Source organism: Manihot esculenta, chromosome 10 (assembly GCF_001659605.2).
Source record: "Manihot esculenta cultivar AM560-2 chromosome 10, M.esculenta_v8, whole genome shotgun sequence".
Lineage (NCBI taxonomy): Eukaryota > Viridiplantae > Streptophyta > Magnoliopsida > Malpighiales > Euphorbiaceae > Manihot > Manihot esculenta.
In genome coordinates this window covers 1567842-1712020 of record NC_035170.2, presented here as the reverse complement: position 1 = coordinate 1712020, position 144179 = coordinate 1567842, and the positions used below count along the sequence as shown (strand labels likewise).

The 144179-nt window shown below is 36.1% G+C and overlaps 12 protein-coding genes, 3 non-coding genes and 4 pseudogenes across 19 annotated transcripts; 3 read left to right on the top strand and 16 right to left on the bottom strand.

Moving 5' to 3' along the window:
* Positions 1 to 7613: 7613 nt before the first annotated feature.
* TRNAV-CAC lies at positions 7614 to 7687 on the bottom strand. Its single transcript has one exon. It is a non-coding gene; the product is annotated as a tRNA-Val (tRNA).
* A 171-nt stretch (positions 7688 to 7858) lies between these two features.
* LOC110625157 (nematode resistance protein-like HSPRO2) lies at positions 7859 to 9776 on the bottom strand. Its single transcript, XM_021770706.2, has one exon. The coding sequence runs from the start codon at positions 9500 to 9502 to the stop codon at positions 8066 to 8068; it is 1437 nt and encodes a 478-aa protein (XP_021626398.1). The 5' UTR covers positions 9503 to 9776; the 3' UTR covers positions 7859 to 8065.
* Positions 9777 to 15845: 6069 nt separating this feature from the next.
* Positions 15846 to 18647, bottom strand: LOC110625067 (60S acidic ribosomal protein P0). Its single transcript, XM_021770576.2, has 5 exons — positions 18188 to 18647; positions 17936 to 18004; positions 16767 to 16865; positions 16261 to 16653; positions 15846 to 16154 (listed from the first exon to the last, which is right to left on the bottom strand). The coding sequence occupies exons 1-5, from the start codon at positions 18443 to 18445 to the stop codon at positions 16011 to 16013; spliced, it is 963 nt and encodes a 320-aa protein (XP_021626268.1). The 5' UTR covers positions 18446 to 18647; the 3' UTR covers positions 15846 to 16010.
* A 718-nt stretch (positions 18648 to 19365) lies between these two features.
* Positions 19366 to 20508, bottom strand: LOC110624955 (annotated as a pseudogene).
* Positions 20509 to 21865: 1357 nt separating this feature from the next.
* On the bottom strand, positions 21866 to 25537 carry LOC110624660 (putative receptor-like protein kinase At3g47110). Of its 2 annotated transcripts, XM_021769879.2 has the most exons (3): positions 22777 to 25537; positions 22218 to 22690; positions 21867 to 22111 (listed from the first exon to the last, which is right to left on the bottom strand). In XM_021769879.2, the coding sequence occupies exons 1-2, from the start codon at positions 25478 to 25480 to the stop codon at positions 22218 to 22220; spliced, it is 3177 nt and encodes a 1058-aa protein (XP_021625571.1). In that variant the 5' UTR covers positions 25481 to 25537; the 3' UTR covers positions 21867 to 22111. The 2 variants fall into 2 exon arrangements, with proteins under 2 accessions (XP_043816762.1, XP_021625571.1); XM_043960827.1 differs by having other exon boundaries at positions 21866 to 22690.
* Positions 25538 to 43227: 17690 nt separating this feature from the next.
* On the bottom strand, positions 43228 to 43333 carry LOC122724954. Its single transcript, XR_006352404.1, has one exon. It is a non-coding gene; the product is annotated as a small nucleolar RNA R71 (small nucleolar RNA).
* A 16671-nt stretch (positions 43334 to 60004) lies between these two features.
* LOC110624954 (monooxygenase 2-like) lies at positions 60005 to 61128 on the top strand. The gene is made up of 3 exons (XM_043961126.1): positions 60005 to 60256; positions 60333 to 60988; positions 61038 to 61128. The coding sequence occupies exons 1-3, from the start codon at positions 60005 to 60007 to the stop codon at positions 61126 to 61128; spliced, it is 999 nt and encodes a 332-aa protein (XP_043817061.1).
* Positions 61129 to 62210: 1082 nt separating this feature from the next.
* Positions 62211 to 65748, bottom strand: LOC110624602 (putative receptor-like protein kinase At3g47110). Its single transcript, XM_043961254.1, has 2 exons — positions 62937 to 65748; positions 62211 to 62691 (listed from the first exon to the last, which is right to left on the bottom strand). The coding sequence occupies exons 1-2, from the start codon at positions 65641 to 65643 to the stop codon at positions 62285 to 62287; spliced, it is 3114 nt and encodes a 1037-aa protein (XP_043817189.1). The 5' UTR covers positions 65644 to 65748; the 3' UTR covers positions 62211 to 62284.
* A 6281-nt stretch (positions 65749 to 72029) lies between these two features.
* Positions 72030 to 74931, bottom strand: LOC110608408 (putative receptor-like protein kinase At3g47110). Its single transcript, XM_043961125.1, has 4 exons — positions 73257 to 74931; positions 72715 to 73166; positions 72417 to 72607; positions 72030 to 72366 (listed from the first exon to the last, which is right to left on the bottom strand). Exons 1-4 carry the CDS (start codon positions 74929 to 74931, stop codon positions 72030 to 72032), a joined length of 2655 nt encoding a protein of 884 aa, XP_043817060.1.
* A 2596-nt stretch (positions 74932 to 77527) lies between these two features.
* On the bottom strand, positions 77528 to 80988 carry LOC110625247 (probable LRR receptor-like serine/threonine-protein kinase At3g47570). 2 transcript variants are annotated; one of them, XM_021770850.2, is made up of 3 exons: positions 78242 to 80988; positions 77683 to 78155; positions 77528 to 77576 (listed from the first exon to the last, which is right to left on the bottom strand). In XM_021770850.2, the coding sequence occupies exons 1-2, from the start codon at positions 80943 to 80945 to the stop codon at positions 77683 to 77685; spliced, it is 3177 nt and encodes a 1058-aa protein (XP_021626542.2). In that variant the 5' UTR covers positions 80946 to 80988; the 3' UTR covers positions 77528 to 77576. The 2 variants fall into 2 exon arrangements, with proteins under 2 accessions (XP_021626542.2, XP_043817188.1); XM_043961253.1 differs by having other exon boundaries at positions 77535 to 78155.
* Positions 80989 to 87239: 6251 nt separating this feature from the next.
* LOC110627339 lies at positions 87240 to 88666 on the top strand (annotated as a pseudogene).
* Positions 88667 to 94176: 5510 nt separating this feature from the next.
* On the bottom strand, positions 94177 to 97093 carry LOC110608410 (receptor kinase-like protein Xa21). 3 transcript variants are annotated; one of them, XR_006352285.1, is made up of 3 exons: positions 95778 to 97093; positions 94951 to 95532; positions 94177 to 94875 (listed from the first exon to the last, which is right to left on the bottom strand). XR_006352285.1 is itself a non-coding variant. In XM_043960916.1 (2 exons), exons 1-2 carry the CDS (start codon positions 97015 to 97017, stop codon positions 95126 to 95128), a joined length of 1647 nt encoding a protein of 548 aa, XP_043816851.1. In that variant the 5' UTR covers positions 97018 to 97093; the 3' UTR covers positions 94900 to 95125. The 3 variants fall into 3 exon arrangements, 1 of the variants encoding a protein (XP_043816851.1); XR_006352286.1 differs by having other exon boundaries at positions 94178 to 94875; positions 95039 to 95532; XM_043960916.1 differs by lacking the exon at positions 94177 to 94875 and having other exon boundaries at positions 94900 to 95532.
* Positions 97094 to 101870: 4777 nt separating this feature from the next.
* LOC122724912 (LRR receptor-like serine/threonine-protein kinase EFR) lies at positions 101871 to 103415 on the bottom strand. The gene has a single exon (XM_043961123.1). The coding sequence runs from the start codon at positions 103305 to 103307 to the stop codon at positions 101871 to 101873; it is 1437 nt and encodes a 478-aa protein (XP_043817058.1). The 5' UTR covers positions 103308 to 103415.
* Positions 103416 to 109714: 6299 nt separating this feature from the next.
* LOC110608101 lies at positions 109715 to 112700 on the bottom strand (annotated as a pseudogene).
* Positions 112701 to 115939: 3239 nt separating this feature from the next.
* LOC122724893 lies at positions 115940 to 119970 on the bottom strand (annotated as a pseudogene).
* Positions 119971 to 124652: 4682 nt separating this feature from the next.
* LOC122724960 lies at positions 124653 to 124781 on the bottom strand. Its single transcript, XR_006352410.1, has one exon. It is a non-coding gene; the product is annotated as a small nucleolar RNA Z247 (small nucleolar RNA).
* An 861-nt stretch (positions 124782 to 125642) lies between these two features.
* On the top strand, positions 125643 to 127434 carry LOC110608100 (monooxygenase 2). The gene is given in 3 exon segments (XM_021747309.2): positions 125643 to 125898; positions 125995 to 126238; positions 126315 to 127434. Coding segments are annotated over 3 exon segments (1260 nt in total). The 5' UTR covers positions 125643 to 125677; the 3' UTR covers positions 127110 to 127434.
* Positions 127435 to 128170: 736 nt separating this feature from the next.
* On the bottom strand, positions 128171 to 136321 carry LOC110608106 (putative receptor-like protein kinase At3g47110). The gene is made up of 3 exons (XM_043960914.1): positions 134517 to 136321; positions 129028 to 129951; positions 128171 to 128776 (listed from the first exon to the last, which is right to left on the bottom strand). The coding sequence occupies exons 1-3, from the start codon at positions 136300 to 136302 to the stop codon at positions 128334 to 128336; spliced, it is 3153 nt and encodes a 1050-aa protein (XP_043816849.1). The 5' UTR covers positions 136303 to 136321; the 3' UTR covers positions 128171 to 128333.
* Positions 136322 to 138308: 1987 nt separating this feature from the next.
* LOC122724892 (putative receptor-like protein kinase At3g47110) lies at positions 138309 to 141789 on the bottom strand. The gene is made up of 2 exons (XM_043960915.1): positions 139029 to 141789; positions 138309 to 138930 (listed from the first exon to the last, which is right to left on the bottom strand). Exons 1-2 carry the CDS (start codon positions 141733 to 141735, stop codon positions 138533 to 138535), a joined length of 3105 nt encoding a protein of 1034 aa, XP_043816850.1. The 5' UTR covers positions 141736 to 141789; the 3' UTR covers positions 138309 to 138532.
* Between the last annotated feature and the right edge of the window lie 2390 nt (positions 141790 to 144179).

The following is a 144179-nucleotide window of genomic DNA, read 5'->3' as shown; positions in this document are numbered from 1 at the left end:
CATACAAGCCATGTTCCCTCAAGGTCTGTAGAACCAACCGCAGATGATGGGCATGCTCCTCTGCATTCCTGGAATACACTAAGATATCATCTATGAAGACAATAACGAAGTGATCCAGGTACTGGCTAAACACTCTATTCATGAGGTCCATGAATGCTGCAGGGGCGTTAGTTAACCCGAACGGCATCACAAGGAACTCAAAATGCCCATATCTGGTCCTGAAAGCCGTCTTTGGCACATCCTCTTCCCTGATCCTTAACTGATGGTACCCCGATCTCAGATCTATTTTGGAGAAGCAACCCGCTCCTGCTAGCTGGTCGAATAGATCGTCGATCCTTGGCAATGGGTACTTGTTCTTGGTAGTGACTTTGTTCAACTGCCTGTAGTCGATACAAAGACGAAGAGATCCATCCTTCTTTTTCACAAACAGAACTGGAGCACCCCAGGGTGAGGTACTCGGTCGGATGAAGCCCTTGTCTACCAGCTCCTGTAACTGTTCCTTCAGCTCCTTCAATTCTGCTGGCGCCATCCTGTAGGGAGGGATAGAGATCGGTCGGGTTCCAGGCATCAGTTCTATCTCGAACTCTATCTCCCTAGCAGGTGGTAAACCTGACAGTTCGTCTGGGAACACATCTATAAACTCTCTAACCACTGGCACTGAGGCGGGCTCTCTAACCTGACTATTAAGCTCTCTCACATGAGCCAAATACCCCTGACATCCCCTCCTAAGCAACCTACGAGCCTGAAGAGCTGAGATCATACCTCTAGGTGTACCCCTCCTGTCTCCTCTGAAGACAACCTCTGATCCATCCTGACCTCTGAACTTGACTACCTTGTCCCTGCAGTCCAAGGTAGCACCATGGGTAGATAACCAGTCCATCCCTAGAATGACGTCAAAGTCTGTCAAATCTAGAACCACAAGGTCGGCGGACATGCATCTCCCCTCAACAAAAACTGGACTACACTGACAGACTGACTCTGCCACTGATGGATCACACTTGGGTCCACTGACCCAGAGAGGACACTCTAACCCAGAGATCATCAACCCCAACCTCTGGACGGCTCTCGGAGCAATAAATGAATGAGATGCACCAGGGTCCATCAATGCATAAACATCCGAACAACCTATGACGAGATTACCTGCCACCACGGTGTTGGATGCGTCTGCCTCCTGCTGTGTCATTGTGAAGATCCGTGCTGGGGCTGATGGACCTTCACCTCTGAAACCCGCTGAAGAAGAGGCTGCCCCTCTCCCTCTGCCTCTGCCACTGGCCTGAGTCATGGCTGGAGCTGCTGGCTGCGCTACACTGCCTGAAGCTGTCTGCTGGGACTGAGCCATCGGGACTGCTCTTGGACAATCTCGAGCCATATGCCCCTCCTGACCACATCTGAAACAGGCGTTCGTCCCAAACCGACATACTCCCCTGTGTGGCTTACCACACCTCGCACAAACTGCATTATCTGCACCAGAGCTTGAGCCACTCCCAAATCCCAGACTGGACTTGACTTTACTCCAGAACTTATTCTTCTTACCCTTGGGTTTACTCCATCTCTTGCTGCCTGAAGCTGCTGCACTAAGGGTAGAGGGATCTAACTTTCCCCCACCCGGAGTTTTAGAACCAGAAGCTTGTGCCACTGTCTGTTTAACTGTCCCCTGAATGATGGCACTAGCTTCCATTCTCCTAGCCATATCTACTATGGCGTGAAAACTCTCTCTATCTGCTGACTGTACCAAGGAGGAATACCTGGGATGGAGCTTCATGATATACCTCCTCGACTTCTTCTGGTCTGTGCTAAGGTCTTGCCCTGCAAATGGCAGCAACTCCATAAACCTATCGGTATATTCGTCTACACTCATATCATCAGTTTGCCTCAACTGCTCGAATTCTATCATCTTCAATTCCCTTGAACTATCAGGGAAAGCCCATCCTGCAAACTCGTTTGCAAACTCTTCCCAAGTCATGCTGTCCACTCTCGGGTTCACATAATTCTTGAACCACTCCCGTGCCTTCTTGCACTTAAGCGTGAACCCGGCCATCTGAATGGCTCTACTGTCATCCGCCCCTATCTCATCTGTAATTGCCTTGACCCGCTCCAAGTACACGAACGGATCATTACCGGTTTCAAACTGGGGAGCACCCAGCTTCATATAGTCTGTCATCTTAACCTTGCTCCCACTGGCTGAGCTAGGTCTATGTGGTTGAGCAACTGGGGCTGCTGGTTCTGCAGGTGGTGGAGGTACAACATCCCCTGGGGTAGGGTTTGCTGTACTGGTATAGGGAGGTGGAGGTGGGTACATGGGGTACTGAGAGTATGGTGGGTAGTAAGGTGGGTATGGCATATGTGTGGGATAAGGGCTAAAACTGGGGTAATCCGATGTTCCTCCCATCGAATACCCGGGATGTTGTGAGAAATGTGGGTAGTGAGGTGGCTGTACAAATCCCGAGGCCTGAGTGCCTCCTTGGGACTCTCCCATTCCTTCTTCTGGCATACTGACTCCCAAACTGCCATCCCTCCTCTGTTCTACGTCCATATCATCCCCCATATCCTCTGACGCTCCTCCCTGAACTGTTCCTCTGACTGACCTGCTTCTCCCCAAATCCAAAGACCTTCTAGGGTCTCTTGCTGCTCTTTCTCTATTGGACCTACTAGACATTGCCCTAGGCAATGCTGGAGGACGGGCGCTCATGCCCTCATCCTCAGGTGGTACTCCAGTCAATCTTGCTGATCGACGGGTTCCTCTCATCCTGTTTTCTGAAAAACAGTGCACATCACAAGCAACGTTAGCATCATATGGTTCATGTGGGCACACATGAACCCGCATCACATACATCACATAGCATAGCATATCATTAATGCACATGCATATTATCATGGCATTTCACATCATCATGCAAGACAGGACTCCACATCCTATCCTAGTGGACATGATCTTTTCCTATTGTGCTTGACCTTCTATAACCTCTATGAGCCCGACACTCTAGGTCCGACCATATGAACCTAGGGCTCTGATACCATTCTGTAACGACCCGAAAATCGGACCGCTACCGGCGCTAGGATCCGGGTCGACTTAAGGCCGCCGGGACCCGTAGCAAGCCTGACATAAAACCTGTAAACCTGTATAATCCCATACATGATCAACAATATGCATAAAAATTTAAAACTTTTCTTTCCTTTGAACATCAACCAAACTCAACCTGTGCATAAACATTAACATAACCTTGATCCCTCTGTGGGATCTCATCTGTGCCCTCAATGGGTAACATACATCTGTTGAGTTGGTTTACATAAACATCAAAATCTTTAAGATCATGTATAAAAAGGGATACAACATTCTATGGTCAAGCACATACTAACATCCATAAAACTCATTACATAACTATACTGTACTTTTACATTACAATTTGATCATGTCCATTACTAACTATTACAAAGGCATAACTTCTTCACTCTAACCGAACTCCCGCACTATACTGTACCTGCAAGCCTGGGGGTAAAGGGAGAGGGATGAGCTAAAAGCCCAGTGAGCTGAACTATTAAAAACACATCAACACTATGCTCTATGAAATGCATCATAACACAAACAATTCACATAAGGGTTGGGTGAACTTGTCACCAATTAGTCCAAGCTAACATAGTGCCAGGCCGTAGCATGGGGTCCTGGTCTTCCTGTCATACATACATTACTTACCATTATCCCAGGGCCTCCTCTGGGCTCCTGGTCTTCGAGTCCACAATCGTGCCAGGCCGTAGAATGGGGTCCTGGTCTTTCATTTCCGTGCCAGGCCGTAGAATGGGGTCCTGGTCTTCCTGTCATGGACTAATTGGGTCATCCAACATTCACCCACATCAACAACAAATGATGCAATGCGGCATATTCGTGAAGCTAATGCAATCATCCTATTGCATAATCATGATGCATGAAACATGATAAAACATTTAATTTAAAAGAGTAAGTTTAGTTCCACTCACCTCTGGCTGACTCTGACAACACCGAAGCAGCTGAACTCACTGCTGGGGTCCTCGGTTCCTCGGGTCCGAACCTACACAGGTGGACTCAAATGAGGGACCAAACATGCTAGAACATAACTCCAAACTACTCCCCAAAAACCCCCTAAAACATCATAAATTAACCATAAGAATACATGCATGAAATGGCTGGACAGGGCACTTTCGGCGGCAGGTTCGGCGGCCGAAAGTCCCTCTAGAGACGAAAGTCAGGCAGGTTCGGCGGCACCTTCGGCGGCCGAAAGTGCCAGACAGAGACAAAAGTCTCTTTTCGGGGGCACCTTCGGCAGCCGAATGCTGCCTCCACAAAAGGGGTTCGGCGGCCGAAACTCCCTTCGGCTGCCGAACCTGGTTTCTGCCAAACGGGCAGAAACTTGGTTCAAACGAACCTCCTGCCTCCCAAAACCATAAATCATGCATATATCTCAACCAAAACATGCATACAAGTTCCTAGGGGCCTCAAACATACATATACCCCATCTACAACACTTCAATCACACACAAACAAGCTACATTGTTCAAAACATCAATATATACCCATAACATCAACATATAACCTAACATGCATTTCTACCCATAGATCTTGCATAAAACTTATTTAAAACCCATAAGGAGCTTAAGATCGGCTCTTACCTCTTGAAGATCGAGGGTTGAGGAGATCTAAACTTGAAGATGGGAGAAGTTCCAACTTTTGGTCTCCAAGCTCCAAAACTCGTTCTAAGCTCAAAGATCTTCAAAACCAAAGTTATAAACTTGTAAAGATCATGGAAAAAGGAAGGAAAAACTCAAGATTGGGGAAGGATGGCGGAATGCTCACCTTGGCCGAAATGGGGAGAAAAAGCTCGCCCATTTTCGGCTAAGGGACCCTTTTATAGGTGGCTGGCCAGGCCACGTTCGGGGGCCGAATGTGCCTCCGCTTCCATGCAAATGTTCGGCGGCCGAACTTGACTTTCGGCGGCCGAACATGAACTTCCCTAACTCATGCTTTCGGGGGCCTAACGTGCCTCCAAAACGCATGCATGTTCGGCGGCCGAACTTGACTTTCGGCGGCCGAACCTGGGTTTTCCTCCAAAGATTTCTCTTGTAAAAACTCATTCAATTTCATATTCAAAATCATAAAAAAAAACATGAAAACATTTTTCAAAAACATGATTTTACCCTTCTAGAGGTCTCCGACATCCAAGATTCCACCGGACGGTAGGAATTCCGATACCGGAGTCTCGCCGGGTATTACAAGTAAGGCTTAGTTGGGGCCGGTCGTTGCAGCCCAGGAGGACGTCCTCCTAGTCTAGCCCCACTCCCCACGACAAGTCAGTCTCTTTTCTCAGCTCTGCCACAAGGAAACTCTCTACCCATCCCTTTATTGAGTCCTTGTAGCCCGTGAAAAGGGACAATCCACCACGAGGGGCAAAATAGTAAAAATTCTGAATCGCCCTAACGAGACGGAAGAAAGTGACGAATAGACAAGCCGTGGGTGTAAAACCCCAACTCAAGCAGATAGATTCAAAACAACACATGAACAAAATAGAATTTGGAGACAACATCCGGGGGGTTATCCCGAAGTATTGGAAAACCTCGATGAAGAAAGGGGTAAAAGGGAAAGTCAGACCGAAGTCCCTCTGCTTAAGGAAGAAGACTAAGCTACGACCCTTCTAGGGATCTATCAAACTGGGAGGGGAAGGGTTTGGAAGAGCTATCCTCTCATTTTGCAGAGGAGCTCGAATATAGTAAAGCGGAGTATCTAAATATCTCCGAGAAATATACTTAGTTATGGTAGAGTGAGTGATGTTTGACTCAAGATTAAAAACATCGAGAAGTTTAGAACCTTCCATGGAGGAATAAGAAAGCGTACCTGAAACACAATAAGGATGAATAAGCAGAAGAGGTCGAAGGAGAACAGAGAGCAGAAGAGAGCAAGTTTTCTTGGGAGATGGAGAGAATTCAAAATGAGGAACGGTAATGAGACGAAGAGTTGTTCTGAACAGTTTTGTTCTGGAGCGGCGCGGTCATTATTACTCTCGATATTTACCCCTCGTCAGTCGGACAATAACTGACGAGAAGGTAAAGGGGCAATTGATGACCGTTGGATTTCTCCACCCCGGTCAAGGGCCAGGACCTCGGACAATAGCCCATCATCCAAAGGCCCACACACCATCTGCACAAAACAGGCCCGGCTCGTCCAAACCTTAAGGCCGGGCTCCACCTGGATTTCTCATCCAGGTCGGCCCGGCCTGCCCAGCCTCTCATATGGATCCCCTTTTGGGCTCGGTTCTCATCTCATCTCACGGCCCAGCCTGGAACCAAGAATGAGACCTATCTGCCTTGCGGACCCACTCACGCATGCGCACAGGAAGAATCAGAAGCCGTTATGTATGGGACAGAAATCTGATTCCCTCGTACGTCCGTATCAATGTAGCAGGGACAGGTGGTCCAATGATACACTTTCTGTTACATGTCACTAGCAGCCAAAATAAAACATATAAAAGAAGAAATATTCTCCTCTAGGTCTAAGTTTTTCCAGTTTTACAGAACCCATTGTAAAATCCTATTTTCTAAATCTCAGATCATCATATTATATTTAATGAATGTCTATCTGACGTTTAAATAATACTACGAGAGTTTAATTAATTTAAAATTTTAAATCAAACTTATTTAGCTATTAATAAAAGTATAAGTGTTTAATTAAATCAATATCCGTTTCGTATTTGTTGAATTTTTTAAAAAATATTAGAATAATGAATTAAAAAATTATTATTTCAATAAATTTATATATTTATGAAAATAGTGTAATTTTAGGTTAATTTACTTATTTATAGTAATTAATAATAAATTTAAAAATATTATTTTGATATTTATATAATTAAAAATATTTTATTTATTTATTTATAAAGCAAACAGTTTTTTACTGCACATAATATATATTATAATTTTTTGTAGAATTTATTAATGAAATATAATTTATATAATTTTGTTAGTATTTATCTAATTTTATTAATTAGCATTTAATTATTTAATTTATGATTCAATTATTAGTATGGATGTATATATAAGTTAGAAAAAAGTTGCATTTCATTTAATATACTCTTTTAATATTATAATAAATAGATATTATTTTTAGACAAATTACAATATATTAAATAAATTCATCTCATACGTATATAATTTTTTACAATATATAAATATTTTTATCATATTTATTATTTCAAACTATCAATATTATTTTACAAAATAATCATATATGATCAATATATAATTATAATATCATTAACATAATAGCAATAAATTAAAATATAAATGTAAAATAATATTTAATTTTTTATATATAAATTAAAAGTATTATTAAACACAGCACTCTCAAAGACAGCTTCATCATAGATACTATTAGGATATTGTCTGAAAAACTATCAAAACATCAGTTGCATAGGAAAGAAAAGTAAAGTTATTAGTTCAATTCAATATTTTTTAATCTACCGATTCAATTCAGTTCTCATAATTCTATACTGTTTTGAGGGGTGGGGGATATGTCTGCAATTGTAAATTTTAACGAACCAATTGCACAAATCAACGAACGCAGTAGCACCGTGGGAAAAAGTCATAAAAAAATATGTCTGAGCCCGGGTTCGAACCGGGGACCTCTAGTGTGTGAGACTAGCGTGATAACCAACTACACCACCCAGACGCCTTGGCAATCGTAGGCTTCAAAATTAATTAGTAACACAAATTAATTTGGATACTCTATCTCATTTCTTAAAATTAATTAGAAACCATTAATACTGGTTGTTTTTTATAGTAAAAATTTGAAATTTTAAGTTTTTTAAAAAGAAAATTATATAAAAGAATCCCATAAACGTGGAGGAAATTGCTATGGATATGACATTAAAATGTTACAATAAATAAATAGACAGAAAATTTTTACAAATAATCAATACCTTTGATACAAATGATGAACAGAAGAAAATTTGTGTTATGTCTATTTCTACAACAAGCAACTGAGTAGGCCAAAACCGATTCACCAACCGAGTCTCTTCATCCTCCTATGTGTAGCCATAAACCACAGCTACTGTCTCCGATTCCCTTTTTCCAACCCACTGAATTCATGACTCCAAAACTCGCCTAAAAACGTCTTGGCTGCATCCAAACTCGGGAAATAAGTTGGCTCCAGGAACAGCTGACTCAGCGAGTCACATGTCTCTGGATTCACCAAAACGCGATTTCCTCTAGCTTCTACGCTCCCCATGACCACCGTCAGCAGCTGTTTATACCCATAGAAAAACCTCTTCAAAGCCGCCTCCATCGCCTGCAACCCTTGAAGTAAACTAATCTTCTCGAAATCCTTCTTCTCGCTGTATAATCTCATCGCCGCCTCCTGGATCCTTGGCCCACCTTTGGGGTCCACCTCCACGCCCAGAATCTCCGGAACCTTATGCTTCAAGTCCTTGCAAGATTTCGTTATCTCCACCAATGCTCTGGATCGGAAACAGAACGCCTCCGATTCGTCAAGCGATCGCATGAGCAACTGGTTTTTGAGCCTCAAGAAATCGTCTGGATCCATTAACAGATGCAAATCTTCAATTTCGGATAGAAGCTTCCAAATTCTCTCAAGCAAATAGCAATCGCTTGACGCCATATCGAATTTCTTGCTACCAATTCTTTCAATTACGCGTTTAACAAGCTCTTTAACTGCTTGGATCCACGACTCTAGAATCTGGTGTGTGGTGTACAGCGTTTGGTTCTCGTGGTTGTTTATGTGATCGTACGGATTCTTCTTGAGGCTATGTACGTCACTTGGCTTGCAAACGGCGTCGTAGTCGAGGTTAGGTTTTCCGGCGAGGTTCGGCTCTCCAAGACCAAGAGTGTACGGACATGGCCTCATCTCGCATTCGATGGAGTAGAAAATTTTCCGAGCAATGTCCTCGGATTTCTGCCACGTGGAAAGGAGAGGAAGTAGGCTGGCCTCGCTGGTCCGGTTGACCACGGTGGTTTCAGGTGAGACCTTCCACACCTCGGCGCAACTCCCATCCCGACCCAAAATGCCATTAGATGAGCGCAAATCAACAATCGGTGCAGTGCCACGTGTGTGTCCACCTTCCTCCTCATCTTCACACAGAATAGCAATCAGCTCGATCTGTGAAGTAGCAAGCGACTCAAGCCTTCGTTTCCATTCTCTCCGACTGGCGTACGGTCTCGGGTCCGATAAAACGGTGGAAATAAGCCGAAACGTGATCTCAAGAGCCTGCAAAGCCGGTTTAAAAATGGATTCGTTCTTCCAATCCGGAAACTCCTTACAAGTCCACAATTTCCTCAACTCAGGTAACCGAAGGTAGTGCTCGTAAGCCGAACAAGAAGAGTCGGAAGCGGAAACCGGCGAGAAATTGGTAACACCACGAAACGTCGTCGCAGAAGGGATCTGGACATGAAGCTTGTTAGAGAGTCTGGGTGACTTGCTTGGGAGATCAGAGGAAACCATCTTAGCTTTGCAATCTAAACCAACCATGTTTTCATGAACTGGAAATTAAAACAAAAAGTGAATTTTGAAATTTCGAAAAACGTGTTTGTGTGGAAAGACACGAAGAGAAAGAGAGGGAGAGGAGGGTATATATAGGGGGAGGAGAGAGACGAGGAGAAGAAAAGGCGTGTGGAAAGAGAGATGGATAGGAAGGAAAGTCCATGAAGAGAAACAGATAATTTTGAAATTTGAAAGTGAGTGGAAAATTAAATTAAGTTTTGTTTGGTAATAATCTGTAGAAAATGGAAATTTCGAAAGAGAGAGAGGGAGAAGGGAGCTTATCCATATAAGCTATGGACTGTCGTGGAAGGTGTCTAAGCGTTAGGTACTGGTATTGAAAGGAAGGAAACAGCACATGTTGGAAATCTTCTAGTAAATAGTGAGTGGAATCGTTCTAACATTGGACCTTGGTCTTTTTTGTTTATTTTATTGTTTTTCAACTATGTCTGCTTAATGACTTTTCTTTTTTCTTTTTTTTCTAGTTATTAGTGAATAGTGATTCTTGTATGCATGCAAGTCTAGTTTGGAAGCTTCAATCTAATTTGAACTTTTCAATATTAAATTTTATAAAACTGATTTATTAAAAAAATTAATTCAGTTTTTTTTTTAAAATCTTTATATCCATATTCGTTTATCTATTATATAAATTTTAATTAACCATTTAATTTAATAATTATTAAATTATTTCTACTATAAGATTGATTTTGTATTAATAGATCAAACCATATTAGGTAAGAAAATTAGTAGTAGTACTAATTAGAATTAGAGGCCCATAAATGACTAAAAGGACATGATGTGGATTAAATGCGAAAAGAGGGTTATAGAAATAAATAAAAGGATTAAATGATGAGATCTTTGAAATTTACAGCTACCATATCTTATCCAGCTTAGCTGATTTCTTTCTGATTCTCATTTCCATTTGATGTAATCTTGAAGTTGAATCTTAAATTTTTCTCACCAAAAGCAGCCACTTCTAGCTTCTTGAATATTATTGATAAGTGATTGTATTTATTTAATATTAAAAATTCTACGTTTTGAATTGAGCTCATTTATCTAAAATATTAATGTTTAGATTAAAATTTAAAATAATACAAATATTAAAATTTTTATATTCAATTGATCAATTAAAAAAGAATTATAATAATAATAATGTGATATATCAGTTAAATAATTAAATTATTAATTATCAAATTTAAAAATTTATACATTCATTAAAATTACATTAAAATATAAAAATTAAGTTAATTATATTAAAATTAGAATATTTAAATTAAAATACACGTAAATATTAAATTTTTTAATCAATTGGCTTAAGAATAAATAAGATTATTTACCTTTTCTTTCAATTCTGAATAAAACCATATAATTGATGCTCGAGGGAAACATTAATTTTGTAAAAATTTGAATTTGAGTTTTGATTGAATTAAAAGAAAATATGTAAATATTAATTTATAATTTTTGTTGCATACATTCATGATAATTAGAAATTGAAAAAATTAAATTTAAAATTTTTTAAATTTATTCAAATGTATTTATCATCAAATTAAATATATGAGTACGTCAATTTTAATATTTATTTAGTGAAATTAAAGATTAATTTTATTATTTTAAATTAAATATTACTTTATTAACTAAAATATCTTTTAATTTTAAAAATAATTTTATTTAAATATTTTCTCCAATAAATATAATTATAGTCAAGTCTGTCTAAGTGTATAATTCGTTTAAAATTAAAAATTTTATAAAAATTTAATTTAGTTAAATTTTTAAATAATTTTTTAAAATTTTTTAAAAATTATTTTTGAAAATTGTGTATAATTTTATAATAATTTATTTAATTTTTTTTATAAAATGAATTGTTAGTTACATATATTAAAAAAAAAAAGATAATGGGATAAGTCTTATCACTTTTGGCATTAGTCGACTGTTTTGTTGTCTCATTCCCATTGTGCGTTTGATCTTTGAAACGTTGGCTAAAGAACCTTCGCCAACATGGACTCAATCTCCGCGTTTACCGCCACCAAATGGAATTGCTAAAAGAAACTCCACCGACTACGATTGGCACACGTGTAATCCATCATTACTCGTCTAAAGCAAACTAGGAGTGGTGGCCACCAACTCAGCACCGCTCTTTTTATGCCAACTAATCACACGGCCAAGCATGTGAATGTGACTGACGCCTGTATCCGACACGTGGCGTGGAAGTCACCTATTAATAACTCGAACCTGAGGCACCCACCGTTACCCACTCCCCATCTATCGGATCTACGTGGACACGAGACAACGATTATGGAATTTATCTTTATATTCATAATAATCTATTAATGCTCACCCTATCTATATTGATCAATTTTTTCAAAAATTATTTTTGTTTAAGTTTATTTATCATTAAAAATATATTATTATTATTATAGTTTAATTGACTTAATAGTTTTTCTATGAATTCTACGAGTTCCTTAAATAATACATGAGATTGAGATTGACTTATTTATTTTAAAAATATAATTAATAGAAATTTTATTTAAAATAAAAGTTAAAAGTATAATTATAAAAGAGTAAAATGTTTGAGATTTTATAAACATCATTCCTAATTATTATATATAAAATTTTTTAATTTTATTGTAAATAAATATTTTCTTAATTGATGATCACTGGACGACTTATTCATGCTATAAATTTTAAGAAAAAATTCATATTCAAAACTCATCAGGCCTTTCTCATAAATAGACTAGACTACACGGAGCGCTCTAACTCACGCTCACAAGTCCATCCTTTAGAAGTTTAGTCCACGTGACAAGAGGTAGATAGGGTAGGTCCAGTCACTCCGCAGCCCTACTCGCATGCGTGTCGGAAGGAATTAAATGATCATCTGGCGTATAGATGGACTCTGACACATTCGTACATATAGAATTGAATGGCAGAAATATATAGCGTCATCATAGAGAAACAGTTAGACGTCACTATAGGAAAAAAAAAATAAAAGAAAATGAACGTTTTTCTCTCCATCTAAACTTACACAATCATAATAGGTTTTATTTTCTATATTTCATAACATCATTAATAATAATAATAATAATAATAATAATAATAATAATAATAATAATAATAATAATAAATCTTGGTAGATACAAATGCCTAACTTGGGTACAATTTTTTATCTTTTTCAACCATTTGATTACCCTAATGGCCTACCAATTTTGGTGGCAATCTTTTTCATTCTCTCTTTGATTGCACAAGTCAATTGTCGCTTGAGAGGAAAACTGCCGCATGAATTCTGGACAAATGGGTATTAAATGTATGGTCGAAAACATTTTTTTTTATGAATTACTCATTGAATTGTTTGAAAAAAAATCATTGAATCATGAAAAGTTTATAACATATCTCTTGTATTTTATTATCAATAAATAATTCATTATGAAAATTCATTTTATGGTAAAAACTTGAAAAATAAATTTATATTTTTGATACAATCTTGAGTTAATTGATGTGAATATTCTATAAGATTATTTGTTGCGAAAATAAATTGATAAATTACTCCTTGAGTTAGCCACGACAAGGACCAACATCAAGGCAAAAGATAACTAGAAAATTGGATATGCCTTTGTATTGGTTAAAATTCCAAAAACCAAGCAACCACCAATAAATCTTATCCCATCTTCTATTCAAATTTTCAAAACTATTCTTTTGTTTGTTTGTTGAAAATGCCAACACATGTGTATGATCATTTAGGGTTTTTTAAATCTATCTCGACGATTTAAATGGTAAAAAAAAAATTTAGGGTTTTATTTTGTGAAATAAGATCAAAATTGAATTCTTTTTAAGATAATAAGTTGAAGAACATTTGTCCCACCACCAAATCAAATTCAAATTATTTTGTGGTAAAATGATATAATATATATAAAATTTTGATTGTATTTATTGAATTATATTTGGATTTGGAATAAAAGTATTTTTTATAAAATTCTAAAGTATTTCTCTTTCTAAAAATTAGATGATTTAGACTTATTTTAAATTTGGCAGTGTTGTTATTAAAAACATTTCTTAGACGGAAGAAAATCTATAGGGTTAAAGCAATAATATATTACCGACCAGCCTCCTTCCTTGCTATTATCTGTGGATTGAATTTCAAACCACGTTGTTTTGACCATTTGCCTACACTATTGTTTGCGATATTATAAAAATGCCATCGTTAAATTTTATATAAAATTTCATTATAATTAATTATCAAAATTAATAAATAAAATATTTAATATTTTTTAAATTATTATATAGTTATTATAATATGAAAAAATTAATTAATTAATTTTTTAATATTGAAAAATATGTTAATATTTTTTAATATTTTAAAAAGTCTATTAATTAGTTTTTCTATTAATTTTAATTATTAAGACAGATTAATTAATAAATTTTTTAAAAAATTAAAAGAGTAATTACTAAATTTTTTAAAATTATGGAATTAATTAGTGGAATATTTAACGATAAATTTATCAATAGTACTAATTGATAGATCTTTTAAAATATCAAAAATATTTTAATGTATCTTTAAAAATAATAAATAAAATAATAAATTTTTCAATATTATAAGACTACGTTGTAAAATTTTTATTTTTTAATATGAAAATAAAGATATAGACTTAAATTTATATTTTAGCATGCAAATAATATATTTTTAATCATTATATATTAAATTAGACTAAAATTAAACAGGATATTAAAAAAATATGATTAAAAAAATATTGTTCTAAGTTTTATTAGAAATACTTTGAAAAATATATTTAATTATTTAAAATTTTAGTGATTAAAATATTATTTTTATACCACCAACTATATACCTTAGAAAGAAAATATTTTGCTCAATTTAAAGTCTTCAATCATTTAATCAAGTCTTGCAAGGGCAGGTCAATGCTGCCCATATACTTTTATTTTGTACATATCTCTTGCAAAATCTTATCTAAATCATAATTAAATTTTCTATTGCCTCCATTTCATATAACCCGTGATTTTGAATAAAATATTTTATTCAAATTATTCCACTAAATCTTTTTATGTTTTATAAAATCAAATAATCTAATTTTTCTATAAAAAAATTGTTAGTTAATTTATTTTTATTTTAAAAAAATTAAATCATATGAATATTTAAAATTATAGAGGTTAAATAATATAAATAATTTAAGATAGTTAATAATTTTTTAATAAAAAGATATAATAATTAAATTTTATAAAATATAAAAATATTTTAATGGAGTAATTTTAAAATAATTAATTTTATAAAAGTTTAGAGATTTAATAGTAATTGAAAAAAAAAAGAGAATTTAGAATTATAAAGAATAGAAAATAGGAGAAATTAAGCATAGGCCAGGTACATCCACAGGCCACAGAGCAGTGCAGATTCATGTACTAACAGAGGAAATAGAAGCTGTACATGATCTGGACACAGCCTACAATCACTAACCAACTCCATTCCCATTAAATTTAAGGCACCCTAATGTTAATTGGCCTTTGAATCTTGTATAATTCTATGGTTAGCAAACTTGCTTTAAATAAAAAATAGAGAGAAAACAACAAAGGATACACTTGAGATTAGATTGGAGGATTTTTTTTCTTTTTAAAAAATTCAATTCAATTATTTATTATGTCAAATTCAATTATCTATTCCATTCAATCAAATTTGATTATAAAAAATTTTGTAAATGTGAAATATACGACTTTAACAAGAAAAAAAATAGATTGTCAATTAAGCGTAATTTGATTAGTTTTGTATTCTTCTTTCATCATCGATTCTTGGAATGGGCTTAAACCCCATTTTCTCCGAAGTTTTGAATCCGAATTTCAATTAAAGCCAATCATAAATATATATATATATATTTCTGTTCTTCCTTTATAACAAAACTGGCTGCTGCTCAAAAGGAGACCGGATCATGCAGATTTAAGGAGTAACCACCTAGTTTTAAAGTCCTATCGTATCAGCCATTAAACCAAAGTGCCTCAATCAAGCGGGTTAATGGAGATTGAAATGGGCGAAGCATGCAAATCCCACCATCCAACGATGTCATGAAATTGAGAAGTCAAGTAGTAAATGGAGTGAATCGGAAAACAACAGCCGCCTCCATTTTTGCCAAATTGCTTGGCCGGAGGTGGAAAATGAGATTGATTTCGATCCCTTTTCATTTTGCCATAATCAATAACAGATGGTACGGAACGGACACGTTGCCAGGCCCAATTAGAATACAAGGTAAAACTTAAATCCACATCTAATTTGGAGGGCTAGAATGGGCTTTTGCAAAAGTTTCCCCTCCGTAATCCAAAGAACTTGAGAAAGGCACACCAAAAATGGAGGGTTCAATCCAATCAAAACATAAGCATATTTGTAAAGAGATAGAAACATCCTATCGACATATGTGAAACTCGGTGAACAACAATATTATCCAAAACAACTCTCAATCGACAAAATTATACTAGAAATAATCCTACAGTAGAAAAGCAAGCTACATGAAACTTAATCGAACAGGCTGAAACCCATGTCGTCATCAGACTCCTCAGCTGGTTCTTCCTTCTTCTCCTCTTCCTTGGCAGCAGCAGCTGGGGCAGCAGCAGCAGCAGCTGCAACTGGAGCAACAGCAACAGCAAACTTGCTAGGATCCTGCAACCATACCAATAAAAACCCCAGTTACGAGAAAAAAATGACAACAAAAATAGATTCAAACTTAAAACGCAAACTAGCCAGGATAATTTATGCATGAACCCACCTTCAGGTACTCCTTCACTTTCTCTGCCTGTGGGAAGGTGTAGTCAGTTGCAACTGCAACAGCTAGAACATTCTTGTAGGCATTGATGAACATATGTGGTGCAGCTGCCAGAGTTGGGTATGAGATGGCCAATGCCAATGCAGTGACCATGGAGACACCAGTAGCAAACTTCTCAACAAGATCATCTTCAGTCAAATCAAGCACCTCTGGGCTGAAGACAGAACCATTGTCATAAACAGACAGAACAATAAGACCATAAGAGAATGGCCTTATGCCAAGCTTGGCCAGCAAAGCAGCCTCAGAAGAGCCGACCTTCTCACCCTTCTTGATAAGCTCCACAGGGGTGATAATTTCGACAGTACCCTTGTTAATCTTAGTAGGAATATTGAGCACCTAAATTTGATCCAAAAAAAAAAAATTTAAGCAAAATTAATTGGACTTGCTTCAAGCAGTAACCAACAAATGACCAGTAAATATAGTATCATCATAAACTTCAGGTGATAGACCTGGAAGAAAGAGGTTTGGGATGGGTCGAGCCCAGTATTGCCAGGAGGAACAACGACATCAATTGGGGCAACTAAACCAACACGAGCTGGAGCTCCAACCTGATCATTCACAGGGCAAAACACAACAGAAATATCAATTGAATGAAAAAAAAAAGTCTAGCACAATTGACAAATACATTGCCCTAACATGTAATCATATCAGCACATGGCGTGAATGTAATCTAGTGCAATACATTTTTCACCACCTCTAATTTCACACACACACACACACACACACACACACACACTGTCTCTCAATCTGGATCTCGGAACATCACTATAAGATATCATGTTACACAAACAATATCAGCTGCTGACAGCAATTGATACACTCTCTCTCTGGATCTCGGAACATCACTATAAGATATCATGTTACACAAACAATATCAGCTCCTGACAGCAATTGATACACACACACACACACACACACACACACACACACACACACACTGTCTCTCTCTCTCTGGATCTCGGAACATCACTATAAGATATCATGTTACACAAACAATATCAGCTGCTGACAGCAGTCTCTCTCTCTGGATCTCGGAACATCACTATAAGATATCATGTTACACAAACAATATCAGCTGCTGACAGCAATTGATAATCTATCTGTAATTCAATCTACACATCCCGTCTGGAAGTCTCTATTAACTCTAAAAATTTCAACAGATAGTCTTCGTCCTTGATTCATGAGAAGATCTAAAGCCACTACTTTTATCAAACAAAATGTTTTACTCTCCCCACTAAATGATCCATTGAAGTCTACAGAAACAACTTACTTACAAAGGATGTTTCTCCATTGTTTCATACAACATTACTAAACATAACAAGTTCATAGATGCTACAGTACGGCAAGAATGCATTTCAAAATTTTATACTGTTCTGAATGCCAGCCCAATAGTATGCTAATGTAATTGTAATCGACTGCAAAAATAAAATTTAACAGCAATTCTATAATTAAAACTATCGAAAGTTCATAAAGTCCGATTTATACCAGGACAGAAAACTATTTCTATTTACAATATCAGCGGAAATCCTACTGAAACCAATCAGGAAAGATAATCATGTCCAACAGCAATAAACTATCAAATGACGAGAATCAATAAAAAAGAAATAAGCTACTCCACCTTGTACTTGGCAACCTCTTCGCTCACTTCCTTGAGATCACCCTTAGTGAAAATCAATCCAACATTACCCTGATTAAAGGGGGAAAAAAAGCGAGCAGCAACAAAAAGTTAGGTTCCTTATTTTTTGAGAGGTAATGTATCCAAATCACATTCCCTTCAACTTGATACTACTGTAAAATTCAATCACTAAGCAGTAAATGATCAAACAAAACAAACCCACAAAACAGATTAGAATTTAGAGCAATAATATACCTGAAGGAGAGGAATGAGGTTAAGGAAAGCCTTGTTCCCCGTCTTGTCAGCGTGGACTCTAATGGACCTCTTCATCATGGTATTCTTTCCCATGAGAACCACAGAGTCACCTCTAAGACCTTTCCTGATGTTCTGAAGCTGGTTCGACCCAACATTATCTGCAGCTACAATCAAAATCTGGCTGTACTCGTCCAGAAACTGGCAGAGCTTAGCATCGTAAGCAATCTTCTTATCAGCTTTGGATGGTTTTGAAGCCATTTCGTACTGATTTTGTAGGAAGTAGATATCAAAAAAAGAAGACTTGAGTAGGAAGAGAGTATGCTACAAAAACACTAGAGGGCCTAGACGAAGCTACGGCTTGGTCAAGGCGGACAGCGAGACAGTGCCGCCTCTTTAACCTCCGAGTAAGGAGCTACTGAGGAGAAAAAGAAAAGGTTTTGGTAGAGATGAAATTAGGGTTTCAGTTGAATTATATAGCGGCAGGAGAACGGCGGAACGGGGGTTAATTTGGGGAGAGCTTGATCGGACGGCTAGAATTTGATATTTAGAAGGGAATCTGATCTGATGGCCGTGGGATCCTTGGGGATTGTTTGGGCTGAGCCGTCTGGGTTGGGTTAGTTCTAATGGGCTTACAAACTAACAGTTCCGAAAGGCTTTGTTTTATATGAATAAAAAAAAATATTTTCCTAAAGCAAATTATCATACTGGCTTCATTTATAATAAATCATACGCAATAAAATAAATAAAATTACTCTTATCACATAATTACATTATTTTTTAATATTATTTCTTAGTTTTAAATACTAAATTATTGCAAATGGCAATGTTGGTGTCATGGACTAATTGGATGGATATAGCTGACTAGTATAATAAGAAAAACAACTGAAACATAACAGATGCACTTCAAAGAAAATGTGTGACGTTTGTGACAGTTTAAGATGTAGAATTTGAGGTTTGTTTGCTGAAGAAGATGACTGGTCTTCATAGAACACTTGTCCAGTTGTGCTTGAAATTCAAGGTGAAGCACAAACTCATAGCCACAGCTGATTCCTCTGCAATTCAATCCAAATGAAAGTAGCGTTTGGGAAGCTGTAAGTAAATATGAAGCTGGTACAAGGTATATCAATCAGAATTGTTAGAAAAAAACGTACCCTTTTGTGTTTTGCAGTTCGATAATCTTAATGAGCCCTTGCACGAACAAAAGCATCTGGGATGATGTTTAGTTTTCTTGTGATATCGCTCATGTTCATTCGATCTTTTGGTAGTTCTGCTGAGCTTGCGAGTCCTATTTCAAGGACTGATACAGCACATTCTTTCACATTGCTTCCTGGTAATAATCTCAAATTTTCATTGACATCACTTTCTTGGATTTCTGTTTGATCATCATCACTTCCATTATCTTCAACAATTTCCTCTACTTCCACTTCTCTTGTTCCAATAAGCTTGGGATCCAAGTACCTGCATTAGTTGTCCTGGTAGCTTAGATTTAACAAACTTGTGGAGATTCATACCATCCGTGAATGCTTCATCAGTTGGTCTCCGTCCTGTGAAAATCTCCAACAAAATTATTCCGAAGCTGTACTCGTCCCCATATGTTGTTGCCTCGCTACCTATTCCATATTCTGCAATCCAAACATTTTCATTTCCATTTTTATTGTATCCGTGGCTAGCGAAGTTATTTGAAATAAGAGTATAGAAGATTTTAATTCCTGGAGGCATGTAGCCGATTGTTCCCTTTAACCCAATGGAGCTCGTTTGGCCTTGAGAATTGCTTGTGGTTTTGGAAAGGAACCTTGCTAATCCGAAATCACCAATATGAGCAGTCATATCATTGTCAAGGAGAATATTGCTTGGTTTCGAGTCACAGTGTATGATTGGAGTTTCGCAAAGGTCATGAAGGTAATGCAATGCTGATGACAAATCAATGGCAACATGAAGCCTTTGAAGAAGCGTTAAATTCCTTGGCAGATTACTACCATTTTCATTTGGATGCAACTACATTTCTAAACTTCCATTCGCCATGAATTCGAGCACAAGTGCTTTGAAGCCATTGCCTTTAAAAGCAATATATCAAGATCTTCACCAGATTTCTATGCCTGATATTTCGCCATGCTCTGCACTCAGCAATGAAGCTCTTAGAAGCTCCTTAGATGTTGAATGTTGAGTACCTTCAAAGCTATATATTTTTTTGAAAATAAAAATAAAAAATTAGAGAAATAAAATATGAGATTTTTTAAATTTATTTAGATATATTTTATTATAAGACTAAAATTATAATAAGCTATATTTATAAAAAAATATATTAATGACTTACTATTCATCAAGTGTTTAACTGATAATAAATTTTTAGCATTACTCTAAATAAATTCACATTTAATGTCCTCTAATTCCAGTAGGGTGTGTAAAGACGAGAGAGTGTGTAGACGTGGCATTTCAACAGGATGTGGAAAGAATAATGATTCCTTAATTAATTCAATTATTAGTGATAATCAAAGCTCATAAACTAGGCTGAATTAGTTAGTTTGGCGTGTAGACTTGAAGCGTGACCCGTAGGTCGTTGGTTGACTGACCATGGTCTTAGCCAAAGCAAACATGTAAAACAACTTTGTAGCATTTTATATATATATATAATCATTATTCTTATCTCATAATTTTTATTTATTTTATTTTTTTATATAATAATTTTTTTATTAACTTTTAATTATATTTATATTAAAATATTAAATTTTATTAAATATTAAAAAATATTATTTTTTTTAAAATAAAATAAATAAAATAAAATAATAATAATCAATTATATATTATTATAGTATAAAAAATAGACAAATAATTTTGAAATAATAAAAAAATCAATTTGAAAAATATATTAAAGTATTATTAAAATTTTAAAAAATATACTAATTAATTTTTTATTAATTTTAACAATTAAATATTAAAAAAATAAAATATTCTCAATATGAGTAATTAATTAGTATTTTTTAAAAAACTTTATAAAAATCATAATGTATTTTTTAAAATGGAGTGACTAACTAGAGTTTTACCATACTACATAGATTAACTAGTAAATACTTAATGATTAAAATTAATTAAGAGACTAATTAGTAAATTTTTAAAATTTTAAAAAATAATTTAATATATTTTTAAAATAAAAAAACAAATTAATGAATTTCTTCTTAAATTGTAATTTTTTTAATTTTTAATTTAAATATAACTACTTGTAATTTTAAAGATGACTCAAATATTAACTAGTGCAATGAATCAAATTGGATCAACAATTTCGGTTTATGGACCAAGCAAAAAATAGACTGATTCTGATTCCTCTTTTTTTCAAACTTAAACTGAAAGCATCTTGAAAATACTGGTTTCCAATTGAAAACCGGTCTGATTCAAATATGTTTTTTTTTTCTTTTTAAAATTATAATGGTTTCTTTTAATTTTTTACACAACAACTAAATAGTTGATGTATTGTAAACCAATATGTTATAAATTTATGGCTTATATTGTATAGAATATAAATAGGATAAATTACTATTAAGTCCTTTAAATGCATTTATTAATAATTTATCTCCTTTAAATGCATTTATTAACGAAAAACTTAATTTAAATTGGACGAGAGACTAAATAGTAAAATAGTAAAAATACATGAATTAAAAATAATGAATTTCTCAAAATAGATAGACCAAGTAATTAATTTTGTTAACTAAAGGACTAAACAGTAATTTTCCCATGATCATAATATTTATTGATCTACACATTCTAAGTTTAGATATAACTGAAAGAAAAATATGGTAAAGAAGTTGCAGAGAGTTCAGTAGCTAGAACTTTAAGTTTAGTCCTCTGCAATTGCTTATTCCTCTGCAAGGGGAAACATGCCAAGAGAGTACTTTGTCTTTGAAACTGCTTGAATGCAAATTGCTTATTCCTCTGCAATTCAATCCAAATCAAAGTAGCCTTAATTAGGCTATGAGCAAATATGAACAGAGTATGAGATTTCTCAATCAGAAAGTGTTTTAAAAAATGAAACTCATACCTATTTGTGATTTACAATTCGTGGATCTTCATGAGTCCTTGCACGAAGGAAAGCATCCATGATGATGTTTAATTTTCTGGTGACATCGCTCATGTTCATTCGATCTCCTGGTAGTTCTGCTGAGCATGCAAGTCCTATTTTGAGAACTGATACAACACATTCTTTCACATTGCTTGCATGTAATTTCAAATTTTCAATGTTGATATTATTTTCTTGGATTTCAATTTGACCATCATCACTGCTCTCATTGTCTTCAACAATTTCTTCTGCTCTGAATTCTCCTGTTGCAATTAGCTTGGGATCCAGAGCCTGCATTACATGTCCTGGTAGCTTAGAACTCACAAAGCTGTGGAGATTCAAACCATCTGTGAACACTTCATCAGTTGGTCTCCGTCCTGTGAAAATCTCCAACAAAATTATTCCAAAGCTGTACACATCCCCATTTGTTGTTGCTTCGCTACCTATTCCATATTCTGAATGCAAACATATCCCATAATTTTTGTTATATAGATGACTACCATGTTTATTTGATAAATAAGAGTATTGAAGATTTTATTACCAGGAGGCATATAGCCTATTGTTCCCTTGATCCCGATGGAGCTTGTTTGGCCTTGAGAAGAGTTGCTTGTGTTTTTGGAAAGAAGCCTTGCTAATCCAAAATCACCAACATGAGCATTCATGTCATTGTCAAGCAGAATATTGCTTGGCTTCAAGTCACAGTGAATTATTGGTGTTTCACAGAGATCATGAAGGTAGTGCAGAGCTGATGACATATCAACGGCAACACGAAGCCTTTGAAGAAGGTTTAAATTCCTTGATTGACTAGTACCATCTTCTTCTGGATACAACCACGTTTCCAAACTTCCATTCTCCATGAAATCAAGCACGAGAGCTTTGAAGTCATTGCCTTTAAAATCAATGCTAGAGCAGCATGTCAAGATCTTCACCAGGTTTCGATGTCTGACGTTTCGCAATGCTCTGCACTCAGCAATGAAACTCTTGGAAGCTCCGTGTTGTTGAAGGTTGAGTACCTTCACAGCAACTATCCTTTCTCCATCTAGATCAAGACTTCCACTATATACAGATCCAGAACTACCTTCTCCGATTAAGTTGTCTGAAGAGAATCCCTGAGTTGCTTTGAGAAGCTCCTTGTATGAAATTTGAAAGAGCTTATCCAACATAAAAGGATTGGATGATGGATTCTTTTTTGATCTTCTCCGGTAGAAAAGCCTCAAGGATGTTATTGCTGACAAAAACAAAACTGAACTCATGGTTGCTGCTAGAATAATGGCAACAAGAGGCTTTTTATATTTCTTTTGCTTGATGGGGCATGCTGGTAGCTGCAGTTCTGGAATACCTCCACAAAGATTTTTGTTACCATCAAGGGACACTGCACTTCTACTGCTGAAAACTCCTTTGGTTGGTACCTCACCCTCAAGATTATTGAGAGAGAGATTCAGAAACTGTAAAAAGGGAAGCTTTTCTATCTCCTTTGGAATCTTTCCCGATAAATTGTTTCTTGACAGGTCTAGGGATCGGAGACCCCGTAAGGAAGCAAGGGAAGAAGGAATGGGTCCTTGGAGAAAATTACCTGTCATGTAAAGATCAGTTAGGCTCAAACATTCACCGATTGATCCAGGAATTTCCCCAGACAGTTTGTTCTCTGTGATATCTAATGCACCAATATTTTTGAGGTGGCCAATTTCTCGGGATAACGGACCTGTCAATGAGTTATATGACAAGTTAAGAGCTAGTGAAAGAAAGGACAGAGCAAAAATTTGTGGAGGTATGCTACCAGTCAGGTTATTGTCCCCCACATCCAGAATATGCAGATTTTGACAGTTTGTGATACTTGTCATATTCCCTTCTAATTTGTTTATTCCTAACCAAAGATCAGATAGTTGGGTAATGTTACCTAAGGATTGAGGGATTTGTCCTGACAACATGTTTGTATGCAAAAGCAATGCTTGCAGCTTTTGAAGCTTTCCCAAAGAATTGGGAATGCTGCCAGAAAAAAGGTTTTGCTCCAAGCCTAATCGATACAAATTGACTAGGTTTCCAATGTCTGCTGGAATTCTACCTGATATTTGGTTTGTTCCTAAGCCTAAATCTACAAGTGTAGACATGTTTACTATAGTTGCAGGGAATACACCGCCGAAATTATTGTCAGTAAGATATAGTTTTCGGAGATTGCTGCAATTTGACAAAGATGTTATGAAAGCCAAGTCCTGACTTGAATTATTGCCCAGAAAATTTTTCTCCATGTTCAGCCGTTGAAGACCAGTCAAATCTCCCAGATTTTTGGGGATTTGTCCTGTCAATCTGTTGCTACCGATATCGAGTATTTGAAGCTGAGAAGCATTCGTTAATGAAGCTGGAATACTTCCATGGAATTTGTTATCGCCGATCTGAAAAATTTGCAGGTTAGGAAGAGTGAGTCCTATTTTTTCCGGGAGCCTCCCATGAAGTTGATTATCTGCGACAGATAGAGCAGTGATGGATGAGATATTGTAGAGGGTAGAAGGAATTGGACCAACCAGATTATTGACTCCTATCCCAAGCATTGTCAAGCTTGTAATTCGTCCCAATTCATTTGGAATATTTCCTTCCAAATGATTGTATACTAGAAATAAATGTTGGAGGGACGAAAGGTTTCCAAAAGAATGTGGGATCTTTCCTGTAAGTTTGTTTGTACCGAGGAAAAGCCCCATGAGCTTCTTTAAAGAGCTTAGCTCAGCTGGAATTTTCCCCACTAAGCCATTAAAAGCCAAAGTCATAATCCTGAGCTCTGAACACAAGCTGATGTTGACTGGAATTTCTCCTCTCAATATGTTGTTCTTGAGGCTGAAAATTCTTAGACGAAACAGACGGCCAACTTCTTGGGGAATTTCTCCATAAAATCTATTGTCACTAAGGTTGAGGAACCTTAAAAATGTGAGATTCCCAATATATGGAGATACTGTACCTGACAAGCTCAGCTCGTGCAGGTCTAGAGACGTAACTCTATGGTGCTTTCGGCCGCAAGTAACCCCTTGCCATTTGCAGAAATTGACAGAATTGTTCCATGATCTCAAGGTTCCATATGGATCGCTGGCTATATTGGCTTTGAACTCCAAAAGTGCAAGACGATCAGTTTCATTCCCCATCTTAAAACTGAGACAAATCTCCGGTTGCAAGCTGAGCATGGTGATAGAAACTAAGAAAATGAGATGAACATGAAGAATTGAAGACCAAGGAGCTCCTAAGTTGGCTAGATGTGCCATCTTAATCACTTACAAGTAATTATGGTATGTTTGTATGGAAGTGAAGAAATTATGGTAGATTTCTGTCGCTGGAAGCTGCTATATATTAATTTTATTTTTTAGACAACGTTAATCAATGAAAGAAAATATTTTTAGTTAAAAATAATTTTATACACAAAATATTTTCCAGAAATAAAAATAACTGCATAATGAAAGAACAAAGTAAATCTCTTAATAACATATTCGAATTTATTTAAAGTCAAACAGAGAACAAGATACATAAGCAACCTTACAATGTGTTCCACGAAACTTAAAAAAAAAAGGGTAGAACAGAGTGTGTAAAGATGACAAATGTTAACTAAATTATGTGGTAATATTTTAAAAAATGTTGAAAAGGAGAAAGGTGCTTTCCAGGTAATTGATGTCGTCAAAACCAAGGTCTTCTTTGCCAAAAACCAAATTGTAGAACAAATTATAACAACAAATATCTCTCAATTATTGACGTTTCATGAAAATTTCCATTCTTTTTTATAATAATTTAAAAAATTATAAATTTATATATTAGTGTTAATAAAGTTATAAAAATCTAAAAAATAATTTTTTTTGAAAAAGTGTTTCAAATTTCAGAAAATACAAATAATATTTTCTCTATAGAAATATCAGCTTAATTTATTTTAAGGTGATTTATAAGTAATGTTTTATTAATAATTTAAACATAATTTTATTTCGTCTGAATTAAGATTCATGGATTTCTGTGTAGGTCTAAATATATAATTAATTGTAATGTGAAAACATATAAAGCATTTCAATTATGGTAGACTTCACATGTGAAATGCTTTACGGGACATAAAAATCATGGACCGTCTGATGAGAGGGATCCAACAACGCACAATGAATCACAGTCATCCAATTCTTTTCAAGTCTTTTGAATTTATGTCCACATTTTTTATGTAGTTCTTTTCCTTAGACTTTAACCACATGAGGACTTCATGTTCCTTCCGGAACCTTTCAATTTATTTTTTAATTCTTTGTAAAGAAGTTTGATTAAAAAAAGTTAATATTAAAAAAAATACTATTTAATTTTTATAATATATGAAATTTATAATTTTTTAATTTTAAAAAATATATTAAAATTTTAAAAAATTTATTAATTAGTTTTAATTTTAATAGTTAAGTGTTATAAAAAAAAAGTAAAAAGGCTCTTAATACGAAAGGATCGGTTAGTAGATTTTTTAATAAATTTTTATATATTATAGAAATTAAATAATAAAATATTTAATAGTTAAAATTAATAAAATAATTAATTATTATATTTTTTAAAATATTTTAATAAATTTCTTAAAATTAAAAAAATCAAGTTTAAGCTTGTCCATCAAATATTCAAAAGCTTAAACCAAAATGTATTTAACAACTTAACTGAGGAAGCTTTCTGCTCGAAAACAAAAACTGAAAAAATTGCGTGGGACAATCGGATTATTACAATGTGGTCAATTCTGGTGTCTCCTTACGAGGACTCTATATATTAAGACAGAATTGCATTTTCAAACAAGAGAAACAAAGTCTAGAAAGCTATGGAAGTTGTGGAAGATGTGGTAATCATTGGTGCTGGAATAGCTGGGCTAGCCACTGCTGTAGCCTTCAAAAGAGTTGAGGTTCGATCTTTGATCTTAGAGAAATCACAAACCACTGGTGCAGCCTTATCTCTCTTTCCAAATGCTTGGCTCGCCTTGATGCTCTTGGTGTTTCTGATAAGCTTACTTCTGTGAGGGAGAAAGGAGAGAGAGAACATTTTAAACTCTTATTTCAGAAAGTGAAAATGACATTACAATACTGTCTGGAAGCATCACACTTTCTTATATATCAAATAAGAACACGTGCACATCTTGTGTAAAATAAACCAAGTACAACAAGTTAATTCAGCCCTATTACAAGCAGAGAGAGCAACATAAAATGACACAATTTCAAGGGTTACATATATATACACACAATGATTAAAACGATGCAGTTTCAACACCCCCTTCTCAAGTTGAAACTGGTAAAGGCAGAAGATTCAACTTGCGGGTGAGACTATCATGGCGACATGTAGGCAATGCTTTCATGAAGATGTCTGCCAATTGTTTTTTAGTAGGGAGATGGCTAGGCAGGACAAAGCCTCGCTGAAGCTAGTCTCGGACGAGGTGGCAATCTATTTCAATGTGCTTTGTGCGCTCATGAAACACCAGCTTAGCAGCAATGTGTATTGCTGCCTTGCTGTCACAATGTAGCAGGATGAGCAGCTGGATGGCAACCTGCAAGTCTTGCAAAACATAGCTAATCCAAAGTATCTCACATATAGTGTAACGCCCCGGAAATCCGGACCGCTACCGGCGCTAGGATCCGGGTCGACTTAAGGCCGCCGGGACCCGTAGCAAGCCTGACATATAACCTGTACACCTGTATAATCCCATACATGATCATCAACATGCATAAAAATTAAAACTTTCCTTCATACATACTGTCATCAACTAACTCAACCTGTGCACACTCTGAACAAATACATAACATAGTCCCTCTGTGGGATCTCATCAAGCCTTAAAGGCAATACAACCTGTGTTGAGTTAGTTTACATAAACATCATAACATAAGATCATGTGTGTACAAAAGGGATTAACAACATATTATGGTCAAGCACAACTCTATCCTCAATAACCTCATTACATAACATACTGAATCTCTTCCATTACATTAGTACAATTGTCATGTCCACAAACTAACTATTACATACAAATGACTTTTTTCTCTTCTTGCCTTCTCTATCTATCCCGTACCTGCAAACCTGGGGGTTAGGGGAGAGGGGTGAGCTAGATGCCCAGTGAGTAGAACTACAAAAAGAATATTTAAAATATGCTATCATGAAATGCGTCACTGCACAAACAAATCACACCACGGATGGACTGATTCAAAAATCCCTCAACTCCATGCCCGGCCCTATTATGGGCACCACAGGACTTCGTATTGCCCGGCCCTATTATGGGCACCACAGGACTTCGTACTCGGAGTTATTGCCCGGCCCTATTATGGGCACCACAGGACTTCGTATTGCCCGGCCCTATTATGGGCACCACAGGACTTCGTATATAGAAGGCTAATGAATCATCCTAGTGTCCATCCACTATCATCTATCACAACAATACAATGCGGCATAGTCGTGAGTTCTAATGCAACAACCTATAATATGATCATGATGCATGAAGCATGATAAAAGCATTTCATTTCTAAATTTAAAAGGTTAAGTTTAGTTCCACTCACCTCTGGCAGACTCTGACAAACTCTGTAGCAGCTGGCTCACTGCTGGGGTCCTTGGTTCCTCGGGTCCGAACCTACACAGGTGGACTCCAATGAGGGACCAAACATACTTAAACATAACTCTAACATATTCCCCAAAAACCCCTTAAAACATCCTGAAAATATCACATAGAGATATGCATGAAGTGGCTGAACAGGGCACTTTCGGCGGCACCTTCGGCGGCCGAAAGTCCTGGACAGAGACGAAACTCAGGCAGGTTCGGCGGCACCTTCGGCGGCCGAAAGTCCCAGACAGAGACGAAAGTCTCTTTTCGGGGGCACCTTCGGCAGCCGAATGCTGCCTCCACAAGAGGGGTTCGGCGGCCGAAACTTCCTTCGGCTGTCGAACCTGGTTTCTGCCAAACGGGCAGAAACTTGGTTCACATGAACCTCCTGCCTCCCAAACCCACAAATCATGCATATACTCCAACCAAATCATGCATACAAGTTCCTAGGGGCCTCAAACATGCATATACCCCATCTACAACACTTCAATCACACACAAACATACCACATTGTTCAAGAATCACATAAAACCTAACATTTGCTTAAAAACTCATACAACCCTATACATGCCATTCTACCCCATAAAATCACTTAAAACTTGTTTAAAACATAAATAGAGTTCAAGATCGACCCTTACCTCTTGAAGATCGAGGGTTGAGGAGATCTAAACTTGGAGATGGGAGAAGTTCCAATTTTTGGTCTCCAAGCTCCAAAACTCGTTCTAAGCTCAAAGATCTTCAAAACCAAAGTTATAAACTTGTAAAAATCATGGAAAAAGGAAGGAAAAACTCAAGATTGAGGAAGGATGGCGGAAATGCTCACCTTGGCCGAAATGGGGAGAAAAAGCTCGCCCATTTTCGGCTAAGGGACCCTTTTATAGTGGCTGGCCAGGCCACGTTCGGGGGCCGAATGTGCCTCCGCATCCATGCAAATGTTCGGCGGCCGAACATGAGGTTCGGCGGCCGAACCTGCACTTTCCTCACTCATGCTTTCGGGGGCCTAACGTGCCTCCAAAACGCATGCACGTTCGGCGGCCGAACTTGACTTTCGGCGGCCGAACCTGGGTTTTCCTCCAAAGACTTTTCATGCAAAACTCATTTAGTTTCATACTTTAAAACCATTAAAAACATGAAAACATTTTATAAAACATGATTCTACCCTTCTAGAGGTCTCCGACATCCGAGATTCCGCCGGACGGTAGGAATTCCGATACCGGAGTCTAGCCGGGTATTACATTCTCCCCCCCTTAAGAACAATTCGTCCCCGAATGTTCCACACTAGCACACAAAGCATGGCAAAGAACATAACACATATACAAGGCACATAAACACATAGGGATCTAACCTCAAAAGAGATGAGGGTACTGCTGGAGCATAGACTCCCGTGTCTCCCAAGTGCATTCTTCCAAGTTGTGGTGGTTCCACAGGACTTTCACCATCGGGATTTCCTTGTTTCTTAACTTTCTGATCTGGGTGTCTATGATCCGTACTGGCTGTTCAACATAGGTGAGATCCTCTTGGACCTCCACATCAGGCTCACTAAGAACCTTGCTCGGATCTGACACAAACTTCCTCAACATTGAAACATGGAAAACCGGATGGATTCTTTCCATCGAAGCAGGTAAATCCAGCTTGTACGACACATTCCCAATCTTTTGCAAGATTTCGAAGGGTCCGATGTATCGTGGGGCTAGTTTACCTTTCTTCCCAAAGCGAACCACTCCCTTCATTGGAGACACCTTGAGCAATACCAGATCCCCCTCCTGAAACTCTAACTGTCTTCTGCGGACGTCTGCATAGCTCTTCTGTCTGCTTGTAGCAGTCTTGATTCTTTCTCTGATTATGGGTATCACCCTGCTGGTGATCTCTACTAACTCAGGCCCTGCCAAGGCCTTTTCTCCAACTTCCTCCCAGCAAACAGGTGATCTGCACTTCCTTCCATACAAAGCTTCATATGGAGCCATCCCGATGCTAGCATGATGGCTGTTGTTGTAGGCAAACTCCACCAAAGGTAGATGCTGCCTCCAAGAACCGCCAAAGTCCAGCACACACATTCTGAGCATATCCTCGATAGTCTGGATGGTCCTTTCTGACTGTCCATCAGTCTGGGGGTGGAAGGCAGTACTGAAATCCAACCTAGTACCCATGGCATTCTGCAGACTCCGCCAAAACCTGGAGGTGAACTGGGGCCCTCTATCTGACACTATAGAAACAGGAACCCCATGCAGCCTGACGATCTCATCCACATATACCTGCTCCAACTTGTCCACAGAGTAGCCACTCCTGACAGGAATGAAGTGAGCAGATTTGGTGAGTCTGTCCACAATCACCCATATGGAGTCCACTCTGTTGGACGCCGCCGGTAACCCCACTACGAAATCCATAGCTATATTCTCCCATTTCCACTCTGGAATAGGTAGCGGGTTAAGCATTCCAGCCGGCTTCTGATGTTCCAGCTTCACCCTCTGACACACTTCGCAGGCTGACACGAACTGTGCCACTTCTTTCTTCATAGCTGGCCACCAATAAACCTTCTTTAGATCTTGATACATCTTGGTGGCTCCGGGGTGAACGCTGTATCTTGCATTATGAGCCTCTCTCATAATGTCTCCTTTTAGCCCAATGTCATCTGGTACACATAGTCTGCTCCCATAGCGGAGGATTCCCTTACTGTCGAATCTGAACTCACTATTATTGCCTGACTGAACAGTCCTGGCAATTTTCACTAACTCCGGGTCCTCATGCTGTTTCTGAGCCACCTGCTCCAGAAACACGGGTGCCACTCTCATCTGGGCTACCAAGGCACCTGTACCAGACAACTCCATCTGTAGACCTTCCTCAATAAGCTTGTAGAACTCCTTCACCACTGGTCTCCTCTCTGCCGCGATGTGGGATAGACTACCGAGTGATTTCCGGCTTAAGGCGTCTGCCACAACATTCGCCTTACCCGGGTGGTACTGAATCTTGCAATCATAGTCACTCAGCAGTTCTACCCACCTCCTCTGCCTCAGATTCAGATCCCTCTGACTCAAGATGTACTGCAGACTCTTATGATCTGTAAAGATCTCACATTTTACCCCATAGAGGTAGTGCCTCCACATCTTGAGTGCAAAGATTACTGCTGCCATCTCAAGGTCATGTGTGGGGTAATTCAACTCATGCTTCTTCAGCTGCCTAGAAGCATAAGCGATCACCCTCTCATTCTGCATCAGTACACAACCCAGTCCCACACGGGACGCATCACAAAAGACTGTAAAGTCCTCTCCACTAGATGGCAGAGCTAACACTGGTGCTGAAGTCAACCTCTTCTTAAGCTCTTCAAAACTCTCTTCGCACTGGTCGGTCCACAGAAACTTCTGATTCTTCCTGGTCAGTCTGGTCAGAGGAGCTGCTATCTTTGAGAAGTCCTGAACGAACCTCCTGTAGTAACCTGCCAAACCCAAGAAACTCCTGATCTCTGTCACTGAAGTGGGTCTAGGCCAGTTAACCACAGTTTCTGTCTTCCTGGGATCTACCTCAATACCATTCTCTGACACTACATGCCCCAAGAACGAAATGCTCCTCAGCCAGAACTCACATTTAGAGAACTTGGCATACAAGCCATGTTCCCTCAAAGTCTGCAAGACCAACCGCAGATGATGGGCATGCTCCTCTGCATTCCTGGAATACACCAAGATATCATCTATGAAGACAATAACGAAGTGATCCAGGTACGGTCTAAACACTCTGTTCATGAGATCCATGAATGCTGCAGGGGCGTTAGTTAACCCGAACGGCATCACAAGGAACTCATAGTGCCCATATCTGGTCCTGAAAGCTGTCTTCGGTATGTCTTCTTCTCTTATCCTCAGCTGATGGTACCCTGATCTCAGATCTATCTTGGAGAACAACCCGCTCCGGCTAGCTGGTCGAATAGATCATCGATCCTAGGCAATGGGTACCTATTCTTGGTAGTGACTTTGTTCAACTGCCTGTAGTCGATACAAAGTCTAAGGGATCCATCCTTCTTTCTCACGAACAAGACTGGAGCACCCCAAGGCGAGGTACTCTGTCGGATGAAACCCTTTTCTACCAGCTCTTGCAATTGCTCTTTCAACTCCTTTAACTCGGCTGGAGCCATCCTGTAGGGAGGGATAGAGATCGGTCTAGTTCCAGGCATCAACTCTATCTCGAACTCTATCTCCCTAGCAGGTGGTAAACCTGGAAGCTCATCAGGAAAGACATCCTGAAACTCTCTGACAACTGGCACCGAGGCCGGCTCCCTGACCTGACTGTCTAGCTCTCTCACATGAGCTAAGTACCCCTGACATCCCTTCCTAAGCAACCTATGAGCCTGAAGAGCTGATATCAGACCTCTAGGTGTACCCCTTTTGTCTCCTCTGAAGACGACCTCTGACCCGTTCTGATCTCTGAACCTGACTACCTTGTCCCTGCAGTCCAAGGTAGCACCATGGGTAGATAGCCAATCCATCCCTAGAATGACGTCAAAGTCTGTCAAATCTAGAACCACAAGGTCGGCGGAGAGGCATCTTCCCTCAATAAAAACTGGACTGTACTGGCAGACTGACACTGCCACTGACGGGTCACACTTGGGTCCACTGACCCATAGGGGACACTCTAACCCAGAGACTATCAGACCCAACCTCTCAACGGCTCTCGGAGCAATAAATGAATGAGATGCACCTGGGTCCATTAATGCATACACATCAGAACACCCAATGACGAGATTACCTGACACCACGGTGTTGGATGTGTTAGCCTCCTGCTGAGTCATGGTGAAGATCCTGGCTGGAGCTGATGGACCTTCACCTCGGGAACCAGAAGAAGAGGCTGCCCCTCTCCCTCTACCTCTGCCACTGCCCTGAGTTGTGGCTGGAACTGCTGGCTGTGCCACACTACCAGAAGCTGTCTGCTGGGGCTGGCCCATAAAAGGCGCTCTAGGACAATCCCGAGCTATGTGTCCCTCTTGTCCACATCTGAAACATGCATTAGTCCCAACTCGACACACTCCCCTGTGCGGTCTTCCACATCTCTGGCATTCTGTACCATCTGAGCCTGAGCTCGAGCCACCGCCAAAACCCAGACCGGATTTCAACTTGTTCCAAAACTTATTCTTCTTCGGCTTCTTGGTGGTGTTATCCCACCTCTTCTTACTTGAGCTCTGAGAAGAGAAACCTGGTCCTCCTCTGTTTGGGGTCTTAACCCCTGAAGATTGGGTCACTGACTGCTTCACTGACCCTTCAACTATAGCACTTGCCTCCATTCTTCGAGCCATATCCACCACAGTGTGGAAACTTTCTCTCTCAGCTGACTGAACCAACGAGGAGTACCTGGAATGCAGCTTCATAACATATTTCTTGGCTTTCTTCGTATCTGAATCTAGAGCTTGCCCTGAAAAAGGCAATAGCTCCAAGAATTTATCCGTGAACTCCTCTACACTCATGTGCTCTGACTGCCTCAGTTGTTCAAACTCAATCATCTTCAGTTCTCTAGAACTGTCTGGAAAAGCCCATCCAGCGAACTCATTCGCAAATTCTTCCCATGTCATACCGTCTAGTCTCGGGTCCATATAACACTTGAACCATTCCCGTGCCTTCTTGCACTTTAAAGTGAACCCTGCCATCTGAATGGCCCTGCTGTCACTTGCCCCTAGCTCATCAGTTATTGTCTTCACTACTCTCAGATACTCAAAGGGGTCATCCCCTGACTTGTATTTGGGAGCATCTAGCTTGAGGTAATCTGTCATCTTTACCTTGCTCCCATCGACTGAGCTAGGTCTAGGAGGTTGAGTAACTGGGGCTGCTGGTTCTGTAGGTGGTGGAGGTGGAGGTGCAGCATTCCCCGAGGTGGGGTTTGCCGGGTTTGGATAGAAGGGTGAGGGTGGATAAGCTGGGTACTGTGGGTAAGGTGGATAGAAAGGTGGATAAGGCATGTAGGTAGGGTAGGGGTTAAAGCTGGAGTAATCCGATGTACCTCCCATCGGATACCCTGAACCCTGTGGGAAGGGTGGATAATGGGGTGGAAAACCATACCCCGAGGCCTGAACGCCTCCCTGTGACTCCCCTGTCCCTTCTTCCTGCATGCTCACATCCAGGTTCCCATCCCTCCTCTGATCCTCTTCCATAACCTCCCTCACATCTGAAGAACTTCCACCTCTATCTGTCCCCCTTCTGCTAGCATCAAAAGACCTTCTAGGGTCCCTTGACACTCTCTCTCTGTTGGCTCTACAAGACATTGCCCTAGGCAATGTAGGAGGACGGGCGCTCGTGCCCTCATCCTCAGGACACTCCAGTCAATCGCGCAGATCGACGAGTTCCTCTCATCCTATTCTCTGAAAAACAGTTCATAACAAGCAAACATTAGCATCATATGGTTCATGTGGGCACACATGAACCCTCATCACATACATCATATAGCATAGCATATCATTAATGCACATGTACAAAATCATGGCATTTCACATCATCATACAAGACAGGACTCAACATCCTATCCTAGTGGACATGACCTTCCTATTGTGCTTGACCTTCTATCACATCTATGAGCCCGACACTCTAGGTCCGATCCTATGAACCTAGGGCTCTGATACCATTCTGTAACGCCCCGGAAATCCGGACCGCTACCGGCGCTAGGATCCGGGTCGACTTAAGGCCGCCGGGACCCGTAGCAAGCCTGACATATAACCTGTACACCTGTATAATCCCATACATGATCATCAACATGCATAAAAATTAAAACTTTCCTTCATACATACTGTCATCAACTAACTCAACCTGTGCACACTCTGAACAAATACATAACATAGTCCCTCTGTGGGATCTCATCAAGCCTTAAAGGCAATACAACCTGTGTTGAGTTAGTTTACATAAACATCATAACATAAGATCATGTGTGTACAAAAGGGATTAACAACATATTATGGTCAAGCACAACTCTATCCTCAATAACCTCATTACATAACATACTGAATCTCTTCCATTACATTAGTACAATTGTCATGTCCACAAACTAACTATTACATACAAATGACTTTTTTCTCTTCTTGCCTTCTCTATCTATCCCGTACCTGCAAACCTGGGGGTTAGGGGAGAGGGGTGAGCTAGATGCCCAGTGAGTAGAACTACAAAAAGAATATTTAAAATATGCTATCATGAAATGCGTCACTGCACAAACAAATCACACCACGGATGGACTGATTCAAAAATCCCTCAACTCCATGCCCGGCCCTATTATGGGCACCACAGGACTTCGTATTGCCCGGCCCTATTATGGGCACCACAGGACTTCGTACTCGGAGTTATTGCCCGGCCCTATTATGGGCACCACAGGACTTCGTATTGCCCGGCCCTATTATGGGCACCACAGGACTTCGTATATAGAAGGCTAATGAATCATCCTAGTGTCCATCCACTATCATCTATCACAACAATACAATGCGGCATAGTCGTGAGTTCTAATGCAACAACCTATAATATGATCATGATGCATGAAGCATGATAAAAGCATTTCATTTCTAAATTTAAAAGGTTAAGTTTAGTTCCACTCACCTCTGGCAGACTCTGACAAACTCTGTAGCAGCTGGCTCACTGCTGGGGTCCTTGGTTCCTCGGGTCCGAACCTACACAGGTGGACTCCAATGAGGGACCAAACATACTTAAACATAACTCTAACATATTCCCCAAAAACCCCTTAAAACATCCTGAAAATATCACATAGAGATATGCATGAAGTGGCTGAACAGGGCACTTTCGGCGGCACCTTCGGCGGCCGAAAGTCCTGGACAGAGACGAAACTCAGGCAGGTTCGGCGGCACCTTCGGCGGCCGAAAGTCCCAGACAGAGACGAAAGTCTCTTTTCGGGGGCACCTTCGGCAGCCGAATGCTGCCTCCACAAGAGGGGTTCGGCGGCCGAAACTTCCTTCGGCTGCCGAACCTGGTTTCTGCCAAACGGGCAGAAACTTGGTTCACATGAACCTCCTGCCTCCCAAACCCACAAATCATGCATATACTCCAACCAAATCATGCTTACAAGTTCCTAGGGGCCTCAAACATGCATATACCCCATCTACAACACTTCAATCACACACAAACATACCACATTGTTCAAGAATCACATAAAACCTAACATTTGCTTAAAAACTCATACAACCCTATACATGCCATTCTACCCCATAAAATCACTTAAAACTTGTTTAAAACATAAATAGAGTTCAAGATCGACCCTTCCCTCTTGAAGATCGAGGGTTGAGGAGATCTAAACTTGGAGATGGGAGAAGTTCCAACTTTTGGTCTCCAAGCTCCAAAACTCGTTCTAAGCTCAAAGATCTTCAAAACCAAAGTTATAAACTTGTAAAAATCATGGAAAAAGGAAGGAAAAACTCAAGATTGAGGAAGGATGGCGGAAATGCTCACCTTGGCCGAAATGGGGAGAAAAAGCTCGCCCATTTTCGGCTAAGGGACCCTTTTATAGTGGCTGGCCAGGCCACGTTCGGGGGCCGAATGTGCCTCCGCATCCATGCAAATGTTCGGCGGCCGAACATGAGGTTCGGCGGCCGAACCTGCACTTTCCTCACTCATGCTTTCGGGGGCCTAACGTGCCTCCAAAACGCATGCACGTTCGGCGGCCGAACTTGACTTTCGGCGGCCGAACCTGGGTTTTCCTCCAAAGACTTTTCATGCAAAACTCATTTAGTTTCATACTTTAAAACCATTAAAAACATGAAAACATTTTATAAAACATGATTCTACCCTTCTAGAGGTCTCCGACATCCGAGATTCCGCCGGACGGTAGGAATTCCGATACCGGAGTCTAGCCGGGTATGACATATAGTGTTAGCCATTGCACGATATTCAGCCTCAGCTGAGGATTTAGAAATAGTGGTTTATTTCTTTGTTTTCCAAGATATGAGGCAAGGACCCAAGTATATGCAATATCTAGAAAGAGACTTTCTTGAATAAGTACAAGCAGCCCAATTAGAGTCATAATAGGCATTTAGGGACAGATAATTGCTCACAGGGAAACAAAGCTCATGCTAATAGGGACTCCTTAAGATAATGAAGCACATATTGAGCAGCCTCCTAATGAGGCTTTCGAGGCATGCTCATGAATTGACTCAAGTGTTGAACTGCATAACATATATCAGGTCTTGTGAGATTAATATAAAGAAGCATGCCAAGAAACCTTCGGTACATATTAGGCTCATCAAGAATTTCTTCTGAATCAGGGGTTAAGTGTAACCCTTGAAGTAGAGGACAAGAGGCAGATTTACAGTGAAACATTCCAGCATCCTTTAATACATCCGAAATATATTTAGTTTGGCTAAGAATAGTTGCTTGAGAAGATCTAGCAATCTCCAGCCCCAAAAAATATTTCATAGATCCCAAATCTTTGATAGTAAATTTTGAGTCTAAAGCAAACTTACATTTATTAATAGCATTAATAGAGTTCCCAGTCAAAATAACATCATCAACGTACCTAAGCAGAAATCATAGTCAAATTACTAGTGTGTTGTGCAAAGAAGCAGTGGTCATGAAGAGATTGTACAAAACTAAAATTTTTGAGAAAATTAGTGAACTCAATGTTCCATTGCCTGAAGGCTTGTTTAAGCCTATATAAGGACCTTTTAAGTAAGTAAACTTGCCCTGGCTGGGCTTTATAATGGCCTTCGAGAGGTGTCATGTACACCTCTTTATCTAGATGCCCATGCAAGAAGGCGTTATTAATGTCCAATTGAAATATTGGCCACGGTTTAGAGGTGGCCATAACAATGAGAATTCTTACTGTTGTAAGCTTAGCTACAGGTGAAAACCTATCTTTGTAGTCTAGCCCCTTTATTTGATTGTAGTCTTTGGCTACCAACCTGACTTTATACCTTTCTACATCTCCATTGGGTTTAAATTTGACTTTGTAAATCCATTTGCATCCTATTACCTTTTTATTCTTAGGTAGAGCGGTGAGAATCCAAGTGTTATTGATTTTCAAAGCCTGAAGCTCTTGCTTTATGGCCTCAACGCAGTGAACATCTTTAGATGCTTGAGAATAAGTGCAAGGTTCATAAACCTTATTAACATTGCAAACATAAGACTTATGAGATGAATGAAAGGATATGAGGATGTATGCAAAGAATTTACATAATCCTGCATCCAGACATGTACCTGTTTGTGTCTTTGAGTCCTTTTAACAGAAGGATATTTCTGAAGGGCATCACTGGCATGACCAGATTCATAAAGAATAGGATCTGGAGAATCATACTCAATCACAGGTATAGGAACTATAGAATCCGCAATTATACTTGACCCTTAGAAAAGAAAGATATTTTCATGGAAGATAACATCCCTACTTACAAAAAAGGATTTATCAGGAATATTATACAGCTTATAAGCTTTATGAGTGCTGGTATAGCCCATCATTATGGCTTTAATGGCTCTCTCTTGAAATTTATCTTTCTATGTATTCACAGTAGTGGCATAGCACAAGCATCCAAACTTTTTCAAGTGAGAATAATTAGGTAAAGTGCCATAGAGTCTTTCATAAGGGGTAGTCCAATTAAAACCCTCCATAGGCATTCTATTGATTAGATAAGTGGCAGTTAAAATACATTATGCCCAAAATTGAGTAGGTACTTGTGATTGTATTTTCAAAGCCCTTGCAGTGTCAAGTATGTATCTGTGTTTCCTTTCCATAACTCCATTATGTTGGGAAGTGTATGGGCAGGATTTTTGGTGTATAATTCCCTTGCTAGCAAGCAGAGAATTATAAGCATGGCTTAAAAATTCTTTCCCATTATTAGTCCTAATGACCTTAATGGTACCGTTGAACTAATTCTCTACCATATGAATGAAGTGCTTAAATAAACTAAAGGTTTGACTTTTTAAATGCATTATAAAAGTCCAGACAGCCCTACTATAGTTATCAACAATGGTAAGGAAGAATCTAGCTCCAGTGAATGAGCTGGTCTTATAAAGTCCCCATATGTCAATGTGGACCAATTCAAAAGGTTTTGAAGCCAGGGTATGACTCCTAGGGAAGGGCAATCTAGCTTGTTTTGCTAGAAAGCACACAAGGCAGCAGGTCTTTATGCCCTTAATGTGTTTGAGTTTGCTAACAGATGCTTGCCCTAGTCTATCATGCATATCATTCATGGACACAGTACAACTGTATACCTTTTCACATTTCATAGAGTTTCCTTTATTTGAATCAATCATAGGAAGCATGGTATTTACAAGGTTGTGAAGATCAATATTAAAGTTCATGATCTGAATTAAGCACTATCTAATATCAGTTTGATAGAAACTCATCCTATTCAGTCTGAACAGACCTCTTTGTTTCTTTCCTGTGGCCACTACCTTCTTATTCAGAGGGTCCTGTATGATACAGTAATGATGGCATATCACAATACAATAGCCATGGGTACTCATCAACTGACTAATGGATACCAAATTGTATTGAAAATGAGGTATATATAGAACATCATTCAGAAGTAATTTTCCAAAGAGGTTTAGCTTTCCATATTGAGTAACTTGTGTTGTGTGCTCATCTGGAAAGCAAACAGATATGTGCTTGAGCAGTGTTTGTAAAGTGACAAACAGATTGCTGTTTGAGCACATTTGATTTGTGGCTCCAGTGTTTAGGATCCAACTATTATCAGTGTGCATTTGTGCATAACAAGTTTTATGAAGATTAGGCTTACCTGCAAAGTCGATGAAGTGTGACTCAGGTTCAATGCATGTCCCTAGAGCAAGGGTGCCTTTCCCTTTGACAAGTTGAGAAACTTCTTGCTTTAAAGAGGTCAACATGGATGTCAATTCATTTATCTTGCTTGATGTGTCAGTATAATCAAGAGGATTGTCCTCTTTAGGTTTATTTCCCTCTACAGCAGCCACAATTCTAGTGTTTCCATATCCTTTTACACCATGTGTGCTACTTTTGTTATTTGTTTTAAACCAATCAGGATATCCAATAAGTTTAAAGCACCCTTCCCGGGTGTGCCCATTCATATTACAGAAGGTGCAATGTCCCTTCTTGTTATCAGGCTTTCTTGGTCTGTGATCAAACATAATTTAGCCACATTTTTATTATCTTTATTATTGTTTAATTACACATTTTCCAGCTTAATTTATAGTTTTTATCATGTTTTTGCAGAAAAGGAAGAAAGTGGAAAGTTGGAGAAAAAATGCAGAAAAAGCTGGAAAAGTGATTGGGTCGAAGTGATTTGGCCAAATCACTCACAGGGAGCTGAAATAGAAAACTGGGACAGACTTGCGCGAGCGATTGGGGTAAGTGATTTGGACAAATCAACTGCCCAAATCAAACCGAAGCAGAGGCGGACAACAGCGCGGGAAAGAGGCAAATTTCAAATTTCAAAAGCATTGAAGTCCTATCCTACTTCAAACACTTCAAGATCAATCCTAGGACATCTTCAAGAGTTACTCCCAAGAAAGACTTTCTCAAAAAGAAGAATTCATTCATAACTAAATATAAAAGCAAAGAAGGAATAAAAGACTATAAAAGACCAAGTCAAATTAGGATTCCAAATCCTAATTGGACTAGGACTCTTCACCTATAAAAGGAGACAGCCCCAAACCAGCAAGGAATCATCAGATTTTCTGCAGAATATCATCGACAACACTGCAGAATTTCAGCAACCTCTCTTCTTCTACTTTTTCCCTTTCTTTTTGTGTATTTTGTACACCATGAGTGGCTAAACACTTTTCCTTTCTAGTTGAAGTTGGCAATTTTCAGTTTTGTGATGAATTGGGAGATTTAAAACTCCATTATTAAACTCTTATTTATTTTCAATATTTATGCAACTTGATCTTTTTATTATTATTGCTTTGCTTTTAGAATCAATTAATGCCTGTTGCTTTTAATTGCATGAGTAATAAATTGTTTGAATGATTTAGGTCCGTAATTGCTTAGATTGTTTAAACACAAGTACAATCAATTGCATAATCTAAACTTGACCACGTGGTTGGCAAGGTTAGAATTAGGTTTCTCTAAGTCTTAAGGCAGTTAATAGTTGAAAAGTAAAAAACCCAAGGACGTTCCTTGGCAACTTGTTAACTAATGTTTGAATAGTGAACATTTCCTAGTCAAACTAGAACTAAGGAGGAATTTGGATTGTGAGAAGCGTCTTCCACATCCTAAACTAATTTATTGAAATAAATAGGAGTATTAAAGAATCAATGATCAATTCTAAACAAGCTGAAATAGATCCATACTTCAACTAGAGCTTTTCTCCCATTGATTTACTCATTATTGCTTTCTCTCACTCTTTAGTTTTAATTCATTATCATCAAAACAGAACCCCCTCTTTTTATTTATTTTTATTATTTACTTAGGAAGATCTCTAGTGTCAAATTCCTGTGGTTCGACCATATTGCCACTATCTACAAATTATTTTGTTGATTGATAATAGGTTTATTTTTGACGGCTTCGACAACCGCTATCAAAAATTGGCGCCGTTGTCGGGGATTTGATTTAAACTAACGAATCTTCCTTTTATGACTAGGGCTGACCGTAAAGAATCTCTTCTTTATGATCCAGAAATTGAACGTATTGCCAAGAGCTTGAGAAAGCAAGCAAACTTGAGGAATCAGGCCTCCAAACCATCTTCATCAGCAATAGCAACAAATCTGGTGACTGCCATACAATCTACTGCACAGATTACTGAGGAACTTGCTGCTACACCTGCTGCTGAACGTACTACACTTGCTGCTATATCTATTGCACAAATCACTGCTGTATCTGCTGCACAAATCGCTGCTGTACCTGCTGAATAAGTTGCTGAACCAATTGCTGAAACTGCTGTACATGCTGCACTTCTTGAATCTGTTGCTGCACAAGCTGCTGCACTCAAAATCAGCCCTTAAAACTGCACCAGAATCAGCCCAAGAACCAGAATTTTTTGCTAACAAAATTCCAGAACCAGCCCCTAAAACAGTAGTTGAACCAGCTGCTATAAAGATAGTCACAACAGCACCTAAAGAGGCAGAAAATGCAGCAGCTACTGCTTTTGAACCAGCTGTTGTCTTTGCTGAATTTGAAGCTAAAAACGTTGAGACAAGAGCTCCAAAGGCATAAGAAATAACTCTTCGTGAACTAGCAACACCCTTGGATGATCAAGCACTATAGTGCATCACTTACCCACCTTTGGCAGCCCCTTTTGAGCTCAAAACTGGATTAATTCATCTCCTTCCAAAATTCAGAGGTCTGAAAAATGAAGATCCATACAAGCACCTTAAAGAATTTCACATTGTGTGTTCAACAATGAGGCCTCAAGGTATTTCCGAAGAGCATGTTAAATTAAGAGCTTTTCCCTTTTCTCTTGATAATTTTGCCAAAGATTGATTGTTCTATTTACCTCCTGGATCCATTACTTCATGGGATGGGATGGTGAGAGTCTTCTTGAGCAAATACTTCCCAACCTCAAAAGCTATTGGCATCAGAAGAGAGATCAGTTGCATCAAGCAAAAGGATTATGAAGAGCTATATGAATATTGGGAAAGATTCAATCGATTATGCACAACTGCCCTCAACATGACATCTCTAATAAGTCACTCATTAAATGCTTCTATGGAGGTTTGCTACCTTCGAAAAGAAAGTTCATAGACGCAGCATGTGGAGGATCAATTGAAGACAAGTCACCTCAAGCCATAAGGGATTTAATTTCCACCATGGGAGCAGCCTCACAGCAATTTGGAGACCAAGAACAGCCACCAAGAAGGGTGAATGAGGTGAGTACATCCACTTTAGCATCCCAAATTTCTGATCTCACCAATGTTGTCCGTAGCCTTGTTGTGGGTCAAGCCCAACAAGTCCAGCAGATTTAGCAGCCCAAACCATGTGGAATATGTGCAAACTTGAGCTACCCTACTGACCTATGTCCCTCCCTTCAAGAAGAGGACCAGTAAGTAGGAGGATTTAATGGGCAAAGGAGGTATGATCCCTATTCTAACACCTACAACCCAGGTTGGAGGGACCATCCGAACTTCAGTTATGTAAGGGCCAATCAATATCCAAGCTATCAACAAAGAAATCCAGCCCAAGCAACACCTCAAAAGTCCAACACTCCCCTTGAAGAGATCATGAAATCTTAGCAAATTCGGTGCAAAACCTTGAGCAGCAAATGACCACTTCAATGAGTAAGCTTGAATCACAAGGAAAGCTACCCTCCCAAACTGAAATCAATCCAAGGCAGAATGTTAGTGCCATTACACTAAGGAGTGGGAAAAAGCTTCAAGACAGCAAGGGTGAGCCGCGATCTGCCCAAATACAGAAACAGGTTGCTGAGGAGAAACTACCGGAAAGTGATCAGGGGCATCAATTTGCCCAAATCGCAGACCCAATCAGTGGACAGATAGGACAGCTAGGCAAAATCGATTTGCCCAAATCACCAGAAAGGGCAGAAATCGATTTGCCCAAATCAACGGACCAGACATAATCTAGTCAGAGGCAAAAAACAGTACAGCAACCAGCAGAAAAGTGCAAGGTACCTCCTCCCTTCCCAAAGAGATTTGCAAGATCACAAAAAGAAAAAGAAGAGAAAGAAATACTTGCAACCTTTTGCAAAGTGGAGATCAATATACCTCTCCTAGATGCTATCAAACAAATACCAAAGGACACCAGCTAAGAGGATGAGGAGAATAGGAAAAATTTGAAAGAAATAGAAACAGAAGAGACAACATGCTGCACAGACTGGTCCAAAGACGATTTGCCCAAATCACTTGTACAGGCAAAATTTGATTTGCCCAGATCACTTGAACAGACATAAATCAAATCAACAATGCAGACAGATTTTGATTTGCCCAAATCATCAGTGTAACCAGAATTCGATTTGCCCAAGATCAGTACTAGATTGCAGCCATCTTTTATGGAGAAATATGAATTGGAGTTCAAAGTGCTGCCCAATCACCTTAAAAATTCAAACATAAGGGCTAGAGGCACACCTCACTTGAAAGAGGAGAAATTAATCATGTTACTTCATGAGTACATAAATGAAATAAGATGGGTTATAACCAAAATGAAAGGTGTGTTGCACTTCTTACTTAATTTTGTTGGAATCCTTTTCCCTCCCCCCATTACTTGAGCTTTGATCAAGTCAGAAAAGTCCAGCCCGCGACTTTAAACTAGGGCGCTACTGGGAGGCAATCCAGCAGAGGCGATTTGCACAAATTGATGGGAAAATCAGCAGAACTTAACTACATCAGAGGTGATTTGGCCAAGTGATTTGCCCAAATCACTATCCAAATCAGCAGAACCTCCAACAGCTGATCAATCTGCAGAATCTCGCCTTGACAGAATGGAGGCCCGAATCATACACATGGAAAGCATGCTGTAGCTGCTAGTTCAATACTTCATACCTACTGATCAAGCATAATTTAGCCACATTTTTATTATATTTCCTACTGTTTATTTACACATTTTTCTAGCTTAATTTGTGTTTTTGATATGTTTTTACAGAAAAGGAAGAAATTGGAAAGTTAGAGAAAAAGTGAAGAAAAAGCTGGAAAAGTGATTGGGTCAAAGTGATTTGCCCAAATCACTCACAGAAACTGGACTGAACCCCAGGAAGCGATTGGGGCAAAATGAGCAAGTGATTTGCCCAAATCACTCGCAGAATCTGCCCAAATCACTTTGATAGCAGAAAATACAGCAGAGGCGGGAAAAGAGCAGAAAATCCAAATTCAAAGGAAAGAAGTCCAAGTCCACTTCAAACACCACAAGATCAGTCCCAAGAGCCACGCCCTTCACTTAGAGAGTTCCATTCTCAATCAAATACAAAATCCAAAGAGGAATCAAAGACTACAAAGAAGACCAAATCAAATTGAGATTCCAAAACCCTAATCAAATTGGAATTGGGATTCTCCAGCTATATAAGGGCAACATCCAAACCAGCATCTCATCATCTCTTTCAGCATCTGCCATCCTCGGAAATTCTCCAGCAACACAGCAGAAACTTTCCTTCTTTCTTTTCTTCTTTATTTTTGTATTTTAGTCACCATGAGTGGCTAAATTCATTATTTTCTAGTTGAAGTTGAGAATATTCAGATTTGTGATGAATTGGGAGGTTTAATACTCCATTGTTGAACTCTTGCTTGTTTCAATATTTATGCAATCTGATCTTTTCCATAATTATTACTTTGCTTTTAGAATCAATAAGGGCCCATTGCTTTTAAATTGCTTAAGTGATAAATTGTTTGAATGATTTAGGTCCGTAATTGCTTAAATTGTTTGAACATAAATATAATCAGTTGCATAACCTAGCCTTGACCACGCGGTTGGCAAGGATAGAATTGGGTTTCTCTAAGTCTTAATGCGATCAACGGTTGTTCGATGCTAAATGCCCCAAGGACGTTCCTTGGCAACTTGTTGATCAATGTTTGATTAGCGAACGTTTCCTAATCAAACTAGAACTAAGGAGGAATTTGGATTGTGAGAAGCGTCTTCCACAACCAAAACTGATTTATTGAAATCAAATAGGAGTCTTTAATAATCAATGATCAATTCTGAACAAACTGAATTAGGCTCACACTTCAGCTAGAATCTCTTTCCCATTGATATTCTCACTTATTTAAATTATTCTTCTCTTTTGCTTTTAGCTTTTAACTCATCAAAACAAACCCCCCTCTTTTACTTATTTGTTATTACTTGCCTTAGTCATTATTAGGAAGATACTTGGTGTCAATTCCCTGTGGTTCGACCCTATTGCCACTATCTGCAAATTTATTTGTTGATTGATAATAGGTTATTTTTGACGGCTTCGACAACCGCTTATCACCTACAGATCACCACCACACCTGATTTGGCCACTGATTTGGCCAAATCACTACCCCAGGGAGTCCCTTTCTCTCTTATTTTTCTCTTTATATGTTTTGCATTGAGGGCAATGCTTAGACTAGGTGTGGGGGTACTGGTGAAGATTTTTGCACTATCTTTTGCCATCTTTTTGCCTCTTTTTGCATTTTTCTTACCCTTTTTACATACATCAAATTTTTTTCTCACACACATTTCTTTTTGCACTCATATTTACTTCTGCACACATGCACATACACACAGATTTTGTTTTAGCCTTTGCTCTACTCAGCATAGATGATAAAGTTAAAAGAGCCTCCTATCTCATGACCCCATTAAATTTTCCAACCCTTTAAGCCTAAATTGAATCATTTATAGTGTGTTACCTTCACTTAGGGAGTTTTTCTCTTAAATTGAATCTTTGCACTTACTATGGTCAAGGGAAAAATATATATACATGCAATAAAAAGTTAGTGTAACTCTCTATGAGCTTATTTGCCCAAACTATTATGAAAAAAAAAAGAAAAAGAAAAGAAAGAAGGAAAAACAACTCAGCAAAAAGCACACAACACAAACCTGTTCCAAAGGTCAAGGACTATGAACAGAGCTAGTAGCCACTTGAACAAGTGACTAACTGAGTAACCGGGGGTGGGTATCACCAATATGTACCTTCGCGTAAAAAGGTTAGTGACTTTTTCAGGCAAGAATAAGAAACAGTGCTGCTGAATGAAAATAAAAATAAAAAGAGGCAAGTCACTCTTAGGGGTTGTATTAAGCCTAAAATGAAAGAATAAAGCATGATTAAATAAAAAACTTTCTCTTGGCCATGGTGGGTAAAAGGAAACAAGGAAAGAGAGGACGACCTTAGTGCATGTACTCTACACTGTAATACTTCAATTTGGGAGTCTAGGGGGGCTGATTAAGTGGTACTTAGGCTCAAAAGAAAAAGAAGCTTGATTGACTAAGTTATTTGTTGCTTGAGGACAAGTAAAAGGTTAGGTATAAGGGTATTTGATCAAACATAATTTAGCCACATTTTTATTATCTTTATTACTGTTTAATTACATATTTTCCAGCTTAATTTATGGTTTTTATCATGTTTTTGCAGAAAAAGAAAGAAAATGGAAAGTTGAAAAAAAAGTGCAGAAAAAGCTGGAAAAGTGATTGGGTCGAAGTGATTTGGCTAAATAACTCACAGGGAGCTGAAGCAGAAAACTGGGACTGACTTGCGCGAGCGATTGGGACAAGTGATTTGGGCAAATCAACTGCCCAAATCAAACTGAAGTAGAGGCGGACAGCAGTGCGAGAAAGAGGCAAATTTCAAATTTCAAAAGCATTGAAGTCCTATCCTACTTCAAACACTTTAAGATCAATCCTAGGACATCTTCAAGAGTCACTCCCAAAAAAGACTTTCTCAAAAAGAAGAATTCATTCATAACTAAATACAAAAGCAAAGAAGGAATAAAAGACTATAAAAGACCAAGTCAAATTAGGATTCCAAATCCTAATTGGACTAGGACTCTTTACCTATAAAAGGAGACAGCCCCAAACCAGCAAGGAATCATCAGATTTTCTGCAGAATATCATCGGCAACACTGCAGAATTTCAGCAACCTCTCTTCTTCTACTTTTCCCCTTTCTTTTTGTGTATTTTGTCCACCATGAGTGGCTAAACACTTTTCCTTTCTAGTTGAAGTTGGCAATTTTCGGTTTTGTGATGAATTGGGAGATTTAAAACTCCATTATTAAACTCTTATTTATTTTCAATATTTATGCAACTTGATCTTTCTATTATTATTGCTTTGCTTTTAGAATCAATTAATGCATGTTGCTTTTAATTGCATGAGTAATAAATTGTTTGAATGATTTAGGTCTGTAATTGCTTAGATTGTTTAAACACAAGTACAATCAATTGCATAATCTAAACTTAACCACGCGGTTGTCAAGGTTAGAATTAGGTTTCTCTAAGTCTTAAGACAGTTAACAGTTGAAAAGTAAAATACTCCAAGGACGTTTATTGGCAACTTGTTAACTAGTGTTTGAATAGTGAACGTTTCCTAGTCAAACTAGAACTAAGGAGGAATTTAGATTGTGAGAAGCGTCTTCCACATCCTAAACTAATTTATTGAAATAAATAGGAGTATTAAAGAATTAATGATCAATTCTAAACAAGCTGAAATAGATCCATACTTCAACTAGAGCTTTTCTCCCATTAATTTACTCATTATTGCTTTCTCTCACTCTTTAATTTTAATTCATTATCATCAAAACAAAACCCCCTCTTTTTATTTATTTTTATTATTTACTTGTCCAAGTCATAACTAGGAAGATCTCTAGTGTCAAATCCCTGTGATTCGACCCTATTGCCACTATCTATAAATTATTTTGTTGATTGATAATAGGTTTATTTTTTACGGTTTCGACAACAGCTATCAGTCTGGCCTGACTTTGAGAATAGGTTTTATTCAATAACACAAGGGATTCAGAGTTGTCACTCATGGCTCCCAAAATCTCCCTTTGAGATTCAAATTTCACCACCATAGAATATGCCTTATTCACTGTTGGTGTAACGACCCGAAAATCGGACCGCTACCGGCGCTAGGATCCAGATCGGCTTAAGGCCGCCGGGACCCGTAGCAAGCCTGACATGTAACCTGTAAACCTGTTTAATCCCATACATGATCAACAACCATACATAAAATTTTAAAACTTTTCTTTCATACATTCTATCATACACAAACTCAACCTGTGCATGCACTGAACATATCCATAATCATAAACTTGACCCCTCTGTGGGATCTCATCAATGCCCCCAATGGGTGGCATAACAAGTGTTGAGTTGGCTAAACATAGACATCAATAAACATTAAGATCATGTATCTAAAAGGGATTACAATATACTATGGTCAAGCACACTTCTAACCTTAATATCGTTACATTACATATCTATACATCATTATACAATCTGTCATGTCCACATTCTAACTATTACATACAAGGACTTCATTACTCTTCTTGACTTCTCTGTCTAACCCGTACCTGCAAACCTGGGGAATTTGGGAGAGGGGTGAGCCACTAGAGCCCAGTGAGCAGAATCATAAAGCATTTAAAACACATGCTATCATGGAATGCATCACATCACAATTAATCATATCAAGGATGAACTTGTCACCATTTAGCCCTCTACATATTCCAACCATGCCAGGGGCGTAGTGCAGGCCACACCTAGTCTTTCCCTTATACATAACATAACATACATAATCCATGGTGCCGGGGGCGTAGTGCAGGCCACGTACGGTCTTTCTCTTACATAGTGCCAGGGGCGTAGTGCAGGCCACACCTGGACTTCCATATCATATCATCATGTCATAACATATGAGGGCTAATGGATCATTCAACATTCATCCACATCCTCAAAATACTATGCAATGCAACATATTCGTGATCCTAATGCAAACAACCTAAATATCACATGGCATTCGTGATGCATGAACATGCTCAAAACTGATTTATTTATTTAAAAGCATAAGAGTTATTCCACTCACCTCTGGCTAGCTCTGACACTGACTGTAGCAACTGACTCACTGCTGAGGTCCTCGGTTCCTCGGGTCCGAACCTACACAGGTGGACTCAAATGAGGGACCAACATACTATAACATAACTCTAAAAACATCCCCCAAAAACCCCCTAGAACATCATGAAACAACCATAGAAAAACATGTAAAAGAGGGCTGGGCAGGGCACTTTCGGCGGCAGGTTCGGCGGCCGAAAGTCCCTCCAGAGCCGAAAGTCAGGCAGGTTCGGCGGCACCTTCGACGGCCGAAACTCCCAGACAGAGGCGAAACTCATGCATGTTCGGCGGCCGAAACTCCCAGACAGAGCCGAAAGTCCTCTTTCGGGGGCAAGCTTCGGCAGCCGAATGCTGCCTCCACAAGAGGGTTCGGCGGCCGAAAGTCCCTTCGGCTGCCAAACCTGGTTTCTCCCAAAGGGCAGAAACTTGGTTCAAACATGCACAAATGCCTCCAAACTCAAACCATCATGCATCTAGCTCAACCAAAACATGCATACAAGCTCCTAGGGGTCTCAAACTACCTTAAACCCCAACTACAACACATCAAACACACATTACAAGCCACATTGCTCAAAAACTCATCAAAACCCATAAACTCAACATAAGCTTACACATGCATTTTCTACCCCATGAACTTCATAAAACTTACTTAAAACATATTATAAGCTAGAGATCGACTCTTACCTCTTGAAGATCGAGAGTAGAGGCGACCAAACTTGGAGTTGGGAGAGATTTGAGTTCTTGAACCTCAAAGCTCCAAAACCTTGCTCGAAAGCTCAAATCTTCAAAACAAAGTTAAAATAAATGAAAAACTTGAAAGATCTAGAGGAAAAACATCAAAGATCGGTGAGGGACGGCGGAGAGCTCACCTTGGCCGAAAATGGGGAAAAGCTCGCCCGTTTTCGGCTAAGGGACCCTTTTATAGTGGCTGGCCAGGCCACGTTCGGGGGCCGAACGTGCCTCCGCATGCATGCCATGTTCGGCGGCCGAACTTGAGGTTCGGCGGCCGAACCTGGACTTCCCTCACTTATGCCTTCGGGGGCCTAAGGCACGCCCGAAATGCATGCATGTTCGGCGGCCGAACCTGGGTTTTCCTCCAAAGTTGTTTTTATTCAAAAACTCATTTCCTCTTTACTTAAAATCATCAAAAACATTAAAACATTTCATGAAAACATGGTTTTACCCTTCTAGAGGTCTCCGACATCCGAGATTCCACCGGACGGTAGGAATTCCGATACCGGAGTCTAGCCGGGTATTACATTCTCCCCCCCTTAAGAACATTCGTCCCCGAATGTTCCTCAACTAACACATAACATGGCATACACATATCATACATACAAGGCACATATAACTCACAAGGAACTAACCTCAGAAAAGATAAGGGTATTGCTGGAGCATGGACTCCCGTGTCTCCCAGGTGCACTCTTCCATATTGTGGTGGTTCCATAGGACTTTCACCATCGGGATTTCATTGTTTCTCAGCTTCCTGATCTGGGTGTCTATGATCCGCACTGGCTGCTCAACATAGGTGAGATCCTCTTGGATCTCCACATCAGGCTCACTAAGAACCTTACTCGGATCTGACACAAATTTCCTCAACATTGAAACATGGAAAATCGGATGGATTCTTGCCATTGAAGCAGGCAAATCTAGCTTGTACGACACATTCCCAATCTTCTGCAAGATCTCAAAGGGTCCGATGTATCGTGGGGCTAGTTTACCTTTCTTCCCAAAGCGAACCACTCCTTTCATTGGAGACACCTTGAGCAATACCAGATCCCCCTCCTGAAACTCTACCTGTCTTCTGCGGATGTCTGCATAACTCTTCTGTCTGCTCGCAGCAGTCTTGATTCTTTCTCTAATTATGAGTACTACCCTGCTGGTAATCTCTACTAGCTCAGGCCCTGCCAAGGCCTTTTCTCCAACTTCTTCCCAGCAAACAGGTGATATGCACTTCCTCCCATACAAAACTTCATATGGAGCCATCCCGATGCTAGCATGATGGCTGTTATTGTAGGCAAACTCCACCAAAGGTAGATGCTGCCTCCAAGAACCGCCAAAGTCCAGCACACACATTCTAAGCATATCCTCTATGGTCTGGATGGTCCTTTCTGATTGTCCGTCCGTCTGTGGATGGAAAGCAGTGCTAAAATCCAACCTGGTACCCATGGCATTCTGCAGACTCCGCCAAAATCTGGAGGTGAACTGGGGCCCTCTATCCGACACTATTGAAACAGGAACCCCATGCAGCCTGACGATCTCATCAACATATACCTGCGCCAACTTGTCCACAGAGTAGCCACTCCTGACAGGGATGAAGTGAGCAGATTTGGTGAGTCTGTCCACAATCACCCATATGGAGTCCAATCTGTTGGACGCCGCCGGTAACCCCACTACGAAGTCCATAGCTATATTCTCCCATTTCCACTCAGGAATAGGTAGCGGGTTAAGCATTCCAGCCGGCTTCTGATGTTCCAGCTTCACCCTCTGACATACTTCGCAGGCTGACACAAACTGTGCCACTTCTTTCTTCATCGCTGGCCACCAAAAAACCTTCTTCAAATCTTGATACATCTTGGTGGCTCCGGGGTGAACGCTGTATCTTGCATTATGAGCCTCTCTCATAATGTCTCCTTTTAGCCCTATGTCATCTGGTACACATAGTCGACTCCCATAGCGGAGGATCCCCTTGTTGTCAAATCTGAACTCACTATCTTTGCCTGACTGAACAGTCCTGGCAATTTTCACTAACTTTGGGTCCTCATGCTGTTTCTGAGCCACTTGCTCCAGAAACACAGGTGTCACTCTCATCTGGGCTACCAAAGCACCTGTACCAGACAACTCCAACTGTAGACCTTCATTAATGAGCTTGTAAAACTCCTTCACCACTGGTCTCCTCTCTGCCGTGATGTGGGATAGACTGCCTAGTGACTTCCGGCTTAGGGCGTCTGCCACGACATTCGCCTTACCCGGATGATACTGAATCTTGCAATCATAGTCACTCAGCAGCTCTACCCATCTCCTCTGTCTCAGGTTCAAATCTCTTTGACTCAGGATGTACTGCAGGCTTTTATGATCTGTGAAGATCTCACATTTTACCCCATAGAGGTAGTGCCTCCACATCTTAAGCGCAAAGATTACTGCTGCCATCTCTAGGTCATGTGTGGGGTAATTCAACTCATGCTTCTTCAGCTGCCTAGAAGCATAAGCAATCACCCTCTCATTCTGCATTAGTACACAACCCAGTCCCACACGGGATGCATCACAAAAGACTGTAAAGTCCTCATCACTAGATGGCAGAGCTAAAACTGGTGCTGAAGTCAACCTCTTCTTAAGCTCTTCAAAACTCTCTTCACACTGGTCGGTCCACACAAACTTCTGATTCTTCCTGGTCAGTCTGGTCAGAGGAGCTGCTATTTTTGAGAAGTCCTGGACGAACCTCCTGTAGTAACCTGCCAAACCCAAGAAACTTCTAATCTCTATCACTGAAGTGGGTCTAGGCCAGTTAGCCACATTTTCTGTCTTCTTGGGGTCCACCTCTATCCCATTCTCTGACACTACATGCCCCAAGAACGAAATGCTCCTCAGCCAGAACTCACACTTAGAGAACTTGGCATACAAGCCATGTTCCCTCAAGGTCTGCAAAACCAACCGCAGATGATGGGCATGCTCCTCTGCGTTCCTGGAATACACCAAGATATCATCTATGAAGACAATAACAAAGTGATCCAGGTATTGACTAAACACTCTATTCATGAGATCCATGAATGCTGCAGGGCGTTGGTTAACCCGAACGGCATTACAAGGAACTCAAAATGCCCATATCTGGTCCTGAAAGCCGTCTTTGGCACATCCTCATCTCTGATCCTCAGCTGATGGTACCCAGATCTCAGATCTATTTTGGAAAAACAACCCGCTCCTACTAGCTGGTTGAATAGATCGTCGATCCTTGGCAAAGGGTACTTGTTCTTGGTAGTGACTTTGTTCAACTGTCTGTAGTCGATACAAAGTCTAAGGGATCCATCCTTCTTTCTGACAAACAAGACTGGAGCACCCCAGGATGAGGCACTCGGTCGGATGAAGCCCTTGTCTACCAGCTCTTGCAACTATTCTTTCAATTCCTTCAACTCCGCTGGAGCCATCCTGTAGGGAGGGATAGAGATCGGTCGGGTTCCAGGCATCAATTCTATCTCGAACTCTATCTCCCTAGCAGGTGGTAAACCTGGCAACTCGTCTGGGAAGACATCTAGAAACTCTCTAACCACTGGCACCGAGGCGGGCTCTCTAACCTGACTGCTAAGCTCTCTCACATGAGCCAAATACCCCTGACATCCCCTCCTAAGCAACCTACGAGCCTGAAGAGCTGATATCAGACCTCTAGGTGTACCCCTCCTGTCTCCTCTGAAGACTACCTCTGACCCATCCTGACCTCTGAACCTGACTACCTTGTCCCTGCAGTCCAAGGTAGCACCATGGGTAGATAACCAGTCCATCCCTAGAATGACGTCAAAATCTGTCAAGTCTAGAACCACAAGGTCGTCAGACAAGCATCTTCCCTCAACAAACATAGGACTACACTGGCAGACTGACTCTGCCACTGATGGATCACACTTGGGTCCACTGACCCAGAGAGGACACTCTAACTCAGAGATCATCAACCCTAACCTCTGGACGGCTCTCGGTGCAATAAAAGAATGAGATGCGCCCGGGTCCATCAAGGCATACACATCTGAACAACCAATGACTAAGTTACCTGCCACCACGGTGTTAGATGCATCTGCCTCCTGCTGTGTCATTGTGAAGATCCGTGCTGGAGCTGATGGACCTTCACCTCTGAAACCCGCTGAAGAAGAGGCTGCCCCTCTCCCTCTGCCTCTGCCACTGGCCTGAGTCGTGGCTGGAGCTGCTGGCTGCGCTACACTACCTGAAGCTGTCTGCTGGGACTGTGCCATCGGGGCTGCTCTTGGACATTCTCGAGACATATGCCCCTCCTGACCACATCTGTAACAGGCTGTCGTCCCAAACCGACATACTCCCCTGTGTGGCTTACCACACCTTGCACAAACTGCATTATCCGCACCAGAGCTTGAGCCACTCCCTAGTCCCAGACTGGACTTAACCTTGTTCCAGAACTTGTTCTTCTTAGACTTCCTGGGACCTCTGTCCCACTTCTTGCTACCTGAAGCTGCTGCACTCATTGAAGAAGAGCCTGGGGTCTTAGAACCAGAAGGCTGTGCCACTGACTGTTTAACTGTCCCCTGAACGATGGCACTGGCCTCCATTTTCCGGGCCATATCCACTATGGCATGGAAGCTCTCCCTATCTGCTGACTGGATCAAGGAGGAATATCTGGAGTGGAGTTTCATGATATACCTCCTTGACCTTTTCTGGTCTGAGTCAAGGTTTTGCCCTGCAAATGGCAACAGTTCCAAAAATCTGTCTGTGAACTCCTCTACACCCATCTCATCAGTCTGCCTCAACTGCTCAAACTCTATCATCTTCAGCTCCCTTGAACTATCTGGGAAAACCCATCCTGCAAACTCGTTTGCGAACTCCTCCCAAGACATGCTAAACACTTTCGGGTTCACATAATTCTTGAACCACTCTCGTGCCTTCTTGCACTTAAGTGTGAACCCAGCCATCTGAATGGCTCTACTATCATCATCTCCAATCTCATCTGTGATCACCTTGACCCTCTCAAGATACACAAACGGGTCATCCCCTTTTTCATACTGGGGAGCACCCAACTTTATGTAGTCGGTCATCTTGACTTTGCTCCCACTGGCTGAGCTAGGTCTAGAAGGTTGAGCAACGGGGGCTGCTGGTTCTGCTGGAGGAGGAGGTGCAGCATCCCCTGGGGTAGGGTTTGCTGGATTTGGATAGTAAGGTGGGGGTGGATACATTGGGTATTGTGAATATGGTGGATAATAAGGTGGGTATGGCATCTGTGTGGGATAAGGGCTAAAGCTGTGGTAGTCCGATGTGCCTCCCATCGAATACCCAGAGTTTTGTGAGAAGGGTGGGTAGTGAGGTGGCTGAACAAATCTCGAGGCCTGAGTGCCTCCTTGGGATTCTCCCATTCCTTCTTCTGACATGCTAACTCCCAGACTGCCATCCCTCCTCTGCTCTACATCCATATCATCCCCCATGTCCTCTGACATTCCTCCTTAAACTGTTTCTCTGACTGATCTGCTTCTACCTAGATCCAAAGACCTTCTAGGGTCTCTTACTGTTCTTTCTCTATTAGACTTACTAGACATTGCCCTAGGCAATGCTGGAGGACGGGCGCTCGTGCCCTCATCCTCAGGTGGTACTCCAGTCAATCTTGCTGATCGACGAGTTCCTCTCATCCTGTTTTCTGAAAAACAGTACACATCACATAAACATTAGCATCATATGGTTCATGTGGGCACACATGAACCCTCATCACACACATCACATATCATTAATGCACATGCATATAATCATGGCATTTCACATCATCATGTAAGACAGGACTCCACATCCTAACCTAGTGGACATGACCTTCCTATTGTGCTTGACCTTTTATAACATCTATGAGCCCGACACTCTAGGTCCGACCATATGAACCTAGGGCTCTGATACCATTCTGTAACGACCCGAAAATCGGATCGCTACCGGCGCTAGGATCCAGATCGGCTTAAGGCCGCCGGGACCCGTAGCAAGACTGACATGTAACCTGTAAACCTGTTTAATCCCATACATGATCAACAACCATACATAAAATTTTAAAACTTTTCTTTCATACATTCTATCATACACCAAACTCAACCTGTGCATGCACTGAACATATCCATAATCATAAACTTGACCCCTCTGTGGGATCTCATCAATGCCCCCAATGGGTGGCATAACAAGTGTTGAGTTGGCTAAACATAGACATCAATAAACATTAAGATCATGTATCTAAAAGGGATTACAATATACTATGGTCAAGCACACTTCTAACCTTAATATCGTTACATTACATATCTATACATCATTATACAATCTGTCATGTCCACATTCTAACTATTACATACAAGGACTTCATTACTCTTCTTGACTTCTCTATCTAACCCATACCTGCAAACCTGGGGAATTTGGGAGAGGGGTGAGCCACTAGAGCCCAGTGAGCAGAATCATAAAGCATTTAAAACACATGCTATCATGGAATGCATCACATCACAATTAATCATATCAAGGATGAACTTGTCACCATTTAGCCCTCTACATATTCCAACCATGCCAGGGGCGTAGTGCAGGCCACACCTGGTCTTTCCCTTATACATAACATAACATACATAATCCATGGTGCCGGGGGCGTAGTGCAGGCCACGTTCGGTCTTTCTCTTACATAGTGCCAGGGGCGTAGTGCAGGCCACACCTGGACTTCCATATCATATCATCATGTCATAACATATGAGGGCTAATGGATCATTCAACATTCAACATTCATCCACATCCACAACATACTATGCAATGCAACATATTCGTGATTCTAATGCAAACAACCTAAATATCACATGGCATTCGTGATGCGTGAACATGCTCAAAAATGATTTATTTATTTAAAAGCATAAGAGTTATTCCACTCACCTCTGGCTAGCTCTGACACTGACTGTAGCAGCTGACTCACTGCTGAGGTCCTCGGTTCCTCGGGTCCGAACCTACACAGGTGGACTCAAATGAGGGACCAACATACTATAACATAACTCTAAAAACATCCCCCAAAAACCCCCTAGAACATCATGAAACAACCATAGAAAAACATGTAAAAGAGGGCTGGGCAGGGCACTTTCGGCGGCAGGTTCGGCGGCCGAAAGTCTCTCCAGAGCCGAAAGTCAGGCAGGTTCGGCGGCACCTTCGGCGGCCGAAACTCCCAGACAGAGCCGAAAGTCCTCTTTCGGGGGCAAGCTTCGGCAGCCGAATGCTGCCTCCACAAGAGGGTTCGGCGGCCGAAAGTCCCTTCGGCTGCCGAACCTGGTTTCTCCCAAAGGGCAGAAACTTGGTTCAAACATGCACAAATGCCTCCAAACTCAAACCATCATGCATCTAGCTCAACCAAAACATGCATACAAGCTCCTAGGGGTCTCAAACTACCTTAAACCCCAACTACAACACATCAAACACACATTACAAGCCACATTGCTCAAAAACTCATCAAAACCCATAAACTCAACATAAGCTTACACATGCATTTTCTACCCCATGAACTTCATAAAACTTACTTAAAACATAATATAAGCTAGAGATCGACTCTTACCTCTTGAAGATCGAGAGTAGAGGCGACCAAACTTGGAGTTGGGAGAGATTTGAGTTCTTAAACCTCAAAGCTCCAAAACCTTGCTCGAAAGCTCAAATCTTCAAAACAAAGTTAAAATAAATGAAAAACTTGAAAGATCTAGAGGAAAAACATCAAAGATCGGTGAGGGACGGCGGAGAGCTCAGCTTGGCCGAAAATGGGGAAAAGCTCGCCCGTTTTCGGCTAAGGGACCCTTTTATAGTGGCTGGCCAGGCCACGTTCGGGGGCCGAACGTGCCTCCGCATGCATGCCATGTTCGGCGGCCGAACCTGGGTTTTCCTCCAAAGTTGTTTTCATTCAAAAACTCATTTCCTCTTTACTTAAAATCATCAAAAACATTAAAACATTTCATAAAAACATGGTTTTACCCTTCTAGAGGTCTCCGACATCCGAGATTCCACCGGACGGTAGGAATTCCGATACCGGAGTCTAGCCGGGTATTACAGTTGGCAAGGGATCCATTCCCAATACTTGGTCCCTTACAGACCCAAAGGACTCTTTCACGACCATCAGAAACTGCCATGAGTCTGTTTATGTTTATTATTTCTGCTATAGCCCTAGAAGCTCCACAAGTACAGGTAGGGAGTGTCTCCATAGAGCCAAGTTCATCCCAAAGTCTCTTTAGCTTAGTAAAGTAGACAACAATAGAAGCATTCTCTTGAAAAATAAGAGAAATTTTTCTGTGTAACTCATATATTATATGACCATTGCATTCTCCAAATCTTTCACAGATTTCTAATCAGAGATCTCTGGTTGAAGCAATGCATATAAAACCATCCACCAGTTCCTTGGAGATGGAGTTGAGGATCCAAGATGTGATCATGAAGTCACATCTCTTCCATTGTTTGTAATCCTCAGAATCTTTGCTAGGTGCTGAAATTGTTCTTTCGACAAACCCTAACTTCATCTTGGCACCTAGGGCGATTTTAATCGCCCTAGTCCAAGATCTAAAGTTAGATCCTATAAGAGGCGCTGAGACTAGGTTCATACCTGGATGATCAGAAGTTTGGAGACTCAAAGGATCTCCCATTCCTTGGACCACGCTTTGTGATTTTTTTGGTGCACCCGTCGGTTTTTGTTCCTTACTACTGTTCCCTTACTCCATTACCATCAGATCTCTCGAAAAAACTCTGGATCACACTCATACAACAATCGACGCTCCGTCGTGAGCCAAAACCGTGCTTTGATACCATGTGCGAGAGAAAGGAGAGAGAGAAAACATTTTGAACTCTTATTTCAAAAAGTAAAAATCACGTTACAGCATTGTCTTGAAGTATCGCGCTTCCTTATGTATCAGATAAGAACATGTGCACATCTTGTGCAAAATAAACTAATTACAGCAAACCAATTCAGCCCTATTACAAGTAGAGAGAGCAACATAAAACGATGTATTACATGTATATACACAATGATTAAAACTATGTAGTTTCAACAACTTCCATTTATCCTCCTTTCTCAAAGTACGTAAAATCTGCTATGCTTTTTCTGATCATGACTCAAAATTTTTTCTTTAAATAATTAATATATAGCTGCTTCTTAATACTCATAATGATTAGGGGGACTGTGACTGATGTGGCTACTGGAGCTGTTCAGGAGATCAACTTCTACACCGGAAAAGGAGGCAAAGCTCATGGACCCAGATCAGTTCATCGCAAAATTCTATTAGAGGCTCTGGCAGAAGAATTGACTGCTGATTCAATTCGATTTTCTTCCAAGTTTACTGCTATTGAACAGCAAGAACTTGGAGGTACTTCCATTGTTGTACATTATTTGGAAGATGGAACTACCATCAAATCAAAGGTATGTGTTTTGCAAAATCATCGAGTTTAAATGTAATCTTTGGGATTTGGAGTGTTATTTAAACTATTGTACGTAGGTTTTGGTTGGCTGTGAAGGGGTGAACTCGGTGGTGGCCAAATGGCTAGGGCTGTCTGCACTAGTCCACTCAGGTCGAGCAGCAGTTCGTGGGTTGGCTGTGTTTCCACAAGGCCATGGGTTTAAGCAAGAAGTCACACAGTTTGCAGATGTTGGCAAAAGGGCTGCTTTCGTCCCACTAATCCACAAAGAATTATACTGGTTTTTAACTTGCCTTGAAGGAGAAAACATGGCAAGAGATCCACAACTGATACGGAAACAAGTGATTGAGAAATATGCAGAGAATTTTCCCCAAGAATACTTTGACGTGGTTCGACATGCTGATCTTTCAAATTTGACATGGGCTCCATTGATGTTTAGACATCCATGGAATGTCATTTTTGGAAATCTAAGCAAAGGAAACATCACAGTGGCCGGCGACGCCATGCACCCAATGACATCTGATCTAGCACAAGGTGGCTGTTCAGCTCTGGAGGATGCAGTTGTTTTGGGCAGACACATTGGGGATTCTTTTATAAAAAATGGAGGAGTACTTGTTCCAGAGGACATGGCTCGAGCCATTGATGGGTATGTGAAAGAAAGGAAGTGGCGAGCTGCTATGCTTATCACTGGGTCGTATCTATCAGGGTGGGTGCAGCAAGTCGGTGATTCTCAATGGTGGAAAAAAAATTTTAAGAAACATTTTCTATGCATTTGTCATGCCTAGGCTCTCTAATGTCGCTGGTTATGATTGTGGGGCATTGCCTAGCGTCTTTGCCGCCAGTGACCTGCAACATTCCTCCGATAAGTCGGACTAGATCTTGATATCCTGATGAGAAGATGAAGATGAACATTGGCTTGAAGGTTGTGAACTTTCTTCAGATTTAGTTTATCAGGGTTAAGATAAAAGAAGAGATAATAATGAATGTTCTGAAAATCATAAGGAACATTCTGATTTCAATAAAGATGGAATCGAGTTATGTATCAGTTCCATTAATTTTGTAATTGAAAATCTTAGATCCTCAGATAAAAAAAGAAAAAAATTCTTAGATTCAAATTCTAATCAGAAAAATAAAACTAATCTTTGTCATTACCAAATTGTGCTCCTGTATTAATAAACCCACAAGTGATGTTGCTTCTCATAGTATAATCTTAGAAGTTTTGACTTGATAGGATGTTTTGATGAGTTTTTAGAAATATAGAGATTGAATTGTAAAAAATAGTAATATTTAGAGATTAAATTGTAAATTTCTCATAATACTATTTATATTTTAATTATTTTTAATAGATTTAATTTTAATTAAGTGTTACATGGATATTCCAAATAGTACGGCCAAGTATTTACTTGGCCAATGTGTTAAAGAGCAGCTCAAGCCCCATTGATGTCAGCAACAGGTGGCCGTCCGCCCACCATAGACCGCCGTAAAGGCATGCTATCTTCTTCAAACAACACAGGCCAACACTCTGCTCTGGATCGAGTTCAACAAAAATAACAAGCAACAAAGTGCAAATTTGGGAATCGGAATTAGCTCCCTAGCTTCAAGATTTTGATGTTTTCATTCTCAAGAACAGAGGTTAGAGCCAATCAATTAAGCAAAAGAAAAACCATTTTAGATTTGCATAGTTTTTGAATTGCTGACTTTCACCATCGAATGGCTTCATTAAAGCCTGGAGATCTTTTCAGACTCTTGATTGAAGAATTTTACCCTCTTATGCTTTCTATAATCTGTTGCTAAAGTATTGTGCTTCGTAGTTTACTTTCAATTTCTATGACTTTAAAGTCTGTAATGATATTTAGTTGTTCTTGTAACTTCCTCCTGGTAGTTCTGCAGATCATGCAAGTTCTATTATGAGGACTGATAGATTACATTTTTGCACATTGCACCTCTGCAGCCTTAAATTTTCAATATCAACATTACTTTCATTGTGCTTCGTAGCTTACTGTTGTTGTGGCTGTTGCATTGTGCTTCCATTTTAAACTATTTTCTGATGTCTATGAAGGAAAGTGTCCTTGATGTCATTTAGTTTGCTTGTTGCATCCTTCATACTCATTCGATCTTTTGGCACTTCTGTGGAGCATTTGAGTCCAATTTGCAGGACTGATACAACATATTCTCGTACACTATCGTCAATACTTCCATCATTGTCCATATTTTCTGCTGCTGCTGCTGTAGCTGCCCCCACTTCTCCTGGAGTGAGTAAGGTGGGATCCACGACCTGCATCACTTGTCTTGGGAGCTTAGCCTTTACAAAGTTGTGGAGATCTAAACCATCTGTAAACACATCATGAGTCGGTCTCTTTCCTGTGAACATCTCTAGCAAGAGTATTCCAAAGCTGTAGACATCTCCATAAGTTGTCACGCTGCTGCCTACTCCATATTCTGCATTTCATATATTGCCAATTCCATTAAAATTTTATCAAGATTGACACACTTACTATTCTATCTATAAAAGAATATGGGATTCATTCATCTTTTTCATATTGTCTGCAGTGAAAATTCAGGGATAAATACATGCAAAGTTTAAGGGGTCTCAGAAATCAGATTGGTTTCTTCCTCTTGTTTCCCCCTCATCATGCATATGCTGATGCCTGTAGTAATTTAACCAATAAATTGGGAAGTATTACCTGGAGGCATGTAGCCAATTGTTCCCTTTATCCCAGTTGAGAAAGTCTGACTTTGAGAAGGACTATTGGTGCTTTCAGCAAGAAGCTTTGCTAATCCGAAGTCACCAACATGAGCAGTTAAGTCACTGTCAAGAAGAATATTGCTTGGCTTCAAATCGCAGTGAACAATTGGTGTTTCACAATGGTCATGAAGATAATGCAACGCGGAAGCAACATCGATGGCAATATATAGCCTCTGAAGAAAGTCTAATTTCCTTGTTTGATTATTACTATTTTCTTCTGGATGCAACCAAATTTCCAAGCTCCCATTTTCCATGAAATTGAACACTAGAGCTTTGAAATCATTGCCTTTGGAATCAATGCTGGAGCAGTACGTCAAGATCTTAACAAGATTCCGGTGTCTGATGTTTTTCAATGCGTTGCACTCAGCAATGAAGCTCTTGGAAGCTCCATGTTGCTGAAGGTTGAGTACCTTTATAGCAACAAAACATTTCCATTGCTGATCAAGTCTTCCTTTATATACTGAGCCAAAACTGCCCTGTCCAATTAAGTTTTCTGAAGAGAATCTGTCAGTTGCTTTCAATAGTTCTCCATATGAAATTTGAGGAAGTTCATCGACTGTGAAAGTTGAGAAAGTTGGACTCTTTTTTGAGTTTTGCCAATAGAAAAGACATAAGAATGTGACTATCACGACAAAGAGAAAAGAACTGATGGTTGTGGTGAGGACTATGACAATGGAAGGCCTTCTGTCTTTTTCTTCTTTGATAGGACATGCTGGCAGCTGCAGTTCTGCAATACCTCCACAAAGGTTTCTATTCCCAACGAGCGAAAACGCACTTGCATTTTTGAAGACTCCTGTTTTTGGTACCTCACCCTCAAGATTGTTGAAAGAAAGATTCAAATATTTCAAGAAGATGAGTTTTTCTAGCTCATTTGGAATACTTCCTGACAAGTTGTTTCTTGACAAATCTATTCGTTGGAGACCTCTCAAGGAATCAAAAGATGAGGGAATGGCTCCTTGCAGTAAGTTACCCTGCATGTAAAGGATTTCTAGCCTGGAACAATCACCCATTGTCTTTGGAATTTCCCCGTAGATTTTGTTCTCTGATACATCTAATGCATTAACACTTTTCAAGTTGCCAACTTCTGAGGGTAAAGAACCTGACAATGAGTTCTGTGATAAGTTAAGAGTTCCTGATAGAGAAGAAAGGCCAACGATTTGTGTGGGTATGCTGCCCATTAGTTTATTTCTTGATACATCTAGAAATCGAAGGTTTTGGCAGTTTCCAAGGCTTGGAGTAATATTTCCTTGGAATCTATTTCCTTCTAACTGAAGCCAATAAAGCTTCGGAATGTTACCCAACAACGCTGGAATTTCACCAGAAAGTAGATTTTGATTTAAGGTTAGCCTTTCCAGCTTTTGTAGCTTTCCGAAAGAAATGGGAATACTACCAGAAAAAAAGTTTGCATCCATATCTAACCGAAACAAATTTACAAGGTTCCCTACCTCTGCTGGAATTGTTCCTGATATCGAATTTCTTCCTAGGCCCAATTGAACAAGGGTAGATAGATTGCCAATGGATCTAGGTAATTCACCAGCGAAATTGTTTCCATCAAAATACAGTTGTTGCAAGTTGCTGCAGTTGGCCAGAGATGGTACAAAACTCAAATCTTGTCTTGTCTTACTGCCAAAGGAATTGAACTCAACATGAAGTTGTTGAAGACCTTTGAGATTTCCCATATTAGTTGGAAGTTGCCCCTCGAAACTGTTGTTGGAGATGTCAATAAGCTGAAGCCGAGAACAGTTGGCCAATGATACTGGAATGGTTCCAAAAAATCCATTTCGAGCTAATAACAGTTTTTCCAGATTAGGAAGAGTTAGGCCTATGTTTGCTGGGAGACTCCCACTTAATTGATTATATGTAGTCTCAATGATGGTGATAGATGAGATATTGTAAAGGGCAGGGGGTATTGTACCACTCAGACTATTAACTCCGATCGCAAGGAGAGTTAAGCTTGTCAAGTCCCCCAATTCTGTTGGAATCTTTCCCTGCAAAAGATTTTCTGTTAAGTAAATTTCTTGAAGAGATGAAAGATTTCCAAGGGAATGTGGGATCTCTCCCGTGAGACTATTTTTACGCAAGTCAAGAATCACAAGCATCTTCAGAGAGCCAAGCTCAGCAGGTACCTTTCCCACCAAGTTGTTATTAATCAAATTTAGAAGCCTGAGCTCTGAGCAACTGCTGATGTTACCTGGAATTTCACCACTCAACTGGTTAGTGCTCAGGTTGAAATGTCTCAATCGGAAGAGGTAACCAACTTCTTGAGGAATTTCTGCATGAAATATGTTGTCACCAAGGCTGAGGAACCTCAAGAATGTGAGATTCCCTACATGTGGAGATATAGTCCCTGATAAGCTCAACCCCTGCAGATTTAGAGACGTAACTCTCTGATGTTTGGGGCCACAAATAACTCCTTGCCATTTGCAGAAGTGCACAGAATCGTTCCATGAGCTGAAGATGCCATTTGGTTCATTGCTTATCTTGGCTTTGAATTGCAGAAGAGCAAGCTTATCAGTCTCATTTCCCAACTTAGAGAGACAATGAGCAGGTTGGAAACAGAGTATGGTTGCAAAAATCAATAAAAACAAATGAAACTGAAGGATTGAAGGCAAAAATGGTGCAAAGCTAGTGCCTGCAAGTTCCATTTTTCTTGGTGAGGATGAAAATGGATTAGGAAATTAATATAGAGATTGTTATAAGAAGCCAATTCGTGGCGCTGGCTGCAAGCACATTTATTAACGACAAGGACTTGTAACCAGCTTTGCAGACATTTTTAAGAATTAAAAAGAAAAAAAAAATGTATATATATAAAGTTTTCTTTTTATTTTAATTCTTAAATGTCTGAAAAGCTGGTTAGCTGACTTTAAAATAAATTACGAAAAAATTGACAAAATAACATGTTTAACTTACGTACTTATATATTTATGTCAATATATATATTTAATATATTTTATTTTTATTTTAAAATATATTTTTATTTAATAATATTACTTATTTTAATTTAAAGTTATATTTTTATATTTAATAATATAATTAATGTCTATAATAAATGTAATTTATTATTTTTATTATTATATATTGTATATAATTTTTAAATTTTTTTATTATTATTAGTATGTGATTTTTTTTAATTTTTTTTATAATTTTTTAATATAATATATTGATTTATAATTAAAAAAATTTAATATTTAAAATTAATTATATTTTTTAAATAATTAATAAAAAATTAATACATATTTATTTTCTTAATTATAAAATATAAAAAATGATATATTTAAATTTATAATATATCTTTTTAATTATATTTCTATTATTAGTAAATAATATATATATATATATATATATATATATATATAATTAAATTTAAAATAAGTTGATGAGAAATTGATAAGTGATATAATTAATTTTAAATATTTAGATATGTATAAGTATATTTATAATTTTTTATATATTTTTTATTTTATATTTATATAAAATAATAATAAATGTATATATAATTAATGTATATCTAATAAATATAATTTAGCATGTTTTTAATCACTATTTTCATTTTTCATTTTTTATTACTTTCTAATATAATAAATATAATTTATTATTTTTTAATCACTATTAATGAATAAATTTTAATTTTTTACTATTTTTTAATATAATAAATATAATTTTTATTATATTTATTATTATTGTGACTTTTTAATATTGTATTACTTTTAATATATTATATTATTAATATTGCAATAAAAATTTTATTGTATTTTTATTATTAAAAAATTTTATTATATTTTTTATTTTAATAATAAATAAAATGTTAAAAATATATTTATAAAAATTGAATAAGAACCGTATAAAAAATATTTGGACAAATTTAAAAAATTACTTTTACTATATAACAATAATTTTATAATAAAAGACCATATAAAAATTTTTATTATCTCACACTATTATTATTTATTTATTTTATAATTTTATAAAATTATAACTAATATAATTATAAATATTTTATGAATAATTATATAAAATAAATATGTAAAATCGATTAAAATTATTATAAAAAATACTAATTGTAATAAAAATATAAAATAATTAAAAATTAATAAAATTAATTATATAATATTATTAAACTAAATTTTATTAATTTAAATAATTATAAGTACTCACATGCTTAGTAAAAAAAATAATTATAAAAAATTAATAAATATAAATAATTAATGTATAGTAAAGAATAAAATTATAATTTTAATACTCTAAATTAATTATTATAAATATTAAATAATTAAATTATTAAACTCAAATTACTATAATTTATTATATTAATGACAGTAATAACGATGATCTCTTCATCTTCCATTGTAACTTACATTTATATAAAATCATTAACACTCGTTTTATTTTATGTATTTCTTCACACATCTCTCTCCCTCTAGTATAAAATATATGGTCGCACTACTTTCGACAACCAACTGACTGTTTTTTCTAGATTGAAATCGAATGATGAGTCATCTAGATATTTTGGAGGAATTATTTTATTATTTTTTAATAATAAAATATATTTATAATGTAATTATTGTGAAATTATTCATATTATTATAAAATAGTATTCATCTAATATAATTGATATATTAGATTTTAATATTAAAAATAGTAACATATTTAAAAGATATTGCAATAAAGTTTTTCTCTTTCACCAATACCATCACTGCCATCTTATTATCGCTGGAACTTAATAAATTTTATTTTCTTAAAGATATAATTTTTTAATAAAAATTTTTATTATATATTAAAAAAATATAATAATAAGTAATAAAATTTTAATTTTCTTTATTCCAACTGAGATTGATGGTACATAAATTTGTGCTTGATTACTATTTTAAATTTAAAATTTTAGAAAAGATATTTTATTTTTTTAATAAGCGTAGTGAATTTATAAAAAAATATTATTTTATAAAATAATATCACATAATAATAATTAAAAAATTTAAATATATGTAGATAATCGACTAATTATAATATATTTCTTGAGATTTAAAAAAACACAAATAATGAAAAATAATTTAATTTTTAAAATCTTATTTAATTAATAAAATAGTGCAATTAAAATTCACTATAATAATTTAATCTTTTAAATTTTACTTTTATAATAATTTGATCCCTTTAATTTAAATAATTTATAGTAATTTAATTTTTATAGCTTTAATATTTATAATAATTTCTCCATAATTGAATTGACACCTCGGTTACCAACAATAAAATTAATTAAAAAATTATTTTATTATTCAAATAAAAATTTTATGAATTAAACTATTTATTATTAAAAAAATAAAGGTTAAATTATAAATTTTATTAAATTTAGAGAAAAATATAAAGACTCAACTAGATCCACCTTGCTCTTCAACACACTTTATGGGTTTACTAACATCACTTGGACCACACAATATTTGTGTGCCTCAATAATACAAGATACAATTTAGGTGTATAAAGGTATATGCATCAATTATTTTTATTTTTATATAATTGAAAAATTATAAATGAAATAGCTGGGTCAAATTGATGAAAGTTTTAAGATGATTAATTTAAATTATTTAATAATTTCGTATTAATTATTATATAAATTTTAATTTATCCTATTTTATCTATATAGAATGTTAAATTTATGACGTTTTCATCGCAACTGAATATTAAATCAAATATAATGATTAGGTTAATTCTTGTTGCAACTAAATATTAAATCAGATATTGTGATTCATTAGTATTTTGGGCAATTCTATCTCATCTCATACGGATAGCTTTTTTCCACAGTCCCACTAGTTTTATATAATTTTTTTGATTTAGAGTAATTTTAACATCAATTAAATGATTGGATTCAAATTGATACAAATAATTTTTAAATTCACTTTTCACGTAATTTAAAATAATTAATTTAAATTATTATTTAATAGTTTATATTAATTATTATATATAATTATTGAAAAAACAAACACACACAATATTGGAGCGCCTTTTCAAGAGATTGAAAAGTTTAAGTTTGAACCTTCACATTGTTTTATAATAATAATAAAAAGACATTTCCACCGAGTTCTTGTAATCTGATTTACCGCTTAGCATCTGATAAATTTGATTCTTAGATTAAAATTTTAATATTTATAAAATTGAGTCGAAATAATTTTAAATAGAAATTAATTTGAATCAAATTGATTTAATTCAATTTGATTAGATTTAATTTCGTTTAATCAATTAAATTTTAAATATTTTAATTTTAATTATAATTTAATTTCTTTATATTATTAAAAATAATATATTATTACCACATATCGAGTTGATTTTATTTATTTATTCTCATTAAAATCGAATTGGAATAATTAATTTTTTTAAAAATAAAAATTAAATCAAACAAAAAAATTTATAATCAAACTAAATTTCTATATTAATTGGCTTTGGTCAATTTTTTCGATTTGATCTCATTCAATAAGCTCCATAGATGTACCTAATATTTAAGTATGCAGTTTAATACAATATTGACTTAAAATCTAATCTTATTGCATGTTTATTATCTTTTGAGATTTTTTTAACAAGCTATAAAATTAATTTAAATTAAATTATCATCTTATTTATGATCCCTTTGTTTAAAAATTTAATTCGTTAATTGTATTTTATATATATCTTTTGAGATTTTTTTAATTAATTATAGTTAAAATTAATTTAAATAATAAAATTATCATTTACTTTAAAAATCAACTACAAATATAAATAATTTAATACTATGTTTAAATACTTAGTTTTAAAATTAATGATTTGGAATTTTAGATATTTATCTTACCATTACAAGGACAGTTAAAGCTAATTGGCTAACAAAAATAAAACGACTCTTGACTTTGACTTTTTAATGTCAATAATGGGAGAGATTATTACAAGGACTAGTTCAAGATTCTACTAACCCCAGACAGACGCCACGCTACCCTATTTCACATTCATAAGACGACTTTTCCCAATCAAAATAATATTAATGCATTAAGTTCCTGATTGAAAATGTAGCATCCCCTCAAAAAATATTAAATTAAAAATATAATTAAAATTATTAAATCAATTTTAATCTATCTCTTTCTATTAATATCAAACATCTCGTCTTAAAATATTTTGTGAGATTAATAAATTCGATTCTAAATCGAACCGACCGAATGCTTACCTCTAATTATATTTGACACAATAAGTATTACACCCATTCTCTAATCTGTAAAGATAAATATGCCTCGAAAAACTGATAAAATTTCTCCTGATATATATATATAAATACGTATAATTTATTATAATTTTAAAATATTGAATATGGAAAAGAGGACTGATACTAATTTAGTCTATTCATAATATATTTACACTAAATAAAATACATCTAACCCTTAAATATACAATTTATATATTATTATCCAAAATTATAAAAAAGTTGCTAAGAATTTAGGATTGGTCCCACCTCCACTAAATTCTGATTGGACGAAGTGGAAGGAATGACAAAATTAAAATATGAAGACAGCTAGAAATGGATCACAAAAAGTATATTAAAATAATATTAAAAGTATAAGAGGTGAGTACAATCTATTCAGTAAGCGGATAATTAAATAACAAATGAGAAAAGATAAAATTTAGGTACTTAATAGTATCAAATACTTAGCTAATATAAGTCAGTTAAATAAATATAATTTAATTCAATTAATATAAAATAAGCTGAATATAAATTGCTAAGGTTTCACTCTGGATAATAAATTTAAAAATCATAAATGTAAAAAATAAAATCCGCATACACTCATAACATGCTCTCTGTGGATAATGCTAACATCTCAGATGTAATAAAATAAAATAATGACAGTCTGAGAGCTAATAAAATACTGATCATACATATATGCAAAGCTACCCCAAAGAGTGACAACCTGACATACACCCCAAAAATTATCTGTATATCAAACGCTATCCCAAAGACAGTATAAATATATACTAAGCTGAAAATAAATCACATGTCATCAATGTGTTATCTATTCGGTGCATATACAAAGTGTAATCGGCTTTTATTCGACTGTGCTTTAAATTTAATTTTCATTCATTTAAGAAATATAAATTCATTTTATCATTTCTCATTTCAAATAAATAAAATAGCATATACATATATAAATATATTTAAGAAAACCATCAATGTTATATATTTATCCACTCACCGGTACTTGAAATAAAATAACCTTAGGTCGCAGTAGCACTCCTATTATCTATTCTGAAAGCTAGTCCTCCCTTAAAATTAAGAAGAAAAATTAATATATCAAGTGATAAATAAATATTTTATGATAAAAATATAAAACATAAAATATAAAATTTTAAATATATTTTTGTATATATTTTTAAGAAAAATTTGCCAGATTTTTTAAAATTACACAAAGCCAATAAAAATACATAATAAACTATAAATATTATTTAAACATATAAAAATTATTAATAAAAAAAATAAAATTTCATTAATTGGATAACTAAAATATATTTTTTTTAATTTTTAAATCACAAAAATTATTATTTAGTAGAGAAAATAAATTATATCGTAATAATTCGAATAAAAAAATAAAATTTACTTATTCAATTATGAAAATATTGAAAAAAAAATTATTGAAAATCTATGAGTTAATTGGGTTGAGGGGAGGAGATTTGGATTACAAGAGGGAATTTTTGTTTTTTTAAATAACAGAGGGTTGCTCTGTTTCTTCGTGGGGAAAGAGATGACCTGCGCTGGTTTGGGCACCTTCCCGAAAACCGGAGCATTTTAATGCTTCCTTTTTCTTTTTATTTATTTATTTATTATTTTTTTAAATTTTATTTTAAGAATAATAATTATATATATATATATATATATATATGTAAGTTATGGGTTTTTTTTTTTTTTTAAAATTTTATGGGCCGGACATGATAACAAGATTACGATAAGAATTATTTTTCGTCAACAGGAAAAAACTGCAATGTTCTCGGTCTCTATAACTCATTCTGGAAGCCATATCAAATCCATATGAAGCTAGTTTCTGGTCCCTGTGAAGGAAACCCTGATGGAATTTAGTTTGCTTGTTACATCCCTCATATTCATTCGATCTTGTGGAACTTCTGCAGAGCATGCCAGTCCAATTTGAAGCACTGATACAACACATTCTTCTACACTATCCTCAATACATTCACAATCATCCATATTTTCTGCTGCTGCCGTTGTAGCTGCCTCCACTTCTCCTGGAGTGAATAATGTGGGATCCACAACCTGCCTGACTTGTCCTGGGAGCTTTGCCTTAACAAAGTTGTGGAGATCTAAACCATCTGTGAAAATTTCATGCGTTGGTCTCTTTCCTGTGAACATCTCTTTCCTGTGAACAACTCCAGTTATATTAAACTATGATCAAGATCGTAGAGTTACCATATGTGTCTATTAAAGAAGAAAGAAGTGTGGAAAATATTACCTGGAGCCATGTAGCCAATTGTTCCCTTTATACCAGTTGAGAAGATTTGGCTTTGAGAAGAGTTGCTGGTGCTTTCAGAAATGACCCTTGCTAATCCAAAGTCACCAACATGAGCAGTCATGTCATTGTCAAGAAGAATATTGCTAGGCTTCAGGTCACAGTGAACGATTGGCGTTTCACAAAGGTCATGAAGATAATGTAATTACACTCCGAAATGAAGCTCTTGGAAGCGCCATGTTGCTGAAGGTTGAGTACCTTTACAGCCACCAAACCTTGTCCTTGCTGATCAAGACTTCCTTTATATACTGAGCCAAAACTTCCTTGTCCAATCAAGTTTTCTGAAGAGAATCCATCAGTTGCTTTCAAGAGCTCCCCATATGAAATTTGAGGAAGCTTATCCACCATAAAAGGCGAGGAAATGGGATTCCTTTTTGACTTTCGTCGGTAGAAAAGATAAAAGGACGTAGCTATCACGACAAGGATAAATGAACTGATAGTTGTAGTGAGGACTATGACAATGGAAGGCCTTCTGAGTTTTTCTTCTTTGCCAGGACAAGCTGACAGCTGAAATTCTGGGATACCTCCACAAAGATTTTTATTTCCAACAAGGGAAAATGCACTTGCATTGCTGAAAACTCCAGTTTTTGGTACCTCACCCTCAAAATTATTGAAAGAAAGGTTCAAATATTGCAAGAACAAAAGCTTCTCTAGCTCATTTGGAATATTTCCTGACAAGTTGTTTCTTGACAGATCTATTCGTTGGCGACCTCAGGGAATGGATCCTTGCAGGAAGTTACCCTGCATGTTAAGGATTTCTAGCCTAGATAAGTCACCTATTGTTCGGGGAATTTCCCCAGAGAGTTTGTTCTCTGAGACATCTAATGCATTAATACTTCTCAAGCTGCCAACTTCTAAGGGCAAGGGACCTGTCAATGAGTTCTGTGATAAGTTAAGAGTTTCCGATAGAGAAGAAAGGCCAAGGATTTCTCTGGGTATGAAGCCTGTGAGTTTATTTCTTGAGACATCTAGGAAACGAAGATTTCTGCAGCTTCCAAGACTTGGGGTTATATTTCCTTGGAATTTGTTTCCTTCTAATTCAAGCCAATATAGCTTGGTAATGTTACCCAGGGAAGCTGGTATTTCTCCGGAAAGTAGATTTTGATTTAAAGTTAGCCTTTCCAGCTTTTGTAACTTTCCAAAAGAAATGGGGATACTACCAGAAAAAAAGTTTCTATCCATATCTAATCGATACAAATTGACAAGATTGCCTACCTCTTCTGGGATTGTTCCTGATATTGGATTCCGTCCGAAGCCTAACTGCACAAGATTAGACAGATTGCCAATGGAGCTAGGCAATGCACCACCAAAATTGTTTCCATCAAAATATAGTTGTTGCAGATTGCTGCAGTTGGCAAGAGATGGTACAAAACTCAAATCTTGACTTGTGTTACTGCCAAAGAAATTGAACTCCAAATGAAGCGATTCAAGTCCCTTGAGATATCCCAGATCGGTTGGGAATTGCCCTGTGAAACTGTTGTTCGAGATGTCAATAAGCCGAAGCCGAGAAGCATTGGCCAATGATTCTGGAATACTTCCAAAATATTCATTTTGAGCAAAGAACAGTTCTTGCAAGTTCGGCAGAGTTAGGCCCAAGTTTGCTGGGAGACTTCCAGTGAATTGATTATTTGTCGTCTCAAAGGTAGTGATAGATGGGATATTGTAAAGAGCAGGAGGTATTGTACCACTCAGATTATTTGCTCCGACAGTAAAGACTGTTAAGTTCCTTAACTGTCCCAATCCTGTCGGAATCTTTCCCTGCAAATGATTTTCTGATAAGAAAAAGTCTTGGAGAGATGAAAGATTGCCAAGGGAATGTGGGATCTCTCCTGTGAGTTTATTTCCGCCCAGATAAAGAACTACAAGCTTCTTTAAAGAGCCTAGCTGAGATGGTATATTCCCTGCTAAGTTGTTCTTAATCAAGCTCATAATCCTGAGCTCTGAGCAGTTGCTGATGTCCCTTGGAATTTCACCACTCAATGAGTTGTTCCGCATTTCGATAATTCTCAAGCGGAATAGCTGACCAATTTCTTTAGGAATTTCTCCATGGAAATTGTTGCTTGCAAGACCCAAGTACCTCAAGAAAGTAAGATTTCCTGCATGAGGTGATACGGTCCCTGACAAGCTCAAGTCGTTGAGATCTAGAGACCTAACTCTCTGATGTTTGCGGCCACAAGCAACTCCTTGCCATTTGCAGAAGTGAACAGAATCATTCCATAACCTGAAGAAGCCATTTGGGTCATTGGTTATCTGGGCATTGAATTCCAGGAGAGCAAGCTTATCAGTCTCGTTTCCCAATTGAGTGAGACAATCAGCTTGTTGTGGGCATAATATGGTTATAAAAAATAAGAAAAAGACATGAAGAAGAAGGATAGAAGAAGGCCAAAATGGAGCTAAGCTTCCTGTAAGTTCCATTTCCAGTGAGGATGAAGATGTGGTTTTGAATCTTTAGAGGATGAGGGAATTATATTAACGAAAGATATTGTTACATAAAGATGGCAACTTGTACGTGGTGGCTACCAGGAAATAACGAGGACTTGACTCTTGACTTTTATAAAGGCTATTATTATTAGCAGGAATGATTTCAGTTATTTCGCAGTCCACAATGATTTCAGTTATTTCAGTTATTTATAATTTTTTATATATTTATAATTTTATTTCTATATAAAATAATAATTAATGTATATAATAAATTTATTTTTTTATTTTTTTAATCCTATTAATGTATAACATTTTAATTTCTTATTATTTTTTAATATAATAAATATAATTTTTATTATATTTATTATTACTATTATATGGCATGTCTTACTACTTTTTAATATATTATATTATTATTATTATAATAAAAATTTATTATATTTTTATTATTAAAAAATTTTATTATATTTTTTTATTTTAATAATAAATAAAATATTAAAAATATATTTATAAAAATATAGTAAGCATCATACAAAAAGATATTTTGACAATTAAAAAAAATCAGTTTTATTATATAGCAATAATTTTATAATAAAAAATCATATAAAAAGATTTTATTATCTCACAATATTATTATTTATTTATCTGATAATTTTATAAAATTATAACTGATATAATTTAATTATAATTACTTGAATAATTATATAGAATAAATATATATAATTGATTAAAATTATTATAAAAATATTAACAGTAATAAAAATATAAAATAATTAAAAAATTAATAAAATTAAATGTATAAAATATTATCAAATTAAAATTTTATTAATTCAAATAATTAGAAAAAGTTCATAAATATAAATAATTAAAATATAATAAAAAATAAAATTGTGATTTTAATATTTTAAATCAATTGTTATATATAAATATTAAATAACTAAATTATTAAACTTAAATTACTACAATTTATTATATTAATAATTTTAATAATTTTATTTTATTCACTCTCATATAATTATAGTCTTCATTATCTATTTTATATAAAAAGTATTAGCACAATCTCTATTCCATATATTTCTTTATACGCCCCTCTTTTCTCCGTTTTCAAATAACTCTTATTTCAAATAACTCCTATTTAAAATTTTTTATTATTATTATTTTTTTAGCATATTGCTTACACTAGTTTGGACAGCCAACTCAATTTTTCTATTTAAATTAAAGTTGGATGATAAATCATCTAAATGCTTTAGCAGCGACGATACTATTATAAAATAGTGCTTGTCTAACATAATTGATATATTAGATTTTACCATTTAAAAAATTAACATATTTAAAGAAAGTTATAATAAAAAAGTAATTCTTTTCCTCCACCACCATCAGTATCGTCACTGCTATTCAGCACCACCGTTGAACATAATAAATTTTATTTTTTTAAAATATAATTGTTTAAATAAAATTTATTATTATATATTAATCCTATATAATAATAAGTATTAAAACTTTTAATTTTTATTACAATTAAATTTAATAGTCATGGATTTATAATTTATTATTATTTTAAATTTAAAATTTTTAAAAAAATATTTTATTTCTCTTAAACAAAATAAATTTATACGAAAGAAAATATTATTTTATAAAATAATATCGTATAGTAATAATATAAAAAATTTTAATATTTACATCACCTGTAGATAAACGATTACTTATAATATATATTATGCGGATAAACGATTAGTTATAATATATACTAAAATTAATTGATACAGTTTGAAGGTTTAAAGGAGATCATATTGATGACAATTTTCTATCTCATTGTCCTTGTAAATTTCTCTCTATATTTTTCTAAAAAATTCCCCAAATCAAAAACAAGTTGCTAGATTAACACATTAACAATAAAAATAAACTAGTAACTAGAGAAGAAAAAGGAAATGGGAAGAAGAAATTTTTCAAGACAGAAAAACAAATGATAATAATTTGAAATAGGCACTCATTTAATTAAGTTCTATATATATGAAAAATTTTAAAATTTTTCATTATTTTATAATTTAATTTAAATTTTAAAAAATTAATAATATTGTTCAAAATTATAATGTTGTCTGAAAGTGGCACACTGATGAGATAAACAATGTCGGACGAGTAATTATAGATTTCTGTTGCTGATGGGTATAATCAGACCTTACTCGCTGGCTACTATATAATATGTAAGTGTGAATTATTTTAAAAAAATATTGAAAAGGACAATGATTCTTTACTGGTAGTTGCTGTCGTCAAGAAGTTAGCTCGTTGATTGACGAAGGTCTTCTTTGCCAAAAGTAAATTGCCAATAAATTCTCAGAAAGCATATATTATATATATATAAAATATTTTTGTGGAAATTTTTGAAAACGACAATGATGCTTTCCAGGTATAATTGATCTCGTCAAAAGTTAAGTCGTTGATTGACGATGGTCTCCTTTGCCAAAAAGCAAATTGCAGGACAAGTTATAATGTAAAATACCTCTCAATTATTGAGTTTTTTTTTTTAAATTTAATTTCTGTTCAAATATAAATTTGAAATCCTATAATTTATATATATATAATTAAATATAAAAAGAGAGTACTTGTCTTTGAAACTGCTTGAATGCAAATTGCTTATTCCTCTGCAATTCAATCCAAATCATAGTAGACTTAATTAGGCTATAAGCAAATATGACGATAATATGAGATTTATCAATCAGAAAGTGTTTTAAAAAATGAAGCTCATACCTATTTGTGATTTACAATTCGTGGATCTTCATGAGTCCGTGCACGAAGGATAGCATCCATGATGATGTTTAATTTTCTGGTGACATCTCTCATATTCATTCGATCTCCTGGTACTTCTGCTGAGCATGCAAGTCCTATTTTGAGAACTGATGCAACACATTCTTTCACATTGCTTGCATGTAATTTCAAATTTTCAATTTTGATATTATTTTCTTGGATTTCAATTTGACCATCATCGCTGCTCTCATTGTCTTCAACAATTTCTTCTGCTCTGAATTCTCCTGTTGCTATTAGCTTGGGATCCAGAGCCTCCATTACATGTCCTGGTAGCTTAGAACTCACAAAGCTGTGGAGATTCAAACCATCTGTGAACACTTCATCAGTAGGTCTCCGTCCTGTGAAAATCTCCAACAAAATTATTCCAAAGCTGTACACATCCCCATTTGTTGTTGCTTTGCTACCTATTCCATATTCTGAATGCAAACATATCCCACAATTTTTGTTAAATAGATGACTACCATGTTTATTTGATAAATAAGAGTATTGAAGATTTTATTACCAGGAGGTATATAGCCTATTGTTCCCTTCATCCCGATGGAGTTTGTTTGGCCTTGAGAAGAGTTGCTTGTGTTTTTGGAAAGAAGCCTTGCTAATCCAAAATCACCAAGATGAGCAGTCATGTCATTGTCAAGCAGAATATTGCTTGGCTTCAAGTCACAGTGAATTATTGGTGTTTCACAGAGATCATGAAGGTAGTGCAGAGCTGATGACAGATCAACGGCAACACGAAGCCTTTGAAGAAGGTTTAAATTCCTTGATTGACTAGTACCATCTTCTTCTGGATGCAACCACGTTTCCAAACTTCCATTCCCCATGAAATCAAGCACGAGAGCTTTGAAGTCATTGCCTTTAAAATCAATGCTAGAGCAGCATGTCAAGATCTTCACCAGGTTTCGATGTCTGATGCTTCGCAATGCTCTGCACTCAGCAATGAAACTCTTGGAAGCTCCATGTTGTTGAAGGTTGAGTACCTTCACAGCAACTATCCTTTCTCCTTCTAGATCAAGACTTCCTCTATATACAGAGCCAAAACTACCTTCTCCAATTAAGTTGTCTGAAGAGAATCCCTGAGTTGCTTGGAGAAGCTCATTGTATGAAATTTGAAAGAGCTTATCCAACGTAAAAGGATTGGATGATAGATTCTTTTTTGATTTTCTCCAGTACAAAAGCCTCAAGGATGTTATTGCTGACAAAAGCAAAATTAAACTCATGGTTGCTGCTAGAATAATGGCAACAAGAGGCTTTTTATGTTTCTTTTGCTTGATGGGGCATGCTGGTAACTGCAGTTCTGGAATACCTCCACAAAGATTTTTGTTTCCATCAAGGGACACTGCACTTCTACTGCTGAAAACTCCTTTGGTTGGTACCTCACCCTCAAGATTATTGAAAGAGAGATTCAGAAACTGTAAAAAGGGGAGCTTTTCTATCTCCTTTGGAATCTTTCCAGATAAATTGTTTCTTGCCAGGTCTAGGTATCGGAGACCCCGTAAGGAAGCAAGGGAAGAAGGAATGGGTCCTTGGAGAAAATTACCCGGCATGTAAAGATCAGTTAGGCTCAAACATTCACCGATTGATCCAGGAATTTCCCCAGACAGTTTGCTCTCTGTGATATCTAATGTACCAATATTTTTCAGGTGGCCAATTTCTCGGGGTAACGGACCTGTAAATGAGTTATATGACAAGTTAAGAACTAGTGAAAGAAAGGGCAGAGCAAAAATTTGTGGAGGTATGCTACCAGTCAGGTTATTGTTCCCCACATCCAGAATATGCAGATTTTGACAGTTTGTGATACTTGTCATATTCCCTTCTAATTTGTTTCTTCCTAACCAAAGATCAGATAGTTGGGTAATGTTACCTAAGGATTGAGGGATTTGTCCTGACAACATGTTTGTATGCAAAAGCAATGCTTGCAGCTTTTGAAGCTTTCCAAAAGAATTGGGAATGCTGCCATAAAAAAGGTTTTGCTCCAAGCCTAATCGATACAAATTGACTAGGTTTCCAATGTCTGCTGGAATTCTACCTGATATTTGGTTTATTCCTAAGCCTAAATCTCCAAGTGTAGACATGTTTACTATAGTTGCAGGGAATACACCGCCGAAATTATTGTCAGCAAGATATAGTTTTCGGAGATTGCTGCAATTTGACAAAGATGTTATGAAAGCCAAGTCCTGACTTGAATTACTGCCCAGAAAATTTTTCTCCATGTTCAGCCGTTGAAGACCAGTCAAATCTCCCAGATTTTTGGGGATTGGTCCTGTCAATCTGTTGCTACCGATATCGAGTATTTGAAGCTGAGAAGCATTCGTTAATGAAGCTGGAATACTTCCATGGAATTTGTTACCGCCGATATGAAAAAATTGCAGGTTAGGAAGAGTGAGTCCTATTTTTTCTGGGAGCCTCCCATTAAGTTGATTATCTGGGACAGAAAGAGCAGTGATGGATGAGATATTGTAGACGGTAGAAGGAATTGGACCAACCAGATTATTGATTCCCATCCCAAGCATTGTCAAGCTTGTAATTCGTCCCAATTCATTTGGAATATTTCCTTCCAAATGATTGTATTGTAGAAATAAACGTTGGAGGGACGAAAGGTTTCCAAAAGAATGTGGGATCTTTCCTGTAAGTTTGTTTGTACCGAGGAAAAGTCCCATGAGCTTCTTTAAAGAGCTTAGCTCAGCTGGAATTTTCCCCACTAAGCCATTAACAGCCAAAGTCATAATCCTGAGCTCTAAACAAAAGCTGATGTTGACTGGAATTTCTCCTCTCAATATGTTTGTCTTGAGGCTGAAAATTCTTAGACGAAACAGACGGCCAACTTCTTGGGGAATTTCTCCATAAAATCTATTGTCACTAAGGTTGAGGAACCTTAAAAATGAGAGGTTCCCAATATATGGAGATATTGTACCTGACAAGCTCAGCTCGTGCAGGTCTAGAGACGTAACTCTATGGTGCTTTCGGCCGCAAGTAACCCCTTGCCATTTGCAGAAATTGACAGAATTGTTCCATGATCTCAAGGTTCCATATGGATCGCTGGCTATCTTGGCTTTGAACTCCAAAAGTGCAAGACGATCAGTTTCATTCCCCATCTTAAAACTGAGACAAATCTCAGGTTGCAAGCTGAGCATGGTGATAGAAACTAAGAAAATGAGATGAACATGAAGAATTGAAGACCAAGAAGCTCCTAAGTTGGCTAGATGTGCCATCTTAATCACTTACGAGTAATTATGGTGTGTTTGTATGGAAGTGAAGAAATTATGGTAGATTTCTGTCGCTGGAAGTCTTGATTAAATGATAGTATTCTTGATTAAATGATAGTATTTGGAAGATATATGTATTGGTATTGTATATTCTGAAGTAAAGTTCCAGTACACATACCTCACCTATTTATAGGTGATCCAGGTCTACAAGGTATTTACTAGAAAATACAAGAACCTACTAGAACCTACTAGGGAAATCTCTATACTAACATCCCCCCCTCAAGTTGGATCAGGGGGCAAAGCAACCAGATGCAACTTGGAGACAAAAACATGGTGCTGTGGAGTGGCCAACGGTTTAGTAAAGACATCCGCAAGCTGAGAAGTGGATGACACATGAACAGGAGCAACAAAACCTTTTTGGAGTTGTTCCCTGACCAGATGACAATCTATGTCAAGATGCTTTGTTCTTTCATGAAAAACGGGATTGTTAGCTATATGAATGGCTGCTTGATTATCACACTGCAAAGAAACAGGAAATTGCACATTAACTTGTAAGTCTTTTAATATATACGAAATCCATAAAAGTTCACACACGACAGCTCCCATGCTTCGATATTCAGCTTCGGCAGAGGATTTGGAAACTGTCTTCTGTTTCTTGGTTTTCCAGCTAATAAGAGAATCTCCTAAAAAAATACAAAAACCAGTAACAGATTTCCTCGAGAAAGAACAAGTGGCCCAATCTGCATCACAATAAGCGGAAATATTAGACAAGTCAGACGTAGCAGAAAAATATAATCCCTTAGCTGGATAAGTCTTAAGATATCTTAAGACATGGCAGGCGGCATCCCAATGGGGCTTTCTAGGATTTGACATAAACTGACTGAGATAATGAACCGCAAAGCTAATGTCAGGTCTAGTAATGTTAATGAATAACAACCTGCCAATTAGCCGCCTATATTTATCAGGCTCAGAAAGCAAATCACCAGTAGAAGGATCAAGATTCAAACCTTTGGGTAGAGGAATAGAAGCATTTTTAGCATGTAACATGCCAGTGTCACCTAAAACATCAGAGATAAATTTTCTTTGACTAATGAGAGTACCAGAAGCAGATCTAGCAATTTCTAAACCAAGGAAATATTTCAAATGACCAAGATCTTTAATAGTAAATTTGCAATGTAAGGCACTTTTAATCTGATCAATGGTAGGTACAGAATTACCACTTATAATGACATCATCTACATAGATTAGCAGGATAGTGAATGTACCATTGTCATCCCGAGTGAAAAGACAATTATCATGTACTGACCGAACAAAGCCCAAGGACTGGATAAAAGATGTGAACTCCAAGTTCCATTGCCGAGAAGCCTGCCTTAAACCATAAAGTGATCGTTTTAACAAGCAAACTTGTCCCGGACTAGCTTTGGAGTAACCTGCAGGAGGATGCATGTATACTTCTTCTTCCAAGAAACCATGTAAAAAGGCATTATTAATGTCAATTTGAAAGATAGGCCAGTTTTTAGAAGTAGCTAAGGCAATAAAGATCCGAATGGTGACGACTTTAGCTACAGGAGAAAACCGATCTTTAAAATCTAATCCCTCTATTTGATTATATCCTTTAGCCACTAAACGGGCTTTATATCTATCAACTTCCCCATTGGGTTTGGTTTTAACCTTGTATACCCATTTAGAACCAATGGCCTTTTTTCCTTTTGGGAGATCAGTGAGAACCCATGTTCCATTTTTTTCAAGTGCTGAAAGTTCATGGTCCATGGCTTCAATCCAATTAGGGTCATTGGAGGCTTGAGTGTAAGTGCAGGGTTCATGAATGTGAGAAATTGTATTAAGATAAATGTGATGTGAAGGTGTAAAGCAAACAGACAAACCGACGTTAGGAGCAGTGGATAGATGATTTACAACAAAATCTTGCATCCAAGTAGGTTTACTATGAATTCTGGTACTCTTTCTTAAAGGAAGAGTAGGAAAAGAGACCTGTTCCTGGGAATGTGATTGGGAAACAGAACCTGGATGTGGTGGAACCTGAACATTAGAGGAAGAGCTTGATTCGTCATCAACCAAATTAACAGGAAGAACAACATCTGAAAAGGAAGACTCCTGAGAGGGATTATGTTGAAAAGGGAAAGTGGATTCATGAAAAAGAACATCTCTATTAACAAAAATTTGTTTTGTGTCTAAGTTTTGTAATCTATACCCCTTTTGTGTAGTTGAATATCCAAGGAGAATACATTTGGTAGATCTAGGGTCAAATTTATCCTTTTGAGGGCTGTTATTAATGGCAAAGCACAGGCAACCAATGGTTCTTAGGTGATCATAACTGGGTGGTTTATGAAACAAGGCTTCAAAAGGGGTTATCCATCCTAAAGCTTTGACTGGTATTCTGTTAATGATGTAGGTAGCAGCCAATATACACTCAGACCAATAATTTTTTGGAAATTGGGCCTGAAACTGAATGGCTCTAGCTATGTTGAGAAGGTGCTTATGTTTAATTTCTACTGTCCCGTTTTGTTGAGGTGTATAAGGACAAGTAGTTTGATGAACAATACCATATGAAGAAAGCAAAGAAGCACACCTTTTATTAATAAATTCTCCTCCATTGTCGGATCTTATATTTTTAATTCTTGTTCCAAATTGTGTATTGACATATTGAATGAAAGATGTCAAAATAGAATATGTCTGATCTTTAAATCTAAGCATATAGGTCCAAGTTGCCCTAGTCTTATCATCAACAATAGTTAAAAAAAACCTAGCACCAGTGATAGAATGAATAGAAAAAGGTCCCCATAAGTCCATATGCACAAGATCGAAAGTATTGGCAGTAACCGTATTACTATTGTGAAAGGGCAATCTGGACATTTTAGCTAGAGGACATAAGGTACACGTGTGATTAGTGTCAACAACCTGCTTTAGCATAGGTATATGAGATATTTTATGACAAGATGAGTGTCCTAATCTAGCATGAATCACAGAGAAAGGAATTTTTATTATAGAATTTGCAAGATTTGTAGCTTCTTTATTGCACTTTTGAAGCTCAGCCATTTTTACATTGAGGTTTGGGGCAATTTTATTACACACAGAGTCAACACAGGACTGGATAATGGAAACAGAGAAGCTATTATTGTCTAAAATGTATAAACCACTAATCATTTTGCCAACAGCTATAACAGACCTATTCTTCTGGTCCTGAAAAAAACAACAAGATGAATAAAATTGTATTGTCAAGTTGGCATGCTTAAGTAGTTTGGATACAGACAGAAGATTCATATTAAAATCAGGAACAAGCAGGACATCAATTAATTTCATATGTGTGTTTAATGCAACATTTCCAGTGTGTGTGACCTCTGTGGAAGAGCCATTCGGCAAGTGTACAGTTATTGGAGCAGTAATAGAACATATAGATTTCATATGATGCTTATATGGTGTGACATGATCTGATGCACCAGTATCAATTATCCATGCTTCTGACCCAGTTATCATAGCACAACAGGCAAATATTGAAGAAATTTTATGAGTGAAAGAGTTTAAAGAGCCATTACCAGAACAATCAGTTGGACAGAAGAAGCCGTTACCAGTATAGTTGGCCGGATTGTGACAGTAGGCTGTGTTTATTGAGGCAACCATTTTCCCTTTGACCAATTTGCTCATCTCCTGTCGCAGTAGCTCCAGCTTTGTATTGACTTCTTCTATCCTGCTTAATTCATTGGAGGCGATCGGTCCAGCTTTTGCCAACGGTGTTTCCGGGATAGATTGTATACTGTGACCTTCAGAATGTGAGATATGAGCAGTGTATCTTGGCTTGAACGTTCCTGGATCGTTGAATTGCTTGTTTTTGCTTTTAAACCACTCCGGATAACCGATCAATTTGAAGCATCCAGCTCGTGTATGTCCATCCAAATTACAGTAGTCACAATGGCCCTTTCTTGCATCGTATTTCTTGTAGTCTCGTCTGTTACCTTGAGACCGGATGGCCAAAGCAGCTACATCACAGTGTTCTGTGAGGTTGGATTGAACTTCTTTCTGAGATTCTACCCGTAGGACCATCGAAAAAGCTTTGTTCACCGTTGGTAATGGATCCAGCAGAAGGATTTGGCTACGAACTTGATCAAAGGTATCATTGAGCCCCATCAGAAATTGCATGAGATGGTCCGCATTGTGAATCTCTGTTGCTAGCTTCTCTGACCCGCAGATGCACGGAGGTATAGGGACAACGTTGGCCAGTTCGTCCCACAGTTGCTTTAATTTGCCATAGTATGTTGTCACTGAGAGATTATCTTGGGAGATGGACGCTATCCTTCGTTTAATTTGATAGATCATTGGTCCGTTGCTCTCGCCGTATCGTTCTCCTAGCTCAACCCACAGTTCTCGAGCGGTGGTGGCATAGAGGAAGCTTCCAACGAGGTCCTTCGAAATGGAATTGAGGATCCACGACGTCACCATATAGTCGCATCGTCTCCATTTCTCGTATTCCTCAGATCCGTCCTCAGGCGCATCGATTTTTCCTTCCACAAATGCGAGTTTGTTCTTCGCACCGAGAGCAATCTTCATCGCCCGGCTCCATCCACGATAATTGATTCCGTTTAATTGAACAGATACCAGAAGCATCGCCGGATTATCTGAGTTTTGCAGCATCAAGGCATCATCGACCGTCTTGGAGATCGTCGGAGCCGAATTGCTCAGTGCCCTAGCATAACTGCTTTCTGCCATTTTCAAGGAAATATCTGATTGGGGAAAAGAGAGGTCTCGATGAAAGTTTCTGGTCGTGAGGGGAGATGGATTCTGCCGCTTTTGCCTCGTTCTCTTGTGACGATGACTTTCGATTTTTGAACCGAAAATTGAAGTAGAAGATGAAGAGGCAGAATCAGCTCAAATTTGAAAAGAATGGAGAAGAAATTCGCCGGTGAAGTTGCAGACGGAAAAGAGCAATTCGCCGGTGAAGTTGCAGACGAAAAGAGCAGAGGAAGCTTGAAGGAGAAAGGAGTTTGGGTCTTCGAGTCTCCGGATGGGAGAAGGAAAGAGGTTAGGTAATTGCATGCTCTGATACCATCTTGATTAAATGATAGTATTCTTGATTAAATGATAGTATTTGGAAGATATATGTATTGGTATTGTATATTCTGAAGTAAAGTTCCAGTACACATACCTCACCTATTTATAGGTGATCCAGGTCTACAAGGTATTTACTAGAAAATACAAGAACCTACTAGAACCTACTAGGGAAATCTCTATACTAACAGGAAGCTGCTATATATATAGCCTTAGTTGAAGTAAAGTTTCATGCAATAATGTTGAAATAAAAAAATATATGTATAATATTACATGCATAGTATTTCTTCCACTTTTGATATACTTCTAAGTGAAATTTTTATTTTCAATAAAAAAAGGGTAGAACAGAGTGTGTAAAGATGACAAATGTTAATTAAATTATGTGGGAATATTTTAAAAAATGTTGAAAAGGAGAAAGGTGGTTTCCAGGTAATTGACGTCGTCAAAAAGTTAGGTCGTTGATTGACCAAGGTCTTCTTTGCAAGTTATAAAAACAAATATCTCTCAATTATTGAAGTATGCACATATGGAAATTTCCATTCTTTTTTATAATAATTTTAAAAATAATAAATTTATATATTAGTGTTAATAAAGTTATAAAAATGCAAAAAATATTCTTTTTTTTTTAAAGTGTCTCAAATTTCAGAAAATAAAAATAATATTTTCTCTATAGAAATATCAGCTTATTTAAATTAAATAAGACCTATAAAATAAATAAAAGAAATTATTTATACAAGTCTTGAAACATCTTTCCTCTCTCATATAGTCTCCTGTGAGATTTTTTCCGTTTATCCTTTAAAAATTAATTATCGCTATGATAGTTTATTTTATTTATTATTATATTTTGTTATGGGACATAAAAATCATGGACCGTCTGATGAGAGGGATCCAACAACGCACAATGAATCACAGTCGCAAATGTATTGAATTTATGTCCACATTAAAATTAATAAAATAATTAATTAGTATATTTTTTAAAAAAAAATTTAAATATATTTTTTTAAATTAAAAAATCAAAGATTAAGTAAATTACCCTTAATCTTAAAAGTCTTGTCCATCAAATATTCAAAAGCTTAAACCAAAATGTATTTATCAACTTAACTGAGGAAGCTTTCTGCACGAAAACATAAACTGAAATAATTGCGTGGGACAATCGGATTATTACAATGTGGTCAATTAATTCTGGTGACTCCTTACGAGGTCTCTATAAATTAAGACAGAACTGCATTTTCAAACAAGAGAAACAAAGTCTAGAAAGCTATGGAAGTTGTGGAAGATGTGGTGATTATTGGTGCTGGAATAGCTGGGCTAGCCACTGCTGTAGCCTTCAAAAGAGTTGGGGTTCGATCTTTGATCTTAGAGAAATCACAAACTCTACGATCCACTGGTGCAGCCTTATCTCTCTTTCCAAATGCTTGGCTCGCCCTTGATGCTCTTGGTGTTTCTGATAAGCTTACTTCCATTTATCCTCCTTTCTCAAAGTACGTAAAATCTGCTATGCCTTTTCTGATCATAACTCAAAATTTTTTCTTTAAATAATTAATATATAGCTGCTTCTTAATACTCATAATGATTAGGGGGACTGTGACTGATGTGGCTACTGGAGCTGTTCAAGAGATCAACTTCTACACAGGAAAAGGAGGCAAAGCTCATGGACCCAGATCAGTTCATCGCAAAATTCTATTAGAGGCTCTGGCAGAAGAATTGCCTGCTGATTCAATTCGATTTTCTTCCAAGTTTACTGCTATTGAACAGCAAGAACTTGGAGGTACTTCCATTGTTGTACTTTATTTGGAAGATGGAACTACCATCAAATCAAAGGTAATTGTTTTGCAAAATCATCGAGTTTAAATGTAATCTTTGGGATTTGGAGTGTTATTTAAACTATTGTACGCAGGTTTTGGTTGGCTGTGATGGGGTGAACTCGGTGGTGGCCAAATGGCTAGGGCTGTCTGCACCAGTCCACTCAGGTCGAGCAGCAGTTCGTGGGTTGGCTGTGTTTCCACAAGGCCATGGGTTTAAGCAAGAAGTCACAAGGAAACATCACAGTGGCCGGCGACGCCATGCACCCAATGACATCTGATCTAGCACAAGGTGGCTGTTCAGCTCTGGAGGATGCAGTTGTTTTGGGCAGACACATTGGGGATTCTTTTATAAAAAATGGAGGAGTACTTGTTCCAGAGGACATGGCTCGAGCCATTGATGGGTATGTGAAAGAAAGGAAGTGGCGAGCTGCTATGCTTATCACTGGGTCGTATCTATCAGGGTGGGTGCAGCAAGTCGGTGATTCTCAATGGTGGAAAAAAATTTTAAGAAACATTTTCTATGCATTTGTCATGCCTAGGCTCTCTAATGTCGCTGGTTATGATTGTGGGGCATTGCCTAGCGTCTTTGCCGCCAGTGACCTGCAACATTCCTCCGATAAGTCGGACTAGATCTTGATATCCGGATGAGAAGATGAAGATGAACACTGGCTTGAAGGTTGTGAACTTTCTTCAGATTTAGTTTATCGGGGTTAAGATAAAAGAAGAGATAATAATGAATGTTCTGAAAATCATAAGGAACATTCTGATTTCAATAAAGATGGAATCGAGTTATGTATCAGTTCCATTAATTTTGTAATTGAAAATCTTAGATCCTCAGATAAAAAAAGAAAAAAAATTCTTAGATTCAAATTCTAATCAGAAAAATAAAACTAATCTTTGTCATTACCAAATTGTGCTCCTGTATTAATAAACCCACAAGTGATGTTGCTTCTCATAGTATAATCTTAGAAGTTTTGACTTGATAGGATGTTTTGATGAGTTTTTAGAAATATAGAGATTGAATTGTAAAAAATAGTAATATTTAGAAATTAAATTGTAAATTTCTCATAATACTATTTATATTTTAATTATTTTTAATAGATTTAATTTTAATTAAGTGTTACATGGATATTCCAAATAGTAAGGCCAAGTATTTACTTGGCCAATGTGTTAAAGAGCAGCTCAAGCCCCATTGATGTCAGCAACAGGTGGCCGTCCGCCCACCATAGACCGCCGTAAAGGCATGCTATCTTCTTCAAACAACACAGGCCAACACTATGCTCTGGATCGAGTTCAACAAAAATAACAAGCAACAAAGTGCAAATTTGGGAATCGGAATTAGCTCCCTAGCTTCAAGATTTTGATGTTTTCATTTTCAAGAACAGAGGTTAGAGCCTGTTAGTCTAGTTGAGATTGTAGTTGGAAACTAGTTAGAAATATTTTGTATTTTTGTTAAGTTTTATCCTTTGGTTATTGCACTCTGGTTCTGTTAAACCTGCTTTATCAGAAACTCTGTTTCTGAAATCAGAATCCCAGATTTGATGGGATTATGTTTTTTAATGTTAGAAAGGTTAGATGCTAAGATGGACATTTTTGACCTGTAAAAACTTTCTATAAAAGCTTCCTTTTGTAACTTCTCAAGTAAGAGAATACCAGATCAATAGAGAAGTCTTCTTCCTCAATTTTTCATTTTCTTCCCTTGCTCTCCATTGCTGCAATTGTTAACAGTGGTATCAGAGCTTTTTATGGTCTTTGTGTGACCTGTAAAAGAGAGAAAACTAGCAAGGAAACCTTCCTACTTATTTACATTAGAAACCTGAATCCAGGTTGCGGTCAAAATCAAATTCTTGTGAGTGAAAATATGGCTTCAAGTAGCTATTCAGCTCCTCCACCACCTGTTTTCTCAGGAGAAAACTATCCCATCTGGTCAGTGAAGATGAAGGCTTATTTGAAGGTCTATGATCTATGAGAAGTTGTGGAAACGGGTAGAGACCCACCTCCTTTGAGAGACAATGCTACGGTTGCTCAAATGAAGCAACATAGTGAAGAGTGTGCAAAGAAGTTCAAGGCACTCTCTTGTCTTCATTCTGCTGTTTCTGATGTTATTTTCACAAGAATCATGGCTTGTGAATCAGCAAAAGAAGCTTGGGATAAGCTGAAGGAAGAGTTCCAAGGAAGTGACAAAACTAGAAGCATGCAGATTCTAAATTTGAGAAGAGAGTTTGAAGTCCTTAAAATGAAGGATTCTGAATCTGTCAAGGAGTATTCTGATAGATTACTCTCTGTTGTCAACAAAATTAGACTTTTAGGAGAGGAGCTTAGTGATAAAAGAGTTGTGGAGAAAGTTCTTGTAAGCCTACCCGAGAGATTTGAGCCAAACATCTCTTCTTTGGAAGATTCTAAAAACTTGAGCACCATTTCTCTTTCAGAGTTGGTTAATGCTCTACAAGCTCTTGAGCAAAGGAGGACATTCAGAATGGAGGAGTCCTCAGAGGAAGCTTTTCTTGTGAAGCAAAAGGGCAAGCTAGTTGAAGAAGTAAAGAAAGCTGCAAGTAATTCTTTTAACAAGGGCAAGCAACATGCAAATAGAAGGAAGGGAGGTAGAAGAGCAAATTTCCCACCTTGTCCTACTTGCAACAAAACCAACCATCTTGAGAAAGATTGCTGGCAAAAGAGTGGAGTTAAGCCACCACAATGTGGTTATTGCAAGAAGCTGGGTCATGTTGATAAAAATTGCAGACTCAAGCAATATAGGCAAAACCAGAATCATAACCAGCAACCTGCACAACAACTTAATTACCATGATGATCAAGCTCAATGTGATGATCATATTTTTGCTGTTACACACTCCTCAAATACCGGTTGCAGACACACTTGGCTTGTGGATAGTGGTTGCACTTGTCACATGGCAAGAGATGAAAGCTTGTTCTCTTCTATTGATAAATCAGTGAGGGTCAAAGTAAAGCTTGGAAATGGAGAAATTGTGGAGTCTCAAGGCAAGGGTTCAGTATATATTCAGACTAAGCAAGGTATCAAACTAGTTCCTGATGTTCTTTTCATTCCTAGTTTAGATCAAAACTTGCTTAGTGTTGCTCAAATGATGAAGAAGGGTTATTCCTTGTCATTCAAAGACAATGTGTGCTCCATTTTTTACTCTCATGGTGCTGAAATTGTTAAAGTAAATATGGTGGGTAATAGCTTTCCTTTAAATTGGAATTCAGTTCAACAACACACCTCATATATTGCTAGAAATGCTGAATCTGATTTGTGGCATAAAAGATTTGGCCACTACAACTTGAATTCTCTCAAATACATGCAAAATAAAGAAATGGTTAGAGATATGCCTGAAATTTTTTTTGATGGTAGTGTATGTGGAAATTGCCAACTTGGCAAGTCTCATAGACAATCTTTTCCCTATAATGCAACATGGAGAGCCAAGGAAAAGCTGGAATTGGTTCATACTGATGTTTGTGGGCCAATGAGGACAGCTTCCATGAGTAACAACTTGTATTTCATCCTCTTTATTGATGATTTGACAAGGATGACTTGGATTTATTTTCTCACCAACAAATCTCAAGTTTTTTCAGTATTTAAAAAATTTAAAGCTCTTGTTGAAAGGCAAAGTAGCTGCAAATTAAAAACTTTGAGATCAGATAACGGTACTGAGTATACTTCTGGTGAGTTTAACAAATTCTGTGAAGATTTGGGAATCAAGCATCAATTTTCAGTTAGTTATTCTCCTGAACAAAATGGTGTCTCAGAGAGGAAGAATAGAACAGTAATGGAGATGGCTAGATGCATGATGATTGAGAAGAAATTACCAAAGAATTTCTGGGCAGAAGCTGTACATACAGCTGTATATCTTCTCAACAGGCTTCCTACAAGGTCAGTGCAAGGAATGACACCTGTGGAGGCTTGGTTTGGTTCAAAACCATCAGCAAAACACGTGAAAGTATTTGGTTCCGCTTGTTACATCCATGTTCCTGCAGTAAAGAGAGGCAAGCTTGATGATAAGGTAGAAATTGGTATCTTTTTGGGTTATGCAGCTCAATCGAAGGGTTATAGAGTGTACAAAGTTGAAGCCAAGAAGGTGGTTGTGTGTAGGGATGTGAAGATTGATGAAGATTGTAACGACCCGAAAATCGGACCGCTACCGGCGCTAGGATCCGGGTCGACTTAAGGCCGCCGGGACCCGTAGCAAGCCTGACATATAACCTGTGAACCTGTGTAATCCCATACATGATCAACAATAAGCATAAAAATTAAAACTTTCCTTTGCATACTCATCAACCAAACTCAACCTGTACATAAACATTAACATAACTTTGAGCCCTCCGTGGGATCTCATCTGTGCCCTCAAATGGGTAACATAACCTGTGTTGAGCTGGTTTACATAAACATCATCAAAAATCTCTAAGATCATGTATAAAAAGGGATACAACATTCTATGGATGCTTATTGGAATTGGAAAACAAATCAAGTTGAGTATTGTTGTTCAGATCAGCAGCAAACTAGAACCGTTCCTGCAGTTCTAGAATCAGATTCTAATTTCGATACAGATTCTGATTTTGATTCACCTCCACTAAGAACCAAATCTCTTGCTGAGATTTATGAGAGTTGTAACCTGGCTATTTCAGAACCTTCAAACTATGTTGAAGCCTCAACCAATGATGCATGGATAGCTGCAATGCAGGAGGAGATTGGGATGATTAACAAGAATGAAACTTGGATTCTTACCCCTAGACCTCAGAATAGGAGGGTCATTGGAGTTAAATGGGTATACAGAGTTAAATTAAATCCTGATGGAAGTGTGTTCAAGTACAAAGCAAGGCTAGTTGTTAAGGGATATGCTCAAGTCCCTGGTATTGACTATGGAGACACATTTGCTCCTGTTGCAAGGCATGATACTGTGAGATTGCTGATTGCACTTGCTGCTCAAAACAAATGGAAGATTTTTCACTTGGATATCAAGTCTGCATTCCTCAATGGCAACTTGGAGGAAGAAATCTTTGTTGAACAGCCTGAAGGATTTGAAATTGCTGGTTGTAAAGATCATGTCTACAAGCTTAATAAAGCCTTGTATGGGTTAAAACAAGCTCCAAGAGCTTGGTACAGCAGAATGGATTCTCATTTACTTGATCAAGGCTTTCAAAGAAGTCCTAATGAGCCCACTTTATATGTGAAGCACACCAAAGGCAAGAGTTTGCTTATTGTTTCTTTGTATGTTGATGATTTATTGGTAATAGGAGACAACTTAGAGGAAATTCAAAGATTCAAAGAAAGGGTTATGCATGAATTTGAAATGTCAGATCTTGGTTTGATGAAGTATTTTCTTGGCATTGAAGTCGACCAATCTAAAAGTGGAATATTCATCTCTCAGCACAAATATGCTCTTGATATGTTGAAGAAATTCAATATGGAGAATTGCAAATCAGTTGCAACTCCATTGGTACTGAATGAGAAGCTTCATAAAGATGATGGGGAACCAAAAGTAGAAGGTTCTACTTTCAGAAGTCTAATTGGCAGCTTGTTGTATTTGACTGCTACAAGGCCTGATTTGATGTTTTCAGCTAGTCTTTTATCTAGATTCATGCAATCTCCAAGTCAGAAGCATTTTGGTGTTGCTAAAAGGGTCCTCAGGTATTTGAAAGGTACTGCAAACTATGGTATTTATTATACCAATGTTGAGGATGCTACTTTGATTGGCTATTCAGATAGTGATTGGGCTGGTTGCTTGGATGATTATAAAAGCACCTCTGGTTATGTTTTTTCCTTTGGGTCTGGAGCCTTCACTTGGAATTCAAGGAAACAAGATATTGTTGCTCAATCCACAGCAGAAGCAGAGTATGTTGCAGCTGCATCTACTGCCAATCAAGCCATTTGGTTAAGAAAAATTTTATTTGATTTGCAACAACCTGAAGAGGAACCTACAACTATTTTTGTGGACAACAAATCAGCTATTTCCATAGCTGAAAATCCAGTTCAGCATGGTAGGACCAAGCACATTAATGTGAAGTTTCATGCTTTGAGAGAAGCTGAGAAGAATGGAGAAATCAAGCTGGTCCATTGCACTTCAAATTTGCAGCAGGCTGATATTTTTACAAAAGCATTACCAAGAGCAAAACTTGAGTTCATGAAATCCTTGCTTGGTGTTTCCAAAAACAATCTCAAGGAGGAGTGTTAGTCTAGTTGAGATTGTAGTTGGAAACTAGTTAGAAATATTTTGTATTTTTGTTAAGTTTTATCCTTTGGTTATTGCACTCTGGTTCTGTTAAACCTGCTTTATCAGAAACTCTGTTTTTGAAATCAGAATCCCAGATTTGATGGGATTATGTTTTTTAATGTTAGAAAGGTTAGATGCTAAGATGGACATTTTTGACCTGTAAAAACTTTCTATAAAAGCTTCCTTTTGTAACTTCTCAAGTAAGAGAATACCAGATCAATAGAGAAGTCTTCTTCCTCAATTTTTCATTTTCTTCCCTTGCTCTCCATTGCTGCAATTGTTAACAGAGCCAATCAATTAAGCAAAAGAAAAACCATTTTAGATTTGCATAGTTTTTGAATTGCTGACTTTCACCATTGAATGGCTTCATTAAAGCCTGGAGATCTTTTCAGACTCTTGATTGAAGAATTTTACCCTCTTATGCTTTCTATAATCTGTTGCTAAAGTATTGTGCTTCGTAGTTTACTTTCAATTTCTATGATTTTAAAGTCTCTAATGATATTTAGTTGTTCTTGTAACTTCCTCCTGGTAGTTCTGCAGATCATGCAAGTTCTATTATGAGGACTGATAGATTACATTTTTGCACATTGCACCCCTGCAGCCTTAAATTTTCAATATCAACATTACTTTCATTGTGCTTCTAACTTACTGTTATTGTGGCTGTTGCCCCCACTTCTTCTCCTGCAATAAGCCTGGGATCCGAACCTGCATCTACTTCTTTTGCTGTGGAGATCTAAACCATCTATGAACAATTCATCAGTTGGTCCTTGTCCTTTGAAAATCTCCAGAAAGATGATTTCAAAGCTGCACACGTCTTCCTATGTTGTTGCCTTGCTGCATATTCTGTACTCTGCAATACATAAATCTTCAATTCTATATTACAATTGCAATTAAGAAGAAACATATTTTAGAGATGAGAACTTACGTCTTAACTGACTACTTATTTTGTTCTCTCTACAAAATACAGATTTGGCAATGAAAAATTTCAGACTCAGTCCAAGCGTTACATATACCTCTTCTATGAAAAGTCACTAAATTTCATATGTTTCTGACTTCAGTGATAGGCCTTATTGCTCTGAAAAGCAATATTCAAATCCATATTAAACTAGTTTCTGATGTCTATGAAGGAAAATGTCCTTGATGTCATTTAGTTTGCTTGTTGCATCCTTCATACTCATTCGATCTTTTGGCAATTCTGTGGAGCATTTCAGTCCAATTTGCAGGACTGATACAACACATTCTCGTACACTATCGTCAATACTTCCATCATTGTCCATATTTTCTGCTGCTGCTGCTGTAGCTGCCCCCACTTCTCCTGGAGTGAGTAAGGTGGGATCCACGACCTGCATCACTTGTCTTGGGAGCTTAGCCTTTACAAAGTTGTGGAGATCTAAACCATCTGTAAACACATCATGAGTCGGTCTCTTTCCTGTGAACATCTCTAGCAAGAGTATTCCAAAGCTGTAGACATCTCCATAAGTTGTCACGCTGCTGCCTACTCCATATTCTGCATTTCATATATTGCCAATTCCATTAAAATTTTATCAAGATTGACACACTTACTATTCTATCTATAAAAGAATATGGGATTCATTCATCTTTTTCATATTGTCTGCAGTGAAAATTCAGGGATAAATACATGCAAAGTTTAAGGGGTCTCAGAAATCAGATTGGTTTCTTCCTCTTGTTTCCCCCTCATCAAGCATATGCTGATGCCTGTAGTAATTTAACCAATAAATTGGGAAGTATTACCTGGAGGCATGTAGCCAATTGTTCCCTTTATCCCAGTTGAGAAAGTCTGACTTTGAGAAGGACTATTGGTGCTTTCAGCAAGGAGCTTTGCTAATCCGAAGTCACCAACATGAGCAGTTAAGTCACTGTCAAGAAGAATATTGCTTGGCTTCAAATTGCAGTGAACAATTGGTGTTTCACAATGGTCATGAAGATAATGCAACGCGGAAGCAACATCGATGGCAATATATAGCCTCTGAAGAAAGTCTAATTTCCTTGTTTGATTATTACCATTTTCTTCTGGATGCAACCAAATTTCCAAGCTCCCATTTTCCATGAAATTGAACACTAGAGCTTTGAAATCATTGCCTTTGGAATCAATGCTGGAGCAGTACGTCAAGATCTTAACAAGATTCCGGTGTCTGATGTTTTTCAATGCATTGCACTCAGCAATGAAGCTCTTGGAAGCTCCATGTTGCTGAAGGTTGAGTACCTTTATAGCAACAAAACATTTCCATTGCTGATCAAGTCTTCCTTTATATACTGAGCCAAAACTGCCCTGTCCAATTAAGTTTTCTGAAGAGAATCTGTCAGTTGCTTTCAATAGTTCTCCATATGAAATTTGAGGAAGTTCATCGACTGTGAAAGTTGAGAAAGTTGGACTCTTTTTTGAGTTTTGCCAATAGAAAAGACATAAGAATGTGACTATCACGACAAAGAGAAAAGAACTGATGGTTGTGCTGAGGACTATGACAATGGAAGGCCTTCTGTCTTTTTCTTCTTTGATAGGACATGCTGGCAGCTGCAGTTCTGCAATACCTCCACAAAGGTTTCTATTCCCAACGAGCGAAAACGCACTTGCATTTTTGAAGACTCCTGTTTTTGGTACCTCACCCTCAAGATTGTTGAAAGAAAGATTCAAATATTTCAAGAAGATGAGTTTTTCTAGCTCATTTGGAATACTTCCTGACAAGTTGTTTCTTGACAAATCTATTCGTTGGAGACCTCTCAAGGAATCAAAAGATGAGGGAATGGCTCCTTGCAGTAAGTTACCCTGCATGTAAAGGATTTCTAGCCTGGAACAATCACCTATTGTCTTTGGAATTTCCCCGTAGATTTTGTTCTCTGATACATCTAATGCATTAACACTTTTCAAGTTGCCAACTTCTGAGGGTAAAGAACCTGACAATGAGTTCTGTGATAAGTTAAGAGTTCCTGATAGAGAAGAAAGGCCAACGATTTGTGTGGGTATGCTGCCCATTAGTTTATTTCTTGATACATCTAGAAATCGAAGGTTTTGGCAGTTTCCAAGGCTTGGAGTAATATTTCCTTGGAATTGTTAGTCTAGTTGAGATTGTAGTTGGAAACTAGTTAGAAATATTTTGTATTTTTGTTAAGTTTTATCCTTTGGTTATTGCACTCTGGTTCTGTTAAACCTGCTGTATCAGAAACTCTGTTTCTGAAATCAGAATCCCAGATTTGATGGGATTATGTTTTTTTTTTAATATTAGAAAGGTTAGATGCTAAGATGGACACTTTTGACTTGTAAAAGCTTTCTATAAAAGCTTCCTTTTGTAACTTCTCAAGTAAGAAAATACCAGATCAATAGAGAAGTCTTCTTCCTCAATTTTCTTCATTTTTTTTTATCTTCTTCCCTTGCTCTCCATTGCTGCAATTGTTAACAGTGGTATCAGAGCTTTTTATGGTCTTTGTGTGACCTGTAAAAGAGAGAAAACTAGCAAGGAAACCTTCCTACTTATTTACATTAGAAACCTGAATCCAGGTTGCGGTCAAAATCAAATTCTTGTGAGTGAAAATATGGCTTCAAGTAGCTATTCAGCTCCTCCACCACCTGTTTTCTCAGGAGAAAACTATCCCATCTGGTCAGTGAAGATGAAGGCTTATTTGAAGGCCTATGATCTATGGGAAGTTGTGGAAACGGGTAGAGACCCACCTCCTTTGAGAGACAATGCTACGGTTACTCAAATGAAGCAACATAGTGAAGAGTGTGCAAAGAAGTTCAAGGCACTCTCTTGTCTTCATTCTGCTCTTTTTGATGTTATTTTCACAAGAATCATGGCTTGTGAATCAGCAAAAGAAGCTTGGGATAAGCTGAAGGAAGAGTTCCAAGGAAGTGACAAAACTAGAAGCATGCAGATTCTAAATTTGAGAAGAGAGTTTGAAGTCCTTAAAATGAAGGATTCTGAATCTGTCAAGGAGTATTCTGATAGATTACTCTCTGTTGTCAACAAAATTAGACTTTTAGGAGAGGAGCTTAGTGATAAAAGAGTTGTGGAGAAAGTTCTTGTAAGCCTACCCGAGAGATTTGAGCCAAACATCTCTTCTTTGGAAGATTCTAAAAACTTGAGCACCATTTCTCTTTCAGAGTTGGTTAATGCTCTACAAGCTCTTGAGCAAAGGAGGACATTCAGAATGGAGGAGTCCTCAGAGGAAGCTTTTCTTGTGAAGCAAAAGGGCAAGCTAGTTGAAGAAGTAAAGAAAGCTGCAAGTAATTCTTTTAACAAGGGCAAGCAACATGCAAATAGAAGGAAGGGAGGTAGAAGAGCAAATTTCCCACCTTGTCCTACTTGCAACAAAACCAACCATCTTGAGAAAGATTGCTGGCAAAAGAGTGGAGTTAAGCCACCACAATGTGGTTATTGCAAGAAGTTGGGTCATGTTGATAAAAATTGCAGACTCAAGCAATATAGGCAAAACCAGAATCATAACCAGCAACCTGCACAACAACTTAATTACCATGATGATCAAGCTCAATGTGATGATCATATTTTTGCTGTTACACACTCCTCAAATACTGGTTGCAGACACACTTGGCTTGTGGATAGTGGTTGCACTTGTCACATGGCAAGAGATGAAAGCTTGTTTTCTTCTATTGATAAATCAGTGAGGGTCAAAGTAAAGCTTGAAAATGGAGAAATTGTGGAGTCTCAAGGCAAGGGTTCAGTATATATTCAGACTAAGCAAGGTATCAAACTAGTTCCTGATGTTCTTTTCATTCCTAGTTTAGATCAAAACTTGCTTAGTGTTGCTCAAATGATGAAGAAGGGTTATTCCTTGTCATTCAAAGACAATGTGTGCTCCATTTTTTACTCTCATGGTGCTGAAATTGTTAAAGTTAATATGGTCGGTAATAGCTTTCCTTTAAATTGGAATTCAGTTCAACAACACACCTCATATATTGCTAGAAATGCTGAATCTGATTTGTGGCATAAAAGATTTGGCCACTACAACTTGAATTCTCTCAAATACATGCAAAATAAAGAAATGGTTAGAGATATGCCTGAAATTTTTTTTGATGGTAGTGTATGTGGAAATTGCCAACTTGGCAAGTCTCATAGACAATCTTTTCCCTATAATGCAACATGGAGAGCCAAGGAAAAGCTGGAATTGGTTCATACTGATGTTTGTGGGCCAATGAGGACAGCTTCCATGAGTAACAACTTGTATTTCATCCTCTTTATTGATGATTTGACAAGGATGACTTGGGTTTATTTTCTCACCAACAAATCTCAAGTTTTTTCAGTATTTAAAAAATTTAAAGCTCTTGTTGAAAGGCAAAGTAGCTGCAAATTAAAAACTTTGAGATCAGATAACGGTACTGAGTATACTTCTGGTGAGTTTAACAAATTCTGTGAAGATTTGGGAATCAAGCATCAATTTTCAGTTAGTTATTCTCCTGAACAAAATGGTGTCTCAGAGAGGAAGAATAGAACAGTAATGGAGATGGCTAGATGCATGATGATTGAGAAGAAATTACCAAAGAATTTCTGGGCAGAAGCTGTACATACAGCTGTATATCTTCTCAACAGGCTTCCTACAAGGTCAGTGCAAGGAATGACACCTGTGGAGGCTTGGTTTGGTTCAAAACCATCAGCAAAACACGTGAAAGTGTTTGGTTCCGCTTGTTACATCCATGTTCCTGCAGTAAAGAGAGGCAAGCTTGATGATAAGGCAGAAATTGGTATCTTTTTGGGTTATGCAGCTCAATCGAAGGGTTATAGAGTGTACAAAGTTGAAGCCAAGAAGGTGGTTGTGTGTAGGGATGTGAAGATTGATGAAGATGCTTATTGGAATTGGAAAACAAATCAAGTTGAGTATTGTTGTTCAGATCAGCAGCAAACTAGAACCGTTCCTGCAGTTCCAGAATCAGATTCTAATTTCGATACAGATTCTGATTTTGATTCACCTCCACTAAGAACCAAATCTCTTGCTGAGATTTATGAGAGTTGTAACCTGGCTATTTCAGAACCTTCAAACTATGTTGAAGCCTCAACCAATGATGCATGGATAGCTGCAATGCAGGAGGAGATTGGGATGATTAACAAGAATGAAACTTGGATTCTTACCCCTAGACCTCAGAATAGGAGGGTCATTGGAGTTAAATGGGTATACAGAGTTAAATTAAATCCTGATGGAAGTGTGTTCAAGTACAAAGCAAGGCTAGTTGTTAAGGGATATGCTCAAGTCCCTGGTATTGACTATGGAGACACATTTGCTCCTGTTGCAAGGCATGATACTGTGAGATTGCTGATTACACTTGCTGCTCAAAACAAATGGAAGATTTTTCACTTGGATATCAAGTCTGCATTCCTCAATGGCAACTTGGAGGAAGAAATCTTTGTTGAACAGCCTGAAGGATCTGAAATTGCTGGTTGTAAAGATCATGTCTACAAGCTTAATAAAGCCTTGTATGGGTTAAAACAAGCTCCAAGAGCTTGGTACAGCAGAATGGATTCTCATTTACTTGATCAAGGCTTTCAAAGAAGTCCTAATGAGCCCACTTTATATGTGAAGCACACCAAAGGCAAGAGTTTGCTTATTGTTTCTTTGTATGTTGATGATTTATTGGTAACAGGAGACAACTTAGAGGAAATTCAAAGATTCAAAGAAAGGGTTATGCATGAATTTGAAATGTCAGATCTTGGTTTGATGAAGTATTTTTTTGGCATTGAAGTCGACCAATCTGAAAGTGGAATATTCATCTCTCAGCACAAATATGCCCTTGATATGTTGAAGAAATTCAGTATGGAGAATTGCAAATCAGTTGCAACTCCATTGGTGCTGAATGAGAAGCTTCATAAAGATGATGGGGAACCAAAAGTAGAAGGTTCTACTTTCAGAAGTCTAATTGGCAGCTTGTTGTATTTGACTGCTACAAGGCCTGATTTGATGTTTTCAGCTAGTCTTTTATCTAGATTCATGCAATCTCCAAGTCAGAAGCATTTTGGTGTTGCTAAAAGGGTCCTCAGGTATTTGAAAGGTACTGCAAACTATGGTATTTATTATACCAATGTTGAGGATGCTACTTTGATTGGCTATTCAGATAGTGATTGGGCTGGTTGCTTGGATGATTATAAAAGCACCTCTGGTTATGTTTTTTCCTTTGGGTCTGGAGCCTTCACTTGGAATTCAAGGAAACAAGACATTGTTGCTCAATCCACAGCAGAAGCAGAGTATGTTGCAGCTGCATCTACTGCCAATCAAGCCATTTGGTTAAGAAAAATTTTATTTGATTTGCAACAACCTGAAGAGGAACCTACAACTATTTTTGTGGACAACAAATCAGCTATTTCCATAGCTGAAAATCCAGTTCAGCATGGCAGGACCAAGCACATTAATGTGAAGTTTCATGCTTTGAGAGAAGCTGAGAAGAATGGAGAAATCAAGCTGGTCCATTGCACTTCAAATTTGCAGCAGGCTGATATTTTTACAAAAGCATTACCAAGAGCAAAACTTGAGTTCATGAAATCCTTGTTTGGTGTTTCCAAAAACAATCTCAAGGAGGAGTGTTAGTCTAGTTGAGATTGTAGTTGGAAACTAGTTAGAAATATTTTGTATTTTTGTTAAGTTTTATCCTTTGGTTATTGCACTCTGGTTCTGTTAAACCTGCTGTATCAGAAACTCTGTTTCTGAAATCAGAATCCCAGATTTGATGGGATTATGTTTTTTTTTTAATATTAGAAAGGTTAGATGCTAAGATGGACACTTTTGACTTGTAAAAACTTTCTATACAAGCTTCCTTTTGTAACTTCTCAAGTAAGAAAATACTAGATCAATAGAGAAGTCTTCTTCCTCAATTTTCTTCATTTTTTTTTATCTTCTTCCCTTGCTCTCCATTGCTGCAATTGTTAACAGGAATCTATTTCCTTCTAACTGAAGCCAATAAAGCTTCGGAATGTTACCCAACAACGCTGGAATTTCACCAGAAAGTAGATTTTGATTTAAGGTTAGCCTTTCCAGCTTTTGTAGCTTTCCGAAAGAAATGGGAATACTACCAGAAAAAAAGTTTGCATCCATATCTAACCGAAACAAATTTACAAGGTTCCCTACCTCTGCTGGAATTGTTCCTGATATCGAATTTCTTCCTAGGCCCAATTGAACAAGGGTAGATAGATTGCCAATGGATCTAGGTAATTCACCAGCGAAATTGTTTCCATCAAAATACAGTTGTTGCAAGTTGCTGCAGTTGGCCAGAGATGGTACAAAACTCAAATCTTGTCTTGTCTTACTGCCAAAGGAATTGAACTCAACATGAAGTTGTTGAAGACCTTTGAGATTTCCCATATTAGTTGGAAGTTGCCCCTCGAAACTGTTGTTGGAGATGTCAATAAGCTGAAGCCGAGAACAGTTGGCCAATGATACTGGAATGGTTCCAAAAAATCCATTTCGAGCTAATAACAGTTTTTCCAGATTAGGAAGAGTTAGGCCTATGTTTGCTGGGAGACTCCCACTTAATTGATTATATGTAGTCTCAATGATGGTGATAGATGAGATATTGTAAAGGGCAGGGGGTATTGTACCACTCAGACTATTAACTCCGATCGCAAGGAGAGTTAAGCTAGTCAAGTCCCCCAATTCTGTTGGAATCTTTCCCTGCAAAAGATTTTCTGTTAAGTAAATTTCTTGAAGAGATGAAAGATTTCCAAGGGAATGTGGGATCTCTCCCGTGAGACTATTTTTACGCAAGTCAAGAATCACAAGCATCTTCAGAGAGCCAAGCTCAGCAGGTACCTTTCCCACCAAGTTGTTATTAATCAAATTTAGAAGCCTGAGCTCTGAGCAACTGCTGATGTTACCTGGAATTTCACCACTCAACTGGTTAGTGCTCAGGTTGAAATGTCTCAATCGGAAGAGGTAACCAACTTCTTGAGGAATTTCTGCATGAAATATGTTGTCACCAAGGCTGAGGAACCTCAAGAATGTGAGATTCCCTACATGTGGAGATATAGTCCCTGATAAGCTCAACCCCTGCAGATTTAGAGACGTAACTCTCTGATGTTTGGGGCCACAAATAACTCCTTGCCATTTGCAGAAGTGCACAGAATCGTTCCATGAGCTGAAGATGCCATTTGGTTCATTGCTTATCTTGGCTTTGAATTGCAGAAGAGCAAGCTTATCAGTCTCATTTCCCAACTTAGAGAGACAATGAGCAGGTTGGAAACAGAGTATGGTTGCAAAAATCAATAAAAACAAATGAAACTGAAGGATTGAAGGCAAAAATGGTGCAAAGCTAGTGCCTGCAAGTTCCATTTTTCTTGGTGAGGATGAAAATGGATTAGGAAATTAATATAGAGATTGTTATAAGAAGCCAATTCGTGGCGCTGGCTGCAAGCACATTTATTAACGACAAGGACTTGTAACCAGCTTTGCAGACATTTTTAAGAATTAAAAAGAAAAAAAAATGTATATATATAAAGTTTTCTTTTTATTTTAATTCTTAAATGTCTGAAAAGCTGGTTAGCTGACTTTAAAATAAATTACGAAAAAATTGACAAAATAACATGTTTAACTTACGTACTTATATATTTATGTCAATATATATATTTAATATATTTTATTTTTATTTTAAAATATATTTTTATTTAATAATATTACTTATTTTAATTTAAAGTTATATTTTTATATTTAATAATATAATTAATGTCTATAATAAATGTAATTTATTATTTTTATTATTATATATTGTATATAATTTTTAAATTTTTTTATTATTATTAGTATGTGATTTTTTTTAATTTTTTTTATAATTTTTTAATATAATATATTGATTTATAATTAAAAAAATTTAATATTTAAAATTAATTATATTTTTTAAATAATTAATAAAAAATTAATACATATTTATTTTCTTAATTATAAAATATAAAAAATGATATATTTAAATTTATAATATATCTTTTTAATTATATTTCTATTATTAGTAAATAATATATATATATATATATATATATATATATATATATATATAATTAAATTTTAAAATAAGTTGATAAGAAATGATAAGTGATATAATTAATTTTAAATATTTAGATATGTATAAGTATATTTATAATTTTTATATATTTTTATTTTTTATTTATATAAAATAATAATAAATGTATATATAATTAATGTATATCTAATAAATATAATTTAGTATGTTTTTAATCACTATTTTGATTTTTCATTTTTTATTACTTTCTAATATAATAAATATAATTTATTATTTTTTAATCACTATTAATGAATAAATTTTCATTTTTTACTATTTTTTAATATAATAAATATAATTTTTATTATATTTATTATTATTGTGACTTTTTAATATTGTATTACTTTTAATATATTATATTATTAATATTACAATAAAAATTTTATTGTATTTTTATTATTAAAAAATTTTATTATATTTTTTTATTTTAATAATAAATAAAATGTTAAAAATGTATTTATAAAAATTGAATAAGAACCGTATAAAAAATATTTGGACAAATTTAAAAACTTACTTTTACTATATAACAATAATTTTATAATAAGAGACCATATAAAAATTTTTATTATCTCACACTATTATTATTTATTTATTTTATAATTTTATAAAATTATAACTAATATAATTATAAATATTTTATGAATAATTATATAAAATAAATATGTAAAATCGATTAAAATTATTATAAAAAATACTAATTGTAATAAAAATATAAAATAATTAAAAATTAATAAAATTAATTATATAATATTATTAAACTAAATTTTATTAATTTAAATAATTATAAGTATTCACATGCTTCGCCAAAAAAATAATTATAAAAAATTAATAAATATAAATAATTAATGTACAGTAAAGAATAAAATTATGATTTTAATACTCTAAATTAATTATTATAAATATTGAATAATTAAATTATTAAACTCAAATTACTATAATTTATTATATTAATGACAGTAATAACGATGGTCTCTTCATCTTCGACAACCAACTGACTGTTTTTTCTAGATTGAAATCGAATGATGAGTCATCTAGATATTTTGGAGGAATTATTTTATTATTTTTTAATAATAAAATATATTTATAATGTAATTATTGTGAAATTATTCATATTATTATAAAATAGTATTCATCTAATATAATTGATATATTAGATTTTAATATTAAAAATAGTAACATATTTAAAAGATATTGCAATAAAGTTTTTCTCTTTCACCAATACCATCACTGCCATCTTATTATCGCTGGAACTTAATAAATTTTATTTTCTTAAAGATATAATTTTTTAATAAAAATTTTTATTATATATTAAAAAAATATAATAATAAGTAATAAAATTTTAATTTTCTTTATTCCAACTGAGATTGATGGTACATAAATTTGTGCTTGATTACTATTTTAAATTTAAAATTTTAGAAAAGATATTTTATTTTTTTAATAAGCGTAGTGAATTTATAAAAAAATATTATTTTATAAAATAATATCACATAATAATAATTAAAAAATTTAAATATATGTAGATAATCGACTAATTATAATATATTTCTTGAGATTTAAAAAAACACAAATAATGAAAAATAATTTAATTTTTAAAATCTTATTTAATTAATAAAATAGTGCAATTAAAATTCACTATAATAATTTAATCTTTTAAATTTTACTTTTATAATAATTTGATCCCTTTAATTTAAATAATTTATAGTAATTTAATTTTTATAGCTTTAATATTTATAATAATTTCTCCATAATTGAATTGACACCTCGGTTACCAACAATAAAATTAATTAAAAAATTATTTTATTATTCAAATAAAAATTTTATGAATTAAACTATTTATTATTAAAAAAATAAAGGTTAAATTATAAATTTTATTAAATTTAGAGAAAAATATAAAGACTCAACTAGATCCACCTTGCTCTTCAACACACTTTATGGGTTTACTAACATCACTTGGACCACACAATATTTGTGTGCCTCAATAATACAAGATACAATTTAGGTGTATAAAGGTCTATGCATCAATTATTTTTATTTTTATATAATTGAAAAATTATAAATGAAATAGCCGGACAAATTGATGAAAATTTTAAAATGATTAATTTAAATTATTTAATAATTTCGTGTTAGTTATTATATAAATTTTAATTTGCTCTATTTTGTTCATATGGGACGTAAATTTGCGACGTTTTTATTGCAGCTAAATATTAAATCGTATATAATGGTTAAGTTAATTCTCGTCGCAACTAAATATTAAATCGAATATAATTATTAAGTTATGATCGAATTAGATATTATAATTCGTTAGTATTTTGAGCGATTCTATCTCATCTCATACAAATAGTTTTTTCGTCGCAGTCTTATTAGTTTTGCAAAATTTTTTTAATTTAGAATAATTTTAATATCAATTACACAGTTGGACTTAAATTGATTTAAATAACTTTTAAATTCACTTTCTGCTTAATTTAAAATTTTTTAATTTAGAATAGTTTTAATATCAATTAAACAATTGGACTTAAATTGATATCTAAATAACTTTTAAATCCACTTTCTACTTAATTCAAAACTCAAATTGATTCAAATAACTTTTAAATTCACTTTCTACTTAATTCAAAATAGTTAATTTAAATTTTATATTAATTATTAGATATAATTTTAATTATTTTTACAATTTTAATTTATTGTATTTCGCAAACGTGGAACGCTACAATAAATACAAAATTGAAAAAAAAAACACACACAATATTGGAGCGCCTTTTCAAGAGATTGAAAAGTTTAAGTTTGAACCTTCCCATTGTTTTATAAAATAATAATAAAAAGACATTTCCACCTAGTTCTTGTAATCTGATTTACCGCTTGGCATCTGATAAATTTGATTCAAAATTATAATTTTAATATTTATAAAATCAAATCCAACTAATTTTAAATAAAAATTAATTTAAATTAAATTGATTTAATTCAATTCGATTAGATTTAATTCAATTTAATCGATTAAATTTTAAATATTTTAAAATTTAATTAAAATATTTTAATTTTAGTTATAATTTAATTTTTTATATTATTAAAAATAATTTATTATTATGAATTGATTTATCTATTTGATTTCACTAAAATCAAATTGAAATAATTAAAATTTTTAAAATAAAAATTAAATCAAACAAAAAATTTATAATCGAATTAAATTTTTAAATTAATTAGCTTTGCTCAACTTTTTTGATTTGATCTCATTCAATAAGCTCCATGGATGTACCTAATATTTAAGTATGCAGTTTAATACAATATTGACTTAAAATCTAATCTTATTGCATGTTTATTATCTTTTGAGATTTTTTTAACAAGCTATAAAATTAATTTAAATTAAATTATCATCTAATTTATGATCCCTTTGTTTAAAAATTTAATTCGTTAATTGTATTTTATATATATCTTTTGAGATTTTTTAAATTAATTCTAGTTAAAATTAATTTAAATAATAAAATTATCATTTACTTTAAAAATCAACTACAAATATAAATAATTTAATACTATATTAAAAAAAATACTTAGATTTAAAATTAATGATTTGGAATTTTAGATATTTATCTTACCATTACAAGGACAGTTAAAGCTAATTGGCTAACAAAAATAAATCGACTCTTGACTTTGACTTTTTAATGTCAATAATGGGAGAGATTATTACAAGGACTAGTTCAAGATTCTACTAACCCCAGACAGACGCCACGCTACCCTATTTCACATTCATAAGACGACTTTTCCCAATCAAAATAATATTAATGCATTAAGTTCGTGATTGAAAATGTAGCATCCCCTCAAAAAATATTAAATTAAAAATATAATTAAAATTATTAAATCAATTTTAATCGATCGCTTACAATTAATATAAAACATCTCATCTTAAAATATTTTGTGAGATTAATGAATTCGATTCTAAATCGAACCAACCGAATACTCACTCGTAATTATATTTGACACAATAAGTGTCACACACATTTTCTAATCTGTAAAGACGAATATGACTCGAAAAACTGATAGAATTTCTCCTGATATATATAAAAATATGTATAATTTGCTATAATTTAAAATATTAAATATAGAAAAGATGACTGATACTGATTTAGTCAATTCATAATATATTTACACTAAACAAAATACATTTATCCCTTAAATATATAATTTATATATTATCATCGAAAATTATAAAAAAGTTACAAAGAATTTAGGATTGGTCCGACCAGCACTAGACTCTGAGTGGACAAAGTGAAAGAAATGACAAAACTAGAATATGAAGACCGCTAGAAATGGATCACCAAAAATTATATTAAAATAATATTAAAAGTATAAGAGGTGAGTACAATTTACTCAGTAAGCGGATAATTAAATAACAGATGAGAAAAGATAAAATTTAGGTACTTAATAGTACTAAATACTTAACTAAAATAAGTCAGCTGAATAAATATAGTTTAATTCAATTAATATAAAATAAGTTGAATATAAATTGTTAAGGTTTCGCTCTGGATAATAATTCTAAAAATCATAAATATAAAAAATAAAATCTGCATATACTCATAACATGCTTTCTGTGGATAATATTGACATTTCAGATGTAATAAAATAAAATAATGATAGTCTGAGAGCAATACTGACATCTTAGACTTTATGATGATAATATAAATATATACTAAACTGAAAATAAATCACTTGTCATCAAAGTGTTATCCGCTCGGTACATATACGGAGTGTAATCGACTTTTATTCGGCTGTACTTTAAATTTAATTTTTATTCATTCAAGAAATATAAATTTATTTTATCATTTCTCATTTCAAATAAATAAAATAGCATATACATATATAAATATATTTAAAATATATTTAAGAAAACCATCAATATTATATATTTATCCACTCACCAATACTTGAAACAAACTAATCTTAGGTATCGCAGGAGCACTCCTATTATCTATCCTGAAAGCTGAGTCCTCCCTAGAATTAAGAAAAAAATTAATATATCAAGTGATAAATAAATATTTTTTGATGAAAATATAAAACATAAAATGTGAAATTTTAAATATATTTTTATATATATTTTTAAGAAAAATTTGCCATAACTAAATTTTTTAAAATTATACAAAATCAATAAAAATATACAATAAACTATAAATATTATTTAGATCAACATATGAAAATTATCAATAAAAAAAATAGAATCTCATTAATTGGATTTTAGTAGAGAAAATAAATTATATCGTAATAATTTGAGTAAAAGAATAAAATTTATTTATTTAATTATTGAAGTTTTTGAAAAAAATTATTGAATTTCTGATCAGAAAATCTATGGATTAATTGGATTGAGGGGGGAGATTTGGATTAAAAGAGTGAATTTTTGTTTTTTTAAATAACAGAGGATTGCTCTGTTTCTTCGTGGGGAAAGAGATGACCTGCTCTGGTTTGGGGACCTTCCCGAAAACCGGAGCTTTTAAGGCTTCCTTTTTCTTTTTATTTATTTATTTATTATTTTTTTTTAATTTTATTTTAAGAATAATAATTTTATATATATATATATATGTAAGTTATGGGTTTTTTTTTTTTTTAAATTTTATGGGCCGGACATGATAACAAGACTACGATAAGAATTATTTTTCGTGAACAGGAAAAAACTGCAATGTTCTGTGTCTCTAGAACTCATTCTGGAAGCCATATCAAATCCATATGAAGCTAGTTTCTGGTCCCTGTGAAGGAAACCCTGATGGAATTTAGTTTGCTTGTTACATCCCTCATATTCATTCGATCTTGTGGAACTTCTGCAGAGCATGCCAGTCCAATTTGAAGCACTGATACAACACATTCTTCTATACTATCCTCAATACATTCACAATCATCCATATTTTCTGCTGCTGCCGTTGTAGCTGCCTCCACTTCTCCTGGAGTGAATAATGTGGGATCCACAACCTGCCTGACTTGTCCTGGGAGCTTTGCCTTAACAAAGTTGTGGAGATCTAAACCATCTGTGAAAATTTCATGCGTTGGTCTCTTTCCTGTGAACATCTCTAGCAAGAGTATTCCGTAGCTATACACGTCTCCATAAGTTGTCACGTTGCTGCCTACTCCATATTCTGTAATTCATACAACTCCAGTTATATTAAAATATGATCAAGATCGTAGAGTTACTATATGTGTCTATTAAAGAAGAAAGAAGTGTGCAAAATATTACCTGGAGCCATGTAGCCAATTGTTCCCTTTATACCAGTTGAGAAGATTTGGCTTTGAGAAGAGTTGCTGGTGCTTTCAGAAATGAGCCTTGCTAATCCAAAGTCACCAACATGAGCAGTCATGTCATTGTCAAGAAGAATATTGCTAGGCTTCAGGTCACAGTGAACGATTGGCGTTTCACAAAGGTCATGAAGATAATGTAATTACACTCCGAAATGAAGCTCTTGGAAGCGCCATGTTGCTGAAGGTTGAGTACCTTTACAGCCACCAAACCTTCTCCTTGCTGATATACTGAGCCAAAACTTCCTTGTCCAATCAAGTTTTCTGAAGAGAATCCATCAGTTGCTTTCAAGAGCTCCCCATATGAAATTTGAGGAAGCTTATCCACCATAAAAGGCGAGGAAATGGGATTCCTTTTTGACTTTCGTCGGTAGAAAAGATAAAAGGACGTAGCTATCACGACAAGGATAAATGAACTGATAGTTGTAGTGAGGACTATGACAATGGAAGGCCTTCTGCGTTTTTGTTCTTTGCCAGGACAAGCTGACAGCTGCAATTCTGGGATACCTCCACAAAGATTTTTATTTCCAACAAGGGAAAATGCACTTGCATTGCTGAAAACTCCAGTTTTTGGTACCTCACCCTCAAAATTATTGAAAGAAAGGTTCAAATATTGCAAGAACAAAAGCTTCTCTAGCTCATTTGGAATATTTCCTGACAAGTTGTTTCTTGACAGATCTATTCGTTGGAGACCTCAGGGAATGGATCCTTGCAGGAAGTTACCCTGCATGTTAAGGATTTCTAGCCTAGATAAGTCACCTATTGTTCGGGGAATTTCCCCAGAGAGTTTGTTCTCTGAGACATCTAATGCATTAATACTTCTCAAGCTGCCAACTTCTAAGGGCAAGGGACCTGTCAATGAGTTCTGTGAGAAGTTAAGAGTTTCCGATAGGAAGAAAGGCCAAGGATTTCTCTGGGTATGAAGCCTGTGAGGTTATTTCTTGAGACATCTAGGAAACGAAGATTTCTGCAGCTTCCAAGACTTGGGGTTATATTTCCTTGGAATTTGTTTCCTTCTAATTCAAGCCAATATAGCTTGGGAATGTTACCAAGGGAAGCTGGTATTTCTCCGGAAAGTAGATTTTGATTTAAAGTTAGCCTTTCCAGCTTTTGTAACTTTCCAAAAGAAATGGGGATACTACCAGAAAAAAGGTTTCTATCCATATTTAATCGATACAAATTGACAAGATTGCCTACCTCTTCTGGGATTGTTCCTGATATTGGATTCCGTCCGAAGCCTAACTGCACAAGATTAGACAGATTGCCAATGGAGCTAGGCAATGCACCACCAAAATTGTTTCCATCAAAATATAGTTGTTGCAGATTGCTGCAGTTGGCAAGAGATGGTACAAAACTCAAATCTTGACTTGTGTTACTGCCAAAGAAATTGAACTCCAAATGAAGCGATTCAAGTCCCTTGAGATATCCCAGATCGGTTGGGAATTGCCCTGTGAAACTGTTGTTCGAGATGTCAATAAGCCGAAGCAGAGAAGCATTGGCCAATGATTCTGGAATACTTCCAAAATATTCATTTTGAGCAAAGAACAGTTCTTGCAAGTTCGGCAGAGTTAGGCCTAAGTTTGCTGGGAGACTTCCAGTGAATTGATTACTTGTAGTCTCAAAGGTAGTGATAGAGGGGATATTGTAAAGAGCAGGAGGTATTGTACCACTCAGATTATTTGCTCCGACAGTAAAGACTGTTAAGTTCCTTAACTGTCCCAATCCTGTCGGAATCTTTCCCTGCAAATGATTTTCTGATAAGAAAAAGTCTTGGAGAGATGAAAGATTGCCAAGGGAATGTGGGATCTCTCCTGTGAGTTTATTTCCGCCCAGATAAAGAACTACAAGCTTCTTTAAAGAGCCTAGCTGAGATGGTAAATTCCCTGCTAAGTTGTTCTTAATCAAACTCATAATCCTGAGCTCTGAGCAGTTGCTGATGTCCCCTGGAATTTCACCACTCAATGAGTTGTTCCGCATTTCGATAATTCTCAAGCGGAATAGCTGACCAATTTCTTTAGGAATTTCTCCATGGAAATTGTTGCTTGCAAGACCCAAGTACCTCAAGAAAGTAAGATTCCCTGCATGAGGTGATACGGTCCCTGACAAGCTCAAGTCGTTGAGATCTAGAGACCTAACTCTCTGATGTTTGCGGCCACAAGCAACTCCTTGCCATTTGCAGAAGTGAACAGAATCATTCCATAACCTGAAGAAGTCATTTGGATCATTGGTTATCTGGGCTCTGAATTCCAGGAGAGCAAGCTTATCAGTCTCGTTTCCCAATTGAGTGAGACAATCAGCTTGTTGTGGGCATAATATGGTTAAAAAAAATAAGAAAAAGACATGAAGAAGAAGGATAGAAGAAGGCCAAAATGGAGCTAAGCTTCCTGTAAGTTCCATTTCCAGTGAGGATGAAGATATAATAAATATAATTTTTTATTTTTTTAATCCTATTAATGTATAACCTTTTAATTTCTTATTATTTTTTAATATAATAAATATAATTTTTATTATATTTATTATTACTATTATATGGCATGTCTTACTACTTTTTAATATATTATATTATTAATATTATAATAAAAATTTATTATATTTTTATTATTAAAAAATTTTATTATATTTTTTATTTTAATAATAAATAAAATATTAAAAATATATTTATAAAAATATAGTAAGCATCATACAAAAAGATATTTTGACAATTAAAAAAAATCACTTTTATTATATAGCAATAATTTTATAATAAAAAATCATATAAAAAGTTTTTATTATCTCACAATATTATTATTTATTTATCTGATAATTTTATAAAATTATAACTGATATAATTTAATTATAAATACTTGAATAATTATATAGAATAAATATATATAATTGATTAAAATTATTATAAAAAATATTAACAGTAATAAAAATATAAAATGATTAAAAAATTAATAAAATTAAATATATAAAATATTATCAAATTAAAATTTTATTAATTCAAATAATTATAAAAAGTTAATAAATATAAATAATTAAAATATAATAAAAAATAAAATTGTGATTTTAATATTTTAAATCAATTGTTATAGATATTAAATAACTAAATTATTAAACTTAAATTACTACAATTTATTATATTAATAATTGTAATAATTTTATTCACTCTCATAAAAGTGTAGTCTTCATTATCCATTTTATATAAAACGTATTAGCACAATCTCTATTCCATATATTTCTTCACACGCCTCTTTTTTTTCCGTTTTCAAATAGCTCCTATTTCAAATGATTCTTATTTAAAAATTTTTTTATTATTATTTTCTTAACATCTTGCATGAAATGCATGCTTACACTAGTTTAGGCAGTCAACTCAATCTTTCTGTCTAAATTGAAGTTGCTCATGCATGCTTACACTAGTTTTAATAACCAACTCAATTTTTCTGTCTAAATTAAAGTTGAACGATAAATCATTTAGATACTTTAAAGAGATCATCTTATTCTTTCTTAATTCTAAAATATATTTATACGGCTGTAAAACCATTTGTACTATTATAAAATAGTGCTTGTCTAACATAATTGATATATTAAATTTTACCATTTAAAAAATTGACATACTTAAAGAAAATTATAATAAAAAAATAATTCTTTTTCTCTACCACCACCACTATCGTCACTGCTATTCTGCACCACGGTTGAACTTAATAAATTTTATTTTTTTAAAATATAATTTTTTAAATAAAATTTATTATTATATATTAATCCTATATAATAATAAGTATTAAAACTTTTAATTTTTTATTGCAATTAAGTTTAATAGTCATGGATTTATAATTTATTACTATTTTAAATTTAAAATTTTAGAGAAAATATTTTATTTCTCTTAAACAAAATAAATTTATACGAAAGAATAATATCGTATAATAATAATATAAAAAAATTTTAATATTTACATGACGTGTAGATAAACGATTACTTATAATATATATTATGCGGATAAACGATTAGTTGTAATATATACTAAAATTAATTGATACAGTTTGAAGGTTTAAAGGAGATCATATTGATGACAATGAGTTCTATCTCATTGTCCTTGTAAATTTCTCTCTATATTTTTCTAAAAAATTCCCCAAATCTAAAACAAGTTGCTAGATTAACACATTAACAATAAAAATAAACTAGTAACTAGAGAAGAAAAAGGAAATGGGAAGAAGAAATTTTTCAAGACAGAAAAACAAATGATAATAATTTGAAATAGGCACTCATTTAATTAAGTTCTATTTATATGAAAAATTTTAAAATTTTTTATTATTTTATAATTTAATTTAAAATTTTAAAAAATTAATAATATTGTTCAAAATTATAAATTTTATTATAATTATATTTAAATTTAAAATTTAAATTGAGAAGAGTGTATTTTGCTGAAATAAAAAAAATAATATGAATTATTTTATTATATTTATATGCCACGTACATAAATAATACTGATATAAAAAATTCAAAAAATTTTAGCTATTTTGTAATTTAATCCAAAATTTTAAAAATTAATATAATTCAACTCAAAATTTTTAAATTTATTTTGTTTCACTGCTAAATCTCTAGGATCCTATTATTATATTTCATTTTTATCTCTTTAGTGTAAGAAACTATAATAAAACTTCTTTTTATGTTTTAATTCTAATTCTCTTAATTCTTTTGAGTTTTAATCATATATACTATTATTACAATATCTTTGCTTGTACTCTCAAGTGCTGATTTATACTATTATTAAGCTGAATGGAAATATTAATAGCACAATTTAAATAGTAATGTTATAATTTCTATTTTTTATTATATTGATATAATTTTTATAAAAAAAATATAGTAAAATTTATTATAATAGATGCCTAACAAAATATTTAGAAAATAAAAAAATTAATAAATATGAGACCTATTATAATTTTTATTGAAATTAGTGATAAATAAAAAAATTATAATTATAATTTTCTACATTAGACCAAACAGAAATAAAAATAAATAAGTTTAGAGAATTACATTAATTTTTAAAATTTTGGATTAAATTATAAAATAATAAAAAATTTTAAATTTTTTTTATCAATAATATTTATTCATATGATATATGAATATAATATAATAAAACAATCCATATTATCTTTCCATGTAAGTAAAATACACTTTTTCATTCAAATTTTAAATTTGGATATAATTATAATAAATTTAATCATTTTGAATAATTTTATTAATTTTTTAAATTTTAAATTAAATTATAAAATAATGAAAAACTTTTATATTTTTTATATTTTTTTTAATTAATAATTATATTTTATTTATCATACTAATAATTTTCAATCACATCAAAAAATCATCACTATTTATTAATAGCATGATATTATAAGTATTATTTTAATATAAATTAAATTATAAATCTTAAAATAAAGATAAACGAAATCAAAAAAATATTTATTTTATTTTATTTTTATGTTCTTTCCGTGATCATATCTCAAGAAAATCAACTTTAAGATAGTAATGAAGTAATACTGTATGAAAATCAACTCAAGGAAGCTCTGTTGATAGGTTTTGTCGTGTATGTGTTTTTCTCAGCGCTGTTTTTGCGTCTCCACTTCTTTTCTCAGGTTGACTGACCATTGTCTTAGCCAAAATGCAAACGGAATCAAATTAATTATGTGAAAACATATAAACTACCTCAATTATTATAGAATGCACGTATTAATAATTAATAATTTAAACAAGATTTAGTAGTTTTATATATTATCTTTGACACATAAACTACCTCAATTCTGCACAGCTCTGACTCTGAAAAGGACAATCGTGGTTTATGTAATTGGTCTTGTTAAAAGTTGGTTGGTGGATTGACCATGGTCTTAAGCCAAAAGCAAATGGGAAAACATATAAAGAACTATGCACGTTTGAAAACTTCAATATCTTTCCTTTTAATACAATTGGTATTGCATGCTTTTCTTTTCTTTTCTTTTTGTTTTTTAAAAAAATCAATAGGTTTTACAGAAGTCTAGAGTGACATCCTGTAATGAATTTCTCAAAATAAATAGACCAAGTAATTAATTTTATTAAATTAAGGGGACTAAACAGTAAGTTTCCCATGATCATAATATTTATTGATTTACACATTCTAAGTTTAGATATAACTGAAAGAAAAATATGGTAAAGAATTTGTAGACAGTTCAGTAGCTAGAACTTGAAGTTTATTCCTCTGCTTGAATGCAAGGGGAAACATGCCAAGAGAGTACTTGTCTTTGAAACTGCTTGAATGCAAATTGCTTATTCCTCTGCAATTCAATCCAAATCATAGTAGACTTAATTAGGCTATAAGCAAATATGACGATAATATGAGATTTATCAATCAGAAAGTGTTTTAAAAAATGAAGCTCATACCTATTTGTGATTTACAATTCGTGGATCTTCATGAGTCCTTGCACGAAGGATAGCATCCATGATGATGTTTAATTTTCTGGTGACATCTCTCATATTCATTCGATCTCCTGGGAGTTCTGCTGAGCATGCAAGTCCTATTTTGAGAACTGATACAACACATTCTTTCACATTGCTTACATGTAATTTCAAATTTTCAATTTTGATATTATTTTCTTGGATTTCAATTTGACCATCATCACTGCTCTCATTGCCTTCAACAATTTCTTCTGCTCTGAATTCTCCTGTTGCAATTAGCTTGGGATCCAGAGCCTGCATTACATGTCCTGGTAGCTTAGAACTCACAAAGCTGTGGAGATTCAAACCATCTGTGAACACTTCATCAGTAGGTCTCCGTCCTGTGAAAATCTCCAACAAAATTATTCCAAAGCTGTACACATCCCCATTTGTTGTTGCTTTGCAACCTATTCCATATTCTGAATGCAAACATATCCCACAATTTTTGTTACATAGATGACTACCATGTTTATTTGATAAATAAGAGTATTGAAGATTTTATTACCAGGAGGTATATAGCCTATTGTTCCCTTCATCCCGATGGAGTTTGTTTGGCCTTGAGAAGAGTTGCTTGTGTTTTTGGAAAGAAGCCTTGCTAATCCAAAATCACCAAGATGAGCAGTCATGTCATTGTCAAGCAGAATATTGCTTGGCTTCAAGTCACAGTGAATTATTGGTGTTTCACAGAGATCATGAAGGTAGTGCAGAGCTGATGACAGATCAACAGCAACACGAAGCCTTTGAAGAAGGTTTAAATTCCTTGATTGACTAGTACCATCTTCTTCTGGATGCAACCACGTTTCCAAACTTCCATTCTCCATGAAATCAAGCACGAGAGCTTTGAAGTCATTGCCTTTAAAATCAATGCTAGAGCAGCATGTCAAGATCTTCACCAGGTTTCGATGTCTGATGCTTCGCAATGCTCTGCACTCAGCAATGAAACTCTTGGAAGCTCCATGTTGTTGAAGGTTGAGTACCTTCACAGCAACTATCCTTTCTCCTTCTAGATCAAGACTTCCTCTATATACAGAGCCAAAACTACCTTCTCCAATTAAGTTGTCTGAAGAGAATCCCTGAGTTGCTTGGAGAAGCTCATTGTATGAAATTTGAAAGAGCTTATCCAACGTAAAAGGATTGGATGATGGATTCTTTTTTGATTTTCTCCAGTACAAAAGCCTCAAGGATGTTATTGCTGACAAAAGCAAAATTAAACTCATGGTTGCTGCTAGAATAATGGCAACAAGAGGCTTTTTATGTTTCTTTTGCTTGATGGGGCATGCTGGTAGCTGCAGTTCTGGAATACCTCCACAAAGATTTTTGTTTCCATCAAGGGACACTGCACTTCTACTGCTGAAAACTCCTTTGGTTGGTACCTCACCCTCAAGATTATTGAAAGAGAGATTCAGAAACTGTAAAAAGGGGAGCTTTTCTATCTCCTTTGGAATCTTTCCAGATAAATTGTTTCTTGCCAGGTCTAGGTATCGGAGACCCCGTAAGGAAGCAAGGGAAGAAGGAATGGGTCCTTGGAGAAAATTACCCGGCATGTAAAGATCAGTTAGGCTCAAACATTCACCGATTGATCCAGGAATTTCCCCAGACAGTTTGCTCTCTGTGATATCTAATGTACCAATATTTTTCAGGTGGCCAATTTCTCGGGGTAACGGACCTGTAAATGAGTTATATGACAAGTTAAGAACTAGTGAAAGAAAGGGCAGAGCAAAAATTTGTGGAGGTATGCTACCAGTCAGGTTATTGTTCCCCACATCCAGAATATGCAGATTTTGACAGTTTGTGATACTTGTCATATTCCCTTCTAATTTGTTTCTTCCTAACCAAAGATCAGATAGTTGGGTAATGTTACCTAAGGATTGAGGGATTTGTCCTGACAACATGTTTGTATGCAAAAGCAATGCTTGCAGCTTTTGAAGCTTTCCAAAAGAATTGGGAATGCTGCCATAAAAAAGGTTTTGCTCCAAGCCTAATCGATACAAATTGACTAGGTTTCCAATGTCTGCTGGAATTCTACCTGATATTTGGTTTATTCCTAAGCCTAAATCTCCAAGTGTAGACATGTTTACTATAGTTGCAGGGAATACACCGCCGAAATTATTGTCAGCAAGATATAGTTTTCGGAGATTGCTGCAATTTGACAAAGATGTTATGAAAGCCAAGTCCTGACTTGAATTATTGCCCAGAAAATTTTTCTCCATGTTCAGCCGTTGAAGACCAGTCAAATCTCCCAGATTTTTGGGGATTGGTCCTGTCAATCTGTTGCTACCGATATCGAGTATTTGAAGCTGAGAAGCATTCGTTAATGAAGCTGGAATACTTCCATGGAATTTGTTACCGCCGAAATGAAAAAATTGCAGGTTAGGAAGAGTTAGTCCTATTTTTTCTGGAAGCCTCCCATTAAGTTGATTATCTGGGACAGATAGAGCAGTGATGGATGAGATATTGTAGAGGGTAGTAGGAATTGGACCAACCAGATTATTGATTCCCATCCCAAGCATTGTCAAGCTTGTAATTCGTCCCAATTCATTTGGAATATTTCCTTCCAAATGATTGTATTGTAGAAATAAACGTTGGAGGGACGAAAGGTTTCCAAAAGAATGTGGGATCTTTCCTGTAAGTTTGTTTGTACCGAGGAAAAGTCCCATGAGCTTCTTTAAAGAGCTTAGCTCAGCTGGAATTTTCCCCACTAAGCCATTAACAGCCAAAGTCATAATCCTGAGCTCTGAACAAAAGCTGATATTGACTGGAATTTCTCCTCTCAATATGTTGGTCTTGAGGCTGAAAATTCTTAGACGAAACAGACGGCCAACTTCTTGGGGAATTTCTCCATAAAATCTATTGTCACTAAGGTTGAGGAACCTTAAAAATGTGAGGTTCCCAATATATGGAGATATTGTACCTGACAAGCTCAGCTCGTGCAGGTCTAGAGACGTAACTCTATGGTGCTTTCGGCCGCAAGTAACCCCTTGCCATTTGCAGAAATTGACAGAATTGTTCCATGATCTCAAGGTTCCATATGGATCGCTGGCTATCTTGGCTTTGAACTCCAAAAGTGCAAGACGATCAGTTTCATTCCCCATCTTAAAACTGAGACAAATCTCAGGTTGCAAGCTGAGCATGGTGATAGAAACTAAGAAAATGAGATGAACATGAAGAATTGAAGACCAAGAAGCTCCTAAGTTGGCTAGATGTGCCATCTTAATCACTTGCGAGTAATTATGGTGTGTTTGTATGGAAGTGAAGAAATTATGGTAGATTTCTGTCGCTGGAAGCTGCTATATATATAGCCTTAGTTGAAGTAAAGTTTCATGCAATAATGTTGAAATAAAAAAATATATGTATAATATTACATGCATAGTATTTCTTCCACTTTTGATATACTTCTAAGTGAAATTTTTATTTTGAATAAAAAAAGGTAGAACAGAGTGTGTAAAGATGACAAATGTTAATTAAATTATGTGGGAATATTTTAAAAAATGTTGAAAAGGAGAAAGGTGGTTTCCAGGTAATTGACGTCGTCAAAAAGTTAGGTCGTTGATTGACCAAGGTCTTCTTTGCAAGTTATAAAAACAAATATCTCTCAATTATTGAAGTATGCACATATGGAAATTTCGATTGCATTGACGTTTCATGAAAATTTCCATTCTTTTTTATAATAATTTAAAAAATAATAAATTTATATATTAGTGTTAATAAAGTTATAAAAATCTAAAAAATATTCTTTTTTTTTTTTAAAAAGTGTCTCAAATTTCAGAAAATAAAAATAATATTTTCTCTATAGAAATATCAGCTTATTTAATTAACCTATAAAATAAATTATTTATAGAAGTCTTAAAACATCTTTTCTCTCTCATACAGTCTCCTGTGAGATTATTTCCTTTTATCCTTTAAAAATTAATTCTACGCTATGATAGTTTATTTCATTTATTATTATATTTTGTTAAGGGACATAAAAATCATGGACCGTCTGATGAGAGGGATCCAACAACGCACAATGAATCACAGTCGCAAATGTATTGAATTTATGTCCACATTAAAATTAATAAAAATAATTAATTAGTATATTTTTTTTAAAAAAAAATTTAAAAAATTTAATATATTTTTTAAAATTAAAAAATCAAAGATTAAGTAAATTACCCTTAATCTTAGAAGTCTTTATGAAGATTATGTTTTTTGTATATCTGAACTGAAGTTTACAACTCTTTAAATACAAGTAATCCTTTAACTAACTAACATAAGATCAGGAACTAGAATCGGAAATATGAAATACAAATTACAAATGTGGTTACAGCTGTACATTATCCTTATCCTTAATACGCCCCCGCAAGATGGAAGTTCCATCAGAAACTCCAATCTTGGATCGAAAATATTGAAACTGAGTTCGTCCAAGCGCTTTTGTAAGCACATCAGCAGGTTGGTCTTTGGTACTAATATGGCGAACTCGAAGCTGCCCAGCTTGTATCCGCTCACGCACAAAATGATAATCTAGTGCCAAATGTTTCATTTTAGTATGATAAATGGGATTCGCACAAAAATACGTTGCACCAATATTATCACAATGAATAGTTGGAGAGTCTGAAATAGGCAATAGCAAATCTTGTAACAAATTTTGGACCCAAATAAGTTCAGCTGCAGCATTAGCCAAAGCTTTGTACTCAGCCTCAGTGGAAGAACGAGAGACAGTTTTCTGCTTTGTAGATTTCCAAGAAATGACATTAGACCCAAGATACAATACATAGGCAGTCGTTGATCGTCCATGTTCAAGTGCACCACCCCAATCAGAATCGGAAAAGGCAGCCAAGGTATGAACGGAATTGCGACGAAGAAACAGACCAAAGTAAATAGTACCCTTTAGATAACGCAACACTCGCTTCAAGGCTTGAAAGTGTGTAGATGTTGGAGCATGCATAAATTGAGACAAGCGGTTCACTGCAAAAGAGACATCAGGACGAGTAATTGCCAAATATTGCAAAGCACCAACAATTTGACGATAAATCGTAGCATCAGCCGAAGGCGAGCCATCACATAAAACTAAGTTTTCACTTGAAGATAGAGGTGTGTGAACCTCTTTTGCTCCAGCCATATCAAACTTAACCAAAAGATCATGAATATGCCGATGCTGGGAAAGAAAAAGCCCTGTAGGCGTAGAAATCACCTCAACACCGAGAAAATGGTGTAAATGCCCCAAGTCCTTAATAGAAAAACGGTTGGCTAATTTTGAAACACAATCATCTAAAAATCCAGTGTTACTACCAGTGAGCACAATATCATCCACATATATGAGAAAGTAAGCAAGAACAGTACTGGATGTGAAAATAAACAGAGAGGCATCTGCAGTAGATTTGCGAAACCCAAGTGAGAGCAAAAACTTAGTAAGTTCAAGATACCATGCTCTAGGTGCCTGCTTAAGGCCATAAAGAGACTTGCGCAAACGGCAAATGTGATCAGGAAATTCAGAATTCACATATCCTGGGGGTTGCTGCATATAAACAGTTTCATGAAGAGTACCTTGAAGGAAGGCGTTATTAACATCAAGCTGTCGCAAAGGCCAACCTCTAGAGATAGCAAGACTAAGGACAACACGAATTGTAACTGGCTTCGTAACTGGACTGAAGGTCTCAAAATAATCACGCCCAGCTTCTTGAAGAAAACCCTTGGCAACCAATCGTGCTTTGAACCGATCAATCGAGCCATCAGGTTTTCGTTTGATACGAAACACCCATTTACAGCCAATGGGATGATGATGAGCTTTCGGAACTAATTCCCAAGTTTTATTAGACAGTAGAGCATTGTATTCAGAATCCATAGCCCGACGCCAGTGCTCATTTTGCATTGCTTGTTGGACTGTTCTTGGTTCAATGATGTCGGAAATAGGATACTTAGTTGTGACATGAATAAAAGCATCATTATAATACCTGGGATTAGGTTTTCTTTGGCGTTGAGGCCGCTGTCCAGCAAGAGTAGAAGACACATGTGACTCATGGGAAGTTGTAGTAGGGGCCACTGCCAACTGCGTCGCAGCATTGTGTAATGCAGAAGATGAGGCAGCTGCCAGAGAAGGTGGCTGCTCAAGAACTGAATTTTCTGGAACTTCAGTTATTTGTAAAGCATTTTCAGTATGCTGGTGCTGCTCAGACCCAGAAACCGAACATGGCTGATCATTCAAAGGTAACAAAATCATTGAATCTTGAGACTGTGGAGGACCTGCGCATGGAGCATCTGAAAATAATGTAGAAAATTGAGTGACACTTGTGCAAACTATGGAAGGATACACATTGTCAACAAACTTCACATGACGGGAAAGGTATAATTTTTTAGTAGCTGGGTCATAACATTTATAAGCTGATTGTGTAGATGAATAACCTAAAAAGATGCACGGGTGTGATCGAGATTGCAATTTGGAAGTAATGTACGGACGTAACCAAGGGAAACAGAGGCAACCAAATGGTTTTAAACGATCAGAATTATGAGAACGACCAAAAAGCTTATAAAATGGCGTTTGAAACGCAATAACAGAGGATGGCAGCCGATTAATTAAATAAACTGCAGTGAGAAAAGCATAAGTCCAAAACTCAATTGGTAAGGAAGCAAAATGTAAGAGCGAAAGACCTGTTTCAACAATAAATCTATGTCGCCTTTCAGCAGTTCCATTGTGTTCGGGAGTGTGAGGTGGAGAAGTATAATGCGAAATACCACAAGATAAGAAATGAGTTTTTAGTTTCTGATATTCTCCCCCATTATCAGTGAACACTGAGATTATTTTTGTGTGGAAATAATTCTCTACTAGCTTTTGAAAAGAAACAAAAATGTCATGTGTATCAGATTTCTTTTTCATTGGGTATAGCCAAGTATATTTAGTGAAGTGAGCAATAAACGTAATATAATAAACATAACCATCAATAGACTGTTTTGTTGGTCCCCAAACATCAGAATACACAAGCTGTAAAGGTTTAGAACTTGTGAGAGAATTATCAAAAAATGGCAGTTTATGACTTTTGCTAACTGAACAAGAAACACAATGAAATCTGGACACAGACTTAGCTAACGACTCATGACCCATGCTAGTAAGAGCTAAACGAAAAAATTTATTGGAAGGATGGCCAAGTTTATGATGAAAGGCCGAAAGTGAAGACACACTAGCAGTAGCATTCAACTGTGGTTGGACACGACTTGTGGAAAAGTGGACACAGTAAATGTCATCAATATTCTCGCCCCGTAGAAGCAACGCCCCCGTGCGCAGATCCTTCACAACAAAATAAAGTGGAAAAAAATTCCACAGAAACATGATTAGTCCGGCATAGCTTAGCAATAGAAATTAAATTCTTGCGTAAATTTGGCACACATAAAACATTCGGAAGAGATAAAGATGTAGATTTAGCTGGTAAACGAGTATTTCCAGTATGAGTAACAGCTAAATTTGTACCATCACCAAGTTGAACCTCTTCTGGCCCTCCATAATCAGTATAGCTCTGCAAAGAAGATGGATTAGACACGATATGGTGAGAGGCACCACTGTCAAACAGCCACTGTTGTGATGATGGATTAGCCGTAGTAGCATTCACAGAAGGTGTAGCTGACGTAGTAACTGACGTAGATGTAGAATCGGTTCGAACCACCATGTTATTTTCTCGAAGAAAACGTGCAAGTTTTCGACACTCAGCAGCTACATGCCCAACATTATCACAGAATTGACAAACAACAGCAGATTGATAATTGCCACGATTATGATTTGGTGGAAAAGAACGAGATTGTCCTCCACGATTCCTGCGAAAAGATTGATTTGAACGCCCATAGCCACCAGTTTGCTGGGCTTGCCGATTGCCTGGTCTATTCGTGTAATTAACAGTAGCAATAGGAGGCGAAGAATCAACCGGTTCCTTGTCTTTCAACGATCTCTCAAAATCAGTGAGTTTCTCAAATAAATCAGAAAAAGAAATTGCAGTTTCCCTAACTTTGATAGCAGCAACAATTGGACCATAATCATTACCAAGTTGAGTAATAATATGAACAATTAAATCATCATCACTCACAGGATTTTGTGTAAGCGCTAATTCATCAGCAATGGCGCGCATCTCATTCAGAAACGTAGCAACAGGTTTCGTGCCTTTTGGATTCTGAGCAAGTTTCGTTTTGAGCGAAAGAACCCGCGATCGCGAAACATTGGCGAAGCTTTGATGCAGTCGATCCCAGACTTCTTTAGCCGTCTCTGCTGAGGAAATCAGAGGTTGAATTGTGTCGGAGCAACTCCCAAGAAGAGCACTGACCAGAATATGGTCTTGTCGATACCAGAGGAAATATGCTGGGTTTACAGATCGGTCTTTGTCAGGAAGAAATTTGGATGGAGATTGTTGAGTTCCATCAATAAAGGAAAGCAAATCAAGCCCGATTAGCGTGGACTGGACTTGCTTCCGCCAAACAGGGAAATTTTCTTGAGTGAGCTTAATGGGAAAGTGGGTAGGTGCATTTAGTTGAACAACAGTGGTAATAGATGTAGAAGCCATAAGAAGACAAAATAGAGATCAACCAAAAACTCGTTAGAGTATTTTATGGCTTTGATACCATATGAAGATTATGTTTTTTGTATATCTGAACTGAAGTTTACAACTCTTTAAATACAAGTAATCCTTTAACTAACTAACATAAGATCAGGAACTAGAATCGAAAATATGAAATACAAATTACAAATGTGGTTACAGCTGTACATTATCCTTATCCTTAATAGTTTGTCCATCAAATATTCAAAAGCTTAAACCAAAATGTATTTAACAACTTAAATGAGGAAGCTTTCTGCACGAAAACAAAAACTGAAAAAATTGCGTGGGACAATCGGATTATTACAATGTGGTCAATTCTGGTGTCTCCTTACGAGGTCTCTATATATTAAGACAGAATTGCATTTTCAAACAAGAGAAACAAAGTCTAGAAAGCTATGGAAGTTGTGGAAGATGTGGTGATCATTGGTGCTGGAATAGCTGGGCTAGCCACTGCTGTAGCCTTGAAAAGAGTTGGGGTTCGATCTTTGATCTTAGAGAAATCACAAACTCTACGATCCACTGGTGCAGCCTTATCTCTCTTTCCAAATGCTTGGCTCGCCCTTGATGCTCTTGGTGTTTCTGATAAGCTTACTTCCATTTATCCTCCTTTCTCAAAGTACGTAAAATCTGCTATGCTTTTTCTGATCATAACTCAAAATTTTTTCTTTAAATAATTAATATATAGCTGCTTCTTAATACTCATAATGATTAGGGGGACTGTGACTGATGTGGCTACTGGAGCTGTTCAAGAGATCAACTTCTACACAGGAAAAGGAAGCAAAGCTCATGGACCCAGATCAGTTCATCGCAAAATTCTATTAGAGGCTCTGGCAGAAGAATTGCCTGCTGATTCAATTCGATTTTCTTCCAAGTTTACTGCTATTGAACAGCAAGAACTTGGAGGTACTTCCATTGTTGTACTTTATTTGGAAGATGGAACTACCATCAAATCAAAGGTAATTGTTTTGCAAAATCATCGAGTTTAAATGTAATCTTTGGGATTTGGAGTGTTATTTAAACTATTATACGTAGGTTTTGGTTGGCTGTGATGGGGTGAACTCGGTGGTGGCCAAATGGCTAGGGCTGTCTGCACCAGTCCACTCAGGTCGAGCAGCAGTTCGTGGGTTGGCTGTGTTTCCACAAGGCCATGGGTTTAAGCAAGAAGTCACACAGTTTGCAGATGTTGGCAAAAGGGCTGGTTTCGTCCCACTAACCCACAAAGAATTATAGTGGTTTTTAACTTGCCTTGAAGGAGAAAACATGGCAAGAGATCCACTACTGATACGGAAACAAGTGATTGAGAAATATGCAGAGAATTTTCCCCAAGAATACTTAGACGTGGTTCGACATGCTGATCTTTCAAATTTGACATGGGCTCCATTGATGTTTAGACATCCATGGAATGTCATTTTTGGAAATCTAAGCAAAGGAAACATCACAGTGGCCGGCGACGCCATGCACCCAATGACATCTGATCTAGCACAAGGTGGCTGTTCAGCTCTGGAGGATGCAGTTGTTTTGGGCAGACACATTGGGAATTCTTTTATCCAAAATGGAGGAGTACTTGTTCCAGAGGACATGGCTCGAGCCATTGATGGGTATGTGAAAGAAAGGAAGTGGCGAGCTGCTATGCTTATCACTGGGTCGTATCTATCAGGGTGGGTGCAGCAAGTCCGTGATTCTCAATGGTGGAAAAAAATTTTAAGAAACATTTTCTATGCATTTGTCATGCCTAGGCTCTCTAATGTCGCTGGTTATGATTGTGGGGCATTGCCTAGCGTCTTTGCCGCCAGTGACCTGCAACATTCCTCCGATAAGTCGGACTAGATCTTGATATCCTGATGAGAAGATGAAGATGAACACTGGCTTGAAGGTTGTGAACTTTCTTCAGATTTAGTTTATCAGGGTTAAGATAAAAGAAGAGATAATAATGAATGTTCTGAAAATCATAACGAACATTCTGATTTCAATAAAGATGGAATCGAGTTATGTATCAGTTCCATTAATTTTGTAATTGAAAATCTTAGATCCTCAGATAAAAAAAGAAAAAAAATTCTTAGATTCAAATTCTAATCAGAAAAATAAAACTAATCTTTATTATTACCAAATTGTGCTCCTGTATTAATAAACCCACGAGTGATGTTGCTTCTCATAGTATAATTTTAGAAGTTTGACATGATAGGATGTTTTGATGAGTTTTTAGAAATTATAAAAAATAATAATATTTAAAAATTAAATTATAAATCTCTCATAATACTATTTATATTTTAATTATTTTTAATAAATTTAATTTTAATAAAGTGTTTTGCGGATATTCCAAAGAGTACGGCCAAGTATTTACTTGGCCAATATATAAAAGGACAGCTCAAGCGCCATTGATGTCGGAAATCCGGCGACGGGTGGCCGTCCGCCCACCATAGACCGTTGTAACGGCGTACTTTCTTCTTCAAACAACACAGATCACCACTCTGCTTTGTATCGTGATCAAATGCTAAATACGTTAAAATGTTATTTTTTTATCGTATTAAGAGTCCTAATTTAATCTAAATACGAATGACTAAAAACAATATGGACAATAGTATTAGCTACTAGTTTAATATGAAATAAGTGATAAATTAGATTGTGTAAAACCCTACTAAAGAACGATATAATCTAATTTAAATAAACCAACGTGAGACTAGTTTAAAATTTAAGAAAATATTAGATATACAAAACGTTTTTGATATCTGCCTTATCAATAATTAATTTTAAATTATTTTTATATTTGTAATCAATCAAAGTCTGGAGATCTTTTCAGACTCTTGATTGAAGAATTTTACCCTCTTATGCTTTCTATACTCTGTTGCCAAAGTATTGTGCTTCGATGTTTACTTTCAATTTCTATGATTTTAAAGTCTGTAAGGATATTTAGTTGTTCTTGTAACTTCCTCCTGGTAGTTCTGCAGATCATGCAAGTTCTATTATGAGGACTGATAGATTACATTTTTGCACATTGCACCTCTGCAGCCTTAAATTTTCAATATCAACATTACTTTCATTGTGCTTCGTAGCTTACTGTTGTTGTGGCTGTTGCATTGTGCTTCCATTTTGAACTATTTTCTGATGTCTATGAAGGAAAGTGTCCTTGATGTCATTTAGTTTGCTTGTTGCATCCTTCATACTCATTCGATCTTTTGGCACTTCTGTGGAGCATTTGAGTCCAATTTGCAGGACTGATACAACATATTCTCGTACACTATCGTCAATACTTCCATCATTGTCCATATTTTCTGCTGCTGCTGCTTTAGCTGCCCCCACTTCTCCTGGAGTGAGTAAGGTGGGATCCACGACCTGCATCACTTGTCTTGGGAGCTTAGCCTTTACAAAGTTGTGGAGATCTAAACCATCTGTAAACACATCATGAGTTGGTCTCTTTCCTGTGAACATCTCTAGCAAGAGTATTCCAAAGCTGTAGACATCTCCATAAGTTGTCACACTGCTGCCTACTCCATATTCTGCATTTCATGTCTCCAATTCCATTAAAATTTTATCAAGATTGACACACTTACTATTCTATCTATAAAATAATATGGGATGCATTCATCTTTTCATATTGTCTGCAGTGAAAATTCAGGGATAAATACATGCAAAGTTTAAGAGGTCTCAGAAATCAGAATGGTTTCTTCCTCTTGTTTCCCCCTCATCATGCATCATATGCCATGCTGATACATGTAGTTATTTATCCAAGAAATTTGGGAAGTATTACCTGGAGCCATGTAGCCAATTGTTCCCTTTATCCCAGTTGACAAAGTCTGGCTTTGAGAAGGACTATTGGCGCTTTCAGCAAGGAGCTTTGCTAATCCGAAGTCACCAACATGAGCAGTCATGTCAGTGTCAAGAAGAATATTGCTCGGCTTCAAATCGCAGTGAACAATTGGTTTTTCACAATGGTCATGAAGATAATGCAACGCAGAAGCAACATCAATGGCAATATATAGTCTCTGAAGAAAGTCTAATTTCCTGGTTTGATTATTACCATTTTCTTCTGGATGCAACCAAATTTCCAAGCTCCCATTTTCCATGAAATTGAACACTAGAGCTTTGAAATCATTGCCTTTAAAATCAATGCTGGAGCAGTACGTCAAGATCTTAACAAGATTCCGATGTCTGATATTTTTCAATGCTTTGCACTCAGCAATGAAGCTCTTGGAAGCTCCATGTTGCTGAAGGTTGAGTACCTTTATAGCAACAAAACATTTCCCTTGCTGATCAAGTGTTCCTTTATATACTGAGCCAAAACTGCCCTGTCCAATTAAGTTTTCTGAAGAGAATCTGTCAGTTGCTTTCAATAGTTCTCCATATGAAATTCGAGAAAGTTCATCGACTGTGAAAGTTGAGGAAGTTGGACTATTTTTTGACTTTTGCCAATAGAAAAGACATAAGAATGCGGCTATCACGACAAAGAGAAAAGAACTGATGGTTGTGGTGAGGACTATGACAATGGAAGGCCCTCTGTCTTTTTCTTCTTTGATAGGACATGCTGGCAGCTGCAGTTCTGCAATACCTCCACAAAGGTTTCTATTCCCAATGAGCGAAAACGCACTTGCATTTTTGAAGACTCCTGTTTTTGGTACCTCACCCTCAAGATTGTTGAAAGAAAGATTCAAATATTTCAAGAAGAAGAGCTTTTCTAGTGACAATTCTGTAAGGCTTAATCTTTATTAACATAACTTGAATCTATTTATACAGAGTATACACGTGAGTGTTGTTATCTATTCTACCAGAATTACAAGTTTAAATATAACAATATCTATCTGTACAGCTATCAATATTAACAACCAACCCTTATCTCTAATATGCCCCCACAAGTTAATCTATCCTGGTGAAGAGATAGTTAACTTGTCCCGCAGCTGTAGAAAACGTCCTTTAGAAAGTGGTTTTGTTAAAATGTCGGCTATTTGATCTTTAGTGGAAAGATAACAAACAGTCAGTTTCTTTTGAGCAACTTGATCCCGAACAAAATGAACGTCAATTTGAACATGCTTCATTCGACTATGATAAACAGGATTAACAGTTAAATTAGTTGCACCCAAATTATCACACCATAATAAGGGAATCTGAACTGTAATTCCAAGCTCTGCCATCATGTTTTGAATCCAAATGACCTCAGAAGTAGTATTGGCAAGTGCCCTATATTCTGCTTCCGTCGAAGAACGAGAGACACTTTTTTGCTTGCGAGAACTCCACGAAACAAGATTACATCCAAGATAAATGGCATAACCCGTTGTTGACTTTCTATCATCAACCGATCCTGCCCAATCGGCATCACTGTAAGCATTTAACTTAGTTAAAGAGGTTGGAGAAATTGTTATTCCAAAACCAGCAGTACCTTGCAAATATCGTAAGATCCGCTTAACTTCCTGCCAATGCGAGACCATTGGAGAATGCATATATTGAGCAAGCTTATTAACGGAGTAACCAATTTCAGGACGGGTGAAAGATAGATACTGAAGGCGGCCTAGCGTACTTCTGTAGAGTGTTGTATCAGAGAAAGCCGTGGTCAATTCAGTGGACTTAGAATGAGTGACAGCAGCTGGAGTGGAGACAGCCTTAGAGCTGGTCATTTGTACTCTATGAAGTAGATCATTAATATACTTTGTTTGAGACAAAAACAAAGAATTACCCTTCCATGTGGCCTGCACTCCCAAAAAATAATTCAATTGGCCCAAATTTTTTAACAAAAAACGATCACCCAATTTGCCTTCAACATCGGAGGCCATTTTTAAATCATTTCCCGTCAATAACAAATCGTCAACATAAGTTAAACAATATAAAACAGAAGCACCACTTCGAAGAACAAAAAGAGAATGATCCAAGTGAGATTGAACAAAACCACAACTGATCAAAGCCTCTTTTAAGCAATTATTCCACTGCCTTGGAGCTTGCTTTAAGCCATACAACGAGCGATGTAACTTACACACATAATTCGGCTTAGAAGAATCAACAAACCCAGGAGGTTGAACCATATACACATCTTCATCCAATGTGCCATGGAGAAAAGCATTCGAGACATCATACTGTGTAACTGTCCATTTATTAGTAACAGCAATCCCAAGAACTAAACGAATAGTTGTAGGTTTTACAACCGGAGAGAATGTTTCTAAATAATCAACACCCGGTCGTTGATGAAACCCTTTAGCTACTAACCGTGCCTTGTAGCGAGCAATAGAGCCATCAGCATTCTCCTTTACCCGAAAAACCCATTTGCAACCAACAAGATTAGCATCCTTTGGTGGCACAACTAAGTCCCAAGTGCCAAGCTTAATGAGAGAATTTAACTCATCATCCATGGCCGCACGCCATTCTTTAAATTTCTTAGCTTCAGAGACACTACCTGGCTGCCTTGGAGGTGTAATGGCTGCTAAGAGTTTTGGTCTTGAATTCCCGGTTTTTGACCTGGTCTGCATTGGATGAACATTACTAACAGCAGTGGAGGATGAAACAGGAAGTGTCACCGACGGCACGAAACGGTCAGAAGCATCTGCTGGCAAAACAGTCGAACCAGCTTCCTGCAACTCTCCTCTTGGAGCCACGAAATCAACTAACTCGAGAGAAGCAGAAGTATTAGTTGGTGTCACTGGTTGGAAAGAAGGAAAACCAAGAGAAGGATCCTGCAAACTCGCATTAGTTAGTGGTGGAAAAATTATGCATGTTTTATTAAGTGGCGCCGGTGGAGGACCTAAAATCCCAGACTCCATATTTTGAACGAATCGTGATAAACCAGGTGCTGCAACCTGCTGCTTTGGAAAATAATAATTTAACTCATCAAAAACAACATCACGCGAAATATAGAGCCGATTTCTAACAACATCCAAACATTTGTATCCTTTGTGTATAGTGCTATAGCCGACAAACAAGCACATAACAGACCGATTTACCAGTTTATTTTTATTGTAGGGTCTAGTAAAAGGATAACAAATACAACCAAAAGTCCTCAAAGCATGTAAATTTGGTTGTTTTCCAAACAACCAAGCAAATGGTGACATGTGAGGCAACAAAGGTGTGACAAGTCTATTAATCGCATATACAGCAGTCTCAAAAGCATAATCCCAAAATTGAAGAGGAACAGAAGCATGATTAAGTAAAGCAAGACCTGTCTCAACCACATGACGATGTTTACGCTCAACACACCCATTTTGTTGTGGAGTATGAGGACAAGACACTCTCAACGAAATACCATTGTCAGACAGAAAAGGAACCAACGACCTAAACTCACCACCCCAATCACATTGAAAAATTTTAATCTTTGAATCAAAAAATTTCTCAACAAAAGCTTTAAACTTAACGAAGGTCGCATAAACATCGGACTTGTGTTGTAAACAATAAATCCAGGAATATTTACTAAAATGATCGTAGAATAGAACATAATACCGATTACCATTAGAAGAAACAACTGGAGCAGGTCCCCACACATCAGAACATATTAACTCAAGAGGAGCTGAAGCGACATAATTAGAAGAAGAATAAGGTAACCGATGAGATTTAGAAACGCAACAAGCTGAACACAAAGAATTTTTATTAACGGAACAAGCAATATTATTTGATTTCAAAGTAGAAATAACAGCTTTATCATGGGCATGACCCAATCTAGAATGCCAACAACGGAAAGAAACATGATGAGCAGAAATTAAAGAACTCTTGACAGGGAAGAACTTGTATAAACCACGATCAACTGGGCCTTTGTGAAGAACTCGCCTCGTGCGGATATCCTTAACAAGAAAATAATCAGGAAATAATTCGAGTGAGACACAATTATCACGTGCAAAGGAATTCGCAGAGAGTAAACTAAACGGTGATTGAGACGAATATAAAATATTGTTCAAGCGAAACCTAGAATTGTCACAAAAAACAGTGTTGCCAACATGTGAAATAGGAATAGAATTACCATTGCTCACCATAACCTCATCAGGACCAGTGTACTCGGCGTCAATCGATAAGTTATTCAGTGCTCCTGTAAGATGATGTGTAGCACCAGAATCAACAATCCATGGCTGAGCCGCCTGTGAGCTTGGTGCAACATGATGAGCTTGAGGCGTCTTTCGCGGACTGGGACATTGACGAGACATATGGCCAGTACCGTTACAATTGTAACAAATAACAGACCCAGCAGATGTGGAGTTCTTCGAAAAAGAATCAGATTGACGGAAATCAGACATGCGACCACTACCCGAAGATCGACCACCACCATAATAGCGTCCACCTCCACCACGCCCAGACCGGCCACCTCTGCCACGATTTCCAGACTGTTGACGATATACAGAAGTATCTCGACTGCTATAGAGAGCAGTAGCAGGAGACATGTGAACAGTAGCATCAAACTTTTGAAGTTGTTGTTCTTCAGAAAGCAATAGTCCCCGAAGCTCATTGAATGAAACAGGTTGCAGCCGAGCTTCAATCGATCTAGTAAAAGGGCGATAATCTTGTCCGAGCCCATCAAGAATAGCACCAACAAAGTCCTCATCTGCCATAGTTCCTTGAAGAGCACGAAGCTGATTCAACAATGTTCGAGCACGAAGCAAATAAGCCTCAATAGATTCAGTAGTATTGCGCTGTAAGTGATGAATCGCACTCTTCAGATGTCGAGTTTGAGTTCGACAACCAGCAGCAAAAGATGCTTCTAAACACGTCCAAGCTTCCAACGCAGATGAAACTCCAACAACATCTGCCAACATAGATTCTGATAAAGAAGAATTAATCCAACCCAACACAATTTGATCTTCAAAATACCACGTAGTAAACTCTGGATTGGACTGACCATTGAGAGTAGAAGGTGGCGGCGTAAAATTCTTATCAATATGGTTCTCCAAATTATAACCCCTCAAAATCGGCAACATCTGAGTCTTCCACAAAATATAATTGGTGGAATTTAGTTTAACAGAGAGTTGATTACTAACATTAGGGACAGAAGACAAAGAAGCAAGAATCGAAGAAGAAGAAGAAGACGAAGAAGCAGAAGGGAATTTGACAGGACTCTGATCTTTTGGCGATGTATCACCCATGGTTGCTAAACCTAATTAAGGCTCTGATACCATGACAATTCTGTAAGGCTTAATCTTTATTAACATAACTTGAATCTATTTATACAGAGTATACACGTGAGTGTTGTTATCTATTCTACCAGAATTACAAGTTTAAATATAACAATATCTATCTGTACAACTATCAATATTAACAACCAACCCTTATCTCTAATATCTAGCTCTTTTGGAATATTTCCTGACAAGTTGTTTCTTGACAAATCTATCTGTTGGAGACCTCTCAAAGAATCAAAAGACGAGGGAATGGCTCCTTGCAGGAAGTTTCCCTGCATGTAAAGGATTTCTAGCCTGGAACAATCACCTATTGTCTTTGGAATTTCCCCATAGATTTTGTTCTCTGATACATCTAATGCATTAACACTTTTCAAGTTGCCAACTTCTGAGGGTAAAGAACCTGACAATGAGTTCTGTGATAAGTTAAGAGTTCCTGATAAAGAAGAAAGACCAAAGATTTGTTTGGGTATGCTGCCCATTAGTTTATTTCTTGATACATCTAGAAATCGAAGGTTTTCGCAGTTTCCAAGGCTTGGAGTAATATTTCCTTGGAATCTGTTTCCTTCTAACTGAAGCCAATATAGCTTCGTAATGTTGCCCAGGAACGCTGGAATTTCACCAGAAAGTAGATTTTGATTTAAGGTTAGACGTTCCAGCTTTTGTAGCTTTCCAAAAGAAATGGGGATACTACCAGAAAAAAGGTTTCTATCCATATCTAATCGATACAAATTGACAAGATTGCCTACCTCTTCTGGGATTGTTCCTGATATTGGATTCCGTCCGAAGCCTAACTGCACAAGATTAGACAGATTGCCAATGGAGCTAGGCAATGCACCACCAAAATTGTTTCCATCAAAGTATAGTTGTTGCAGATTGCTGCAGTTGGCAAGAGATGGTAAGAAACTCAAATCTTGACTTGTGTTACTGCCAAAGAAATTGAACTCCAAATGAAGCGATTCAAGTCCCTTGAGATATCCCAGATCGGTTGGGAATTGCCCTGTGAAACTGTTGTTCGAGATGTCAATAAGCCGAAGCCGAGAAGCATTGGCCAATGATTCTGGAATACTTCCAAAATATTCATTTTGAGCCAAAAACAGTTGTTCCAGGTTAGGAAGAGTTAGGCCTATGTTTGCTGGGAGACTCCCACTTAATTGATTAAATGTCGTGCCAATGGAAGTGATAGATGAGATATTATAAAGTGGAGGAGGTATCATGCCACTCAGATTATTAACCCCGAGCTCAAGCAAAGTTAGGCTTGTTAACTGTCCGAATTCATTTGGAATCTTTCCCTGCAAATGATTTTCTGCCAAGTAAATCATTTGGAGGGATGAAAGATTTCCTAACGAATTTGGGATCTTTCCCGTGAGACTATTTTCACCAATGAAAAGAATCACAAGCTTCTTTAAAGATCCTAGCTCAGCAGGTACTTTTCCCACCAAGTTGTTATTAATCAAATCTAGAAGCCTGAGCTCTGAGCAACTGCTGATGTTACCTGGAATTTCACCACCCAACTGGTTATTGCTCAGGTTGAAATGTCCCAATCGGAAGAGGTAACCAACTTCTTGAGGAATTTCTCCATGAAATCTGTTGTCGCCTAGGCTGAGAAACCTCAAGAATGTGAGATTCCCTGCATGTGGAGAAATAGTCCCCGATAAGCTCAACCCCTGCAGATTTAGAGACGTAACTCTCTGATGTTTGGAGCCACAAGTAACTCCTTGCCATTTGCAGAAGCTGACAGAGTCATTCCATGAGCTCAATATGCCATTTGGATCATTGCTTATCTTGGCTTTGAATTGCAGAAGAGCAAGCTTATCAGTCTCATTTCCCAACTTAGAGAGACAATGAGCAGGTTGGAAACATAGTATGGTTGCAAAAATTAAGAAAAACAAATGAAAATGAAGGATTCTGGAAGGCAAAGATGGTGCTAAGCTGGTGCCTGCAAGTTCCATTTTTTCTTGGTGAGGATGCAAATGGATAAGGAAATTAATATAGAGATTGTTATAAGAAGCCAACTCGTGGAGCTGTCTGCAAGCACATTTATTAACGACAAAGACTTGTAAGCAGCTTTTCAGACATTTAAGAATAAAAAAGAAAAATTATAATATATTTCTCATTTTCTTGAAATTTAAAAAAACACACAACTTAGACTTTGTTACTTTTAATGGGAAATAATTTAATTTTTAAAATCTCATTCAATTAATAAAATAGTGCAATTAAAACTCACTGTAGGGTATAATAATTTAAGTTTTTTAATTTTATTATTATAATAATTTAATCTCTTTAATTTTAACAATTTATAATATTTTAATTCTTATAATTTTAATATTTACAATAATGTTTTTATAATTATATTGATACCTCAGTTACTAATAATAAAATTAATAAAAGAATTATTTTATTATCAAAATAAAAATTTCATGAATTAAATTATTTATTGCTAAAAAAATAAAAATTAAATTGTAAATTTTGTTAAATTTTTGGAAAAATATAATGACTCAACTAGATCCACCTTGATCTTCAGACACACTTTATGGATTTACTAAAATCACGTGGACCGCACAATATTTGTGTGCCTCAATGATACAAGATACAATTGAGGTGTACTAAGGGTATATGCATCAATTATTTTTATTTTTATCTAATTGAAAAATTATAAACACAACATTAAAAAAAAAACACTTATATAAGAAATATCATTCGATCGGTTCAATTTAAAATTAAAAATTAAAATTTTAATATTTATAAAATTGAATTGAATTAATTTTAAATAAAATTTAATTTAAATCGAATTGATTTATTTAATTTAATTCATTAAACTTTTAAATATGTTTTTTATTTTTTATACTTTATTTTTAGTAATATAAAATTTAATTAAAATATTTAAATATTAATTATGATCTAATCTCTATATTATTAAAAATAATATATTATTATCACTAATCGATTCAATTTTACTGATTTATTTTCATCGAAACAGATTTAAAATAATCGAAATTATTTTAAAATAAAAATCAAATAAAATAAAAAAAATTAAAAATTAAAGTAAAACTTTAAATTAATTCAATTTAATTAATTTTTTTTACTCTCGTTCAATAAGCTCCATAGATATACCTAATATTTAAGTATGCAGTTAATACAATATTGACTTTAAAAAATTTAATTTTATTGCATGTTTATTATCTTTTGAGATTTTTTTTTAACAAGCTATAAAATAAATTTAATTAAATTATCATCTAATTTACGATCCCCTTGTTTAAAAATTTAATTATTTTATATTTATCTTTTGAGATTTTTTTAATTAACTCTAGTTAAAATTAATTTAAATAATAAAATCATCATTTACATCAAAAATCAACTACAAATATAAATAATTTAATACTGTATTTAAATACTTAGATTTAAAATTAATAATTTGGAATTTTAGATATTTATCTTACCATTACAAGGACAGTTAAAGCTAATTGGCTAACAAAAATAAAATGAGTCTTGACTTTGACTTTTTAATGTCAATAATGGAAGAGATTATTACAAGGACTAGTTCAAGATTCTACTAACCCCAGACAGACGCTACCGTAGTTCACATTCATAAGACGACGTTTCCCAATCAAAATAATATGAATGCATTAAGTTCGTCATTGAAAATGTAGCATCCCCTCAAAAAATATTAAATTAAAAATATAATTAAAATTATTAAATCAGTTTTAATCAATATCTTATTATTAATATCAAAGCCCTGCATTTTATCTTAAAAATTATATGAGATTAATAAATTTATAAAAAAAGTCTACCCGCTTTTTTTTATCCGCAAAATAAATAAAATTACTTAAAATACTATTAAACTATAATATTTAACTGTGATTAATTTTAATTTAGTGATTATATCTGGCATAACAAAATTACGATATTAAAATATTTAAAATTAAAAGAATGTAATTTTATATAAGTAGCTCAAAATTACGGACCATTTTGGATTCCGTGAAAGATATAGTCAAAATTTATTTAAGCCTAAAATTGGGCTATTACAGAAAATATAGGTCATGGAACACTGCATCTAAAATAGCAAGCTTCAGAGCCTCTAACATCGCCAAAAGCTTCAATTATTTTTCGTGAACAGGAAAAAACTGCAATGTTCTCAGTCTCTATAACTCATTCTGGAAGCCATATCAAATCCATATGAAGCTAGTTTCTGGTCCCTGTGAAGGAAACCCTGATGGAATTTAGTTTGCTTGTTACATCCCTCATATTCATTCGATCTTGTGGAACTTCTGCAGAGCATGCCAGTCCAATTTGAAGCACTGATACAACACATTCTTCTACACTATCCTCAATACATTCACAATCATCCATATTTTCTGCTGCTGCCGTTGTTGCTCCCTCCACTTCTCCTGGAGTGAATAATGTGGGATCCACAACCTGCCTGACTTGTCCTGGGAGCTTTGCCTTAACAAAGTTGTGGAGATCTAAACCATCTGTGAAAATTTCATGCGTTGGTCTCTTTCCTGTGAACATCTCTAGCAAGAGTATTCCGTAGCTATACACGTCTCCATAAGTTGTCACGTTGCTGCCTACTCCATATTCTGTAATTCATACAACTCCAGTTATATTAAAATATGATCAAGATCGTAGAGTTACTATATGTGTCTATTAAAGAAGAAAGAAGTGTGCAAAATATTACCTGGAGCCATGTAGCCAATTGTTCCCTTTATACCAGTTGAGAAGATTTGGCTTTGAGAAGAGTTGCTGGTGCTTTCAGAAATGAGCCTTGCTAATCCAAAGTCACCAACATGAGCAGTCATGTCATTGTCAAGAAGAATATTGCTAGGCTTCAGGTCACAGTGAACGATTGGCGTTTCACAAAGGTCATGAAGATAATGTAATGCAGAAGCCACATCAATGGCAATGCATAGTCTCTGAAGAAAATTTAATTCCTTTGTCTGGCTGTTACCATTTTCTTGTGGATGCAACCGCATTTCCAGACTGCCATTCGCCAAATACGTAAACACTAGAGCTTTGAAATCGTTGCCTTTAAAATCAATGCTTGAGCAATACGTCAAGATTTTAACAAGATTCCGATGCCTGATGTTTTTCAATGCATTACACTCCGAAATGAAGCTCTTGGAAGCGCCATGTTGCTGAAGGTTGAGTACCTTTACAGCCACCAAACCTTCTCCTTGCTGAACAAGACTTCCTTTATATACTGAGCCAAAACTTCCTTGTCCAATCAAGTTTTCTGAAGAGAATCCATCAGTTGCTTTCAAGAGTTCCCCATATGAAATTTGAGGAAGCTTATCCACCATAAAAGGCGAGGAAATAGGATTCCTTTTTGACTTTCGTCGGTAGAAAAGATAAAAGGACGTAGCTATCACGACAAGGATAAATGAACTGATGGTTGTAGTGAGGACTATGACAATGGAAGGCCTTCTGCGTTTTTCTTCTTTGCCAGGACAAGCTGGCAGCTGCAATTCTGGGATACCTCCACAAAGATTTTTATTTCCAACAAGGGAAAATGCATTTGCATTGCTGAAAACTCCAGTTTTTGGTACCTCACCCTCAAAGTTATTGAAAGAAAGGTTCAAATATTGCAAGAACATAAGCTTCTCTAGCTCATTTGGAATATTTCCTGACAAGTTGTTTCTTGACAGATCTATTCGTTGGAGACCTCTCAAGGAATCAAAAATTGAGGGAATGGATCCTTGCAGGAAGTTACCCTGCATGTTAAGGATTTCTAGCCTAGATAAGTCACCTATTGTTCGGGGAATTTCCCCAGAGAGTTTGTTCTCTGAGACATCTAATGCATTAATACTTCTCAAGCTGCCAACTTCTATGGGCAAGGGACCTGTCAATGAGTTCTGTGATAAGTTAAGAGTTTCCGATAGAGAAGAAAGGCCAAGGATTTCTTTGGGTATGAAGCCTGTGAGTTTATTTCTTGACACATCTAGGAAACGAAGATTTCTGCATCTTCCAAGACTTGGGGTTATATTTCCTTGGAATTTGTTTCCTTCTAATTCAAGCCAATATAGCGTGGTAATATTACCAAGGGAAGCTGGTATTTCTCCGGAAAGTAGATTTTGATTTAAAGTTAGCCTTTCCAGCTTTTGTAACTTTCCAAAAGAAATGGGGATACTACCAGAAAAAAGGTTTCTATCCATATCTAATCGATACAAATTGACAAGATTGCCTACCTCTTCTGGGATTGTTCCTGATATTGGATTCCGTCCGAAGCCTAACTGCACAAGATTAGACAGATTGCCAATGGAGCTAGGCAATGCACCACCAAAATTGTTTCCATCAAAATATAGTTGTTGCAGATTGCTGCAGTTGGCAAGAGATGGTACAAAACTCAAATCTTGACTTGTGTTACTGCCAAAGAAATTGAACTCCAAATGAAGCGATTCAAGTCCCTTGAGATATCCCAGATCGGTTGGGAATTGCCCTGTGAAACTGTTGTTCGAGATGTCAATAAGCCGAAGCCGAGAAGCATTGGCCAATGATTCTGGAATACTTCCAAAATATTCATTTTGAGCAAAGAACAGTTCTTGCAAGTTCGGCAGAGTTAGGCCTAAGTTTGCTGGGAGACTTCCAGTGAATTGATTGTTTGTAGTCTCAAAGGTAGTGATAGATGAGATATTGTAAAGAGCAGGAGGTATTGTACCACTCAGATTATTTGCTCCGACAGCAAAGACTGTTAAGTTCCTTAACTGTCCCAATCCTGTCGGAATCTTTCCCTGCAAATGATTATCTGATAAGAAAAAGTCTTGGAGAGATGAAAGATTGCCAAGGGAATGTGGGATCTCTCCTGTGAGTTTATTTCCGCCCAGATAAAGAACTACAAGCTTCTTTAAAGAGCCTAGCTGAGATGGTATATTCCCTGCTAAGTTGTTCTTAATCAAACTCATAACCCTGAGCTCTGAGCAGTTGCTGATGTCCCCTGGAATTTCACCACTCAATGAGTTGTTCCGCATTTCGATAATTCTCAAGCGGAATAGCTGACCAATTTCTTTAGGAATTTCTCCATGGAAATTGTTGCTTGCAAGACCCAAGTACCTCAAGAAAGTAAGATTCCCTACGTGAGGTGATACGGTCCCTGACAAGCTCAAGTCGTTGAGATCTAGAGACCTAACTCTCTGATGTTTGCGGCCACAAGCAACTCCTTGCCATTTGCAGAAGTGAACAGAATCATTCCATAACCTGAAGAAGCCATTTGGATCATTGGTTATCTGGGCTTTGAATTCCAGAAGAGCAAGCTTATCAGTCTCGTTTCCCAATTGAGTGAGACAATCAGCTTGTTGTGGGCATAATATGGTTAAAAAAAATAAGAAAAAGAAATGAAGAAGAAGGATAGAAGAAGGCCAAAATGGAGCTAAGGTTCCTGTAAGTTCCATTTCCAGTGAGGATGAAGATGTGGTTTTGAATCTTTAGAGGATGAGGGAATTATATTAACGAAAGATATTGTTACATAAAGATGGCAACTTGTACGTGGTGGCTACCAGGAAATAACGAGGACTTGACTCTTGACTTTTATAAAGGCTATTATTATTAGCAGGAATGATTTCAGTTATTTCGCAGTCCACAGTGATTTCAGTTATTTCAGTTATTTATAATTTTTTATATATTTATAATTTTATTTCTATATAAAATAATAATTAATGTATATAATAAATATAATTTTTTATTTTTTTAATTCTATTAATGTATAACCTTTTAATTTCTTATTATTTTTTAATATAATAAATATAATTTTTATTATATTTATTATTACTATTATATGGCATGTCTTACTACTTTTTAATATATTATATTATTGATATTATAATAAAAATTTATTATATTTTTATTATTAAAAAATTTTATTATATTTTTTATTTTAATAATAAATAAAATATTAAAAATATATTTATAAAAATATAGTAAGCATCATACAAAAAGATATTTTGACAATTAAAAAAAATCAGTTTTATTATATAGCAATAATTTTATAATAAAAAATCATATAAAAAATTTTTATTATCTCACAATATTATTATTTATTTATCTGATAATTTTATAAAATTATAACTGATATAATTTAATTATAAATACTTGAATAATTATATAGAATAAATATATATAATTGATTAAAATTATTATAAAAAATATTAACGGGAATAAAAATATAAAATAATTAAAAAATTAATAAAATTAATTGTATAAAATATTATCAAATTAAAATTTTATTAATTCAAATAATTATAAAAAATTAATAAATATAAATAATTAAAATATAATAAAAATAAAATTGTGATTTTAATATTTTAAATCAATTGTTATAAATATTAAATAACTAAATTATTAAACTTAAATTACTACAATTTATTATGATAACCGCTGGATTTCTTAACCCCGAACCAGGGCCTCGACCATAGCCAAAAGCCCATCAAGCAGAGGCCCACACACACACGTGAGACAAGCCTGACCCGTATGCCTTCAAAGGCCGGGCTCACCCATCTCCTCCATCCAGGCCGGCCCAACCCGCGCCAAGCAAGCCCTCTCCTCTTGGGCTCAGCATCTGGTCCGACTCTCAGCCCAGCCCAGTGTCAGACCCAGCTCAGACAGCCTGGCAGATCCATACGGATGTACGCATGGGGAGAATCAGAGGCCGTTACGCATGGAGCAGGCGGCTGATACCCTCGTACACCCAAATCTGCATGCCAGAGACGCGTGTCCCAATCACGGAGAGGCCTTTACACGTCACCATGAGCCCAGCAGAAAGGATAAAAGGGGAGCACCATCCCCAGACAAACTAAGTTTTTGAGAGGAGTCTGAGAAAGTTGTATTAACCATTGTCTTGTAATACAAAACCCTTGTAAAACCCTATTCCATTGGATCTCAGATCATCAATTGGCGCCGTCTGTGGGAAACGAAGGAGATCTTTTCATCACCGGAGTTTCCACTTTCAAAACCCACTGAGATCCACGATGGCAAACCACCAAGAAAGTAATCTTAACCTTCCTAATGACATGAGCTCTGCTCAAGAAGGGCAGCAGTTCTCTTTTTCTGGCCCAACAACGATGAATAACCAAACACTTGTTCCCCCTAATCCCTCGCCAAGCCTGGCAGGGAATGCTCCCCCTATGACCCTGTCCAACCAGGACATTCAAACCATGGCTGTCCAGTTACAAACCACTGCTCACTGGTTGGGGCAGATAATGCAACAGAGGGGTCTTAGCACCCCAGTGAATGCACTCCCAGTAGTAGAGGAACCCAGAACCAATGAGCCTCGACCCATCTCCGACCATCTTCGAACTAACAGTCATGATACCGGAGAAGACGAAGAACCACAAGCCCGAACCCATGCGAGGAGAGTCAAAGAAAGGATAGACAACGAGGAGGTGGATAACTGTGCCGCTGAAACAACCGTCGAGACCGGAACGGAAGCGGAGGAGAAAGAGGAATGCAGTTCGGAAAACGAGAAGATGAACAAAAAGTTAGAAAAGTTGAAAGAACAGCTCTTAGCCGAGCTAGGTAAGAAAGATCAAAGCCTAACCTCCTTACCTACTTCTTCTCCTTTCTCCAAGATGGTACAGCAAGAGACTGTCCCCAAGAAGTTCATGATGCCATCAACAGCAGCCTATGACGGAGCTGGCAACCCGAGGGAGCACGTCATGAACTATAAGACGTTCATGGAGTTGCAGACTTTATCAGATGCCTTAATGTGTAAGGTATTCCCTACAACACTCTCGGGACCAGCACGAGCATGGTTCAATAGTCTGGAGGCCGGAAGCATCAAAAGTTTTGGAGACCTCGCTACTCGTTTCATTAGCCGGTTTATAGCTGGGGTGCCAGCAGA

Excerpts from the sequence above, each read along its gene's own strand:
- LOC110624602 (XM_043961254.1), bottom strand. The coding sequence starts at position 65,643 with ATGGAACTTGCAGGCACTAGCTTTGCACCATTTTTGCCTTCAATCCTT. Across the intron at positions 62,692-62,936 it reads AATTGGCTACATGCCTCCAG|AATATGGAGTAGGCAGCAGC; the intron begins GTAATACTTCCC and ends TATGAAATGCAG.
- LOC122724912 (XM_043961123.1), bottom strand. The coding sequence starts at position 103,307 with ATGGAACTTGCAGGCACTAGCTTTGCACCATTTTTGCCTTCAATCCTT.
- LOC110608410 (XM_043960916.1), bottom strand. The coding sequence starts at position 97,017 with ATGGGCAGCATACCCACACAAATCGTTGGCCTTTCTTCTCTATCAGGA. Across the intron at positions 95,533-95,777 it reads AATTGGCTACATGCCTCCAG|AATATGGAGTAGGCAGCAGC; the intron begins GTAATACTTCCC and ends TATGAAATGCAG.
- LOC110625067 (XM_021770576.2), bottom strand. The coding sequence starts at position 18,445 with ATGGCTTCAAAACCATCCAAAGCTGATAAGAAGATTGCTTACGATGCT. Across the intron at positions 16,866-17,935 it reads AAGAGGTTGCCAAGTACAAG|GTTGGAGCTCCAGCTCGTGT; the intron begins GTGGAGTAGCTT and ends GTGAATGATCAG. Across the intron at positions 16,155-16,260 it reads AAGTGAAGGAGTACCTGAAG|GATCCTAGCAAGTTTGCTGT; the intron begins GTGGGTTCATGC and ends GTATGGTTGCAG.
- LOC110625157 (XM_021770706.2), bottom strand. The coding sequence starts at position 9,502 with ATGGTTGGTTTAGATTGCAAAGCTAAGATGGTTTCCTCTGATCTCCCA.
- LOC122724892 (XM_043960915.1), bottom strand. The coding sequence starts at position 141,735 with ATGGAACTTACAGGAACCTTAGCTCCATTTTGGCCTTCTTCTATCCTT. Across the intron at positions 138,931-139,028 it reads AATTGGCTACATGGCTCCAG|AATATGGAGTAGGCAGCAAC; the intron begins GTAATATTTTGC and ends TATGAATTACAG.
- LOC110625247 (XM_021770850.2), bottom strand. The coding sequence starts at position 80,945 with ATGGCACATCTAGCCAACTTAGGAGCTTCTTGGTCTTCAATTCTTCAT. Across the intron at positions 78,156-78,241 it reads AATAGGCTATATACCTCCTG|AATATGGAATAGGTAGCAAA; the intron begins GTAATAAAATCT and ends GTTTGCATTCAG.
- LOC110608106 (XM_043960914.1), bottom strand. The coding sequence starts at position 136,302 with ATGGAACTTGCAGGCACCAGCTTAGCACCATCTTTGCCTTCCAGAATC. Across the intron at positions 129,952-134,516 it reads AAATATTCCAAAAGAGCTAG|AAAAGCTCTTCTTCTTGAAA; the intron begins ATATTAGAGATA and ends AATTGTCACTAG. Across the intron at positions 128,777-129,027 it reads AATTGGCTACATGGCTCCAG|AATATGGAGTAGGCAGCAGT; the intron begins GTAATACTTCCC and ends CATGAAATGCAG.
- LOC110624954 (XM_043961126.1), top strand. The coding sequence starts at position 60,005 with ATGATTAGGGGGACTGTGACTGATGTGGCTACTGGAGCTGTTCAGGAG. Across the intron at positions 60,257-60,332 it reads GAACTACCATCAAATCAAAG|GTTTTGGTTGGCTGTGAAGG; the intron begins GTATGTGTTTTG and ends TATTGTACGTAG. Across the intron at positions 60,989-61,037 it reads CAAGTCGGTGATTCTCAATG|GCTCTCTAATGTCGCTGGTT; the intron begins GTGGAAAAAAAA and ends TGTCATGCCTAG.
- LOC110624660 (XM_043960827.1), bottom strand. The coding sequence starts at position 25,480 with ATGGCACATCTAGCCAACTTAGGAGCTCCTTGGTCTTCAATTCTTCAT. Across the intron at positions 22,691-22,776 it reads AATAGGCTATATGCCTCCTG|AATATGGAATAGGTAGCGAA; the intron begins GTAATAAAATCT and ends GTTTGCATTCAG.
- LOC110608408 (XM_043961125.1), bottom strand. The coding sequence starts at position 74,931 with ATGGAACTTACAGGAAGCTTAGCTCCATTTTGGCCTTCTTCTATCCTT. Across the intron at positions 73,167-73,256 it reads AGAAATCCTTAACATGCAGG|AGAAGCTTTTGTTCTTGCAA; the intron begins GTAACTTCCTGC and ends CAAATGAGCTAG. Across the intron at positions 72,608-72,714 it reads AAGGTTTGGTGGCTGTAAAG|CCTAGCAATATTCTTCTTGA; the intron begins GTACTCAACCTT and ends TGTGACCTGAAG.